Genomic DNA, 101088 nt, shown 5'->3' with positions numbered 1-101088 from the left:
GAAGCATGTTTGCTGGCTGACATGTGAAGACAGCCCGCCCTGGGCAGGGAGGCAGATGGGAGCCTGTCACCTCAGACTCATCAAAAAGTCACTTGCCTCGGCTGAGGTTTGTATTGCAAGGGAAGCCTGTGCCCGTGCCGTGCTTGGGGTTATCCAGAGAGACCCTCCCGTTCAGCACACGGGCTAACATCCTTGCTATCGCCCCGAAATTTCACACCTCTCCCATCGCCACAGTACCGGACCAGCACCTCGCAGAGGCTGGTTTCACTCCAGCGACTGGTGGATGATGGGTCCAGCTCCTGCTGCATCCCCGCTTCCATCAGCAGGATTTATTCTTTATTCCCCTCGATAAACAGCTGCCCCTTTGTGACTCTAATGACACAGCCAGAGGTTGGCCAGGACAGATGTTCTGGGGTGGTGACGCCTGTGGGACTGCTCCCGTGTGCACCAGGCAGCACGTGCATTCGTGTCTGCAGGATGGGAGCTGAGCGCAGTGGTCAGACCGACAGACAGAGTTCAAGATGTCCCAGAAAGCACAAGGCACCGTGAGCGCTGCTAAAGCATGTCCGCTGTGCTGCTGGTGGCTGCAGACAAGGAGGGGCGGTCATCCTCAACACACATGGCGGAGGAGCCAAATCCAGGCCCAGCTGGAGTCAGCGACAAACGTCCCGTCAGCCATGGGCTCCAAAGTGCCCCCCAGCCCAAGGTCGTTCCCTGCCTCCCGAGATGGGTGACCACGCTGCCCCCAAAGCCCTCAGCAAAGCTGAGCCGAGCATCTCCGCTGCAGGGAGAAATGAGCCGGCCAGGCGGCCAGAAGCCGCATCCTGCTCCGTGGGACACAAGGGGCCACATCTAGCTTTGCCCTTCGCCACGTGCGCATGGGCACACCGAGATGGTGCCCCCCTAGCTGGGGAGCAGACGGCATGGTGCTTTGATGGAGAAGCTCTTGTTCCTTGATTCCAAACCCCCAGGCATGGGACAGCACTTCAAAGGCCTGGAAGGGCCGGTTAACGCCTACGCCGGGACAGACAGTTTCCAGAGAGGATCAGAGAGATCAAAAGCCTAGGACAGTGGGTGATGATTCTCCAGGGGAACTTATGTGACCTGGACTATCTGAAGCTGGCTGTAGCTCCAGATCCTGGGGGACAATTGGCCCCGCGGGGAACTGCTGAGATACCACAGGGCCTCCCTACACTCTCCCGGAGAGGCTCCAGCCAGCCAGCTCAGACTGGGCAAAAAGGACTCCAAAGTGGAATCGAACTGAACCACACAGCTGCTACTCCAGCTCGGGGAGGGTGCTGATCCGGTCCGGTGGCCCACATGAACCAACCTGATAGAACACAGCCCCATCCCGGCACTGATTTGCCCCCTGCTGGCAGTTGGAGCAGAAAGGCCCAGGCACGATTGGCCACGGACGCTAAGTGCCCCTCACCCTCCAGCAAACCCAGGCTGATGCTCCTGGGGGAGAGGGATTGACACGGATGCCTTTAAAGCTAGCAGGTGCAAGAGCGTCATGCTCATGGCTCTTTCCTGGGCGGGTGGTGAACGGGGCAGCGTGGCTGCCATGTCACACTGTCTCACCGAGCTCCACCGTGGGAGGGCGAGAACGCCAGCCTCCTGCTCCCCAAGCACAGCCCCCTGCCACCTGAGCTGAAGCAACCTCTTGTCACGGAGTCCCTGGGCGATGCTCTGGAACTGCTCCCCATGAAGCCAGGCAGGACTCTGGGGAAGTCTCCTTTCTGTGAGCAGCCTGTCTGCAGGACACACAGCTCACCCAGCTTCAACGTTCCTGGGCTCAGAGCATTCAGCATCCTCTGCCCCTCCGTGCACTTCCCACAGCGAGTCCGCTCAGGCGGGGCTCCTGGGGAAGCCAGAGGGTCCTGCCCCCCAACTTCACAGTCAGATGTGACTCTCAGCCAGACAGTAAAACAGAAGGTTTATTAGACGACAGGAACATGGTCTAACACAGAGCTTGTAGGTGCAGAGAACCGGACCCCTCAGCTGGGTCCATTTTGGGGGGCAGTGAGCCAGACAACCACTTCTCCACTTCACTCCATGTCCCAGCCAGCCCCAAACTGAAACTCTCTCCAGCCCCCACTCCTCTTGGCTTTGTCCCTTTCCCCGGGCCAGGAGGTCACCGGATTCCTTTGTTCTCCAACCCTTTAGCTCTCACCTTGCAGGGGGGAAGGGCCCAGGCCATCAGTTGCCAGGAAAAAGGGTGTCGGCCATTCTCTGTGTCCAGACCCCTGCACACACCTGCCCTCTGGGACTCTGCAATGATCATACACCTTTACCCCACCACCTAGACACTTAAGAACTGCATAGGGGAAACTGAGGCACTCCCACACTATTCAGAGGAAACATTAAGAACAGTCCCACTTCATCACATCTCTCCCTGCTTCGTGACCAAACTGAGTGGGGTCACTTTAGCCCGTGACCTGGGGAAGTTCGAAGCCACCAACGTTCCCATGGATGTCCCAGCATCTCTCCCATTCCTTGGTGGGAGTTACACCAGGCCCTTCCAGTTTCACGCCCTCCCTTAGGTCAGGGGTGGTCGATAGCACTCATATGCTGCATGTGGGAAGGTTTATGCGGCCCGTGCCCTTTTGCCACCCCGAAACCCCCGGGGGTCAAACTGGGATTGGGTCTTCTCCCAGCGCTCCAGTCTGGAGGCCTGCAATTCAGGCTCTCTTGGTTAAAAGCCCCCATCTTGACCTGGGTCACATACTGTTCACTTACAGAACTAACATGGAGACACCCCTTTCTCAACAACCTTGTCTCCCCAACAAGCTGGCCAAACACAGCGACTTGGTTATCGGACTGTTTAACTTTCTGAAAAGCTTTCACTCCACCTGAGACCTTCTCAACGCTATCCACACTGGATCCTTCAACAGGAAAGTCAGTGGATCCATTCACAACGGAAAATTTCTGGCTGTTAGGAACTGAAACTTTCCTGATTAAATCACTTTCACACCCTTCAGTTGCAGTAAACTGCTTGCAAAGACTCCATGAGGATTCCTTTCCCTAGGGCTTTTCTATGCAACAATTCACCCCTCACAGAAATTCTGCCCTTACCCTCTTCACCTAGGGCTTGCTCTAGAGGAACACTGTCCTGAGCAACAACAGACTCTTTCTGGGTCTCCCTTACATCCAGAGTCACCTCTGGCCCATCCAGCGGATTCCTACACAATCCCCTTTCAGGCAAACTTACAGACTTCCTAGATAAAAGGTTAGAAGCATTCTCCTTCCCTTTGCCACACACAAGTTCAGGAATCTTTTCCTTCTTGCGACAGGTTTTCACACCCTCCGTAGGTAACACAATCAAATCACCTTCCTGCTCTCCTTGTGCCCTGGCTAGGATCTCACCCTGATTAGACAGAGTTGCGACACCCTTTCCAACAACACACTAGCAACAGGCAAAATACAAGCACCAGAATTGTCTGGGCTCTGGGATTTTACATAGACACTAACTGGATGCGACCTGGTTACAGGGCCATTCTCCTGAGCAGACACAAACTTAGGACCGGTTTCAGAGGAACAGCCGTGTTAGTCTGTATTCGCAAAAAGAAAAGGAGTACTTGTGGCACCTTAGAGACTAACCAATTTATTTGAGCATGAGCTTTCGTGAGCCACAGCTCAGTTCATCATGCTCAAATAAATTGGTTAGTCTCTAAGGTGCCACAAGTACTCCTTTTCTTTTTGCGAAACTTAGGACCCTTCCCTTCCTGGGCTTTAGCTGAATCCTGAACCAACTCTGAGTCAACTGCACGACCCTCAACTATCACTGGCTGAAAGGCCCCTTCTGTCTGCTCCACAGACAAAGAAGAGCCAGACACACTTTCTCCTTTCCCAGACACACAGCTTGAGATCTCATTCCTCTGGTCCCAGCACACAGGGCTGTTCACAGACAACTGCTTGGAGACCGGGGTAGCTCCCTCCATAGGCAAGTCAATACCCCTGACAGACACAGGCACGTTTCCTTCACTGTCTCAATTCTCCACCCAGCTAACAGGTAAGGTCCAGGGACACTCATCTGCCACTCTCCTCGCCTTCCCACCCTGCTGACTAGACACAGCCATCAGCTCACAAGGCTGCCTAGGCTCATCCAGACTTTCCTTACCTTGCACCTTGCCACTCCCAACAGATCCCCTGCCCTGCCTGTGTCTCCCCCCACTCAGCTGGGGTTTCAGCTCCCCCCATGCTCAGCGCTGCCCTTGCTTTTCCCAGTGGGGGTAGGCAGCGAGCTCGCTGCTTTCATCACTGCATCAGAGCCAGCATGAGCCCCCTCTCTGGTGTGCAAGGGGGTGGGGAGCATCTCTCTGTCCTACCCAGCCCCAGGGGTCTGGTTACAGGCAGGCAGGTATCCTGAGCTGAGTAGCTCCTCCCCCCTGCCAGCCAGGTTATCTACATTTTCACTGACCATTTCCCTCTCCCCTGATTGGTTCCCTGGATTCAAATTCAAACCCTTGGCTGTTACAGGAGCAGGGCCTGGATCCTGTCCCAAAGAGACACAGTCACCCCATAACAGGGTCTTGCAGCTGATATCCTGGAGAACCCCAACAACCAGCCAGCCCCACCCCTCCTGGGTCTGCACAGGAATCTGGGCCATAGGCAGGGCAAGGGGCTTCATCCTTGGGACCTTCACCCAGCTCACACAGGCCCTCAGCCTCTGAGGCTGCTGTCAGAGTCCCCAGGCGATGCTCTGGATCTGCTCCCCATGAAGCCGGTCAGGACTCTGGGGAAGTGAGCAGCCTGTCTTCAGGACCCACAGTTCACACGGCTTCCACCTTCCTGGGTCTGACCTCGGAGCATTCAGCCTCCTCTGCCCCTTTCTGCGCTTCCCACAGCAAGTCTGCTCAGGGTTGTTCTTCTCCGACCCTTTAGCTCTCACCTTGCAGGGTGAGATACTTCTAGATACTCTGCAATGATCATACACCCTTACCCTACCCCCTAGACACTTAAGAACTGCGTAGGGGAAACTGAGGCACCCCCACACTATTCAGAGGAAACATTAAGAACAATCCCACTTCATCACAGCTGCACCACCAGGGGCCTGGCAACTGATGGCCTGGGCCCTTCCCCCCTGTGAGGTGAGAGCTAAAGTGTTGGAGAACAAAGGAATCAGGGGACCTCCTGGCCCGGGAAAGGGACAAAGCCCAGAGGAGGAGAGGCTGGGGGGAGCTTCAATTTGAGGATGGCTGGGGACATGGAGTGAAGGGCAGAAGTGGTTGTCTGGCTCACTGCCCCTCCCCAAAATGGACCCAGCTGAGGGGTCCTGTTCTCTGCACCTACAAGCTCTGTGTTAGACCATGTTCCTGTCGTCTAATAAACCTTCTGTTTTACTGGCTGGCTGAGAGTCACATCTGACTGCGAAGTTGGGGGGCAGGACCCTCTGGCTTCCCCAGGAGCCCCGCCTGAGCGGACTAGCTGTGGGAAGTGCACGGAGGGGCAAAGGAGGCTGAATGCTCCGAGGTCAGACCCAGGAAGGTGGAAGCTGTGTGAGCTGTGTGTCCTGAAGACAGGCTGCTCACAGAAAGGAGACTTCCCCAGAGTCCTGCCTGGCTTCGTAGGAAGCAGTTCCAGAGCATCGCCCGGGGACCCCGTGACAGCCTGACAACAACAGTTCTCTCTGTCCCAGGATCTCGCCACCCCAGGAATGTCTCCCCGTTGACCATCACCTTCCGCTCCCACTGGAGGTCTGAGGGGCCTGACCCCAGGAAACTCCACACAGACATATAGGTTGGGATCAGGAGTGGGAGCCTGTCCCCCTCCCCACCCATCTGGCTGACGGAGTCTATGGCCTTGGGACCCAGCAAGGGAGCTAGACACCAGGGCTTTTCCGCAGGGTCCCCCTGGTTCAAATCTCCAGCCTGCTCAAAGGCAGTGAGGTGGCATCCACACACACACACACCCTCAACCAGGGGCAGCAATGTAGTCTCGAGGTTTCCTGTGGAACTGGCCCCTCGGGGTCTATCCCCACTCACCCCTGGGAGGTCCCCTAGGCCTCTCCGCTCCCCTACCACCAGTTCATGCTGCTGCTGCTTCTGCAGCTCTTTCTCGGGCTCTCGCTGTCTCTCACAGTCCTCTTGCTCTCTCGGACTCAGCTCCAATCCCGTCCATCTCCGATCCCCGGATGGGGAACCCGATCGAGAAGACCCTTGTCTGGTCGGGGACAGGAGTCTTGGGGATGCCTGGCTCCCACTCCAGCTGCTCCCAGATCCTGCTATAGCCCCATTTGGGTCAGGAATCTGCTCCTTAGAGCGGTCATCCTCCTCCAGCTGCACGATTAACTCTGCTTTGGTGAACTTTCCAACGCTCAACCTCTCTTTCTGCATAGGGTTACAATGTCCTTCTTAAGGAGACGGTGACAGGCCATCACTTCGCTCTTCCCAAGTTGTGGTGGACTCACAGGCCTGTGTGCTCTCGGCTCCCCACAGTTTCCAGGGAGAACCCCTAGTGCACCAGCCCTTCTCGAGGTCACCACCTCTTTGTCAGGGTCAAGCGGCAGACTCCTCTGCCCCTTGGACTGCTCGCTGCAATCCCCAGGGGAACCCTGTTACTGCACAGTCCTTCTCTCCCCTGGAGTGAGTGTGTGTTGGCGAGTCCCTGGCACTGCCCGCTGAGCTGCTCTGGGCTCCCTGACTAGCCTGGCTCGAGTCTCTGCTCTTGCCCGGCCCCCATGTTAAGCTGGTGAGGGGCAAGCTCTTTGGGACAGGGAGGAGCCAGTGAGGCTCCCCAGAGGGACCCAGCGTTTCCCAGAGTGCTAGGGCTGGGGTGTCTCAGGCAGCCCTTGGGCACACGTTTCTTTACTGAGCTGGGTTACTCCAGCCCCCCCCCCCCCACCCTGCACACCCCCCCGCAGACTCCCTGGCCCGGCTGGAACGGTGCCGTGGTAAATGATTTCTCGGATCATGACACTGCCTGGGGCAGGGCCAGGCCAGCACTGGCCTCTGGCCAACAGTGAAATGAAAGGACACTTCTCAGCACCCAAAGGCCTCCAGGAGCCAGCCCTGCCCCCTGCTGACCCAGCCGGCCCCCGGCGAGTATAAATCCGGCTGGGCTCAGCGCTGGGCACTCAGACCAGCAGCACCATGAAGCCAGGGACCATCCTCCTCCTTGTGGGGCTCCTGGCCCTCTGGACCGAGCTGCCGCCCGCGGCTGGACAACGCAGGCCCCAGCCCCAGGGTGAGTGCAGACAGCAGCAGCCGGGCATGGCACCCTCTCCCAGCCCACTCCCCCTGGGACCCGTATGCCTGGCAGAGAAGCCAGGGACTGGCTCTGAGAGCTCGGGGCCGGACGTGGGTGAGCTCAGGGTAGGAGGTCAGGGGCTGGGCACCGGGAGCAGATGGAGGGGTGGGTGGGCAGGCACTGGTCTAAGGCAGCGCTATACCCTGGTGCATTGATCCTGAGTGTGGGGGCATGGCCCTGCTACAGCTGAGCTGGGGTGCCGGGCATGCCAGCCTGGGACTCCAGGCAGAGATCACTGCCCTGCCCAGAGCTCACGTCTTCCAGGGGATGCTGGGGCTGAGTCTGACACTTCCCCGTCCTATGGCTCCCAGCACAGAGTCCGGCTCAGAGCTGGCCCGGGGCTGGGCCAGGGTCCCCAGGAGCAGCTGGGAGACAGGTCGGGTGATCGCGGCTGAGCTAGGGAATAGGGGGCAGGAACTATCAAGTGGGGTGGAGGGAAGTGTTGGCCATGCACTCGGGGCGCGGAGCCATGGATTCCACCTGCCAGCCCTGTGGGAAGCCATCGGCAATGCCATGCTGTGGCAAGGGTCTCCCTAGGGCTGCACTGAGGCGGGGGAGCTTGGAACGCAAACCCTACCATCGGGAGCAGCTCTCCCGCCCTTCAGCAAGACTTCACTGACCGAGCCTCCGGTCCCGCCAGGCCCCACTGGAGGGGTTTGCGAGCAGCCCCTTCCTGCCTAGGACAGCACTCAGGGGGAGGGCTAAGGAAGTGTGCTTCCCTACCTCCCTTGGGCTGGGGTTAGGGTCTGGCCTTTCTGTCAAAGGGGCAAGACATTGTGAGGTGCAGCGCTGCGGGCTCGAGCCAGGCCACACCCGGAAGCGTATCTGGCTCTGGGCAGGGCCCTCCATTCTCCCCACATCTCAGAGCCTCCCCTGCTGGGAGAGCAAAAGGAAAGGGCCAGAGATGGGGGCAAAAACTGAAACAAAAGAAGCCAAGGGCATCCCCCCTCCGCGCCCTCCAACGGGGACAAGGGTAGAGAACCTGGAGCAGCTGAGAAATACTGTGGAACAGGAGAGAGGTCGCCTGGGGTCGCCTCCCTGGGAACAGTAGCAATTAGACAAGCCACAGCTTGTAATCATTTACCACTCTCCCTGCAGGGGGGGTTTCCACCAGCTAACCCCACTGCTCCTCGCAAGGGACCAGACTTGCCTACAGGGCCCCATCCCCCTAAATCCAGGGGTGCCCCCAGGGATGGCAAGACAGCAACGGGCCCCATCCTCTCCAGGCCTGCAGAGCCCGAACAACCTCACTGTGTTGTCATGACGGCCCTGCAGTGGGGGGAGCCCCTGGCTGGAGCCCCGGTGGCAGGAGCGGGCAGGCTAGCCCCCTGCTTCCCGCATGGGCTCATGGGAGCTGGTGCTTTCCCCGTTGATAACATCTCACCGGGAGCACCCTGCGGGCTGGGACTGGGTCTGCCCTCCCCACTTGCCCTGCTCATGCTACAGAGCAAAGGAGGAGATGGCATCCTGGCCAGGAAGCAGCCTGGTCCTGCAGTGACACCCCAGCCCCACGGGCGGAACGTGAGCATCTGGGGAAATGTCACACGTAGATAGAGAGTCAGATTCTTTCCAGCTCCCAGGTATAAATGCCGAGACTCTGGACCGAATCCAAGCATGCAAGCAGGCTCCTTTCTCCAAGCTGGTGCCAGTGAGTTAATTCCCCCTTGGGCACTCTGGCTGGCTGGAGGCGGCTCCAACCAGAACAGGTCTTTTAGCAGTTAATCTCCCAGGAGTCACGGTGTGCAAACCTGCCAGTGACTCCGGTGAGGGTGAGATGGCACTCCCAGCTGGGAACAGACCCCTTCAACTCGCAGGGCAGGAGAATGGAAAGGTCATTTGGTGTCTCTGGGTGCAGCCAATTCTCCATCAGTGCCACAGGGCAGCTCTAGAGAGTGAAGCCATTCTGTCCCACGGGCCGTTAATCCATCTACCGGCACAGAGATCACAGAACGCAGGGGCCTCGCTCCAGCCTGCACTCTGGTTTACCTGTTACCTTCTGCTGTGGAGCACATCTCTGGGCTCCCTGCCACCTTCAGATGGCTTGTTATAAAGATCAGGGGGGTTTCGGGTTGCCATACCGCCAAGGCCAGCTAACCATCAACAGGTGCACGTACCCGGTGCCCCTTTGCTTTGGCCACAGAGCGTGTCATCAGCTGGGTCCTAAGCTGCTAACTGGGGGTGCCTCCCCTTACTGCCCTGGGCAGTTTCAGCTATCCCCAACCCAGTCCTTATCCCCATGAGCAGCCTGATACCTTGGACACATGCTCTGATTTCAGCACAGTGATCGCTGCCTGACATCTCCGGAACAGATGAACCAACAACTAAAGTACACCTTACTTACAAGGTGTGACGAAGTCGGACTGTTCTTAATGTTTCCTCTGAATACTGTAGGGGTGCCTCAGTTTCCCCTATGCATTTCTTAAGTCTCTAGGTGGTGGGATAAGGGAGTGCAATTGTTGCAGAGCAAAGGGCCAGGGTACATAAATGGCGGGCACCCTGTTTCCTGGCAACTGATGGCCTGGGCCTTCCCCCCTGCAAGGTGAGAGCTAACGAGTTGGAGAACAAAGGAATCCGGTGACCTCCTGGCCTGGAAAGGGACAAAGCCAGAGAAGGAGGAGGGGGTGGAGAGAGTTTCAGTTTGGGGCTGGCTGGGGACATGGAGTGAAGGGCAGACGTGGTTGTCTGGCTCACTGCCCCCCAAAATGGACCCGGCTGAGGGGTCCTGTTCTCTGTACCTACAAGCTCTGTTTTAGACTGTGTTCCTGTCATCTAATAAACCTCTGTTTTACTGGCTGGCTGAGAGTCACGTCTGACTGCGTAGTTGGGGTGCAGGACCCTCTGGCTTCCCAAGGAGCCCACCTGGGCAGACTCGCTGCTGGAAGCGTACGGCGGGGCAGAGGATGCTGAATGCTCCGAGGTCAGACCCAGGAAGGCAGAAGCCGTGTGAGCTTCTTGCCCTGCAGACAGTCTGCTCCCAGAGAGGAGACCTCATCCGAGTCCTGCTTGGTTTCGTAGGGAGCAGTTGCAGAGCATCGCCCGGGGACTCCGTGACAAGTGGTGGCAGCGGTGGGATGTACTGCACCCTGTGGACGGCGCTTCCTGCAATAAGTGTCTGGGGAGCAGTAAAACAAAGGAGGATTGACGAGGACCAGGCGTGCTGAAGGCTCAGAGAGGAGCATTTTCGGGGGGCGGTTAACCCCTGGGAGTGTGTGACCAGCGAGAAGGACTGTGCAGTAATGGGATCCCCCTGGGGACTGCGGTGAGCAGTCTCAGGGGCGGAGGAGCCTGCGGCTTGGCCCTGGGAGAGAGAAGGATTTTTGCAGTAACAGGGTTCCCCTGGGGATTGCAGTGAGTGGTCCCAGGGGCGGAGGAGTCTGCAGCTCGACCCTGGCAAAGAGGGGGTGACCTCGAGAAGGGCTGGCACACTAGGGGTTCTCCCTGGAAACCGTGGGGAGCTGAGAGCACACAGGCCTGTGAGTCCACAACAACTTGGGAGGAGCGGAGTGATGGCCTGTCACCGTCTCCTTAAGAAGGACATTGTAACCCTATGCAGAAAGAGAGGGTGGGTTGAGCGTTGGAAAGTTCACCAAAGCACAGTTAATCGTGCAGCTGGAGGAGGATGACCGCTCCAAGGAACAGATTCCTGACCCTAATGGGGCTATAGCAGGATCTGGGAGCAGCTGGAGTGGGAGCCAGGCATCCCCAAAACTCCTGTCCCCGACCAGACGAGGATCTTCACGATCGGGTTCCCCATCGGGGGATCGGAGACAGATGGGATTGGAGCTGAGCCCAAAGGAGCGAGAGGACTGTGGGAGACAGTGAGAGCCCGAGAAAGAGCTGCAGAAGCAGCAGCAGCATGAACTGGCGGTGGGGGAGCGGAGAGGCCTAGGGGACCTCCCAGAGGTGAGTGGGGATAGACCCCGGGGGGCCAGTTCCACAGGGAACCTCGAGACTAAATTGCTGCCCCTGGTTAAGGAGGGGGGGGATGTGGATGCCCACCTCACTGCCTTTGAGCAGGCTGGCGATTTGAACCAGGGGGATCCTGCGGAAAAGCCCCGGTGTCTAGCTCCCTTGCTGGGTCCCAAGGCCATAGACTCCGTCAGCCAGATGGGTGGGGAGGTGGACAGGCTCCCACTCCTGACCCCGACCTATATGTCTGTGTGGATTTTCCTGGGGCCAGGCCCCTCAGACCTCCAGTGGGAGCGGAAGGTGATGGTCAATGGGGAGACATTCTTGGGGTGGCGAGATCCTGGGACAGAGAGAACTGTTGTCAGGCCCTGGGTGGTGCAGCCTCAGAGGCTGAGGGGCTGTGTGAGCTGGGTGAGGGTCCCAGGGACGAAGCCCCTCACCCTGCCTATGGCCCAGATCCCTGTGCAGACCCAGGAGGGGTCGGGCTGGCTGGTTGTTGGGGTTCTCCAGGATATCAGCTGTGAGACCCTGTTGTGGGGTGACTGTGTCTCTTTGGGACAGGATCCAGGCCCTGTTCCTGTAACTGCCAAGGGTTTGAATTTGAACCCAGGGAACCAATCGGCGGAGAGGGAAATGGTCAGTGAGAATGCAGATGACCTGGCTGGCAGGGGGAAGGAGCGGCTAGGCTCAGGCTACCTGCCTGCCTGTAACCAGACCCCTGGGGCTGGGTGGGACAGAGAGATGCTCCCTGCCCCCCTGCACACCGGAGAGGGGCTCCCGCTGGCTCTGATGCTGTAAGGAGAGCAGAGAGCTCGCTGCCTGCCCCACGGGGACAGCAAGGGCAGCGCTGAGCATGGGGGGAGCTGAGACCCCAGCTGAGGGGGGGACCCACAGGCAGGGCAGGACGGCTGCCAACCAGGTTTGCTGGACCAGAGGTGCTGCTGGGAACTGATCCCACGGCAGGGAAGGGGGCTCTGGACATAGTGGGGCCCCTCAGCAAGGCGGCCGGGTCAGGGAAGAAATGCATCCTGGTGGTGATGGATTTTGCCAACCGCTACCTAGGGGTGGGGGATCTGCCCTCCGCTGAGGCAGACACGCTGCTGACCATCTTCAGCAGAGAGGGGGTCCCCAGCAAGGTCCTTACAGACCAGGGGTCAAATTTCATGTCAGTCCGACTCCGAGGCTTGTGGGAGAAATGTGGAGTCTGGCCCTGGACCTCTGCATATCATCCTCAGTCCAATGGGCTGGTGAAGAGGGTCAGAGATTGGCCCGTTGTCCAGACCAAGAAACAGGTCCAGACCTTTATCTGGATGGCGGGGTATGACTGGGACTTTACCCCACTTTAGCTCATAGCTACTCCCATCACTGAGCTATGTAAGAAGGAGAAGCCAGGCAAGCTGGTCTGGACTGAGCAGTGCCAGAGGGCTCTCTGCGGTGAAGGAGACTCTAATCAGGGCCTGGTAAATCTGGTAAACCCGGACAGTGCCAAGCCCTTTTCAGTGTTACCGACGCCTCAGACGCAGGGCTGGGCACGGTGCTGATGCCAGTTGATGCGAAGGGGGGGGAGACACCCCATTGGGTACCCAAGCAAGAAGCTGCTGCCCGGGAGCAGAACTACGTGGCCATAAAGAAGAAATGCCTGGCCATGGGGCAGGCCCTTAAAAAGCTGCAGCCGAATCTATTGGGGTGGCACTTTGCATTGTATCCTGACCCCTCTGCCCCGACGTGGCTGCATCCAATGAAAGGGGATGATGCCGAGCAGTGGGAGACAGAGACACCTGGTCAGAGGGCGGCCAAGGTCAAGATGGGGGCTCTTAATCAACACAGCCCAAATCACAGCCCTCCATAGAATCATAGAATATCAGGGTTGGAAGGGACCTCAGGAGGTCATCTAGTCCAACCCCCTGCTCAAAAGCAGGACCCATCCCCAATTAAATCATCCCAGCCAGGGCTTTGTCAAGCCTGACCTTAAAAACTTCTAAGGAAGGAGATTCCACCACCTCCCTAGGCAACGCATTCCAGTGTTTCACCACCCTCCTAGTGAAAAAGGTTTTCCTAATATCCAACCTAAACCTCCCCCACTGCAACTTGAGACCATTACTCCTTGTCCTGTCCTCTTCTACCACTGAGAATAGTCTAGAGCCATCCTCTCTGGAACCCCCTCTCAGGTAGTTGAAAGCAGCTATCAAATCCCCCCTCATTCTTCTCTTCCACAGGCTAAACAATCCCAGTTCCCTCAGCCTCTCCTCATAAGTCATGTGTTCCAGACCCCTAATCATTTTTGTTGCCCTTCGCTGGACTCTTTCCAATTTATCCACATCCTTCTTGTAGTGTGGGGCCCAAAACTGGACACAGTACTCCAGTTGAGGCCTTACCAAGGTCGAATAGAGCGGGACGATCACGTCCCTCGATCTGCTCGCTATGCCCCTACTTATACAGCCCAAAATGCCATTGGCCTTCTTGGCAACAAGGGCACACTGCTGACTCATATCCAGCTTCTCGTCCACTGTCACCCCTAGGTCCTTTTCCGCAGAACTGCTGCCTAGCCATTCGGTCCCTAGTCTGTAGCTGTGCATTGGGATCTTCCGTCCTAAGTGCAGGACCCTGCACTTATCCTTATTGAACCTCATCAGATTTCTTTTGGCCCAATCCTCCAATTTGTCTAGGTCCCTCTGTATCCTATCCCTGCCCTCCAGCGTGTCTACCACTCCTCCCAGTTTAGTATCATCCGCAAATTTGCTGAGAGTGCAATCCACACCATCCTCCAGATCATTTATGAAGATATTGAACAAAACCGGACCCAGGACCGACCCCTGGGGCACTCCACTTGACACCGGCTGCCAACTAGACATGGAGCCATTGATCACTACCCGTTGAGCCCGACAATCTAGCCAACTTTCTACCCACCTTATAGTGCATTCATCCAGCCCATACTTCTTTAACTTGCTGACAAGAATACTGTGGGAGACCGTGTCAAAAGCTTTGCTAAAGTCAAGATACAACACATCCACTGCTTTCCCTTCATCCACAGAACCAGTAATCTCATCATAGAAGGCGATTAGATTAGTCAGGCATGACCTTCCCTTGGTGAATCCATGCTGACTGTTCCTGATCACTTTCCTCTCATGTAAGTGCTTCAGGATTGATTCCTTGAAGACCTGCTCCATGATTTTTCCGGGGACTGAAGTGAGGCTGACTGACCTGTAGTTCCCAGGATCCTCCTTCTTCCCTTTTTTAAAAATTGGCACTACATTAGCTTTTTTCCAGTCATCCGGGACTTCCCCCATTCGCCACGAGTTTTCAAAGATAAAGGCCAATGGCTCTGCAATCACAGCCGCCAGTTCCTTTAGCACTCTCGGATGCAACTCGTCCAGCCCCATGGACTTGTGCACGTCCAGCTTTTCTAAATAGTCCCTAACCACCTCTTTCTCCACAGAGGGCTGGCCATCTATTCCCCATGTTGTGATGCCCAGCGCAGCAGTCTGGGAGCTGACCTTGTTCGTGAAAACAGAGGCAAAAAAAAGCATTGAGTACATTAGCTTTTTCCACATCCTCTGTCACTAGGTTGCCTCCCTCATTCATTAAGGGGCCCACACTTTCCTTGGCTTTCTTCTTGTTGCCAACATACCTGAAGAAACCCTTCTTGTTACTCTTAACATCTCTCGCTAGCTGCAGCTCCAGGTGCAATTTGGCCCTCCTAATTTCATTCCTACATGCCCGAGCAATATTTTTATACTCTTCCCTGGTCATATGTCCAACCTTCCACTTCTTGTAAGCTTCTTTTTTATGTTTAAGATCCACTAGGATTTCACCTTTAAGCCAAGCTGGTCGCCTGCCATATTTACTATTCTTTCGACACATCTGGATGGTTTGTCCCTGTAACCTCAACAGGGATTCCTTGAAATACAGCTAGCTCTCCTGGACTCCTTTCCCCTTCATGTTAGTCCCCCAGGGGATCCTACCCATCCGTTCCCTGAGGGAGTCGAAGTCTGCTTTCCTGAAGTCCAGGGTCCGTATCCTGCTGCTTACCTTTCTTCCCTGTGTCAGGATCCTGAACTCAACCAACTCATGGTCACTGCCTCCCAGATTCCCATCTACTTTTGCTTCCCCTACTAATTCTTCCCGGTTTGTGAGCAGCAGGTCAAGAAAAGCTCCCCCCCTAGTTGGCTCCAGACTGGAGCGCTGGGAGAAGACCCGATCCCAGTTTGAACCCCAGGGGTTTTGGGGTGGAAAAAGGGCGCGGGCCGCATAAACCTTCCCACATGCCGCCAGCAAGTGCCATCAAGCACACCCAACCCAAGGAAGGGCGTAAAACTGGAAGGGCCTGGTGTAACTCCCACCAAGGGAGAGATGCTGGGGCATCCATGGGAACGTTGGTGGCTTCGAACTTCCCCAGGTCACCAGCTAAAGTGACCCCGCTAAGTTTGGTCTCGAAGGGGGGACAGATGGACAAAGTGGGACTGTTCTTAATGTTTCGTCTGAATACTGCAGGGGTGCCCCAGTTTCCCCAAGGCATTTCTTAAGTCTCTAGGTGGTGGGATAAGGGGGTGTGATTGTTGCAGAGCAAAGGGCCAGCGTACATAAATGGCCGACACTCTGTCTCCTCGCAACTGATGGCCTGGCCCTTCCCCCCTGCAAGGTGAGAGCTAAAGGGTTGGAGAACAAAGGAATCTGGTGAGGTCCTGGCCCAGGAAAGGGACAAAGCCCAGAGGAGGAGGGGCTGGAAGGGGAGTCAGTTTGGGCTGGCTGGGGATGAGGAGTGAAGTGCAGACATGCTTGTCTGGCTCACTGCCTCCCAAAATGGACCCAGCTGAGGGGTTGTGATGCAGTAGGGAGCGGGGTGGTGTGATGCAGCAGGGAGAGGGAGTGGTGACCTGGGAAAGTGGCAGGGGAGTTTCACTGAGGATGAAAGAAAAGGAGGACTTGTGGCACCTTAGAGACTAACCAATTTATTTGAGCATGAGTTTTCGTGAGCTACAGCTCACTTCATCGATGAAGTGAGCTGTAGCTCACTAAAGCTCATGCTCAAATAAATTGGTTAGTCTCTAAGGTGCCACAAGTCCTCCTTTTCTTTTTGCGAATACAGACTAACACGGCTGTTACTCTGTTACTCTGTTACTCTGAAACCTGTCACTGATGATGGGATACCTGAGAGCCTGTAACCTGAGCCGGAGGGGGGGGCAGGATGGGGAAGGTAGCACCTCTGCCCAGGAAACTGGACAAAGGCTGCAGGAGAGAGCCTGCTGGAGGGGTTTTGGTTTCAGTTTTGGGCTGGATGTGGAAAGCAGGGGAACCCCAGGGCTGGGGTCTAAGCTCCCTGCCCCCCAGAAGGAGTTGACTGAGGGGTCCTGGTTGTACCCACAAGCTCTGTTTTAGACTGTGTTCCTATTGTCCAATAAACCTGTTTTACTGGCTGGCTGAGAGTCACAGTGAATCCCAGGAAGAGGGGTGCAGGGCCCAGACTCGCCCACACTCTGTGCCAACTGGTGGCAGAGGTGGGATCTACTGCACCCTGTGGATGGCGCTTCCTGCAGTAAGTGACTGGGAAGCAGTAAAACGAAGGGGGATTGACGGGGACCAGGCGTGCTGAAGATTCAGAGAGAGACGGTTTCAGGGGGCGGTTAACCCCTGGGAGTGTGTGACCAGAGAGAAGGACTTTTGCAGTAACAGGGTCCCCCGGGGGATTGCAGCGAGCGGTCCCAGGGGCGGAGGAGTCTGCAGCTCGACCCTGGCAAAGAGGGGGTGACCTCAAGAAGGACTGGCACACGAGGGGTTTTTCCTGGAAACCGTGGGAAGCTGCCCGGCCTGCGAGTGGCCAGCAGGGAGATGTACGCTAAACGCCTGAAGAGCGACCTGGTGGAGCTGTGCAGGCAGAGGGGGCTGCGCATCGGGAGGTTCACCAAGGAACAGCTGATTGCCCAGTTGGAAGAGAGGGATCGCTTTAATGACCTGATCCCTGTCCCTGAGGGAAGCCGCCCAGCGGACGCAGGGTGAGCCCTGGGGCCTGACCGGGCTGGGAGGGGTCATACTGCTGCCGAGGACATCCCGAGACCCTTTCTACCTAGGCATGGGGGAGGGGTTGAGTCTACCGGATTCTTGCCATTTGAACTGTTATATGGCAGAAGGGTGAGGGGCCCCCTGGACCTGATGAGAGATGAGTGGAAGGGGAAGGCCACTCCCGATGGACAGTCAGTGGTGGAGTATGTCCTGATCTTCTGAGAGAGACTTGCTGAACTCATGGGCCTGGCCAGGGAGAATCTGGCCAGAGCCCAGAAGAAGCAGAAGGTCTGGTATGACCGCACGGCGCGGGCCTGTGCCTACGCCACCGGGGATCAGGTGATGGTTCTCATCCCCGTGAGAAAGAACAAACTACAGGCCGCCTGGGAGGGCCCTTTCAAGGTCGTCAAGCAGCTCAATGAGGTAAACTATGTGGTGGAGCTGTCAAACCGGGCGCACCTCCGCCGGGTGTACCATGTGAATATGATGAAACCATATTATGCCAGGGGGAATGTGGTGTTGGCCGTGTGTGGACAGTGGGAGGAGCAGGGAGATGACCCTTTAGTAGATCTATTCCCTGGGACCAGAGCTGGTTCCCCCCTGGAAACAATTCCCCTCTCGGATAAGCTAACCCCTGCCCAGCAAGCTGAGGTCAGGGGGGTGCTGCATCTGGACCCACAGCTGTTTTCCAACCAGCCTGGACTCACTAATCTGACTGTTCACCGGGTGCAGACATGATCGCACCTGCCGATAAGATGCTCCCCCTTCCGAGTCACAGGGAAAACTGCTCAGGACCTGGAAAGAGAGGTCAGGGACATGCTGGCTTTGGGGGTGATCCAGCCATCTGCCAGCCCTTGGGCCTTGCCGGTGGTGCTGGTCCCCAAAAAGGGCAGGTTGATCCGGTTCTGTGTGAACTATCGGAATCTTTCAATGCCATCACTGTATCGGATGCCTACCCCATGCCCAGGCCTGATGAGCTCCTACACAAATTGGGAGGAGCTCGCTACCTTACCACCATGGATCTTACAAAGGGCTACTGGCAAGTGCCGCTGGATGCAGATGCCAGGCTGAAATCTGCCTTTATCACCCCTCTGGGGCTCTACGAGTTCCTGACCCTGCCTTTCTGCCTCAAGGGAGCGCCGGCCACCTTCCAGCACCTGGTGGACCAGCTACTGAGGGGGATGGAGAGATTTGCTGTGGCATATATTGATGACATCTGTGTCTTTAGCCAGACCTGGGAGGACCATGTGTCCCAGGTTAGACAAGTGCTAGACTGACTCCAGGGGGCTGGGCTGACTGTAAAAGCGGAGAAGTGCAAAGTGGGGATGGCTGAAGTATCTTACCTGGGCCATCGGGCGGGGAGCGGCCGCCTAAAGCCGGAACCAGCTAAGGTGGAGGTGATCAGAGACTGGCCCGCTCCCCACATCAGAAAGCAGGTTTCGACTTTATTGGGTTGTCAGGATACTATTGAAGGTTTGTGCCCCACTTTAGCGCCATAGCCGGCCTCATCAATGAGCTATGCAAGAAGGGGAAGCCAGACAAGGTGGTCTGGACCGAGCAGTGCCAGGTGGCTTTCCGGGCGCTGAAGGAGGCTCTGGTCAGTGGCCCAGTTCTGGCAAACCCAGACTTTGACAAGCCCTTTATGGTGTTCACCGACGCCTCAGACACAGGACTGGGCAGGAGGATGAAAAGGGGGAGAGACACCCCATCGTGTACCTGAGCAAGAAGTTGCTACCCTGGGAGCAACACTACGCGGCCATCGAGAAGGAGTGCCTGGCCATGGTGTGGGCCCTCAAGAAACTAGAGCCCTATCTCTTCGGGCGACACTTCACCGTCTACACCGACCACTCTCCCCTGACCTGGCTGCACCAGATGAAAGGAGCCAACGCCAAACTCCGAGATGGAGCCTGCTCCTGCAGGATTGCGACATGGACGTGGTCCACGTGAAGGGAAGTGTCAACATGATAGCGGATGTGCTGTCCCAGAGAGGGGGCCCCGAACTTCCCCAGGTCACTGGTCAGAGTGACCCTGCTCAGTTCAGTCTCGAAGGGGGGAGAGATGGGACGCAGCAGGGAGGGGGGAGTGTTGATCTGGGAATGTGGCAGGGGAGTTTCAATGGGAGACCTGAGAGCCTGTAACCTGAGCCAGGAGCGGGAGGGGGAGGTAACACCTCTGCGGAGGAATGTGAACAGAGGCTGCAGAAGGGAGCCTGCTGGGGGGGTTTAGTTTCAGTTTGTTGCTGGGTGGAGGAACGCAGGGAACCCCAGGGCTGGGGTCTAAGCTCCCTGTCCCTCAGAAGAACTTGACTGAGGGGTCCTGGTTGTACCCACAAGCTCTGTTTTAGACCGTGTTCCTATTGTCCAATAAACCTTCCGTTTTACTGGCTGGCTGAGAGTCACCATGATTCCCAGGAAGAGGGGTGCAGGGCCTGGACTCCCCCACACTCTGTGACAGGGGCCCTGTTCTCTGTACCTACAAGCTCTGTGTTAGACCATGTTCCTGTCGTCTAATAAACCTCTGTTTTACTGGCTGGCTGAGAGTCACATCTGACTGCGGAGTTGGGTGCAGGACCCTCTGGCTTCCCCAAGACCCCACCTGAGCGGACTCGCTGTGGGAAGCGCACGGAGGGGCAGAGGAGGCTGAATGCTCCGAGGTCAGACCCAGGAAGGTGGAAGCTGGGTGAGCTGTGTGTCCTGAAGACAGGCTGCTCCCAGAGAGGAGACCTCACCAGGGTCCTGCCTGGCTTCGTAGGGAGCCATTCCAGAGCATTGCCCAGGGACCCTGTGACACAAGGGGAACAGAGGGGAAGCCCGGAACAGGAAGGGGAGGATGGATTTGCTGCGGGTACATCAGTACCATCAGACAATGCCCCAGCAGCACTGCTCTCAGGCTGGGTGTGCCTGGAGTTATGAGTCCAGGTTACTCCACTCTCCTGGGCTCCGTAAGGTGGAAGATCCCATGTATCTGGACGAAGCATTGCAGGCCTGAGGGTGCTCGAGTGCGGTGAGGTGATGAGGGGCCGATTCGCCCAGGGCGAACCTCTCTGTAACAGCAACAGGCATTACTCACAGGGACATTACCCCCTCCTCGGTGCCTCTGCTCTGCTGTGAAGCATGGGTGCTGATGTCCAGCACATATGCCCCATTGGGTACCATGGCTGACCATGCAGATCACTGTTGTCTCCTTGTTTCCTTGTGCTCTCCCCTTGCGCCACCCGTTGTCTCCTGTCTCATACGGAGGCGGTCAGCTCTTTGGGGCAGGGCCTGGCCTGTTCTGTGTTTGAACAGCACCGGACACCCTGGGGCTCCCGGGCGCTATGGTAACAGAAATAGCAGCGAGGCTGGGTCTCTGACTGCCTCCAGAGCGAGGAAAAGCCTCCAGGCCAGAGTCCTTCTGAGCCGAAGGGAGGAGAAGAGCCAGGACGCAATCCACCACGCCAGGCAAACCGGTAAAGACGACGTGTCGGTAGCTGACAGGACTCACCCCTCCAGGCCGGCCAAGGGGAGGGAGGCAGTTTAGCGGATGCTGGCCAGTAGCTAGAACATGGGCTGCTCCCAACAGCCAAGGGGAAGCAGAGGGGCCAATTTCTCTCTCTTTAGAGCTCAGCCGTCAGTACGGTTCCAAGTGCTTCTTGAGCAGATAGCTGTGTCCCGCGGGCTGAGCTGGGCAGAGGGCAATTGGCTCCGATCCCCTTGGAGACACTTTGAGGTTCTGCTGTTGATCTCCCAAGCCCTTAGCACCGAGGCCATTGGCCTCGCAGGGCCAGCTTGGACTCTCTCCTGCCAAGGCAGATGGGACAGCGGGTTCTCCTTCGCAAGGGGAAGTCTGATTAGGGCTAGGGGTGCAGCCCCCTTGCTCAGCGGGGCTCTCTGTGGCTGTCTTCAGCCCTCCCAAAGCCAACTCTCCCAAGCCCATCTAACAGGCCTGAGTCAGCCATGGGGAGGGGTTTGATGCTGGCAACTTGTAACTGGTCAGTTCCTGTGTCCCATGTGTGGGCAGCACACGGGGACCTTGGCAGGCGGGCAGCCAAACAATGATGCTTCCAGGATTTCCTGGCTGCGATGGAAGAGGAAACACCATTTAGCATGTTGCCTGGTATTATCTGATATCTGTATGGTCAGAGCACCTCGGAGCCCCTATCATGGGCCACAGCCCCGCGGCGCTAGGCGCTGTACAAACAGAACACAAGCTGCTCCCTGCCACAAGAACTGACAACCTGCCTGCCTGCCACTCCTGGGGATTGTCTCAGGTCACCTTAGGCTCCCCCAGATGCCACAGGATGATGTCCATGTACCTACACCAGTCCCTCTGGTGGAAACGGGCCCCCCGCCATCCTCCCCAGCATGGGGATGCGGAGAGCCCTCCAGGAGCTGCTGTGCTCCAGTCCAGCCCCAGGTGCTGTTGTGCCTGGAGGGGGACATGAACAGGCACCACTTGGCTAGTTCAGAGAGAGCCCTTGCTTCAGCTTCACCAGTAGAACCAGAGTCTGCTCCAAGCTAGAGAAACCGGAGCACCATCCACCCAGCTCTCTAGCAAGGCTATTGAGTGACAACAGCACCCAGCCAATAGAAACCAAAGCTAGAAGCATTACATCGTCCAAGGTAACTGTCATTGGCTGCTGTGGGGTACGAGGGCTGGACAGTGTTACCCTATTGCAGGCGTGAAGCCGTCGGGATCTGCATGATGCAGCTGAATGGTGCTGAGGCGTCGCTCTTCCCCACGGCCCAAGTCCTGGTGTAAGGAGCTCACCGTTGCCTGGTGTTGACGCTTGCTCCAGACATCAGACAAAGACATGCAATCTGTGCGCCTCAGCGCCGCAATCAGCTACCCCAGCTGGGCATGTAGGTCTCCGGCCTGTGCATGACATCGCTGGGACTGTGTGTAGATCAGATACTCAATTGCACACCTAGGTAATCTGGGAGCATGCCTCCGCTGGCATGCTCCCCACACATGGATCACCACTTGGCTGCTGCCCCTCCCCATGGGGCCATGGGGAAGGATTTATGGGGTTCATCCCTGCTTTGTCCTCCCCTTCCCTCTGCTCTGACGGAGTCCCGGTAGGGTGCAGGTTATGTGAAAGCGCCCTCTCCTCACCCTCTCCTGCGGTGCTTCTGGGTGTCAACCCTGGCTTTGTTATTCCATAAACGCTCCCTCACTCCCCGAGCAGTGTGTGCGAGAGCAAACAGCCCACTGATTTACAGCTGCTCCACACCTTGCCTCATTGTTGACTCTGGACTTTAAATTACTTGGCAGTATGCACAGGGACAGTGCTGCCAAACTCCGTGTGACCTCAGAGCCTCGAGAGCTCGCCCAGAGCCTAGACGTGTGCCCAAAGCCTGTGCCATGTCCCTGTGACACGGACACGTCTGCCTGCAGCAGATGCTGCTTCCGTGTCCAATGCTGCCTGGAGCAAGTCAGTCTCTGGCTGTGCCTCAGTTTCCCCACCTGAGACATGGGGATAAGAAGACATGGACATTCACCTGCCACGCTCCATAACATGGTGTGACAACACCCTCCCTTCCCTCTTGAGAGCACTGAAAAGCTGAATTCATTCAGGTCTGTGAAAGGACGCTGCTTCTGGGTGGCTACAGGGATGGGCGCAGCGGCTGCTACTCCCAGCCCAGTGCTCACAGGCTTTTGGTTCAGACAAACTGCCCCACTTCCCCTGAGCTGGGACAGCGGGAGCTGCGCTGAGCTCTTGGCGGGTCGCTGTATGGAGGTGAGTCCATCACCGTGCTCTCCGAGGGCCTGCGATCACGTCAGCTCTCTTGCGCCCCGTCACGCCTTTAGCTCGTACAGGTTTTGCAGTCTCAGCCGCAGAGCGGATTCCTCCTGTCCCCTCCCAAACAGGAGGCGGGAGTGTTGCTAGCACAGTGGCAGCTGCTTTCCACCCCGGAGGCTGCACAGTGGAGCTGTGGGGGAGTGATTTCCGCAAGCCGTCGGGGGTCAGTGCACCCCTGCCACAACCCAACCAGGGAAGCGTCAGTGCAGGGGGGCGTTTCTAAGGGGGTTGCTAAGGGATCAGTTCTAGGCCCGACGCCATTCAACAGTGTCCTCAGTTACCTCCCTCCATGGAGAGAAACTCCCAGGTATTGCAGGGGAAAGGCAGGACAGGAGCCAGTGGCTGGAAGCTAGACCCGGACTCGTTCCAGTCAGGCGGAAGGCACAAACTGTTAACAGTGCAGGATCAGCCACTGGACCAAACTCCCCCGGGAAATGTGAAGTCTCCTTCTCTTGATGCTTCCAATGCAGGCTGGAGCCTTTCTGGGAGGTGCTTTAGTCAAACACAGGTGATTGGGCTCAGTACCGGAGGGCCAGGAGAAATTCGGTGGCCTGTGAGCTACAGGAGGCCAGACTGGATGATCTAAGGGTCTCTTTTTGCCTTAAGTTCTGTGACTCTATGAAACCACAGTCCTTGGGTTTCTGTGTCCAACCTGCTGCAGTTTGGGGGGACCCAGGCTGCTCCCACTGCCCCAGCTCTCAGACACTGAGCCATCTGTCCCAATGGGCCACGAGGGCACAGCTATTCGGAGCCACGCTCGGCGACGCACGGAGCATGTTCAGCCTGTGATTCTCCCGCTCACCAGGATGCAGCAGCCCCTGAGATGTGTCACCCACAGAAACACCCCTGGGGGAGCTGCAAACCCCAGCTGCTCCCAGGAAACCTGCATGAGAAGCCAGTTCTTGAATTGCCCTGGCCTCCACCTGTCTGGGGCCGGCGGTGGCCACAGGGGGCTGCCCAGGAGCTGCAGCAACTTGCTGTCAGCCTGCCCACTGTGTACAGAAGATGCTGGGTCCCTTCCGAGCTCTCACTTCCTGGTTCGCAGGCGGGCCAGAGCAGATACCTGATACCCGCGGATTGTGCAATGGAATGAAGAGGGAGCGCGACTCTCCCCTTCCCTATAAATCACCTGGGAACCAGTCCCCTCCCTCCCTGGCTGCAGCTCCACCTGTGGGAAAGCTTAAAGCCCAGCCTGGGTAGGTCTGGACAGTCGGAGCTGGCTCCCCACAGCACCATGGTGAAGTCCAGCAGCATCGTCCTCCTCGTGGGGCTCTTGGCTCTCTGGGCCGAGCTGTCGTCTGCATCTGGCCACAACGTTACAAGTGAGTAGGAACGCCACGCCACGCCCCAGCCCATGTCCCCGCCGAGGGCACCGGTCCTATGTACGCAGCGCTTTGGCTGGAGGGACCCCGGGGGGAGAGGGGGTCTGGTGCATCAAGAACCAGGATGGAGCCAGGACCTGGCCCCACACGCTCTAGCTTTCGGGTGCTCCAGAGCTCTCACCATGAACAATGTCCGTGGGCCCTGGTCCTCGGGGACTCTGGGCCCACAGCCTGGCCCTCTCCCTGGGACCAGCGTGACCCTGGCCTTTCCTGTTTCAGAGAAAGAGGGCGTGTGCCCAGACACAGTGGTGGAGGCGGCTAACTGCACGGAGGAATGCCAGACCGACAGCGACTGCGAGGAGAACCTCAAGTGCTGCCAGACAGGCTGCGGCTGGTCCTGTCAGATCCCCAACGGTAACGCGCCCCCTTAGCGCTCCTGCGGGTCGCCCGGCCCTCTGTGTCCCCGCCACTGCCCTGCCCAGGGGGCAACTGGCTGGGAGCACTTTGACCTGGGCTCCACCTGACACTGCCAGGTGTGTTGAGTGGCCGGGTCGTGCTGAAGTAGCAGGTGGCACAGGCCGGGGGGTGTGAAGGGAGCTGGGGGACGTCTCTCCAACACGCAGGGATTGCTGTGTGCAGCTCAGCTCCACCGTGCTGGGCTTCTGGTCAGCACCTGTGCTAAGTGGCGGTGCCTGCAGGCCCCAGGTTGGGGGAGGGCCCCCACCAGGCCGGGCACTGTAGTTCCTGAGCTGAGGGCCCGGGTGGGGGCTGTGCCGGGCGCTGCCCAGTTCCTGAGCTGGGGCCCCGGGTGGGGGCTGCGCCGGGCGCTGCACAGTTCCTGAGCTGGGGCCCCGGGTGGGGGCTGCGCCGGGCGCTGCACAGTTCCTGAGCTGGGGCTCCGGGTTGGAGCTGCACCAGGTAGCAAATGTAACACCTGGCAATTACAGGCCTGTAAGCCTAACTTCAGTACCAGGCAAATTGGTTGAAACTATAGTAAAGAACAGAATTATCAGACACACAAATGAACAAGATTTCGTGAGGAAGAGTCAACACGGATTTTGTAAGAGGAAACCATGCCTCACCAATCTGTTACAATTATTTGAGGGGGTCAACAAACAAGTGGAAAAGGATGATCCAGTGATATAATGTATTTGGACTTTCAGAAAGCCTTTGACAAATGTCCCTCACCAAAGGCTCTTAAGCAAAGTAAGCTGTCATGGGATAAGTAACTCATTAAAGATAGGAAACAAAGGGTAGGAATCAATGGTCAGTTTTCACAGTGGAGAGAGATAAATAGTGGGGTCCCCTGGGGATCTGTACTGGGACCGGTGCTGTTCATCATGTTCATAAATGATCTGGAAAAAGGGGTAAACAGTGAGGTGGCAAAATTTGTAGATGATACAAAATTACTGAGGAGCGTGAAGTCGAAAGCAGACTGCGAAGAGTTACCAAGGGATCTTACAAAAAGTGGCAGATGAAATTTAATGTTGATAAATCCAAAGTAAGGCGCATTGGAAAACATCATCCCAACTCTACATAAAAACGATGGGGTCTAAATTAGCTGTTACCACCCGATGTGCAGCGGCAGTCAAAAAAGCGAACAGTGTTAGGAACCATTAGGAAAGGGATAGATAATAAGAAAGTAAATATCATGATGCCACTATATAAGTCCATGGTACGCCCACACCTTGAATACTGCGTGCAGTTCTGGTTGCCTCCATCTTACCAAAGAGATATTAAAACTGGAAAAGGTTCAGAAAACAGCAAAAAAATGATTGGGGGTATAGAACAGCTTCAATTCAGCTTCCGCCTGACTGGAACAGCTTCGATTTATGAGAGATTAAAAAGACTGGCACTGTCCAGCTTGGAGAAGAGACGACTGTGGGGGGATGTGACAGAGATCTATCAAATCATGGCTGGAGTGGAGGAAGTGAAGTGTTATTTACCTTTACATATAACACAAGAACCAGGATCACCCAATGAAATGAATAGGCAGCAGGTTTAAAACAAACAAAAGGAAGTATGTCTTCACCCAACGCACAGTCAGCGGAACTCGTTGCCAGGGGCCACAAGTACTCCTTTTCTTTTTGCGAATACAGACTAACACGGCTGTTCCTCTGAAACCTGTCAAAAGCATAACTGGGTTCAACAAAGAATTAGATACGTTCCTGGACGTTAGGTCCATCAATATTAGTCAAGATGGGGCTGCCCGTGGGAGCCTGCTGAGGTCACTCAATCAGGGTGAACTGCAAACAGAACGGGGCAGACAAACCCCAAACGCTGGTGGATATTCCAGTACTTAGATTTACCAAACCAGCACAAAACAGCTTCTGTAGCCCCTCCCTGGGTACTCAGACGTCCAAACAACGCAGTTCTCTTAAAGTGCCCAGCCTCTGGCTCCATCCAGACACACCTGTCAAACATAGGATGATAAATTCTGAAAATCTTATTTCATCATAGAAAAGAAAAGGTTCTCCTGACCCCAAGGACCAAGCCCCAGACGCAGGTCAAATAATAACTCAGATCTTACCCCAAATACACGCTTATAGTCAATTCTTATTAACTAAACTAAAATTTATTAAAAAAGAAAAGAGAGAGCGTGCTGGTTAAAAGATCAATATACAGACAGACTTGAGTTCAATTCTTGAGGTTCAGATACAGAGCAGAGCTGAGCTTGTCGTGGACAAAATTCCTTTTAGAAATAGCCCATAGGTTATAGTCCAATGTCCATGTTCAGGGTGACTCAAGTTGCAGTGGGGGAGGTTTAGATTGGATATTAGGAAAAACTTTTTCACTAAGAGGGTGGTGAAACACTGGAATGCGTTACCTAGGGAGGTGTAGAATCTCCTTCCTTAGAGGTTTTTAAGGTCAGGCTTGACAAAGCCCTGGCTGGGATGATTTAACTGGGAATTGGTCCTGCTTCAAGCAGGGGGTTGGACTAGATGACCTTCTGGGGTCCCTTCCAACCCTGATATTCTATGATTCTATGATTCTATGACTCCAGTCAGTGACTGGGGATCTCAATCCTTAGGGCTAAGGGTTTCCCCTTCTTGAAACCCAAAGCAGATCTGAGATGAAGAGGGATCATGTCCCAAGGTTTTTATACATTTCCTGCAGCCTTTTGGCCTGAGAAAACAATCGGCTTAACTTTCCTTCTTCCAAACATCCTGGCAATTAGCACAGGGTAATTTATCCATTCAACAGTTCAGATACTGGCTATCACAACCTTCCCAGTGACATATAGACAACAGTACTATTTCACTCCAGTGTCTTCCTAAATGTTAATAGTCCTTTACTGATCTTTGAATCAAAGCTATAGCCATCGACAAGACTTGTTTGCTGACATCACAAGACCTGAGCAAACATCTCCCCTTCTACCTCTAACAAGGCAGACTTGCATTTCAAAGCTCTCTCCATTTCCATCTCTTCCATCTCTTCTTTAAAGTTTGGCCATAGGTCAGGTCAGTCTGTGAGTTAATTAACTCTTTCTGGCCCTGTCACCTTTCAGTGAGATATATTACACTCATAATGTCACAATGGTCAAGGACGCAACCCCATGCTCTGGATGTTAGCTAGATTGTCGGGCTCAACGGGTAGTGATCAATGGCTCCATGTCTAGTTGGCAGCCGGTGTCAAGTGGAGTGCCCCAGGGGTCGGTCCTGGGTCCGGTTTTGTTCAATATCTTCATAAATGATCTGGAGGATGGTGTGGATTGCACTCTCAGCAAATTTGCGGATGATACTAAACTGGGAGGAGTGGTAGATACGCTGGAGGGTAGGGATAGGATACAGAGGGACCTAGACAAATTGGAGGATTGGGCCAAAAGAAATCTGATGAGGTTCAATAAGGATAAGTGCAGGGTCCTGCACTTAGGACGGAAGATCCCAATGCACAGCTACAGACTAGGGACCGAATGGCTAGGCAGCAGTTCTGCGGAAAAGGACCTAGGGGTGACAGTGGACGAGAAGCTGGATATGAGTCAGCAGTGTGCCCTTGTTGCCAAGAAGGCCAATGGCATTTTGGGATGTATAAATAGGGGCATAGCGAGCAGATCGAGGGACGTGATCGTCCCCCTCTATTCGACATTGGTGAGGCCTCATCTGGAGTACTGTGTCCAGTTTTGGGCCCCACACTACAAGAAGGATGTGGATAAATTGGAGAGAGTCCAGCGAAGGGCAACAAAAATGATTAGGGGTCTGGAACACATGACTTATGAGGAGAGGCTGAGGGAACTGGGATTGTTTAGTCTGCAGAAGAGAAGAATGAGGGGGGATTTGATAGCTGCTTTCAACTACCTGAGAGGTGGTTCCAGAGAGGATGGTTCTAGACTATTCTCAGTGGTAGAAGAGGACAGGACAAGGAGTAATGGTCTGAAGTTGCAGTGGGGGAGGTTTAGGTTGGATATTAGGAAAAACTTTTTCACTAGGAGGGTGGTGAAACACTGGAATGCGTTACCTAGGGAGGTGGTAGAATCTCCTTCCTTAGAAGTTTTTAAGGTCAGGCTTGACAAAGCCCTGGCTGGGATGATTTAATTGGGGATTGGTCCTGCTTTGAGCAGGGGGTTGGACTAGATGACCTCCTGAGGTCCCTTCCAACCCTGATATTCTATGATTCTATTCTATGATTCTATGTCCCTAAACCCCTGACTCCCAGAACCTGGGAGTAGATGACAGAGGGTGGATCACTCGATAATTGCCCTGTTCTGTTCACTGCCTATGAAGTATCTGGCACTGGCCATTGTCAGAAGCCAGGATAATGGGCTAGATGGACATTGGTCTGACCCACTGTGGCCGTTCTGATGTTCTTATTAGGTGGGGCCCTGGGTGGGGCTCAGACTCAGGCAGACAGGCATGTCTGAAGGCAGTTTGTATTCTCCTGTTCAGAGATGCATGGCCCCATGCTCCCGATCCCCCTCCTGGCCCCCGGGATTTGCAGTTATTCTGAGCAGAAGTTGCCCAGACTTTGCTCAGTTTTGAGCCCGGTTTGGCTGGGAAGCAGACTGCAGCCTGAGCTCTGGCTAGCTCTTCTGTCACCTACAAGCCTGTGCAGCAGGGGGACAGGAGGGGCCCAGTGAGGTGCGTGGAGTTACAGTGCTGTTAAACTAGTCTGAGACCCCCAGTCAGGCCCTACAGATCCCAACACGCAATTTGCCAGGCTGACTGTTCAGATCCAGTGGGCACAGGGCAGCTGCACTTTGCCCCACTTGCTCTGGAAGCTGTGGCAGGCAGGCAGCCCCACACCCCACACCCCGCGGGGAGGCAGGAAGCCCTTGTGCTCCGCCTGTCAGTCACCATAGCAGGCGAAAGAGAGTCAGGAGCTGTTTATATCTGCTCCTCCAACCCCCAGCCCCTTCAGAGTACCCCAGCAAACCGTGCAGCCTCCTCCCAGCCAAAGGGAGGCCGGCGGGGACGTGTTTGGGTTCCGGGAAACCAGGAGTCCCTTCTCCCCCAGCCCATGTGCATTGCTCGCTGCACCTCTGTGAGACTCGGTCCCATCTCCAGGCTGGGGACACACAATGCTGGCGGGCCGAAAATAAACTACGGCCCAAGAACAGCTACAGAGGCAGCTGCTGGAGCGGGTGAGAGAAGAGAGGTGGCAAGGCCAGGAGAGCAATGCCTGAAGGCGAGGAATTGCCATGAGCAGAGAGGGATCAGGATTGTCCCTTCTGACATTAAAGTCTATGAGTCTGTAAGAAAGGGAACACTCAAGCTACTTGCAGTGCTAGAGAAACCTTCTGCCTGGGGATAATCCCCAGAGAGGCGGGGAGTCCTGCCGAGGGGCCAACAGGGACATGGAGTGGGCTCTCAGCAGGCGGGGACAGGAGTCCCTTTCCTGGGCGGGGGGGAGACCCAGCACATATAGCCCCTGCCAGCCATAGACTCTGCATCTGAACGTCCTTTTCCTCAGGTCACGGCTCCGGGCAGAGTCCCTCTGGGCCGCGTCCACTGGCTTCCCAGATGCCTTCGAGGAGCAGTGGGCGCTGTCCGGGGGTCTCTGCTCGGTCTCCCCCTCTGGCTCCCTGATTTTGACCCTGTGACCCTCACTCCTGTCCCTGTTTTTCCATTGGTTGTGCCCCGAATGCAGTTGAGACCCGGGTCCAGTAGCTCCGCCCCTTAGGCTGGGGGAGGGGCCGTTAGAGGTGGGTGGGCGCAAGAGCCTCAACAGGTGCCATGATTCACCCTGGGGCCCGGCTGGGGCATGTGACCGCCAGACACAGGTGTCCCACTCACCCCGCCGGAGAACTCTCCGTCTGTGCAACAGCCCTGCCCGGCCAGACCCCCAGCCGCCTCGCAGGCTCCCGCGTTGCCGGGTCCTGCCCAGCCTTGACTGCCTCTTCCAGCCCCTCCAGCCTTGTCCTGGCCCAGCTCTGACCGGACCCGCTCCACCCACCGCCTGACCCCCAAGCCCTCGCACTCACTCCAAGCAGCCTTTGACCTTCGGCCTGCATCCGGACGCCAGCGTCAGTCCTGATTTGGCTTATCTGCAGACTGACCGACTCTGACCCATAGTCTGCCCCTGGACCCCAGTTTCAGTACTGCCCTCAGCCCCGTTCCAACTCCACACCTGGCTCCAACCACCAGGCCTGACCGCCTGGAACCCAGAGCTGACAGGCTTTAACAGCTTCCCATACCGGACCCTGTCACGAGGTCCCCGGGCGATGCTCTGGAACTGCTCCCCATGAAGCCAGTCAGGACTCTGGGGGAGTCTCCTTTCTGGGAGCAGCCTGTCTGCAGGACACACAGCTCACCCGGCTTCCACCTTCCTGGGTCTGACCTCGGAGCATTCAGCATCCTCTGCCCCTCCCTGCGCTTCCCACAGCGAGTCTGCTCAGGTGGGGCTCCTGGGGAAGCCAGAGGGTCCTGCCCCCCAACTCCGCAGTCAGATGGGACTCTCAGCCAGCCAGTAAAACAGAAGGTTTATTAGACGACAGGAACATGGTCTAAAACAGAGCTTGCAGGTACAGAGAACAGGACCCCTCAGCTGGGTCCATTTTGGGGGGCAGTGAGCCAGACAACCACGTCTGCCCTTCACTCCATGTCCCAGCCAGCCCCCAACTGAAACTCCCTCCAGCCCCTCCTCCTCTGGGCTTTGTCCCTTTCCCGGGCCAGGAGGTCACCTGATTCCTTTGTTCTCCAACCCTTTAGCTCTCACCTTGCAGGGGGGAAGGGCCCAGGCCATCAGTTGCCAGGAAACAGCGTGTCGGCCATTCTCTGTGTCCAGACCCCTGCACACACCTGCCCTCTAGGGCTCTGCAACGATCATACACCTTTACCCCACCACCTAGATACTTAAGAACTGCCTAGGGGAAACTGAGGCACCCCCACACTATTCAGAGGAAACATTAAGAACAGTCCCACTTCGTCACAGACCCCAGAGCCTAGATGGAGCAGCTCTGGGCTGCGGCCCTGGAAGTGGTATCCCGGCTCCAGAAACTCCAGAATCAGGTTGTCCAGCTGCAGTTAGAGAATGTCTGCCTCTGGGCACAGGTCCTGACCCCTCCAGGACCCTTGGGCCTACCCATAGTTGTGGCCCTGGAGCATGGTCCGAAAAGGCCCTTGGCAGAGCAGTTCGATGGAGACGGCTACAAGCTTTGAGGATTTATTAACCAATGCCGCTTGCTGGTCCTGCTGTAGCCATCCTTCTGACACGGAGTCCCTGGGCGATGCTCTGGAACTGCGCCCTACGAAGCCAATCAGGACTCTGGGGAAGTCTCCTTTCTGGGAGCAGCCTGTCTGCAGGACACACAGCTCACACAACTTCCACCGTCCTGGGTCTGACCTCGGAGCATTCAGCCTTCTCTGCCCCTCCGTGCACTTCCCACAGCGAGTCCACCCAGGTGGGCTCCTGGGGAAGCCAGAGGGTCCTGCTCCCCAACTCCGCAGTCAGACGGGACTCTCAGCCAGCCAGTAAAACAGAGGTTTATTAGACAACAGGAACATGGTCTAACACAGAGCTTGTAGGTGCAGAGAACAAGACCCCTCAGCTGGGTCCATTTTGGGGGGCAGTGAGCCAGACAACCACGTCTGCACTTCACTCCATGTCCCCAGCCAGCCCCAAACTGCCTTCCCCTCCAGCCCCTCCTCCTCTGGGCTTTGTCCCTTTCCGGGCCAGGAGGTCACCGGATTCCTTTGTTCTCCAACCCTTTAGCTCTCACCTTGCAGGGGGGAAGGGCCCAGGCCATTAGTTGCCAGGAAACAGGATGTCGGCCATTCTCTGTGTCCAGACCCCTGCACACACCTGCCCTCTAGGGCTCTGCAACGATCATACGCCCTTATCCCATCCCCTAGATACTTAAGAACTGCATAGGGGAAACTGAGGCACCTCCACAATATTCAGAGGAAACATTAAGAACAGTCCTACTTCGTCACACCTTCTAACCAACAGAAGTGGGACTGGTCTGCAGAAAAGGACCTGGGGATTACAGTGGACGAGAAGCTGGATATGAGTCAGCAGTGTTCCCTTGTTGCCAAGAAGGCCAATGGCATATTGGGCTGTATTACTAGGAGCACTGCCAGCAGATCGAGGGAAGTGATTATTCCCCTCTATTCGGCACTGGTGAGGCCACACCTGGAGTATTGTGTCCAGTTTTGGTCCCCCCACTGCAGAAGGGATGTGGACAAATTGGAGAGAGTCCAGCGGAGGGCAACGAAAATGATTAGGGGGTGGGGCACATGACTTATGAGGAGAGGCTGAGGGAACTGGGGTTATTTAGTCTGCGGAAGAGAAGAATGAGGGGGGATTTGATAGCAGCCTTCAGTTACCTGAAGGGGGGTTCCAAAGAGGATAGAGCTAGGCTGTTCTCAGTGGTGGCAGATGACAGAACAAGGAGCAATGATCTCAAGTTGCAGTGGGGGAGGTTTAGGTTGGATATTAGGAAACACTATTTCACTAGGAGAGTGGTGAAACACTGGAATGTGTTACCTAGGGAGGTGGTGGAATCTCCTTCCTTAGATATCTTCCTTAGATATTTTTTGTTAAGGTCAAGCTTGACAAAGCCCTGGCTGGGATGATTTAGTTGGGGGTTGGTCCTGCTTTGAGCAGGGGGTTGGACTAGATGACCTCCTGAGGTCCCTTCCAACCCTGATATTCTATGATTCCATGATCAGTCTATTGTCTGGAGAAGCCCTAGACTGGACATTATCCCTCCCAGCCTGCCCAGGTCCCTCGCTAATATTCGACCACCCTGACAGCCCACAGCCGAGGTGGCCCCGCAGTTCCTTACACTGGGTCCCCAACCTGTCTCTGCCTACAAAGCACCCAGCGGCTGATACAGCCTGGAACCAAGTGTCCTGGAGCTACTGTTTCTGTCAGGGACTGAACGATGCCAGAAAGGATGAGCTGGCTCGGGTCCAGTCCCCTTCTGCACACAGCCATGCCCGCACATGCCCAGGTCCCAGCCGGGCCTCCCAGTGGGGGGCAGCTCAGTTTAGGAGCCAGCTCTGGTACGGCCTTCCGGGCGCCGGTCCCAGAGAATGACGTGCCGTGTGACGCCCTCCTGGAATTTGCTGGGAGCGCCACTGATGCCTGCAGCCCCTCAGTGACAGTGAGGGGGTCGGGGCCAGCCTCCAGAGCCATAGCGGGTAATAGCCCCCTGAGGTGCTCGGTGCGCGTCTGGAGTCGGTGGGGGAGCACCGGGGTCACAGCAAATTCTACCCTTGGCTGCCCTGCAGGCTCTGACGCTCAGGGCCTGTTTGTACCAGTTCTGGGGGGAGTTGTGGGGACGGGGCCCCTCCAGCTCATCAGCCGGGGAAATCCTGAGCAGAAATGGCTTTGCTGCAGGGGCACAGAGACAGGCCAGCCCTCCAGGGGGCATTGTGCATCCCCTTGGTCCCCAGGCCATTGCCGGGGAGCCTCCGGAGCAGCTGCCCCCCTGCTGATGGGGCAGTGGAGCTGCTCTGAGCGCGGGCTGTGCCAGGTGCAGTCCATGTGGGTGCGTATCTGGGGGCTGCTGCTCAGCATGGTGCCCCACTGTGCTGGGAGTGCCCTGTCCCCCCAGAGCAGGGGGCTGCCACACCCCATTTCGCTGCAGGAAGTGGCTCTCTTGTGGAGAGGTATTATTGTCCAGGCTGGGGCAGGGTCTCAGTGGGGGATTCAGCCTCATTTATCTGCACCCCCGTTCCCAGCCAGTCTGCTCCCCTGCACCCAGCTCCTGGCCTGCTCCTCCCTCATCCCCTGCAGGCCTCTGCCTCTCCTCTGGGCCTCACAGGGACTGGAGCAGCCCAGCCCCTTGCAGCCCTCCAGGTGCTGTCTGGCCCGTCGCCTTCTCAGAGGCCTGCTCTCCACGAGGCATTCCCCTTGGTCCGGCTACAGCTCTCAGGGTGTGAAAGCAGCAGCTAGACCTAGCCCTGGTGTAGACAGCGCTAGGTCGAGGGGAGAGTGCTCGGTCTCTCGGAGAGCTGAAGAGCTACAGCAACCGGCGCGCCCCTGCTGGCCGTGTGGATAGGCATCGTCACTCCGGCGGTACAGCTGCATCGCTGCAGGGTTTTGAGTGTAGACAGGCCCTGAGATCTCCATACCCGGCCCTACGCACACGATGTGCGCACAGAGCTGGCTACGCGCACAGGCGCTGGGCTGCCCACAGCCAACACAGGGGCACAGAGGGAGGCCGATTGGAAAGTGAGGCCCTTCGTCTCCTTCACACAGAGCCCCGGAGACAGGCTGTGCCCCATGGGTGCAGACACTTTCCTTTCAGAGCAGCGAGCGCTGCTCCCAATCCTGACCCCCCTGGTGGGTGTGTCTGCTGAGCCCATGGGCCGGGGACCCGCACGCGAAACTCATACTGTCTCCCGCCCTTTCAGTGAAACCTGGCTCGTGCCCAGTGGTGCCAGGTGGAATCCCCTTACTGGGTCTGTGCAGGAACCAATGCAAAGTGGACTCGCAGTGCCCAGGGATCATGAAGTGCTGCATGAACGGCTGTCGCAAACAGGCGTGTGTCCGCCCAAATGTTTAAAGGTGAGCGTGGGGTAAACAGCTCAGCATCCCTGTGTGTGCCCCTGGGGTGTGGGGTAGACAGCCCAGCATCCCGGCATGTGCCCCTGGGGCGCGGGGCAGACAGCCCAGCATCCCCGCGTGTGCCCCTGGGGCATGGGGCAGACAGCCCAGCATCGCCGTGTGTGCCCCTGGGGCGCGGGGTAGACAGCCCAGCATCCCCACGTGTGACCCTGGGGCGTGGGGCAGACAGCCCAGCATCGCCGTGTGTGCCCCTGGGGCGCGGGGTAGACAGCCCAGCATCGTCGTGTGTGCCCCTGGGGCGCGGGGCAGACAGCCCAGCATCCCCGCGTGTGCTCCGGGGGCGCGGGGCAGACAGCCCAGCATCGCCGTGTGTGCCCCTGGGGCGCGGGGCAGACAGCACAGCATCCCCACGTGTGCTCCGGGGGCGCGGGGCAGACAGCCCAGCATCCCGGCGTGTGCCCCTGGGGCGCGGGGCAGACAGCACAGCATCCCCGCGTGTGCTCCGGGGGCATGGGGCAGACAGCCCAGCATCCCGGCGTGTGCCCCTGGGGCATGGGGCAGACAGCCCAGCATCCTGGCGTGTGCCCCTGGGGCGCGGGGCAGACAGCACAGCAGCCCCGTGTGTGCCCCTGGGGCACAGGATTAGATAGCAGAGCATCCCCTACTCCTGGGGGAATTCTGCGCCACTGCAGATTTTTCTTTGGTTCCCTGCAGAAAAATGACTTTCTGTCAGGGAAGCTCAGGAAAGCTGCAGGAGCAGCCACGCACCACTCCCGAACAGCACAGGTACATCATGTCAGGCATCCAGAGCAGCCAGGGAGAGGTAAATCGCCACAGGGTGGGGGACACCCCAGCCAGTGGCTCCTACCCTGAGCTGGGATCAGCTGCTCGTCCGGGCTGGGCTGGAGGCAGGAGAGGACAGGACTTCCTCTTCCCCTGCAAGAGTGCCTGGGGCTGTGTCAGACCCAACCCCAGAAACCTCCCCCAGCTGCAGGAAGCTCAGCATTCTCCCCTGCTTCCTGCCCCCATTGCTCCTCAGATGTGGAGGGAGGGGGTTACTGTATGGGGACTGCTCCCCCATCCACCCAACCGCTGTGCATCCGGACCTTCCATACCCAGACACCTCTGCCAAGCCTCACCTGGTACATCCAGAACTCCCCTAGCCCTCCCCATACGTGAACCCCACCCCACCGAACCTCAATCCCTGCATCTGGAGCCTCCCTGCCTCCAGACCCCCACCCCTGCAGCCAGACCACCCCCACTGAGCTCCCTGCACTCAAATCCCCACCCTGATACCCCACCCCCTGCACCACCTTCACCTCCCACATCCAGAGCCCCACGCCACTGACCCCCAGCTAGCTGCACCCAGACCCTCACCGAGCTCCACTCCCCCAGCACCCAGACCCCCTGCTGAGCCCCAACCACCTTCACCTGGAAGCCCCTGCAGAGTCCGATTGCCCGTGCACCCGGAAACCCCACAACGAGCCTGTGTGCATCCAGATCCCACCACACCAAGACCCCCCACTGAGCTGCCTGCCCCCAGATTGTCCCACACAGAACCCTCTCACCCCACACTTGGATCCCCCCACACTGATCCTCTCCCTGGTTGAGCCTACCTGCCCCACACCTGGTGCACCTGGTGCAGAAGGGCAAGGCTCCAGGGTGTTTCTGGGGACGGTCCAGGCCTTGTGCTGTGTCAGGGTCAGGGACAGCCTCACTGCTGAGTCATGTCCTGGAGGTGGGGGGTGGGGTGATCTCCCACCTTCTTTCAGCCAGTGGCTTGTGCTCCTCACTGCCATGCTGGAGCCTCTGCATTTATTGATTGACAAATAAAACTTGCAGAATTTTTTATTTTTTTGGCGCAGAATTTTTAATTTTTTGGTGCAGAATGCCCTCAGGAGTAATCCCCATGGGTGCTCCTGGGGCCTGGGATAGATAGCCAGCATCCCTGTGTGTGCTCCAGGGACATGGGGTAGATAGTCCAGCATCCCTGTGTGTGCTCCGGGGGCACGGGGTAGATAGTCCAGCATCCCTGTGTGTGCTCCGGGGGCACGGGGTAGATAGTCCAGCATCCCTGTGTGTGCTCCGGGGGCACGGGGTGGACAGCACAGCAGTCCTGTGTGCTCCTGGACGGAGTGGCAGCGTGGAGTGGGGTGGCAGGCAGTGTTCCCTCTAATGTTTCCCACCCATGTGCAGAATGAATTTTGTTATGTGACACATCACCTCCAGGTTGGTGCACAGAACAAAATTCATGTGGCGTGGGTGGGGCTGAGGGGTTTGAAGTGTGGGCGGGGACTCAGGGCTGGGGCAGAGGGTTGGGGTGGGGGGGTGCGTGCTCTGGCTGGGGGTGTGGGCTCTGGGGTGGGGCTGGGGATGAGGGGTTTGGGGTGCAGGAGGGTACTCCGGGGCTACGGCGGGGAAAGAGGACTCCCCGCCCCCCAGCTCTCTCTCCCCACAGCAGCACCTGGGCTGGGGGGAGAGGTCCCTTTCTCCGCTGTGGCAGCTCCAGGGCTGGGGCCGCAGGATAGGCGCCCCTCCCCCAGCAGGTCCGGGCCAGGGTTGGGGCTGGGTTTGGCCTGGGGGAGGGGCGCCCTGGCTGGTCTGGGCACCCCGGCCGTGGCGGGCTGGGGGAGGGGTGTCCGGGCCACGGCAGGTTGGTGGCCGGGCTAGGTTGGGGCTGGGGGAGGGGTGCCCCTCCCCAGTTGTGGAAGTTCCCTGGCATGGGTTCCCTGAGCTGCTGCACGGTGGGACGCTTACAGGGAAGGTAGGTGACAGGGCACCCCGCGCCCTATCTCCCGTGCAAGGGTCTCATGGCCAGTGCTCCCAGGCACTGTGGGACCTCCTTTCCCACTGCACAGCTATGAGAAGCCCAGATGCCACGAGGATGGGCAGACAGCCAGACCTGGAGGGAGATCTGCTACTTCTCCCCCTCAGGTAGTCAGTGTCATTTGCCCTGTGGGGCCAGCCTGTCCCTGGGGCGTTCTAGAGCCAGGAGAGGAGAGGATCTCCCCAATCCCGACCTAGCCCAGAGTGTCACTGTGAGCAGGGCTGATATCGCGAGCCAGCCTCACCCTCCCGAGATCTCCGCCGGCCCCAGGCTTCCAGCAGGGCTCTCCATACAGATTCCCTACGCTGCGTAGGGCTCGTCAGGGGTCCCAGGACACAGCCTGCAGGCCAGCAGGGGCTGGCAGTGCCCAAGAGGCGATTCACTGTCGGCACCATCACTGCACCCAGTGCTGGGGTGGGCAGGAGTCCTGCTCACAGCCCGCTCCCTGCCTCCTCATTGCTTGACCTTCCCTTTGCAGATGCCTCCTAGATCTGCCCATCACCAGGCAAAAGGGGAGCGGCTCTCTGACACGCCTGTCGCTCTGCACATGACTCCCAGTGCCCCAGTATGGAGCTGCCCTGCTCTCCAGCTCCCTGCCCAGGGCTCTCGTGGACCAGCACATCCAGACTCCAGTCTCTCCCTGACCCCAATAAAACAGCCTCGTCCTGCAGCTCTGGTGGTCGTGTCTGCATCTTCTCCAGCTCTTTGGGCCAGGTACCTGGCCAGCTCTGATCCTGTGCCCATGTTTCCCCCGTACACCTGCCTCGCCCGTAGGCTCCAGTCCTGCACCCCTGCCTCACCACAGACATTGCACGTGTCCAAACCTGTGCTCACCAGCAATCTGCACCGTGCAAATGGCTGTTTGTCTTGCAAAATGGGTACACGCTCAATATACAGCTACACTCAGTTGCAGCTCGGTGTGCACAATCCAGGGCTGGGGCTGAGAATGTGCCCCGTGTCACCCTCCTGGTCCTGCCAGGCTAGGACAGGGCAGTTGCAGTTGGGCATCTTGCTCTCCCCCACGCACTGAGTTTGTCCAGCCCCCTCCTGCGCTGTAACCTCTGTCCGGCCCCTGGGCAGTAACGGTCGGAGGGCGGAGATATTCCCGGCATCGACTCTCTGTTGTAAGACACCGGGGCAGCGAGGGCTGGGACGGCCTCGGCATAGGCTCTTTGCACCCCTCGGGCAAATGCACTTCATTTGCAGCAGCCCCAAGTGGGGCCATGGAGCCCCATCGAGTGGAGTGGCCCTGAAGTAACGCAGCAGAAAACCCAGCCCTGCAGCTTCCAGCCCAACTCCAGCTCCTTGTGAACAGCTTGCCCCACGGGGCCTGGCACGCTGCCTGGCTGCGTGACTCCCCACGGCCAGGGCCTGGGGCGGGCAGACGCACTCCTGCCTTGGCAGAGCCTGAGCTGCTCTTTGCTGGCCCCGCTGGGCTGGGTCTGGGCCCCAGTCTCAGGCTTGGTCAGCGACACAGGGCACCTCACGTGCCTCACTCCCGGAACTCACTGCCCTGCCCCTCCGCCCGGGACAGCCGGTGGCCCTGCCTGCGGAACGCGCAGTTCTGCTCCTGGGGGCAAGCCAACAGCCAGGGGAGCAGGGGGCCAAGGACGGAGCCAGGCAGGGCGAGCAGCACCCAGTGCCAAAGGAATGAGGAAACCCGAACCCCTCCCATTGTTACCCGCCCTGCCTCTCATGCCCTGGGGCCCCACACTGTCAGCAGCCTGGCATGGCCCCAAAGGCGGCAGGGCTGGCTTTCTGGGCCGGCCTGGCTGTGGAGCTCTGCACGGGGCTGGATTCTGGCTCAGCAGGAGCACCCAAGGGATGCTGCCGGCAGCCCAGGTTCCCCCAGGAGCAGGACTGGTCATTCCCTCCCCTGCTGGGCGCTGCCTGTGTGATTCTCCCCGGGGCTGGATCTCAGGCCCAGCCGGGGCACACGTAGCCACGCTGGCTTGGTGCCCACCTGCCTCTGTGTGCACAGGAGCCGTTTGCAGGGAGAGGTGACACCTGCTGCTCATTCCCTCGTTCCACGGGGACCCGTCTGGACTCCAGGCGTCCAAGCTGTCCTGACCCCTGTACGTCTGGCTTTGCCTCACCTTCCCTGCTGCCAGGAGGGGGGCTCGCACTTGCTTGGGCTTCAGGGGCCCTGACCACATGGGGAAAGGACTCCCCAGGCCTCAGACCACAGGGACGGAGACAGCTCTGGCACCTGCAAGGGCCACATCCAGAGGGCTGGGCTGCACCGGCCCCACGGCTGGGCACTGCCAGGGCCAGGCAGCAGGTCCACCCTTGCCAGGCTGGCCTCAGAGGGTCTGACTCACAGCCAAGGGATGAGCTGCGGGGCCCACTGGTCCTTCTCAGCCACACTGCCCAGCTACTCCCAGAAATACCACTGCCCACAAGTTCCACCCTTGCCCAGGCCCCCACCATCCCTGAGCACAGATACCCCCATCGCGCTGGCTGCCTGCAGGCCCAGCTGAGGCAGGGGAGTCATTCCGGTCTCTGCAGGGGCTCTGTCTCTGAGGAGGGTCTGGGGCTCAGTGCTAAAGGGGGCCTGGCTCTGATGCCCTGCACCTGTGGTGCGGTGGAGGAGCCCAGCACCCTGCCTGACCACGCCCCAGCGGGAGAGGAGAGTGTCCCAAGCTGGCTGGCAGCGCTGCATTGTTCTCTGCTCAGTGTTTGTTTAAACCGAGCCCCAGGCAGCAGGAGAGGCCGGGCCCCATTGCTGAAGCACACACTGGTCTCCTCTCTCCCTGGGATCAGAAGCCCCAGCCCCGGGGAGCTTGGACACCTGGCACAGCGGGATGTGTGGGCTCAGGTCCCAGCTCTGCACACTGCTGGCATGGGCTGGGTGTATCAGAGACCTGCACTCTTGCTAATCGCAGGGGTGCAACATGGGCTGATGTGGGCACCAGACATGGGCGTGTCTGAGCCTCCGCTGGAAAGGGCCCTCCCTTAGCAGGTGGGGGGGGTGTCGCTGTGTGGCAGAGTCCCTCCCCTTGCCCCTGAGTAGGCGGGGGAGGGTCACTGCATGCCCAGGTCTCTGCCCTCTACGCCCATCCCTGCACAGTGGTCACACCAGCTACGCTCAGCGTGTGCTGCCAGGTGCAGATGGCGCTTGCCCCTTGCACGGGGCCCAGCAGAGCCCAGGCAGCAGAAAGGAGGAGGCCCCTGAGGCTGGGTTGGGATAGGCTGCAGGCACCAGCTGGCTGCCCCGTGTGACGAAGCGGGACTGTTCATGTTTCCTCTGAATAGTGTGGGGGTGCCTCAGTTTCCCCTAGGCAGTTCTTAAGTATCTAGGTGGTGGGATAAGTGTGTATGATCGTTGCAGAGCCCTAGAGGGCAGGTGTGTGCAGGGGTCTGGACACAGAGAATGGCCAACACCCTGTTTCCTGACATCCTGGACCCATGGCAAACACCCCGCTGGGGACGTCTCTTCCTAACCCCATCAGCAGGCAGGAAGAGTGCCAGGAGGCACCGGGATGGCTCTTGGCGAAGGTGGCGATGGCTTGGTGCAGGTATTTGAGGGCAGCTGTGCCCGGGGACCCTGAACACTCCATGGACCCTGAGTCATTTGCAGAGCCGCCTGGCAGTGCGGGTCCGGCTGGGCCCTGGTGTATCCTGACCACTCTGAATCCCGGCACGTGGCCCCCTTCACCCTGCAATCCAGCCAGGCTCCCCCTGCTCCCCCGTCCCACTCCACTGGCGTCTCTGCCAGGCAGCTCAACCGGGGCGGGGATTTCAGCTCCCATGGGAGGCGGGCAGAACAGGCTGCCACCACGACGCTTCCCGCCTGGAACGTGGCGAACACTCGCGAACGGCGCCCCCACAGCTTGCGGCCCTGGCACCATCACTGTCCAGCTAGATCCTGGCCAGCACGACCCAGGGAACCAGCCGCTTGGAATGGACAGCGCAGCTGGCCAGACAGAGCCGGTGTTCCCAGCGGGAAGATTCGCACCAGACACCTGGGGCCGGGAGCGGTGCAGGGTGCACCATGTGACTTGTATGCCCATCACAGCAGGCTGGCCTGGGGCAACCAAATGCTGGCATCAAAGCGTCGGAGGAGGCGCTCCAGACAGAGGAACGCAGTGGTGAGCAGGAGGGAGGCAGACTCCCTGGAGAGCGCTGTGGGCTGCCTGCCCAGCTCTGCTCCGACATCCGGATTAACATTGTGCTGAGCAGGCCCACAGCGCGGCCCCCGCTCCCAGCGCTGCTACTCCAGCCAACGCGCTGTGAATAGAATGAGCTGGACTCTGGCAGGTGAGCCAGCCCCTCCCCGGCCTGACCCAGCCCCCTCTGGGCCACAGCTTAAATCCTGGCCTGGCTCAGTTCCGGGCACTCAGACCCGGCTCCCGGCACACCATGGAGTCAGGAGGCATCTTCCTCCCCCTGGGGCTCCTGGCCGTCTGGGCCGCGCTGCCACCTGCGTGGGGGCAGGAGAAAGGAGGTTAGTAACAGACGAGTGCTGGATCTATGTAGCTTAACAACGGGGTGAGCTGATCCCCGTCTCTTGCGTACCGGCCTGGGGAACAAACATTCACTAAGGGGCTCTCCGGTCTAGCTGAGGAAAGTCCAACACTGTCCAGGGGCTGGAAGTGGAAGCGAGGCAAATTCAGACTGGAAATAGGGTGTTGTACATTTTTAACAGTGCCTGTTGGAACAGTCACCAGCATTTGTGGTGGATTCTCCATCACTGACCAGTTTTTAACTCCACTGGCTGGTTTTCTAACAGAGCCACGCTAGGAATTGTTTGGGAGCAGGTCCCTGGCCTGTGCTATACCGGAGGTGAGGCTAGATGATCAGTGGTTCCTTCTGGCTGGGAATCTATGCAGCTTTGAGTACAGAGAGTGGTCGCCTCCCAGCCCAGCAGACGCCACCTGTCCTCTCAGGTGGAGGCAGGTAGCTATGTTCTTATTCCTCAAACCATATAGCTGGGTCCACTCAGTGCAGCCACTCGCAGATGGGCTCCAGTCTCCTTTCTCTGCTACAGGTAAAGTGGGTGAATGTCCAGCAGGGAGGATTGAGTTTGTGCGTCCCTCCAGGATCTACTGTCTCTCAGACCGGAGCTGCCCAGGGAACGAGAAGTGCTGCAATACTGGGCATATGAGAACCTGTCTCCTCCCTGACAGAGGTATGTGCTGCTCTCCCTGATTGCCGAGGGACCCTCTGCAGAGACAGTGGGGGAGCGGCTCAGAGCATGGCAGCAGGGCAAGCAAACCGTGAGAATGGGCAGGGATGGAATGTAATACACAGGGACCATACAGGAGAGTAGTCGGTGTCTTTGGAGGACCATGGCCCTGCGCCATTGATTTATTCACCAAAGATACAGCTGGTACAACCGGAGTCACTAGATAGTGCTGTTTGCTTAGCCTGATGTTCTTGTTCTTAGTGCGCAAGCTGGGTATGGTCTTTGCACCGCAGGATTAGCAGCACAGCACTTCTTCCGTTTCCGTGGGGTGAGCTGCTGCAAATAGCAGGGGAGTTCGCCTCCGCCTTCATCTCTCACTAGAACCACCTCCTGGGCACTGGGGTTGGAGCTGAGTGCTCTAAAAGAGGAAGCAGCATGCATGCCCTTTGTGACCATCTCTGCTCCAGGACTGCTGTATGTACTATAAATAAACAAGCTCCACCCAGCACCCAGACTCTGCCTCCAGATTTCTCTTCCAATGGGAGACCAATCTGCAAGGCCCCAAAGCCTGCTACTGCTTGGCAAAGGGGCAGCCCAGCGGAGTGGCCAGCCCCGAGCAGGGCAGCAGACCCTCAGAGCGCTGGGGGGCCAACTGACAGGTGAGACTGTTCAGACAAGCTGGAGCGGCTTGGCTGGGATATCTAAGGTTGCAGAGCATCTAGTGCAAACTCGAGGGGCTGGAGCCATCAGCCCGGCAGCCTGTGCTCCCAGCTGGCTTTCCCGCCATTGAATGCACAGCCGGGGAAGCAGCAGAAGCCCCTGTGTTGTGCTACCCTCATCTTGCGTGTGTACGGGGACTCCGTTCCCAGCACACCCACTGAGGCGGCTGCAAGGGCCCCTTGGAGGGGCAAGCCCGCCTCTCCTGGGCACAGCGACTGCACTGTGCATCTCCTGTTCTGCAGTGAACCCAGGCTACTGCCCGGAGCCCAACACCAGGGTGGCGGAGCCCTGCCTGGTGAGCTGCCGGAATGACTCTGCGTGTGCCGGAGGGGCCAAGTGCTGTGCCGAGGGCTGCCATGTTCGCTGCACGAGTGCCCAGCCAGGTGAGGCCCATGGGAGCGCATGACCTCTTGGCTCTGTGATCCCCACCCCCAGCTGTGCCCGGGGCAGGCTGGTTGGCTGACTGATGTACAAGGAGGGCAGCGACAGGCCGTGACCAAGGGCCACCCTGCTGCTTCCCAGGGCACTGCCCAGCTGCTGCTGCCTGGGGAAAGATCCCGTCCCTGGGCCAGGCTGGAGCCACTGCACCCTCCGTGCAGACACAAGACAGGAATGGCCCCAGCCGGCCCCCACATGTGCCCTGCCCCCCCTCTCAGGAGAGATGCTGGCCAGGAGTGTCTGCACTGCCCACTGCTTATGGATCTAGACCCCAGTGTGCTTTGGCACGGGCTGTGGGAGCCGCTGAGCAGCAGCCTGGGCCTGGCCCCAGATGAAGGCCCTGACGTTCCAGCCAATGGCCTGCAGCTCCGAACTTGTCCCTCCCCGGGGGACCCAGCGGGAGGGAATCGCCCCCGGACAGCAGTGCTGCCCATGGGCCGGGCTGAGTGTGGCATGTTCCCTGCACCCACAGGTGTCACTGCCCCTCTCGATCTCACACCCAGCACTGCTCTGCGTGGCATAACGACTGCCCTATAGCCAGGGGGAGAAGGGTCAGGAAGTGAGGGCAGAGACCCTGGCACCACGTAAAAGCCTGGGGCAGGGGGCACAGGGACGGGGCAGGGCAGGCTCTGGGGCAGCGGGTACGGCCTTCTCTCCCGGCTGGCTGTGGCCCGGAGAGCTCTCCAGGCAGGCCTGGGGTCGGACAGCTGGCGGGGCTGGGGGTTGGGTGCTTATGTCTCTGCTGAGCTGCACCCTGCGCTGCCGTCTCGCTTCCAGCCAAGCCTGGCGCCTGCCCACAGAGACGAGTGTCGCAGGATTTCACTCCTTGCACAAACCAGTGCGACGACGACAGGCACTGCCCCGAGGGCCAGAAATGCTGCTTTGCTGGCTGCGGCCTGGTCTGCATGAGCCCCTACACAGGTACCAGCGCGAATCTGACCCACTCTGACGAAGTGGGACTGTTCTTAATGTTTCCTCTGAATAGTGTGGGGGTGCCTCAGTTTCCCCTAGGCAGTTCTTAAGAATCTAGGGGGTGGGGTAAGGGTGTATGATCCTTGCAGAGCCCTAGAGGGCAGGTGTGTGCAGGGGTCTGGACACAGAGAATGGCCGACACCCTGTTTCCTGGCAACGGATGGCCTGGGCCCTTCCCCCCTGCAAGGTGAGAGCTAAAGGGTTGGAGATCAAAGGAATCCGGTGACCTCCTGGCCCGGGAAGGGGACAAAGCCCAGAGGAGGAGGGGCTGGAGGGAGTTTCAGTTTGGGGCTGGCTGGGGACATGGAGTGAAGGGCAGATGGAGTTGTCTGGCTCACTGCCCCCCAAAATGGACCCAGCTGAGGGGTCCGGTTCTCTGCACCTGCAAACTCTGTGTTAGATCCTGTTCCTGTCGTCTAATAAACCTTCTGTTTTACTGGCTGGCTGAGAGTCCCGTCTGACTGCGGAGTTGGGGGGCAGGACCCTCTGGCTTCCCCAGGAGCCCCGCCTGGGCGGACTCGCTGTGGATGCTGAATGCTCCGAGGTCAGACCCAGGAAGGTGGAAGTTGTGTGAGCTTGTGTCCTGCAGACAGGCTGCTCACAGAGAGGAGACTTCCCCAGAGTCCTGCCTGGCTTCGTGGGGAGCAGTTCCAGAGCATCGCCCGGGGACTCCGTGACACCCATGCACGGCTGCTGCCCAGCAGGATCCCAGCCCAGGGATCCTGCTTGGCAGCACCCCCCTCCACACTCACCCCAGCAGCTGGCTCCATGCACACTGGTCCCAGGAGCGGGTCCTAATCCCATCCAGCTCACGCATGAGTGCAGAGGCCTCCCATGCTGGGGCTGCACGCGCTGGGGTCTCCATCCCATGAGCCCAGATACAGCTCCCAGGCACACATCCACACGCATGTGCACACCCAGACGCACACGTCACGTGGGTCTGGCTCACCCGGTGCTAAGGGAAAGCCGGGCCCCTCTGCGCCGCCCCAGGCAGGCCGTGCTCAGGCCCCCTCTTTCCCCAGAGAAGGCCGGCGTGTGCCCCGCCGTGCAGCTGGAGCAGCCCGAGGGGCTGTGCCTGGACGCGTGTGTGGACGACGCTGACTGCCCCGGAGACGAGAAGTGCTGTGCCACAGGCTGTGGGTACAAGTGCCGAGTGCCCCTTGCAGGTACGCCCCCTCCCGGAGCCCAGCCCCTGCTCCGCAGCCCACGTGCCGGGGGTGCCCAGCCACCCGGCACCACCAGGTGAGGCTGGGAGCCCGCTGAGCTGGCAGGAATCCCGCTCTAGGACCCCGCTGAGCGGCCTTCGCGATGGGCTCTGGGCCAGGCGGGGGTATGTGGCAGTGACTGGGACGCGCTTCTGGACCTCTTAATAAAGAACAAGGGGAAACCCAGCCACCTCGGCAATGAATCAGCTCAATAAAATAGGGAAGGACCCGCCCCCAGCCGGAGCCAGCCCCGAACGGAGGGTTAGGGCCAGCCCAGGCCAGGCGAGTGCATCACGCTCCTCCTCTGGCCGCTGGCCGGGGCCAGGCGGGACGCTGGGCTGGCCGGGCCTGGGCTGAGCCGTCTGGCACCCACGGGCGACGTGGGCAGCAGGCTGGGAAATAGCCAACAGGGCAGGAGCGGACGGTGGGGTCTGCGGGCAGGGAGCCCAGGGAGCAGGCAGCCGGCCAGCGTGTCAGCGGGTCCAGGGGCCGGTCGGCTGTCTCCAGGCGGCCAGGCAGGGGACCCTGCTCTGTGTTCCAGTGCGGCCCGGCGTGTGCCCAGCCGTAGCCCAGCGGTTTCTCGTCTCGTGCCTGCGGATGTGTCGGAGCGACAGGGACTGCCCCGCCGCGAGGAAATGCTGCAGCAATGGCTGTGGGCGGCTCTGCATGGTGCCCGTGCTCGGTAAGGTCATGCCCTCTTCCCACGTCCATCACTGACCCCGCGTTGGCTCCCAGCCCTGTGGGGCAGCGACCTTCCCGCAGCCTGTTCATGCCACTCAGCAGACGGGCGGCTGGACCGGGGCCTGTCTTTGCCCCGCCCCTCGCTCCACGCTCTGCCCTGTCTTTCCCTGCATTGCAGTGAAGCCTGGCCTGTGCCCAGCTCAAGCCCCCGAGGGCAGCGAGGACCCATGTTTTTTTCGATGCCTGAAGGACAGTGACTGTCCAGGGAACGGGAAGTGCTGCTTGATCCACTGTGGCCGCGCCTGCCTCTCCCCGACGCAGGGTAAGAGCTCTCGGGACGTCCCGGGGGCGATGGCCTTGGACCGGAGCAGGTGCTGATCACTGGTCAATGAGGGGCCAGGACCCCACCCCCAGACCTGCCCTGCAGGATCCCGGCCTCCCCAGGGGCTCAGAGGCTCAGCGGAGGCTGGTCTGGATGTTGCTCCCCGGAGCGGGACCTGCACGGGAAGGTTATGGCTGGGGCACGGAGCGGGTGAGTGCTGAAGACAGCAGCTGAGAGCGGAAAGGGCAGCGTCTGTGGGCGCAGGGAGCCAGGGGGGCCCATGGGGAAGGCGGGACACGAGCAGGGAGCTGTGGAGACCACACCACAGGGCATCAGTAGAGACCGGGGTCTCCCTGGCCTCTCCAGCCTGGTGCTTTGTGCATCCCCTCAGCCCTAGGAGGGGTGGTGGGGCTCCGGCAGGAGGAGGGATTAGAGCTTTGGCAAGCGGAGGTCGGGGGGCTCCAGTGGGCGCAGGTGGGGGGGCCTCTGGCAGGCGGGGGGTTCCAGCAGGCAGGGGGGTGCAGCGGGCAGAGGTGGGGGTGCTCCAGCGGGCACGGGGGGTCGAGTGGGTGGAGGTGGGGGGGCCTCTGGCGGACAGGGGGGCTCCTGCAGGCGGGGTCCAACGCTGCGGCTCTTGTGCGTTGCAGTGAAGCCCGGCGCGTGCCCAGCAGCGCTCAGAGGCTCCCTGGGGCCCTGCGTGGAGGGATGCCGCAGCGACAGCGACTGCAGCAAAGCGGAGAAGTGCTGCAGCACCGGCTGCGGCCATGTCTGCAAGCCACCCAGCGAGGGTAAGGGGGCCTGAGAGACACCTGCCTCCCCTGTCCTGCGGAGGGCTGCCAACTTCCTAATCCCACAAAGCCAAACAGCCTTGCCCCGCCCTCGCTCACTCCATCCCCCTCTTTGTCGCTCGCTCTCCCCCATCCTCACTCACTCGCTCCTTTTGACCGGGCTGGGGAAGGAGCTTGGGGTGCAGGAGGGGGGGAAGGCTCTATCTGGGGGTGCGAGCTCTGGGGTGGGGACAGAAATTAGGGGTTCAGGGTGTGGGAGAGGGGTTCAGGGCTGGGACGGAGTTTGGGTGTGGGAGGGGGCGTGGGGTGTGGGGTGCGGGCTCCAGGCAGCACTTGCCTTGTGGGGTTCCCCAGAAGCAGCGACATGTTCCTCGGCTCCTAGGCATCGGGGCGGCCAGGTGGCTCTGCACGGTGCGCACTGCATCCGCCCAGAGGCACTGCACTGCAGTTCCCATTGGCTGCAGTTCCCAGCCAATTGCAGCTGCGGAGCCATCACGCAGGGCAGGGTGGGGGCAATGAGCGCAGCCCCCCCAGCCGTCCCTCCGCCTAGGAGCCGAGGAATATGTTGCTGCTTCCAGGAGCTGTGCGGAGCCGGGAAGGGAGCCTGCCAGCCCCGCCAACCAGACTTTTAACGGCCCAGTCAGCTGTGCTGCCCGGAGCCATAAGGGTCGCTTTTTGACCAGGCATTCCAGTCAAAAACCAGGCACCTGGCAACCTTGCTCGTCCCCTCAAGGCCAAGGCTGCACCCTCCATTCGCCGGGAGAGCCATGCTGGCCTCTGGCTGGGGTCCCTGAACTCCACCTGCAGAGCCCTTCCTCCCCACTGCCACGTGCAGCCCCGGCAGGACCCTGCCCCTGGCCCCTGGGGAGCAGCGAGAGCCTCTGTGGAGTCCCCCCTCTCTGGAACCCCCTCTCTCTGCCTGGGCACCCAGATATCTGCCAGCTCCCTGCCGAGATGGGCATCTGTGACGCCGACCTCCCTCGCTTCTTCTACAACACCAGCTCCGGGAAGTGTGACAGATTCATCTACGGGGGCTGCCAGGGGAACCCCAACAACTTCGAGGGGGAAGCGGAGTGTCTCCAGGCCTGCGGGGGCCCCGGTAAGGGACACAGGGCGCCAGACAGCCAGCCTGGGCCGGTGCCGGAGGCCCACCAAGGCTGAGCCCAAGGAGGTGGGGGAGAATCTACAGGCCCTGGCCTGCCAGCCTCCCTGGTCCTGGTTCCTCTATCCCAGCCACTAGTGAGCAGGGCCCCAGCCCCCTTGGCTCAGGAAAGGCTGCAACAGATGCAGAGAGGAGGGCAGGGAAGCCAGGATCTGCGGGATCCCGGGGGAGCCGCTCCCGTTGGGCAGAGGGGCTTGCGCTGCTCCCCCTGGGAAAGAGACGCATGGAGGGCGACAGGACGGAGGGCCACAGGGCAGAGGCGACGGCTCATCCCGTCTTCCCCGAGTCCAGTGATTGAACCAGAGGGGTGGGAATTAATAGGGATGAGGGGGCTGACAGCCCAGGGGGCTGGGGTTTCACCCCTCCCCTGGAAGACTCTGACGCTGGCTGCTGTCCCTGAGGGGCAGGGAGCCAGAGCAGGGCAAGGCAGGGCTGAATGGGCCCAGATGTTCCTGTGGGGCCCAAAGCTGCTCTGGGCTGGGTGGGTCTGAGGGGGCCTCGAGGAGGGCAGGGCCCACGGGGGTGTTCCCCGCCCCAGCCAGCCCTTGAACTGTCTCTCTGTGTCTGCCCAGTGAGGCCGGGGGTCTGCCCTGCCCGGGCCGGAGAGGGCCAGGCTGACGAGTGCGTCTCGCCGTGCTCCAAGGACAGCGACTGCCCCGCCAGCGAGAAGTGTTGTCTCCGGAGCTGTGGCCGGGCCTGTGCCCCGCCCGTGCAGGGTGAGGTGCTGCCTGCCCCGGGGGACACTGCCAGGGCCCCTGCGCGCGCGGGAGGGCCCCGCTCCAGCCCACCCACGAGGGAGTGGGGGGCATCTGTGTCCGTGCAGGGAGGAGGAATCCGAGCTGGGGCCCCAGCCCCATTGAGCCCCCGCACTGACCCCGGCTCTGCCCGGGCCCAGGGGCGCTGCGGGAGCCCGAAGGGGGCAGGGCTCTCTGTGCCTGGCTGCGCTGCCGTGGGGCCCGGGGGCTCGGCCCAGGCTTCTCTACCCCCGTTCTCGCTGTTGCAGTGAAGCTGGGCCGGTGCCGCAGGACGCTGTTCGTGTGCACGGGGGTCATCACCGCCGAATGCGACTCCGACGCCGAGTGCCCCGGCTCGCACAAGTGCTGCCCAGTCGGCTGTGCCAGGAAGTGCGCCCCTGCTGAGACAGGTACGGGGCCCCTCTCTCCCCCTCCTCGCCCAGCGCCGGCTCAGCCAGGGTCTCACGGGAGGGCGTGCCAGACCCAGACCGGGGCTACAGCAGAGATCCCAGCACAGGCCCTAGCTTGTGTGCAGGGGAAACAAGGTGCCGCTGCACCAGGGAAGGACCTGGGAACCCCGCGCCCTCCTCAGGACACTAGGATGCTGGCCCCACGCCATCGCACAGCTCCCGCCAAGGGTGGCTCTGGGCTGGCATGGGGGCCAGGTTCCCCATGAGTCTCTGGGACCTGGGAGCCGTAGCAGAGCCTGTGGCTATGCAATAGGAGGCTGTGGGCTCAGAGATGGTGTCACAGAGTCCCTTGGCGCTGGAGCTGCTCCCTGCGAAGCCAGTCAGGACTCTGGGGAAGTCTCTTTCTGGGAGCAGCCTGTCTGCAGGACACACAGCTCACACAGCTTCCACCTTCCTGGGTCTGACCTTGGAGCATTCAGCATCCTCTGCCCCTCCGTGCGCTACCCACAGCGAGTCCGCCCAGGCGGGGTCCTGGGGAAGCCAGAGGGTCCTGCCCCCCAACTCCGCAGTCAGACGTGACTCTCAGCCAGCCAGTAAAACAGAAGGTTTATTAGACGACAGGAACATGGTCTAAAACAGAGCTTGCAGGTGCAGAGAACAGGACCCCTCAGCTGGGTCCATTTTGGGGGGCAGTGAGCCAGACAACCACGTCCGCACTTCACTCCTCGTCCCCAACTGTCTCCCCCTCCAGCCCCTCCTCCTCTGGGCTTTGTCCCTTTCCCGGGCCAGGAGGTCACCTGATTCCTTTGTTCTCCAACCCTTTAGCTCTCACCTTGCAGGGGGGAAGGGCCCAGGCCATCAGTTGCCAGGAAACAGGGTGTCGGCCATTCTCTGTGTCTAGACCCCTGCACACACCTGCCCTCTAGGGCTCTGCAAGGATCATACACCCTTACCCCACCCCCTAGATACTTAAGAACTGCATAGGGGAAACTGAGGCACCCCCACACTATTCAGAGGAAACATTAAGAACAGTCCCGCTTCATCACAGATGGCAGCCAGATTTGGGACCATACCCCAAAGCCGCCCCACCTCTCTCCCCCCCAGCCACTGCTCACTGTCACGTTTCCTCGGGCAGCTGTACCTGACCCCCTCAGAACTCCAAGCTTCACCTTTCTTGGGGCAGGGTTCTGCCATCCTCTCCCCAGACAGGGCCTGAGGCTGCAGACGGCAGCGAATCACTGCGTGCTCTGCTGGCCGGTGGCAGCTCAGGCCCCTGGGAGCCGTGGCGGGGTCACCCAGCGATCTGCCGGCTCTCTGCCAGCAAAGCTCTCGTTATTCAGCACAAACGCACTTCGGCGAAAACTGGTCTCAAAGGAGTAAGCAGCATAGGCGCCCCTCTGCCCTGTGGGGACCTAGGCAGGTCTGACAGTCCATCAGGTGCTCCTGTCTCTCATCACCCGCTCCGGTCAGTTGCCACCTAGAGGAGGATGAGCCCTGCTCTGCTCAGCGCTGATGTTCAGTGTCTCCAAGCCCCCAGGTCAGACCAGGGAAGCTGTTTCCTGGCAGGGAGACATACCCAGGGGCAGGGAGTCAGTTACCCCCACTGACTTTAGGCTTGCAGGAAACCTCCTTTATCTGGCACGAGCCGGCAGTGCAACCACGAGCCAGCCCAGACACACACACAGAGCATGGCACCCGCACACAGTAGGCTTCGCGCACAGCAGGTACCCCTTGCGCCTGTCACAACTGCAACTCCCTCCTTTCTCCTCCCAGCGCCCAGAGGCAGCGACAGCCTCCTCCCTGCCCGTGACTGGGGTAAGTGACACTGTCGAGGCGAGAGTGGGGCTAACGGGCAAGCCATGTGCCCCCGAGTGTCTGTGGAAGACAGGTAGAGGGCGCCTCTGGGATGAGACAGGGGTGGGGGGAATCTTCTATCTGAACTCTCCTCTCCAGGCTGTGGCATCCCCAGGGTCTCTGCCAGTTCTCGTGCCCTTTCCACTATCAACCCCTCCCTCCATGTGGGCAGGCCAGCATGGCTCTGTGCAGCCCATCCTGCTCAGCCATGACACCAGGCTCTTGTTCCTCCCCCCGAGGGGGGCATGCTGCCTCTGTAACTCTCCCGCCCCTGCCAGCCCGGGCAGCCAGCTCCCACCCCAGCCAGCCCAGACAGTCAGCTCCCACTCCAGACAGCCAGTTCCCACCCCTGCTAGCCCAGGCAGCCAGCCGGACAGCTAACGGGGAACAGCAATCTGCTAACCCTCCGCACCCACGGGCTGTTTACACCAGGGACCCTCTCTGTTGCAGTGAGACCTGGGACCTGCCCCCCTGATCCGGTCCGATGTGCCCACTCAGCACCGGCCCACTGCTCCGGTGACCCCGAGTGCCCGGGAATGCGGAAGTGCTGCTATATCGCATGCAGATTCCGCTGCGTTGACCCGGCACAAGGTACCAGAGACGGCGAGTGGTTATGCGTGTCTCAGGCAGTGAGAGCGCCTGGCACCGGCTGAGCTGGGGTCCCCTTGGGACGGGTGCGCCAGCCCCCGGCTGCAGACAGATCGCTGCACTGCACCAGCCCCAGCAAACCAGGGAGGGACCCAAGTACCTGGTACCTTCCCAGCTGCCCCACGCCCATGACACTGGGGACGGGCTGGGGCTGAGCCTGACTCTCCCCCATCACAAATTCCCCCCTCGGGCAGGCTGCGGCTGCCTGCGAACCTGAGCCCTGCAGGAGCCCGCAGCGTCCCCCAGCTGCTCCGCTGCAGCCTGTTGTGGGCTGCCCAGGGAACTGTGTGTGTCTGTGCAGCCCTGAGCCCTGCTCTGCAAAGAGCCACCCAGCTGGAGCGACAAACTGTAACGGGGGCTCCAGGCTGAGTGGATAACGGGTGACACACACACACCCCCCCTGAGCATGTCTCTTGCTTGCAGAGAAGCCCGGCTATTGCCCGGTCCTCATGCCCGCAGGCCTGAACTTCAGTAAGAGCTGCCGCCCCTGCCTGGCGAACAGATCCTGCTCCACCTGCTTTCGGGATGCGGATTGCCCAGGCCCGGAGAAGTGCTGCCCAGGCCGGTGCGGAACCCGCTGCTCGGAGCCCGTTTCCAGTAAGAGAACATACGGCCGGCCACACAGAGCCAGGCCAGTGACCCCACTAGTTCCGTACCCTGTCCTGACAGAGGCCAGGCCCAGCTTCTGGCAGTTAGGGGTTTAGGGACACCCGAGCATGGGGTCACCTCCCTGACCATCTTGGCTAATGGCCACCGATGGACCTAACCTCCAGGAACGTATGTAATTCTTTGTTGAACCCTGTTATACTTTTGGCTTTCACAGAGTCCCCTGGCAGTGAGTTCCACAGGTTGATTGTGCACTGTGTGAAGAAATACTTCCTTCTGTTTGTTTTAAACCTGCTGCCTAGTAATTTCATTGGGTGAACCCTGGTTCCTATGTTATGGGAAGGGGTAACTAACACTTCCCTAGTCACTTTCTCTGCTCCATTCATGAGTTTATAGATCTCTATCTATCCCCACTCAGTTGCCTCTTTTCCAAACTGAGCAGTCCCAGGAGGCACCAGCCTGGCCCGAGCAGAGGACACCTGCAGCAGGGTGTGCATCCCTCGCCCCCCACCTCCTCCCCATCCCTGAGCGGCAAGACTCAGAAACTGGGGCCCAGGGGGCAGGGCAGGACCCCCAGAGCACAGCGCCCTGCCCGACAGGCAGAGGCGGCGCTGGGAGCCCGCAGAGCATTGAGCTCAGCGCCCTGGGGCAGCAGGGAGAGGCCACTAGCCCTGCCGTGCTTGGCTGTGACCGCGGGGCATGGAGCCGTGTCGGAGACAGAGAGCGACAGGCCCCGGCTGTGCCGCATGGAGTCACGTCCCCTGCACTCCCTCCGCTCTGCTCTGCATCCCCAGACTTCTGCCAGCTCAGCCCCGACATTGGGCCCTGCAAAGCCTGGGTCCCTCGGCTCTTCTACAACTCCAGCTCCAGGCACTGCGAGCTGTTTATCTACGGCGGCTGCCAGGGGAACCAGAACAACTTTGCTGTGGAAGAGGAGTGTCTGCAGGCCTGCGGGCCCCCTGGTGAGAGCAGGGCCTGGCGGGGGGGAGTTTGAGCTCGCTCTGTAGGGGCATCCTCCTCCAGGCAGTCCGCACGGCACTGCCGGGCACTCTGTTCTCTGTTCTAGACATCTGCAAACTGCCCCCTGAAGCGGGACCCTGCGACGCCGCATTGCCCCGGTTCGTCTACAACGCTGAGGCCGGGCGGTGTGACAGGTTCACGTACGGCGGCTGCGACGGCAACAGGAACAACTTTGAGACGGAAGCCACGTGTCTCCAGGCCTGCGCAGGCCACGGTGAGGTGTCAGCTCAGCGGCTGGGGCCCCGAGCCCTCCCATCGGGCCGCCAGCTTGGCCAAGCTGCGGGTTTGGTCAGTGGCTCAGCCACTTCCCTCAGAAAGTCCCTCCAGAACTTGGGGTTCTCTTCTGAGCCTGGGGCCTCACAGACCTGCCTTCTGGACACATCGGTCTCGAAGCCTCCCCGCTAGCCCTGCCAGGGCGAGGGCCCTCTTGGACCCCGTCTGTGGGCAAGGCCTATGAATGACGTTAGCTGGCCTCTCTGCAGTGTCTGGACCCTCCTCCCTTGCTCCCTGGAGACCCACTGAACCCACTGACTGGCACAGGCTCCCTGCTGCTGACGCACTCGGGCCCCTCTGACTGTTTGCTCTTTAGGGTTCCCCTTAGCCCCCCTAATCGCCCACACCCATTCGAGCTGCCTGCCGACCCCAGGTGGGCCCAGAGGGGCTGAGATTCCCCAGCTGGCTGGGGAGCAGGAGTCCTGTGCCCTGGGCTCTGGCCTGTCCTCGGCCCTGCCCCAACCACTTTCTCCTTCTCTTTCAGGCGTGGCCTAGCCCTGGCCAGAATGGGGCTCCATGGGGAAGCTGCAGTCCCTGGGGACCAGTCCCATTCACCCAACATGACCCTTTGATGCAATGCTCTTCTGCTGTCAAGTCCCTGTCCTGTGTGGAAATAGGTTTTTCTGCATGTGCTTCTCACAAACTTGTTACTGTGTCCCTGGGGTAATGGGGTCTCACCGGAGGTGCTTGCATTGTTACAGATAAAGGGATGTGGCTGATTCAAACCTGTTCCCCCTCTAGTCTGGATCATTAGCCGGTGTCTGAAATGCAGAACAACATTTCCACACTGTGCCTGCAACAGCCTGCCCCTGGCACTCCCCACCTCCACCCCATCAGGCACCGATCGGCAGGGTTTGCTCCTGTGCACTGGAATCTCGGTGTGGCCCAGTCAGACTCACGCAGTGCATTGCACGTGCCTGTGGAGATGTGACCAGCCCAGGGGAGAGATTTAGCTGCTTGGAGCAGGGCCTGTGTCTTCCCCTGGCCCCACTCAGAGCGGAGCCCTGAGAGTTGCACAAAGAATAGAATCGGGGTGGGCCGCCCTTTGCCCTGCAGGATTATTTTGTCTCCCATTTTCTCAGATTTTTTCAGATGCTTTTATAGAATGCGGGTGCATTTGCAACACAATTTGCATACACAATTCCTACAGTTACATGCACAAGCATGGTAAATGCAGCTAGATGCCCTGCCAGCTATTTGCCTGGGCACTTATCACCACTGAACATGCATCCTAACACCTGGGCCCAATGGCACCCCCTCTTATTCTTCATCCACGGGCAAGGAGAGGCTGGGGAAGGGTGCTTGCGTTCCGCACAGTTGGCTGGATTGTCTCTACCTCCTTCCAGCATGACACCTCTCAGCCCCTGGGCAGTAGCAATCCGATGGCTGAGGTGCTCCCTCGGGATGGTGTCTCAGGCAGACACCGGGTCTCTGCTGCAGGGGGTCAGCCTGAGATCACACAGACAGTGGGGCCATGACCCTGTCATTCAGGATCACTGCACACAGGAAAGGCTTCGTTTGCACCTTACAGGATTGAAACAGGATCCGGATGCAGATCTGCTGGTGTCTCATGCGCTACCCATTTGGGGTGACTCCCAGGGTCGGCAGGCCCCACTCCCCCATACCAGAGTCTGACCTGTGTGGTCCAAGCTCAGACCATCCACACACCCAAAGCTCTGGCACATGCTTTGCCAAACTGAGGCCAAACATTTCCCAAGAGGCCAAGGAAACCGTTTTTGCTCCCATGATGTCTCTGTTCTGTGACACCATTTCATGTCTCCTCCAAGGCCCTTCAGGCCTGGCCGCGAACATTACGCTTCTCAGCTGTCATGTTAAAGGGCCCCAGATCACTTTGGTCTTTGTTTCAGTTCTGTTTATTGAGGATTTTCCATATTCACTGAACCCCGAGCGAACAGAGAGACAATATAATACAGCAGTGCAGGACTCCCCAGTAGACAAGCGTATGGCATGTCAGAGTTTAACCCAAATCCTTATCGTTGCTGAGCCCCTAAGGGAGAGCAATGGGGCTGGAGCAGAAATGGGGGATCGGCACGAGAGCAGAGGGGGATCCAGGCAAAGGGGCTGCCTGAGACCTGCGCTGGGCACCAGGGCCTGCGCTGCCGCAGTGGGGCTCTGCCCTGACCCCAGGACATGGAGCAGCAGGCCCAGGCTGCAGATGGTCATGCTGACATGCACCCCGCGGCTCGCCGGCCGATAAGCCTGTTGACACAATCTGGCAGGGAATCCAGCACGGGATTCTGCGAACTCCCCGTCCTGTGTTTGTGCTGCTCCCAGGCTTGGCACTGGCTGGAAGCTGGCCTCTGGCAGGATGCTACAGGTCACCATGTGGGAGCCAGCCCTTCCCCCTGCTGGCCCTGCCCCACCCATGCAGGGTTTAAATCCCCACCTAGCTCAGCCCTGGGTGCTCAGAGATAGCCCCTGACAGCACCATGAAGTCAGGTACCATCTTCCTTCTCCTGGGGCTCCTGGCCCTGGGGAACGCCACATGGAAGAAGGAGAAAAGTGGTGAGTGGTTTGCCCTGTTCCTCTGGCCCAGGGCAGCTGGGGTGGATGTGGGGGATCTAGAGCCCAGCACCAGCTTGGCTGTCGATGGCTGGCTAATGAAGAGCTCCATGGCCATAGCCCTGCGTGGCGCTGATGTGGGCTCAGAGGAGGAACAGCCACATGCTGCCCATGGAAATCCACCCTGCCTATAGGGCTGCTTTCCAGCTGGGCCCTTGCCCAGGGACCGGGCCATGCATGCTATAAGATCTGCACGAGCATACTCGGAGCATGTACAGTACGCAGCCCCGGTGCACGGCCATTAGGCTATGCAAGTGCCCACAGGTATTTACATCCATTAAGTTGCAGGTGGAACAGCGAGGCCAGGGTTTGAAAACCTCAGCCCCAAGCCTCCCCACCCCCAGGACTGGCTGTGCTGACAGCTGATGTCAGGTCTGGGTGGCATGGCACCAGCTCAACCTGGTAAGGCCGGTTTTTAAGAGGCACAGACATTTTTGCCGCCTGGCTTCACCCCCTGCTCAGAGCAGGGAACAGCACAATGCTGTAAACATGGGAGGTCTGTCCATGCTCCAGCTGCCAGCCTGGCTTCCCCAGCTGAGCTGCACCAGGGAAGAGGCTCTTCCGGGTTTCAGAGGGAAAGACCTGACTAAACAGCAGCGGTAATGTGGATTTCGCACTCAGCCGTGCTAATGTCACCAAAGTGAAATGACTAAAGGTGGCTGCAAAGCTCTGATCTGTAACCGGTGCAGGAACAACAAAACAGCTGTCCGTGTGCCTGGAGAATCGCGAAGATATTGGCTGTATTTAAGAAAGGGGAAGAAAGTGATCCTCACAAATACAGCCCCTTTAGCCTGACCTCTGCAGAACACAAGGGTTTAGAACACATTGTGAAGGAAAGAATAAAGACGTGGAGGTAAATGAGATAAAATGCACCACGGGTTTACCAACGGCAGATCGTGCCTGACTAACCTGGTGTCTTTCTTTGATAAGAGACCTGATTCTCTAGAGGAGGGAAATGTGGAAGATCTAATCTAGCTGGACGTCAGTAAACGATGCAGGTGGGAAATTCCTAGTTAACTGGAGAAGACGGGATTAGCACAGAACTGGCGTGGGCAAGGAGCTGACGAAAGGGGAGATGGCCACGGGTTGTGCTGGAAGGGGGAGGGCCGGGCTGGAGGGAGGTTCCTGGTGGTGTTCCTCTCGGATCAGTCTTGGGACCACTCTTATTGGCTGTTTTGATTGGTGACCTTGGCACAGGAAGTAGGAGTGAGCTAATGAAATTTGCTGAGGACACAAAGTTGAGCCATTTTGTTTCAAATGTAGCTACGAACAAAAGTAAAGGTAAAACCAGCTGGAAACCGAAGGTTTTGCTCCACCTGAAACGACAGTCTGTGTGTGTGTCTTGGCCACTGAATCCAAAGCTCCATCGTTCACCCAGCACGAGCCCGAAGGTAGCACAGCGCGAGAGTCAGAGGCAGCGCAGTGGCTGAGGGGCTGGGTCCTGCTGCCACTGATGTCGGGGAGCAGGATCAGGCCCTTCCGTCTCCCGTGCGCATCAGACATTGGCCAGGCAGCAGGTTCTTCCCTGGCGAAACCCCAGGGGGGCCCACAGGACATTAGGGTGAACTCTGAACAGCTCCGCTCGACCGCCTGCGGCCTGGGAGAGACAACGCTGGCCTGTTACCACAGGCTGTTTGCCTTCGAAGGGCGAATCGCCCCAGGAGGAGCAACGGGCGCCCAGCAGCCCAGTCACACAACTGCAGGAGAACCGCGTCCTGCTCCACTGCAGCTCCCCGCTGTGCAGGCCCGGGGTGGGCTGGGTTAATGGGCTGAGGGCGTGGACGTGGCGAGGAGGCTTTAGAACAGTTAATAAATATTTACCCGCCTAAACCTTGCAGCAACTCCCTGCAGCTTCCTTCCTGTGCCTCCCTTCTCTGCGGTAATGACAGAGCCTCTCCAGCAAGAGCCACCAGCTTCAGTCCTAAGGTGCTGAACGCTTGGCCTCAAGGGTCAGGCCGGGACCCTGCATTCCCGGGGTTGGGGTGGGGAGAGCACAGCAAGGACAGCTGCTCCCCTCCCAGGAGGGCGGTTCAACTGTCTCCTCCAAGTGATCTGGGCTCTTGTCTCCTGCACAGCCACAGCCAAGGACGGTGAGTGTCCGGCCGAAATGAAGGGGCCCGCACGACCCCCCCAGGCCTACTGTCTCTCGGATGAGTCCTGCCCAGGGAGCGAGAAGTGCTGCAGCGAAGGGGACAGGAGAGTCTGCGTCCTCCCGGATTCAGGTACCGGCCGATCCCCCTATGGGCAGGCAGGGGAGGCTCTTCAGTCCTGTCCCATAATAAAGCAGAAGGTGGGGGTGGGTCTGACGAGACGAAGGCAGCTCAGCCAGCACCACCACGAGGGGGTCTCTGCACAGAGATGTAGCGGCCGGTGGAATTCCCTGCCACTGGAGCTCAGAGGGCTGGATGGCACTACCATGCGTTAAGATTAGGGTGATCAGCTCTCAGGCTTCAGGGCATATGCCGACTGCTGCAGGGGTCAGGAAGAAATTGCTCGTCCCCCACATACAGCCCTGCTCAGCTGGTCAGATACATTGCAGATGTTTGCCTTTCTCTGGAGCGTCAGACGCTGGGGAGTGCCAGAGACAGCCTCAGAGCAGGGGCTGGGGAGACTCGTCTTTGTTAGTTAGGAATCAGCAAAAAGAAAAGCAGCTCCGGAGGACTGAAATCTGAAGCTGTTCTCCCGGCTCCCCAGTCTCCGGCCCCGTCGCCCAGGAACGGCTCTGAAGAGCTCACTTTGCCAAGCTGAGAGGCCTTTCTCCCCTGGCGTTAGCTGGGCAGGTGCCCCATCCTGACGGGTCTCGGGGGAGCTCTGGGTCCCACAGCCAGTTCAAAGGACACGTTCCCTGCGGGGCCCGGCTCAGGCACCACTGAGCTGTACTACAGGGTGCTCCGTGGGGAGCGAGGCCATGAGCTCTGCACCAGGGCGCTGGGAACAGATCCTCAGGGCTCTCGGAGAAATGGCTGCCCACAATCAGCCAGGGCCAGGCCCACCCTGCGATGCCCTCATCAGGGCTCCGCCAGAGCCCCCAGGCTACAGCAGCTCCTGCCACGTGGCAGGGGGGAGCCTGACATTGTGTCCTGCCAGCTGAAAAGTGACGTGCGGTGTTTTGGCTCTGGCCGTTGGGTCACAATAACCCGCAGCCTGTGATGCAATGCACTCCTCGCCTCAGCTCCTGGCTCACAATCCCCAGCTCCCTCCCCGGGCTCTGCAGGGGAGGCAAAGGGAGACGTGTCCAAGCTGTGCTGGCCAAGGGGCAGACTCCTGCTTCTGCAGCATCGGTGTCAGCACACCCTGCAGGAAGGAGAGTGGGGGAACCCGTCCAATCCACGGGCAGTACTGTCTGGAAACGGCATCTCTTCTGATACAGGCCGCAGCTTCCCTGGACTTCAGGCTCTCTCCTTCCCGCCCTTGGGAGCCGCTGCGCTCCGTTGTGTGTATTCGCAACATCACCATGCACGTTAGAACATATCACAGACACCAGGAACTCTTCCTTAGCAGCAGTGACAGGAGCTATAGGGAGATGGGCAATTCCATAGCTGATAGCCACACAGAAGGGCATTGCATTGCCATGTACCTGCCAGGCCTTTGCCTATTTGACCGAGCGATCCACACCCCAGAACTGAGCCGTAAGTACACATGGCTTGACAAATCCCCTGTTCTTTTTCCTTCTTTCCCAGTGCACCCGGGGTATTGCCCCAAGCCAGACGCAGGCCTGGTCACCATCTGTCTTGTGAGCTGCTCCGATGACACGCAGTGCTCCATGGACGAGAAGTGCTGCACCATCGGCTGCCACAGAAAATGCACCAAAGCTGAGCCAGGTGAAACACTGCGAAGTAGCTCAAGGGGCTGCATCAGCCTGGTACAGCAGGCTGGCTTTCCAAACCAGTGAGGCCATGATAACATGGACATTTCGCACGCACAGTTGTGTGCCGCGTTCGTGCATTCAGTCACAGCAGCTGTCCACTCACGTGGCAAATCAGGCACATTTGCCAACACACGGGCCCAATTTGCATGTTCAAACATGGTCACTGTGACATGACCTGGCCTTGCAGCCGTGTACCTGAACTCTCTGGAAATGGCTCCCCCGCCCCTTGTCCCGCAGCGAACCTGCGCTGACAGACAGTGTCCACAGGCTCCCGGCAGCTAACAAGCCCCATGGCTCCACTGCAGGGAGGAGTGAGAAAAGCCTTTTCACAGAATAGCGCATGGCACAAGTGAGCGGCTTCGTCCTTAAAAGGCTGCTGCTCGCAAACGGAGGCAATGCAATCCAGACTCTCCATGCATTTGAGGCCTCTTCAGTATATTCTTCTCCCATCTCCAGTGAGCACAGATGGGAATGTGGGGGGGAGGGAACAGCCCTGCATATACCCCTGATCACTGCAGCAGCCCTGTGGGCCAGGAAGGCCTGCGCCCATGGGAGGAAATCCCACCCCCCGCCTCCACCGCAGAATTAGCGCTGGGTAGATAAATGCCACTGCCCGCGGCAAGGCCTCCACAGCCGCTGGGACTCAGCCAGCCGGGCCCCCTCCCCCTACAGGCAGAGAGCCCAGCCCCGCGAGCTGCTTTCCCCCAGGCAGAACGCCAGTCCCGAGCAGCCCCGTTGCCTTCCGTGGAGCTCCCCGGGGTGAAGTGAAGCTGGTGCCAAGTGCTTTGCTGGAGCTGGGCTTTGGGCCGTGGAACCCAAGGAGCTGCCCCTGTAGGGCTGAGCCAGGCAAAATGCCCAGTGGGGGAGGACCTTGGGCTGGGCTGATAGTGACTAACTGAGGCTTTTGCAATCCGCTGAGCACTGCCATGCAGGAGAGATGGGTCAGTATGACCCCAGCCCTTATCTGGGTCCAAAATCCTGCAGCTCCCCAGCCAGGCAAACAAGGAACAAGCCTCCACACCAGCAGCTTCTAGGAGCCAAGCATCTCCCACACGGTCACACCATTCTGCACCTGAGCCGGCCTGGCCGGGGCTTTGCCCCCTGGGAGCCGACAACCCCCAGATGCTTCTCAGGCCAGGGTGGGGAAGGCCCTGCCCGTTCACCGACGCGGTCACACTGGACTCTGACTCTTTTCCAGCCTCCCCGGGCGTTTGCCCCAAGAGGAAAGTACTGCAGCCATTTGCTCCTTGCAACAACAAGTGTGCAAGCGACAGGAGCTGCCCTAGGGAACAGAAATGCTGCTTTACCGGCTGTGGCCTTGACTGTGTCCCTCCACAAGCAGGTGCCCTCAGCACCGCCCTGCCGCCCGCCCAGTCCGGAGAGGGCTGGGACTGGACCAAACAGACTCAAGAGGGAAGCAGTGCTACAGGTGAAGACTCTGAGTGCACAGGGGGGTGGGGGGACTGGTCCTAGGCTGGCCCATTTTTCACCAGATCCCCCCGCCCCCTAGAGAGTCACTAGGGCTTGTTGGTCCCCCACAGACAGGGACATCCCTGCCCTTCTGCAGTGAAGCTGGGCCCTTCCATGGCTGGGAGGGGCGGTGCCGCAGTGACTGGGACTGCAGCCAGTGCTGGGTGCAGCCACAACCGCCCGTCAGTAACGGGCAGGGTTCCCAACCCTCCGGGATTGTCCTGGAGGCTCCAGGAATTAAAAATTGATCTTTGACTAAAGATTATGTCCTGTGATGAAACCTCCAGGAATACGTCCAACCAAAATTGGCAACCCTAGTAACGGGCAGAGGGCAACCTGAGATTTACAGGCTGTTGGTAACCATGCCTCTGCGCTGCAGCCCCCAGTGGCAGCTTTGTTAGCCCAGCAGTTACCTGCGCCAATTGCAGGGGTGTTCTGAACTCGCTGGGAACAAAGGCCCAGGCTTATTTATTTAGCCTAGTTCTAAAAGCTCTCTCCTGCTGTGTGAGGTGTCACTGTAAGCAGGCAGCAATTAGCCAAGGCAACCGTCATGCGCTGGGGAGAGCGGGACGCTGCATTAGGAGCCCGGCATTCACTTCCGGGCTCACTTGGACCCTCAGCTTGGGCTGTGCATTTGCAGGAGCTGGTGTGTGCAGTCGAGTGCGCAGAGATGGATGCACACTAGCCTGCCTGCTCGGTGCCCGCGAGTGCCAGGATCGCGTGCAGCAGTGCCGGGTGCAGATCCTTGGTTGTGCACGTAGCTGGTTATTTGCATGTGCCTCTTTCTGCAGGAAAGTGCCTCAGTGTCTCCACCGGGGAAACGAGGCCACTGCCTGTTTCCCAGCGATGGTGCATGGGGCGAGTGGAGCGCCACGTATTGCCATGGTGTTATTGCCACTAGAGGGTGGGGTTTCTGCTGCCCACGGGCGGTTGTTCCTAGGGCCTCATTTCTGTTGCAGGGAAGCCTTGGACACCACAGAAACGTGGAACCTGCCCACCCAACCTCATCAGGTGTCTCTACACAGAGCCCCCTCTGTGCCGCAATGACACCGACTGCCAGGGGCGGCAGAAGTGTTGCTATAACCGGTGTAGGTTCCGCTGCGTGGAGCCGGAGGAAGGTACCAGAGACGGCGGGCAGCACCACGCGTGCTCTCGGCACGCGGGCTAGGCACAGAGTTACTGGGGCAACCCTCCCCCCCGATTCACAGCGGGCACCAGGGCCAATGGCAGCTGCGCCCGGGCCCAAACAAATCCCCACAAATCGCCTCTCTCCCCATCAGCACTGGGCTCATCCCGCTTCGCATCCTGCCCTCCAACGCCCCTGCCTTTGGGCACGGCTACTGAGAGCAGACTTTTTATCCCCGAGGTGCCCCTAAAGACCCGGGGAAGAGCCTGCAATTAACGCCCTGCCCAGGCTGCAATCCCTGGTGGGCAAAGGGCATTGCCCGGTGACACTGCCTCAGCCTTTGGCAGCGAATTGGTTGAGGGTGGCACAAAGTGGGTGTGGATTAGGATAGAGGGAAGGCAGGGAGAACGAGCGCTGGGCAAAATTGGGGAGAGAGGAGCTTGGGCAGCAGGGTTAAGGCAGGGTGCTGAGAGCACCCAGGGCAGGGGGGTGAAGGCAGGGGGCAGCCAGGGCAGAGGGGTGAAGACAGGGGGCAGCCAGGGTGGGGATGAGGGCATGTATAGAATCATAGAATATCAGGGTTGGAAGGGACCTCAGGAGGTCATCTAGTCCAACCCCCTGCTTGAATCAGGACCAATCCCCAATTTTTGCCCCAGATCCCTAAATGGCCCCCTCAAGGATTGAACTCACAACCCTGGGTTTAGCAGGCCAATGCTCAAACCACTGAGCTATCCCTCCCCCCCACGTAGTTCTCTTTCCTCTTCCATCTGCCCACCCCTCATCTCTCATCTCTGCCCTGTGACCCCTCGTGTTCCAGAGAAACCCGGCGTCTGCCCAGCTGAGGCCCCAGCGGGCGTCCTCGATCCCTGTTTCTTCCGCTGCTCGGCGGACGAGGACTGCCTGGGAAGTGAGAAGTGCTGCGCCCTGAGCTGCGGTGCGGCCTGCCTGGAGCCAGGGCAGGGTGAGTGTCCTGGCAGCCCCGCACAGACCCTGTCAGGACCCCACCCCAGACTTGCCCTGAGGGACCCTGGCTTCCCCAGGGGCTCAGTGTCTCAGCGGAGGCGGGACGCTCTGTCCACCAGGAGCTCAGCCGGGGGCCAAGAGGTGGCAGGTGCTAAGGACAGCAGCTGAGAGTGGAGGGGGGCAGTGTCTGGGGGGGCAGGCGGGGCTAGCGAGGGGGGAGACAGGAGGAGTCCGTGGGGAAGACGGGCCGAGCAGAGGGGGGCAGGAAACAGGACCCCAGGACGACGCCAAGGCTGCAGGGCCCCCCGTGCTGCCCTGCCCCAGGCTGCAGAGCCCGCAGCCCACAGCAGGAGGCAACCCAGCGGCCCCGGCCAGGGGATTGCGGCTGCCACAGACCCCCCCACTTTGCTACTTTGGGGCGGGACTTAGGAGAACACCTGGGAAAGGAGCAAGGCCGCGGGACAGCGACTCGCGGGTTTGGGGTCTGAGGAAGGAGGGCAGGCGATAGGCCCAGCAGGGAGGACAGGTGCCCGGTCAAACCCCAACCCCTCCCCTGGGGCGGGATGCTGTAGATGCTTAGCCCCCAAGGCACGCAGCCCCGCTCAGACATTCCCTGGTGCCGTAAAGCCCCCAAGGCAGGCAGCCCCGCTCAGACATTCCCTGATGCCGTAGCCCCCAAGGCAGGCAGCCCCGCTCAGACATTTCCCGGTGCCGTAGCCCCCAAGGCAGGCAGCCCCGCTCAGACATTCCCCGGTGCCGTAGCCCCTAAGGCAGGCAGCCCCGCTCAGACATTCCCCGGTGCCGTAGCCCCCAAGGCAGGCAGCCCCACTCAGACATTCCCCGGTGCCGTAGCCCCCAAGGCAGGCAGCCCCGCTCAGACATTCCCCGGTGCCGTAGCCCCCAAGGCAGGCAGTCCCGCTCAGACATTCCCCGGTGCCGTAGCCCCCAAGGCAGGCAGCCCCGCTCAGACATTCCCCAGTGCCGTAAAGCCCCCAAGGCAGGCAGCCCCACTCAGACATTCCCCGGTGCCGTAGCCCCCAAGGCTACGCAGCCCCGCTCAGACATTCCCCGGTGCCGTAGCCCCCAAGGCAGGCAGCCCCGCTCAGACATTCCCCGGTGCCGTAGCCCCCAAGGCAGGCAGCCCCGCTCAGACATTCCCCGGTGCCGTAGCCCCCAACGCAGGCTGCCCCGCTCAGACATTTCCCGGTGCCGTAGCCCCCAAAGCAGGCAGCCCCACTCAGACATTTCCCGGTGCCGTAGCCCCCAAGGCAGGCTGCCCCGCTCAGACATTCCCCGGTGCCGTAGCCCCCAAGGCAGGCAGCCCCGCTCAGACATTCCCCGGTGCCGTAGCCCCCAACGCAGGCTGCCCCGCTCAGACATTTCCCGGTGCCGTAGCCCCCAAAGCAGGCAGCCCCACTCAGACATTTCCCGGTGCCGTAGCCCCCAAGGCAGGCTGCCCCGCTCAGACATTCCCCGGTGCCGTAGCCCCCAAGGCAGGCAGCCCCGCTCAGACATTCCCCAGTGCCGTAGCCCCCAAAGCAGGCAGCCCCGCTCAGACATTCCCCGGTGCCAGGCTCATGTTTAACACCTGGCTTCTGCGGCACAAACGGGGCAGGGGGCTGAGGGCTGGGGGGGCCCATCCGAGGAGGCACCAGCCTCAAGGTTCTTAGAGCTCTGGGCTGGGGGCCCCCACCCTAGCGCCTCTCACACCCGCTGCGAGGCATGAAGGAAAGGCCCCGCAGCTGAGTCCATGAGGAGAAGCTGCAGGGGATCCCATCCCCCGGGGTCCCACCCAGAGAGGAGAGGCAAGGGGGCAGAGGCTCAGCCCTTCGGGCTCAGGGGAGTGAGAGCTTTAGCAGTTTGCCCCGTCTCTCTCCACCGCATGGGAAGCCGCCCAGAAATGACAGCCCGGCAGGCCCTGTGCTGGAGTTGTGTGCCCTGCCAGTGTCTGGCAGCAGCCCTGGAGCAGGGACACTCTCCCCCAGGCACCGTTAAACCCTACTGAGGCGTTCGAGGTGCCTCTAGAAGGGCTCTTGTTCTCGGTCTGTGGAATGCTCCGACTTCCTGTAGCATAGGGTTGCCAGGTGTTTGGTTTTCGACCGGAACGCCTGGTCGAAAAGAGACCCTGGCGGCTCTGGTCAGCACTGCTGCCCGGGCCGTTAAAAGTCCAGTCGGCAGTGCAGCAGGGCTATGGCAGGCTCCCTGGCTGCCATGGGTCCGGGCAGCTCCCAGAACCAGCGGCATGTCCCCCCTCCAGTTCCTATGCATAGGGGCAGTCAGGGGGCTCTGCATACTGCCCCCCACCCCAAACACCAGTTCCACAGCTCCCGTTGGCCAGGAACCACAGCCAATGGGAGCTGCGGGGGTGGTGTCTGTACCTGGCCATGCCTCTGCTTAGGAGCCAGAGCGGGGACATGCTGCTGCTTCCAGGAGCTGTCTGAGGTAAGCGTCTCCCCGAACCTGCACCCCGCAACCTTCCCATGCCCCAAACCCCTGCCCCAGCCCTGATCCTCCTCCCACACTCTGAACCCCTCAGCCCCCTCCTGGACCCCAAATCCCGCATCCCTGGCCCCACCCCAGAGCCTGCAGCCCCAGCTGGAGCCCTCACCCCACCCCCCGCACCCCACCCCCCTGAGCCAGCCCAGTGAAAATGAGCCAGTGAGTGAGGGTGGGGAGAGCAAGCGACAGAGGGAGGGGGGATGGAGTGAGCAGGGGCGTGGCCTCAGAGAAGGGGTGGGGCCTTGCAGGCGGGGCATGGGCAGGGGGCAGGGCAAGGGTGTTCGGTTTTGTGGGAGTTGGGGTGACCAGATGTGCTGATTTTATAGGGACAGTCCCAATATTTGGGGTTTGTCTTATATAGGTGCCTATTACCCCCCACCCGTCCCGATTTTCCACACTTGCGGTCTGGTCACCCTAGTGGGAGTAGAAAGTGGGCAGCCCCACTGTCGCGCCCTAGAGGCTCCTGCCCTCGCGGGCTGCCCCACGAAGGGTCGGTTCTGTACCCTCAGACATTTGCCAGCTGCCAGCCCAAGCGGGTCTCTGTGACGTCTACTCCTTCCGGTACTTCTACAACGCCACCGCCCAGAGGTGTGAGCCGTTCTTGTACCACGGCTGCCGGGGAAACGCCAACAACTTTAGGACAGAAGCCGAGTGTGTCCAGGCCTGCGCAGGCCACGGTGAGGGAGAAGGTTTCCCTGCAGCCGGCTCTGCCGAGGGGGCCCGGATCCCCTGCCCCAGGACACCAGGGACACCCCGGCACTGGAGTCAGAGGGTCCTGGTGGGAGAGAGGGCTCAGGCCCCGGGAGGCGGGAAGCGGAGGGGCCCTTTGCCCCAGGTGAGGCCAAGAGCCCGGGGCAGGGGGATGAAGAGGAGGGAGAGAGCAGGGCCGGGGGGAGATGGGCCCTGGCTCACGCTCCCATGGAGCTGGGAGGCTCTGCCTGCGAGTGGGCATCTCACCGCCGCCCGCGTGACTGTTCTGTGCCCCAGAGAAGCCTGGCGAGTGCCCGGCCGTAGAGCAGGGACCGGCCAGGGCCTGCGAGAAGAGATGCCGCCGTGACGACGACTGCCCAGGCGCCCAGAAGTGCTGCAGGAACAGCTGCGGCTCCGAGTGCCGCTCAGTGACCCCAGAAGGTGGGAGCCGCTTGCTGCTGTGAGGGGAGCCAGGGCTCCCAGGGGTCCCCTCGACGCATGCACCCCTGGCTGCACGTGCACCCCCGAGCGCCGGCCGGACTCTCGCTGAGCACTCTCCTGGGGCGGCCGGCACGGTGGGGAGGGCCACACGGGTCTCCCAGCCTCCAGGGGGGTCAGCGCCCGGCCTAGGGAGCAGGGGCCACGGGACTGTGCTGAGTGCAAGGGGGAGGGGGGAGCTGTTTATGGGCGGGGGCAGGACAGGTTGCTGGATTTATTGTGCTTGGGACTCACTCTCCTTCCCAAAGTGCTCCCTGTCCCAGGAGACAGGTGGACATGCGAGAGGCCAAGACCAAGCAGGGACAGGGGTTGGGCTAGGCCCAGACAGAAGGCCAGGGCCAGGTTGGCCCATTTCCTGCCAGGACGCCCTTACCCCACCCGGGGCTGCGGCCCAGGGTCTGATGCCCCATGGCTGTCTATCGCAGTGAGGCCTGGAGTCTGCCCGGCGTTACCAGGAGGAGCCGTCGGTGCCTGTGATGAGAGATGCCGTTCCGACAGCGACTGCCCGGGCGCCCAGAAGTGCTGCAGCAACGGCTGTGGCCTGGCCTGCGTGGCCGTGGCTCTCATCCCGGAGGGTGAGGATCGCAACACTAGACCCCACTGTGCAGCCACCCATAACACGCTGTCCCAGCAGCTCGGGGCACGTCCCCCCACCCCGCCCTGGGCGGTTTATTGTTCTCCCCCATTGCTCGATAGAATCTCGTACTAAGTTCAGTTTGCTAAATGCGGGAGTTCTGTCCTAGCCAAGAGGGCGATGGGAGGTTCCCCTGGGGCGACCATGAACGTTGCCCTGACACACCAGGGCCTGGTCTGTTCTGAGGCCATTCATTCCTGGAGGGGTCCCGAGTGCTGGCAGTCCTACTGCTGAGCTAGTTTCTGCTCAATTGCTTCGGTGCAGCATCAGCTTCCCCTGCCCCCCACCCCACCCTTCAGTGTCCGTGGGGGTCCTCAGGGATCTGACAGAGCCAAGCCCTCGAAGCTGAGTCACAAATTGCCTGGATAATGGGGCCTGTGCCGTGAAACGGCTCTTGCACAAGACGAGAAGGAGGTTCAACATCCAGGCTTGTGCACGCTCCAAGTGGAAGTGCAGCCAGCACGGCCGTACACCCCTGCCCAGCCACGTGGGGCTCCTTGGGGCCCACAGCCTTGGCTGGCTGCCCGAGGAGCCCTGCACTGTGAGTGGGGGTATCCCTGCCACGTCTGCTCTGTGTGTTGCAGTGAAACCCGGCGTCTGCCCAGCCCAAGCGCCAGCGGACAGCCTCAGCCCATGCTTCTTTCGATGTACCAAAGACAACGATTGCCCGGGCCAGGAGAAATGCTGCCGTCTCAGCTGTGGCTCTGCCTGCCTGAGACCGAAGCACGGTAAGAAACAGCTATTACCACGCCAGGCCCGTGAGCACTGGGGATGTTCCCCCTGCAGGACGTGTGTCTGAGGCTGTGGGAGAATCGGGGCCACTCCCTGAGGATATGTCTACACGGCACAGACCTGGAACAGCAGGGCTTCAGCCAGCGTGCTAAAAATAGCGGTGGAGACGTTGCCCTGGCCTTGTCCCCTGCCCCACCCCAGCTCGAGAGCCGGAGCCACAGCGTCTACACAGTTATGTTTCATGCACTAGCGCAAGCCCTGCCCCCACAAGTCTGGGGAGACGGCCTGGGCGGCTCGCTCTCTGGTGCAGTGTAGACATACCTTCCAGGGCCAGGTCCCCACCCCGGAAACACGCCCTGAATGATCCTGACTCCCCCAAGCCCCAGGAGATCTGACTATCTCCTGATTGGCAGGGAGCTCAGTCCCAGGGGTCTGGGAATGGGGACGTGGGGCACAGAGCACTGGGGGCCAGGGGGCAGAGGACATGGGCCCAGAGAGCTGGGGACTGAGGGCCATGAGGGAGCAAAGAGTGAGGCCACATGGGGCGGGAGCGCTGGCAGGACAGAGGGCACGTGAGCTGAGGCAGAGAGGGAACGGGCAGCTGAGGGCAGGGCTTGGGGCAGGGAGGGGTCTGGGGGAAGAGGACTGGACGTGCCAGGGCCCCAGCCAGATGGGGTCACAGGGCAGAGAGGGGGCGACCTCAGAGAGCAAAGGGCAAGGAGAGGCCAGGGAAGGTGCCGAGGCAGCAGGCCAGGGGACTGGTTCTGGGCCGCCCTTCAGGCCGGGCCTGGCCCATTTCCCCAAGGAGCCCCCTGCCTGCCGCCCCATTCCCGCATGGAGTCGCTGGGACTTGGCTGGGGCAGCTCTGTGACTGGGCAGGGCCTCACTGCCACGCGCCTGGCCTGTGTTCCAGAGAAACCGGGGCTTTGCCCAGCATTTAAAATCAGAGACGAGGGGCCGCCCCTGACGCTGTGCTGGCAGGACAGCGACTGCCACAAGAGAGACAGGTGCTGCAGGAGGGGCTCCAGCTACGTCTGTGCATCGCCCTCCCCCACGGCAGGTGAGACGGCACCTGCCCACGTGGGCTGCTCCAGGGGCACCCGCTGCCCACCCCGTCACTCCCTCCCAGGGGCCGATGGCTCGAGGGCCCCATGCCAGCCAGAGCCAGTTGAGTGCACCATTCTGCCCCACACACCGCCCTCCGCCAGTCATAGAGACAGAGCCTCAAGCCCTGTCCCAGTGCTCCCCCCAACCTCAGCGGGGCTGAGCTGACCCCCACATGGTGCCCTCTAGCTCTGCCCCTGGGCTGTACGATGATAACCATGGGGATGCCCAGGGGTTCTCCCCATGACAGTGGGTGGTGGAAAGCAGCCGCGGGGAGCCCGGAGCAGAGCACCAGACATCAGCTGTCTCCCAGCGCACCCATCCCCACTTGCCACGGCTCCTGCTGCCTTCACCTGCCAGCCCCACTGATACTGACCCCACACTGCGCTGAGCGCTGGGAGATGTCAGAATCTGCCTGCAGTCCCCTTGGCCCTGTTCCCGGCAGGGCCTCCACCCCTGGTACCGGCTGGAGCGTTAGGGCTTGTCTGGATGGGCCGTCACTGCCCTGTGACCACTCTGTGTTGCAGAGGAACCCGGCGCTGGCCCAGCCGCCCCCGAGGGGCACAGTGGGCAGAGATGCCGCAGTGACTGGGACTGCCCGGGAGCAGAGAGATGCTGCAGCCGTCGGTGTCGTGCAGAGTGCCCCACGCAGGGCGAAGGTAAGCCCCACCCTGTGCCATTGGCACAGAACTCAGAGCTGATCATAAGAACATAACAATGGCCATACAGGGTCAGAGCAAAGGCCCATCTAGCCCAGTGTCCTGTCTTCCGACTGTGGCCAGTGCCAGGTGCCCCAGAGGGAAGAAACAGAACAGGGAATGACCAAATGATCCATCCCCTGTGGCTCATTCCCAGCTTCTGGCAAACAGAGGCTAGGGACACCGTCCCTGCCCGTCCTGGCTAATAACCATTGATGGACCTATCCTCCATGAATTTATCTAGTTCTTTTTTGAACCTAGTTATGGTCTTGGCCTTCACAACATCCTCTGGCAAGGAGTTTCACAAGATGACTGTGTGGTTTTTTGTGTGTGTGAAAAAAACTTCCTTTTGTTTGTTTTAAATCTGTTGCCTGTTAATTTCATTTGGATCTAGGCTGTTCTCAGTGGTACCAGATGACAGAACAAGGAGTAATGGTCTCAAGTTGCAGTGCGGGAGATTTAGGTTGGATATTAGGAAAAACTTTTTCACTAGGGAGGGTGGTGAAACACTGGAATGCGTTACCTAGGGAGGTGGTGGAATCTCCTTCCTTAGAGGTTTTTAAGGTCAGGCTTGACAAAGCCCTGGCTGGGTTGATTTAGTTGGGGATTGGTCCTGCTTTGAGCAGGGGGTTGGACTAGATGACCTCCTGAGGTCCCTTCCAACCCTGATATTCTATGATTCTATGACCCCTAGTTCTTGTATTATGAGAAGGAGTAAATAACACTTCCTTATTTACTTTCTCCACACCAGTCATGATTTTATAGACCCCTATCATATCCCCCCTTAGTCGTCTCTTTTCCAAGATCAAAAGTCCCAGTCTTATTAATCTCTCCACACAGGGAAGCCGTTTCATACCCCATCTCATTTCTTTTGCCCTTTTCTGGACCTTTTCCAATTCCAATATATCAATTTTGAGATGGGGCGACCACATCTGCACGCAGTATTTAAGATGTGGGCGTACCATGGATTTATAGAGAGGCAGCATGATATTTTTTGTCTTATATTATCTATTCCTTTCTTAATGATTCCCAACATTCTCTTCTCTTTTTTGATTGCTGCTGCACATTGAGTGGATGTTTTCAGAGTACTATCCACAATGACTCCAAGTCCTCTTTCCTGAGTGGCAACAGCTAATTTAGACCCCTTCATTTTATAAGTATAGTTGGGATTATTTTTTCAATGTGCATTACTTTACATTTATCAACATTGAATTTCATCTGGCATTTTGTTGCCCAGTCACCCAGTTTTGAGAGATCCTTTTGTAGCTCTTCGCAGTCTGACTGGGATTTAATTATCTTGAGTAGTTTTGTATCGTCTACAAACTTTGCCTCCTCACTGTTTATCTCTTTTTCCAGATAATCTATGAATATATTAAAATAGGACTTGTTCCACTACAGACCCCTGGGGACACCACTATTCACCTCTCTCCATTCTGACAGCTGACCATTTATTCCTATGCTTTGTTTCCTATCTTTTAACCAGTTACCAATCCATGACAGCTCACTTTTCTCAAGAGCCTTTGAGGAGGGACCTTGTGAAAGGCCTTCTGAAAATCTAATTACACTATATCCACTGGGTCACCCTTGTCCACATGCTTGTTGATACCCACTGTCACGGAGTCCCTGGGCAATGCTCTGGAACTGCTCCCTATGCAGCCAGTCAGGACTCTGGTGAGGTCTCCTCTCTGGGAGCAGACTGTCTTCAGGGCAAGAAGCTCACACGGCTTCCACCTTCCTGGGTCGGACCTCGGAGCATTCAGCATCCTCTGCCTCTCCGTGCGCTTCCCACAGTGAGTCTGCCCAGGCGGGGTCCTGGGGAAGCCAGAGGGTCCTGCCCCACAACTTCACAGTCAGACGTGACTCTCAGCCAGACAGTAAAACAGAGGTTTATTAGACGACAGGAACATGGTCTAAAACAGAGCTTGTAGGTACAGAGAACAGGACCCCTCAGCTGGGTCCATTTTGGGAGGCAGTGAGCCAGACAACCCCAACTGCACTTCACTCCTCGTCCCCAGCCAACCCCAAACTGAAACTCTCTCCTGCCTTTCCTCCTCTGGGCTTTGTCCCTTTCCCGGGCCAGGAGGTCACCGGATTCCTTTGTTCTCCAACCCTTTGGCTCTCACTTTGCAGGGAGGAAGGGCCAGGCCATCAGTTTCCAGGAAACAGAGTGTCGGCAATTTATGTACCCTGGCCCTTTGCTCTGCAACAATTACACTCCCTTATCCCACCACCTACAGACTTAAGAAATGCTAGGGGAAACTGAGCCACCCCTACAATATTCAGAGGAAATGTTAAGAACTGTCCCACTTAGTCACACACTCAAATAATGTTAATAGGTTGGTGAGGTATGATTTCCCTTCACAAAAACCATGTTGACTCTTCCCCAACAAATTATGTTCATCTATGTGTCTGACAATTCTGTTCTTTACTGTAGTTTCAACCAGTTTGCCTGGCACTGAAGTCAGGCTTACCAGCCTGTAATTTCCAGGGTCACCTCTGGAGCCCTTAGCTATCCCCCAGTCATTTGGTACAGAAGCTGATTTAAATGATAGGTTAGACACCACAGTGAATAGTTCTGCAATTTCACATTTGAGTTCCTTCAGAACTCTTGGGGGAATATCATCTGGTCCTGGTGACTTATTAGTGTTTATTTTATCAGTTTGTTCCAAAACCTCCTCCAATGACACCTCAATCTGGGACAGTTCCTCAGATCTGTCACTCAAAAAGAATGGCTCAGGTTTGGGAATCTCCCTCACATCCTCAGCTGTGAAGACCGATGCAAAGAATTAATTTAGCTTCTCCACAATGGCCTTAGCATCCTTGAGTGCTCCTTTAGCACCTTGATCATCCAGTGGCCCCACTGGTTGTTTAGCAGCTTCCTGCTTCTGGTGTACTTAAAACATTGTTTGCTATTACTGTTAGAGTCTTTGGTTACCTGTTCTTCAAATTCTTTTTTGGCTTTCCTAATTGTATTTTTACACTTCTCTTACCAGAGTTTATGCTCCTTTCTATTTTCCTCACTAAGATTTAACTTCCACTTTTTTAAGGATACCTTTTTGCCTCTCACTGCTTCTCTTACTTTGTTATTTAGCCATGGTGGCACTTTTTTGGTTCTCGTACTATGTTTTTTAATTTGGGATACGCATTTAAGTTGAGCCTCTATTATGGTGTCTTTAAAAAGTTTCCATGCAGCTTGCAGGAATTTGACTTTTGGCACCATACCTTTTAACTTCTGTTTAACTAACTTCCTCATTTTTGTGTAGTTCCCCTTTCTGAAATTAAATGCTACAGTGTGGGGCCACTGTGGTGTTTTCCCCGCCCAGGGATGTTAAATTGAATTATATTATGGTCACTATTACCAAGCGGTCCAGCTATATTCACCTCTTCGACCTGATCCTGTGCTCCACTTAGGACTAAATCAAGAATTGCCTCTCCCCTTGTGGGTTCCAGGGCTAGCTGCTCCAAGAAGCAGTCATTTAAGGTGTCAAGAGACTTTCTCTCTGCATCCCGTCCTGCGGTGACATGTACCCAGTCAACATGGGGATACATAATTGAAATCCCCCATTATTACTGAGTTTTTTATTTTAATAGCTTCTCTAAGCTCCCTGAGCATTTCACAGTCACTATCACCATCCTGGTCAGGTGGTCGGTAATATATCCCTACTGCTATATTCTTATTATTCGAGCATGGAATTACTATCCACGGAGATTCTGTGGTACAGTTTGGTTCATTTAAGATTTTTTACACTTTCTTTCACATATAGTGCCACTCCCACACCAACACGACCTGTTCTGTCCTTCCGATATATTTTGTACTCTGGTATTACTGTGTCCCATTGATTATCCTCATTCCACCAAGTTTCTGTGATGCCAATTATATCAATAGCCTCATTTAATACGTGGCACTCTAGTTCACCCATCTTATTATTTAGATTTCTAGATCCTATCCCTCACCCCCATCGGTTTGGTAATAATGCCACCCACAGCCCCAGCTGTCAGCCAGTCGCCTTCTGGGGGGCAGAGCTGGACTCTGGGGAAGAGCAGCTCCCCTCCCGGTTGGTGAAGAGGGTCACTCCAGGGAGCTGTAGGGATTTTAGAATGGGTCAGCACCCAGGGACAGGGAGATCTAGGCTTTGCCCATCATTACCTGGCATTACAGGTGTCATGGAGTCCCGGGGCGATGCTCTGGAACTGCTCCCTACAAAGCCAGGCAGGACTCTGGGGAAGTCTCTTTTCTGTGAGCAGCCTGTCTGCAGGACACACAGCTCACACAACTTCCACCTTCCTGGGTCTGACCTCGGAGCATTCAGCCTGCTCTTCCCCTCCGTGCACTTCCCACAGCGAGTCCGCCCAGGCGGGGTCCTGGGGAAGCCAGAGGGTCCTGCACCCCAACTCCGCAATCAGACAAGACTCTAAGCCAGCCAGTAAAACAGGTTTATTAGACGACAGGAACATGGTCTAACACAGAGCTTGTAGGTGCAGAGAACAGGACCCCTCAGCCGGGTCCATTTTGCGGGGCAGTGAGCCAGACAACCCCATCAGCACTTCACTCCTTGTCCCCAGCCAGCCCCAAACTGACTCCCCCTCCAGCCCCCACTCCTCTGGGCTTTGTCCCTTTCCGGGCCAGGAGGTCACCGGATTCCTTTGTTCTCCAACCCTTTAGCTCTCACCTTGCAGGGGGAAGGGCCCAGGCCATCAGTTGCCAGGAAACAGGGTGTCGGCCATTCTCTGTGTCCAGACCCCTGCACACCCCTGCCCTCTAGGGCTCTGCAACGATCATACACCCTTACCCCACCACCTAGATACTTAAGAACTGCCTAGGGGAAACTGAGGCACCCCCACAATATTCAGAGGAAACATTAAGAACAGTCCCACTTTGTCACAACAGGGTGCGGAGCTGAAGGAAGGGAAAGGATAACGCTGGACAGGGAGGGGGCTAAGTGTGATGAACAGCACACAGAGCTAGCGGGACGGGACAGGCACCGGGGTCCTTCTTCATTCCTGGTCTGGCCCGGTTCCCTTAGGACACCCCCTTTCCCATGGAGGTGTGAGGCTATATCTGGTGCGGCTCTGTGCCCAGCCGGGGTCTCACTGCCATGGGGCTGTTCTGTGTAACAGGGACCCCCACATCTGGCCCAGCCGCCTCCGAGGGGCACGGTGGGCAGAGATGTCGCAGTGACCGGGACTGCCCGGGAGCAGAGAGGTGCTGCAGCCATCGGTGCCGTACAGAGTGCCCCACGCAGGGCGAAGGTAAGAGGAGCTGGGAATGGGCTCAAGGGTCCCGGGTTACACAGACCAATGGGAATCTCTGCTGACCCAACCCCATTTATTACCTGATCTCTGCCACCCTAGGTCCAAGGCTGCTTGTCCTTCCGAGCCAGGGGGCCAGGGTTCCAGCCCACTCCATATTGCCTCTCCAACACTAACAGGAGAGGGGGGCAGGAAGAGGGCAGCCTGGGCAGGGAGCCGGGCTTGTGTTCAGGTGTGAGGGAGCCGTGGGGCTCTAGAGCAATTTGGTGCATGTCTGTGGTGGGGCCTGTCCTGCCCAGTGTGATCTCTCTTCGGGAGGTGGGGGCACATGTGGGAGGGGCTGAGGCCAGCGGGAGCAGGGGCTGGAGAAGGAGATTGGACATTCTGACACTTTGGGGTCTGGCTCCAGCCCCAGTCAGCCCCATTCCCCTCGCCCCCCCAATACCAGCTGGAGCATTAGGGCTTGTCTGGATGGGCCGTCACTGCCCTGTAACCACTCTGTGTTGCAGAGGAACCCGGCGCTGGCCCAGCCGCCCCCGAGGGGCACGGTGGGCAGAGATGTCGCAGTGACCGGGACTGCCCGGGAGCAGAGAGATGCTGCAGCCGTCGGTGTCGTACAGAGTGCCCCGCACAGGGCGAAGGTAAACCCCACCCTGTGCCATTGGCAGCAGGAATCCGAGCTGTGTCCATCCCTCGCCCCCATCGGCCCCATAATAATGCCGCCCTCAGCCCCAGCCCTCAGCCAGTCGCCTTCTGGGGGGCAGAGCTGGACTCTGGGGAATGACAGCTCCCGTCCCGGTAGGTAAAGAGGGTCACTCCAGGGAGCTGCAGGGTGTCTCAATGTATTCATAAGTGACCTGGAAAAAGGGATAAACAGTGAGATGGCAAAACTTACAGACAATACAAAATTCCTTAAGATAGTTAAGCCCAAAGCTGACTGTGAAGAGCTACAAAGGGACCTCACAAAACTGGGTGACTGGGCAAGAAAGTGGCAGATGAAATTCAGTGTTGATAAATGCAAAGTAATGCACATTGGAAAACATCATCCCACCTGTACATACAAAATGATGGATCTAAAACAGCTGTTAACACCAAGAAAGAGATCTTGGAATCATCATGGATAGTTCTCTGAAAACTAGGGCTGTCAAGCAATTAAAAAAAATCAATCATGATTAGTCACACTGTTAAACTGTCACGGAGTGTGGGGGAGTCAGGGCCCTGCACCCCTCTTCCTGGGATTCACTGAGACTCTCAGCCAGCCAGTAAAACAGAAGGTTTATTGGACAACAGGAACAAACAGAGCTGTGGGTACAACCAGGACCCCTCAGTCAAGTCCTTCTGGGGGAGCAGGGAGCTTAGACCCCAGCCCTGGGGTTCCCTGCGTTCCTCCACCCAGCCCCAAACTGAACCTAACCCTCCCCCAGCAGGTTCCCTCCTGCAGCCTCTGTTCACATTCCCGGGCAGAGGTGTTACCTCCCCCACCCCCTCCCGGCTCAGGTTACAGGCTCTCAGGTCTCCCATTGAAACTCCCCTGCCACATTCCCAGGTCAACACTCCTCGCTCCCTGCTGCATCACATAAACCATAATAACAGGTTTCAGAGTAGCAGCCGTGTTAGTCTGTAGTCACAAAAAGAACAGGAGTACTTGTGGCACCTTAGAGACTAACCAATTTATTTGAGCATAAGCTTTCGTGAGCTACAGCTCACTTCATCGGATGCATACTGTGGATATCATTTATTTAAATATTTTTGGATGTTTTCTACATTTTCAAATATTTTCAAAGGGTACAGTGCTCACTTCATATTTGTATTACAAATATTTGCACTATAAAAAACAAAAGAAATAGTATTTTTCAATTCACCTAATACAAGTACTGCAGTGCAATCTCTTTATCACGAAAGTTGAACTTACAAATGTCTGACCCAGTATGGCCGTTCTTCTGTTTTGTCCCACGCAGGAAGAATGGGGCAGCACACAGGGGCAGCGCGATCCAGGCTTTGCCCATCGTTACTTGGCATTACCGGGCAGCTGAGGTCCTTCAGTCCTGCTCTGTCCCCTTCCCTCAGGACACCCCCTCTTTCCCACATGGAGTTATCAGGTGTTGGCTGGGGTGGCTCTGACAACAGCACCCTGAGCATCTACACCACCCCCAGGGACAGAGCAGAGCCCCCTGGAGCATCCCGGGGGGGCGGGGGTTGAAACCTACAGGGGATCCAGCTGTGTGCTTCTGACGCCTGCTCCATCCACCTCCTGCCCTGAATCTCTCGCTCCTCCCTTGGTCCCTGCAATCCCCTGCCACCCCCTGGCGAGGTCCCAGCAGAGCCCCATTCATGTCTCTAGAGCCCTGTCAGCTTCCTCTCTGTTCCACTCCCCCTTCCCCATGAGGGACCTCACTGGGCCCTACATGTTTGCCAGCTCCCTGCCGAGACGGGCCGCAGGGAGGCCTTCGCTTCTTGCCACTCTGGCCCCTCCAACTCGGGGAAATGGGTCGTTTGTTTATGGCAGTTGTGGGGGGAACTTGACCAACTTGGAGACGAAAGCAGCTCAGTGACTGGGCAGGGTCTCTGCCGCACGCCCATTGTGTGTTCCAGAGAGACCCGGCATCTGCCCGACGCTGCAGAGACCTGGCCTCTGTGTGGAGAAGTGCACCAGGGACACGCAGTGCCCCAGGGGGCAGAAATGCTGCAGCACCGGGTGTGGTCACGTCTGCATGGGAGTCATCGCTGAAGGTATGTTCAGACCTTACACATCAGCATCTCTGTGCTCAGCCCTGCCGCGTGTGCTGATCCCGGGATGAGCTGAGTATAGGGCTCCCCAAGGGCTGAGAGCTGCCTGCCTGAGCTGGGGCTCGCTCAGTCAGGAGCCAGAAGCCCAGTCCCATAAACCTGCCCTGAATGATTCCGACTCCCGGCTGGCCTCAGAGACTCTGAGACTGGCAGATCCTTAACATGGACATGGGGCCTTCTCTCTGCAAAGAGCACCGGTGCAGAGGCTAAGGGCACAAGAGGACAGCGGCCGTGGGGTCTATCTTCCTTCTCCCAGCATGGCCCGTTTCCCTCCCCCACTCCCACTGCTGCACTTCGGTGCGCGGGCTGGGTCTCACTCCGTGTGGCTGTTGGGTCTTGCAGTGAGGCCTGGAGTCTGCCCGGTGTTACCAGGAGGAGCCGTCGGTGCCTGTGATGAGAGATGCCATTCCGACAGTGACTGCCCGGGCGCCCAGAAGTGCTGCAGCAACGGCTGTGGCCTGGCCTGCGTGGCCGTGAAGCTTGTCGGTGAGAGGCAGCGGATCCTCGTGCAGGGCCCATTGCAGATCAGTCCTTAGAAAGGCACATTCGGGTGGATTTCGAACCCGCTGTGTCCATAGAATCATAGAATCATAGAATATAAGGGTTGGAAGGGACCCCAGAAGGTCATCTAGTCCAACCCCCTGCTCGAAGCAGGACCAATTCCCAGTTAAATCATCCCAGCCAGGGCTTTGTCAAGCCTGACCTTAAAAACCTCTAAGGAAGGAGATTCTACCACCTCCCTAGGTAACGCATTCCAGTGTTTCACCACCCTCTTAGTGAAAAAGTTTTTCCTAATATCCAATCTAAACCTCCCCCACTGCAGCTTGAGACCATTACTCCTCGTTCTGTCATCTGATACCATTGAGAACAGTCTAGAGCCATCCTCTTTGGAACCCCCTTTCAGGTAGTTGAAAGCAGCTATCAAATCCCCCCTCATTCTTCTCTTCTGCAGGCTAAACAATCCCAGCTCCCTCAGCCTCTCCTCATAACTCATGTGTTCCAGACCCCTAATCATTTTTGTTGCCCTTCGCTGGACTCTCTCCAATTTATCCACATCCTTCTTGAAGTGTGGGGACCAAAACTGGACACAGTACTCCAGATGAGGCCTCACCAATGTCGAATAGAGGGGAACGATCACATCCCTCGATCTGCTCGCTATGCCCCTACTTATACATCCCAAAATGCCATTGGCCTTCTTGGCAACAAGGGCACACTGCTGACTCATATCCAGCTTCTCGTCCACTGTCACCCCTAGGTCCTTTTCTGCAGAACTGCTGCCTAGCCATTCGGTCCAGGGGGCATTCAGCTGGCCCCGCTGTGCCCCAGACTCGTAGGGACCCATCTGCCCTCCTGCATAGCACAGCCAGAGACCCTCGCCTGGGGAGTCCTGCACCCAGCCCAGAACTCCTGATGGAGCTAGAGCAGACCTCAGAGAGAGAGAGATGTTCAGACTTGAGCTAACGCCCAAGTGACAGAACCCACCACCCCGCCCTGCTCCTTGCTTCTAACCTGAAGATGTGGGGCCCCAGCTCCCAGCCACTTCTCTCAGAAATCCCTCTCCGTGCAGACAGCTGCAGACCGTGACCAAGTCACCTCAACCTTCTTGAGAAACTAAACAGATGGAGCTTCTGCAGTTGCTCCCTGCAGGGCAGCCTCCAGCCACAGACTCGTTCTCTCTGGCTCACCTCTGCCCCTTCCCAGTGTGTCCACCTGTCCGCAGTGAGCCGGTGCGTCCCTAGCCATAGACCGAGACCACTGGGCACTGAGGGACTCACTAACCGCTGGGGCTTGGGTTGCTAGTTACCCTGTGCACACAGAGGTGGCATGGCCCAGGGAAGCCTCTTTTTAACATCTTGGCAACATGTGCCCAAGCCCTGGGCTCGCTCTGTGCAAGGCACCGTTAACCCCATCCCCAGCAAACATCCCCTAGGGTGACCAGATGTCCCGATTTTATAGGGACAGTCCCAATATTCGGGGCTTTTTCTTATATAGGTGCTTATTACCCCCCACCCCCTGTCCCAATCTTTCTATCTGGTCACCCTAGCCTCCCACCTCTGTGATGCCCTGCCGGGGAGCGCTGGCGGGAGCTGATTCGCATGTGTGCAGCCATTTGCAGACGCACTACCCCAGCACTTTGCTCCTGAACTGCCCTGGCTGGTTCCCCTGGCTAGGACTCCACTCTCCTGGGCAGCCTTGCTCCCAGCGGAGGGACAGGCCAGGGCAGAGGGCGCACAAGTGATCTACGAGGGAGGCGGGTGCTGATTTCTCCAGCCCCTCGGTGCTGATTTCTCCAGCCCCTCCCTTCTCACCGCACTGTTTGTGTCACCCTTTGGCCTGCTCTGTCTCAGTGAAACCTGGAGTGTGCCCAGCCAGAGCCCCAGGGGCCAGCCAGGAGCCCTGTCTATCCCCCTGCGCCCAGGACAGTGACTGCGGAGGAGCTGCCAAATGCTGCCGCCTCCACTGTGGCCCCACCTGCCTTGCCCCCCAGCACGGTGAGTTTGCTGCCCCTCTCGGAGCCCGGCCCCACACAGGCGAGGCTCACTGCTGCGCAGGTGAGAGGCATTTGGGACATGTAGGCATGAGCCAGAACCCACCACAAAAACACGTTGTAACGCTGCTGGTTCTGGCGGGATCCCACGGAGAGGGGCCAATTCAGGACAAATTGCTTCAAGCAGGGCAGCCACAGCCCAAGCCCAGGGGTCCTTTGCACACCGAGGCAAACCCAACCAGCCAGACAGAGAGGACTTCGGTCTCACCCCACTGGCTAACCACAAGTCACACAAGCAATTCCCTTAGACACTCCAGTTTCCCAGCATCCCCACCAGTGCCCCTCGTTATGGGGACAGATGGTTATGAAAACCAACACCCCAGTAAAAGAAAAAAGGTTCCCTCAATCCTAAAGGACCAAGCCACAGAGCCAGGTCAAAATACAAATCAGATCTTACCCTCAAATCACACTGTTGCCAATCCTTTAGAATCTAAAATCTGAAGGGTTATTCATAAAAGGGAAAGATAGAGAGGAGAGCTAGAATTGGTTAAATGGAATCAATGACATCCAGTAACGGCAAAGTTCTCGGTTCAGGCTTGCAGCAGTGATGGAATAAACGGCAGGTTCAAATCCAGTCTCTGGAGAACATCCCCAGCTGGGATGGGTCCTTCAGTCCTTGGTTCAAAGCTTCAGGGTCGCCAAGTCCCTCCAGAGGTAGGAAGCAGGACTGAAGACCAGATGGAGGAGCTGCAGCAGCTTTGTATAGTCTCTTGCCATGTGGTCTGTCTTCCTTTGTCCCAAGGACAAGCTGCCCATCCCATGGCCTGGAAACACCTCAGAGTTCTGTCCATAGGCAGGTCCCTGCACACCTGGCTGAGTTCCAAGGCGTGTCTGCCTTCTCTCAATGGGTCAGTTGTATAGCGGATGGTCCTTAATGGGCCATCAAGCAGACTAGGCAGAGCTGACACCAACTTGTCTGGGGTGTCACCCAGAAGCACAGCACAAGTTTGAAATACAGACAGTACAGAGCCAATACTTATATCTTTAAATACAAAAATGATACATGCAGACAGATAGCATAATCCTAATCAGCAAACAATAACTTTGTCTTAGACACCTTATTTGACCCCCTTTATACAAGGTTTGGTGCCACTACAGGACCCTGGTTGCAATAATGTTCTATACGGTCCCAGTTCAAGTCAATAACGTCACACACGTCCTGAATGGTCCCTGCTCCCCAGCCAGCAGCTCAGACTCAGGCCATCATTCCTGCAGGGAGCTCAGTCCCAGGGGTCTGGGAATGGGGACATGGGGCACAGAGCACTGGGGGCCAGGGGGCAGAGGACATGGGCCCAGAGAGCTGGGGACTGAGGGCCATGAGGGAGCAAAGAGTGAGGCCACACGGGGTGGGAGCGCTGGCAGGACAGAGGGCACGTGAGCTGAGGCAGAGAGGGGACGGGCAGCTGAGGGCAGGGCTTGGGGCAGGGAGGGGTCTGGGGGAAGAGGACTGGACGTGCCAGGGCCCCAGCCAAATGGGGTCACAGGGCAGAGAGGGGGCGACCTCAGAGAGCAAAGGGCAAGGAGAGGCCAGGGAAGGTGCCGAGGCAGCAGGCCAGGGGACTGGTTCTGGGCCGCCCTTCAGGCCGGGCCTGGCCCATTTCCCCAAGGAGCCCCCTGCCTGCCGCCCCATTCCCGCATGGAGTCGCTGGGACTTGGCTGGGGCAGCTCTGTGACTGGGCAGGGCCTCACTGCCACGCGCCTGGCCTGTGTTCCAGAGAAACCGGGGCTTTGCCCAGCATTTAAAATCAGAGACGAGGGGCCGCCCCTGACGCTGTGCCAGCAGGACAGCGACTGCCACAAGAGAGACAAGTGCTGCAGGAGGGGCTCCAGCTACGTCTGTGCATCGCCCTCCCCCACGGCAGGTGAGACGGCACCGGCACCTGCCCACGTGGGCTGCTCCAGGGGCACCCGCTGCCCACCCCGTCACTCCCTCCCAGGGGCTGATGGCTCAAGGGCCAGTTTCCTGGTGCAGGGGCTGGGATTCTCTGGAGCCCGTGACCTTTATGTGGGGGGTACCCAGAGTTACTGGCTGGAGCAGGGCACCGGGAGGAGGAGCAGGGAGGGACTAGAGGGACAGGCAGTGAGCAGAGAGCTCTGAGGGCATATGGGGAGATTGGGGTGCCCATGACAGGGGCTGAGGACAGAGGCAACCAGGCCTTTTCCTCCTAAGTTACCATCCTGGGAACGAAAAGGTCTCACTGCAGTGGGTGGGGAAAGGCTGGAACTCAAGGGCTGAGGCTGGACTGAGGAGAGAGCAGGGTCTTTTGTCAGCCCCATTCCCTGCCATCCCCCCGATACCAGCTGGAGCGTTAGGGCTTGTCTGGATGGGGCATCACTGCCCTGTGACCGCTCTGTGTTGCAGAGGAACCTGGCGCTGGCCCAGCCGCCCCTGGGGGGCATGGTGGGCAGAGATGTCGCAGTGACCGAGACTGCCCGAGAGCAGAGAGATGCTGCAGCCATCGGTGCCACCAGGCATGCCCAGCACAGGGCAGCGGTGAGTGTCTGTCCCCGTGCTGGAGGAATGGCAGCGACAACCCTATGGCAGCATTGGGAATGCAAAGACAGGACCACACGAGCGGTGGACAGGAACAGGAACAGGGGATAGAGGCTGGGCCTACAAAGGGGCCTCTGCTCTCTGCCTGTCCCAGCGGGTCCATTTCCCTGAGGTCTCCTCTCCCTGCCCACATGGAGGCAGTAGGGGCTCATCAGGGTCCGACTGCCTTGGGCCACCCCGTGTTCCAGCCGGCAGCCTGCCCGGCCACTGGACAAGGAGCCATGGGGCCGGCGGAGAGCCAGAAATACTGCACGAGTGGCAGCGCCCTCACCCAGGAAGAGACAGTCCCACTGTGATGAAGCGGGACTGTTCTTAATGTTTCCTCTGAATATTGTGGGGGTGCCTCAGTTTCCCCTAGGCAGTTCTTAAGTATCTAGGTGGTGGGATAAGGGTGTATGATCGTTGCAGAGCCAGACCCCTGCACACACCTGCCCTCTAGGGCTCTGCAACGATCATACACCCTTCTCCCACCACCTAGATACTTAAGAACTGCCTAGGGGAAACTGAGGCACCCCCCCACTGTTCAGAGGAAACATTAAGAACAGTCCCGCTTCGTCACATACACGCCCCACGTTTGGAGCCACAGCAGGTGGGGGCAGCGTGGCAGGCTCAGGCACACCCCCGGGCCGTCTTCAGGCCCTGCGCGGCAGCCTTGTGCCTTGGCCTGGGGTCCCACCCACCTGGGCTCTTTGCCTCTGAGGTGACTCGCCAGCACCACCGGGCCCGGGGAATCCCCCTCCCCACGGGCAACTGGCCCCCTGGTGCAGAGAGAAGGGCACACAGGGTCCCAATGACCCCCTGGCACTGCCAGTGAGCCAGCATCCCACGCTCCTCACGTCAACAGCACCCGGCTCCTAGCACCCAGCCCCTCCATCTGATCACAGGCAGCTTGGGCTAGGGACGCTCCCTTCCCCGGTGGGCTCAGACCCCTCCCTCGCCCCCCGGCCTCCCTCTGGCCAGCTCTGTGACTGCCCTTGGCCTCTTTCTGCCCAGGGAAGCCTGGATTCTGCCCCGTACGCAACGGGCTCTACGTCAGCTATGAGTGCGAAGCCAGATGCCGAGGGGACGGCGAGTGCCCCAGGGCCCAGAAGTGTTGCCTGCAGGGCTGTGACCACGAGTGCTTGGCCCCTTCGGAAGGTAGGAGGCAGGTTCAGATTGCCCTGCAGGCAGCCCCTCACCTGGGCAAGCGAGACGCTGGGGAGAGACAGGGCAGAGCCAGTCCCTGCGGGTTTGTCGGGGTGGCTGGGATAGGCCACCCTGGCATGTGCCCAAGGCTCTCAGACAAGCTCCCAGGCATAGGGCCACGGAGCCACCATGTCTGTGGAGACAGACAGGGCCCAGGGCTCAGCCTGCGAAAACAAGGAGCCCCGTGACTGTGACATCACGACAGAACGACCAGTGGTGGGGAGGGTGCTCGTCCCATCATGAGACCCCAGTGAGCCCCCTCACTCCTCTGCCTTCTGCTTTCCAGAGAAGCCCGGCATCTGCCCCCTGACAGACAGGATTGCGTCCGAGTCCCCCTTGTGCAGGTCCTCATGCGCAGGGGACAAGGAGTGTGCGGGGGACCAGAAGTGCTGTGAGAGTGGGTGTGGCCGGACATGCCAGGCCCCAGAGAGAGGTAACAGAGCGGCAGGAGCTGGGCTCCCCTCACTCCAGCATGGGGCTGTCACCCCCGTTAGCATCCACTGGAACTACCTTGCCCCGCTGGTGAATCCCCCGCAGGAAAGGGTTCACGCCAGCGGCTGTGGGCAAGGCGGGCGAGGGGCAGCTGGAGACCTCCCCACCCCTGCGCCAGGTGCTACCTGCGCTCCAGGTGTGAGCAGAGAGCACCGGGGTTGCAGCGCACCGAGGGGCCAGGAGCCCCGCCTCAAGCATGGGGGTGCCGGGCGCAAGGTGTGGAGCCTGCCGCTAAGCAGCCGTTCCACAGGCTTTCAGAGGAACAGCCGTGTTAGTCTGTATTCGCAAAAAGAAAAGGAGTACGTGTGGCACCTTAGAGACTAACCAATTTATTTGAGCATGAGCTTTCGTGAGCTACAGCTCACTTCATTGGATGCATACCGTGGAAACTGCAGCAGACTTTATATATACACAGAGAATATGAAACAATACCTCCTCCCACCCCACTGTCCTGCTGGTAATAGCTTATCTAAAGTGATCATCAGGTGGGCCATTTCCAGCACAAATCCAGGTTTTCTCACCCTCCACTCCCCCTCACACAAATTCACTCTCCTGCTGGTGATAGCCCATCCAAAGTGACAACTCTTTACACAATGTGCATGATAATCAAGTTGGGCCATTTCCTGCACAAATCCAGGTTCTCTCACCCCCTCACCCCCCTCCCAAAAACCACACACACAAACTCACTCTCCTGCTGGTAATAGCTCATCCAAACTGACCACTCTCCAAGTTTAAATCCAAGTTAAACCAGAACATCTGGGGGGGGGGGGGTAGGAAAAAACAAGGGGAAATAGGCTAATAGGGAAATTTCCCCTTGTTTTTTCCTACCCCCCCCCCCCAGATGTTCTGGTTTAACTTGGATTTAAACTTGGAGAGTGGTCAGTTTGGATGAGCTATTACCAGCAGGAGAGTGAGTTTGTGTGTGTGGTTTTTGGGAGGGGGGTGAGGGGGTGAGAGAACCTGGATTTGTGCAGGAAATGGCCCAACTTGATTATCATGCACATTGTGTAAAGAGTTGTCACTTTGGATGGGCTATCACCAGCAGGAGAGTGAATTTGTGTGGGGGGGTGGAGGGTGAGAAAACCTGGATTTGTGCTGGAAATGGCCCAACCTGATGATCACTTTAGATAAGCTATTACCAGCAGGAAAGTGGGGTGGGAGGAGGTATTGTTTCATATTCTCTGTGTGTATATAAAGTCTGCTGCAGTTTCCACGGTATGCATCCGATGAAGTGAGCTGTAGCTCACGAAAGCTCATGCTCAAATAAATTGGTTAGTCTCTAAGGTGCCACAAGTACTCCTTTTCTTTCCACAGGCTTTGTGCACCTCTGGGTCAGGATCTGCAGCTGCTGAGCGAGGCTGGGTGGTGGGGAGCTGCAACCCGCTGTGTCAGGCCTCTGGACTCCAGGGCCAGGCCGGAGAGCCAGCCCTAAGAATCCCCCAGTGCAGTTACGAGGGGCCGGTGGGTGCAGCAAGATGGGCTGGCTGTGCCCTCCCCCTGGGGTGGGTCCCCACTGTGACACCCTCTATCCAGCAGCCTCCAAACCTGCCCTTCCCACCCTCTCTTGTCAGAGAAACCCGGCGCGTGCCCCAAGCAGAAGCCCTGGCAAACGCTGGTGCCGTGCAGCGAGCAGGACGCCTGCGCTCATGACCGGGATTGCCCCAAGCAGGAGAAATGCTGCTTCAGCGGCTGTGCCATGCGCTGTGTCCCCCACTACAAAGGTACCCAGCTCGGCTGCAGAGACACCCCCCCGGGACCAGCCCCATTCATCCCCAGGCCAGACTGGCAGTCCAGGGAGAGAAAGGACCCTATGCCAGGGCAGTGCAGCAGAGAGAGGGTGGATGGGGGTGCAGGGGCCAGGAGTGAGCATGTGTCTGCAGAGGGCTTGGGCTGGAGGGGCCCGAGAGTCTAGCTGGGACCCTCCCCGTGGGCAGTTCTCATTACAAGTTGATATGGAGGGTCCCCCACCTGCCACGGAGGGGTTCATTGTCCCTCTCTTGTCCCCTCCCCCTCCCCAGAGCATCCCGGTGCCTGTCCCAGGGCAGAGGCCTGCAGCGACCCGAGGCAGCCCCGTTCACACCAGTGCCTGGACGACCATGTGTGCGAGAGACACGAGAAGTGCTGCGACACGGGGTGCCGCCGGGAGTGTGTGGCCGTGCGCACAGGTACGGGCACGCTCCCTTCCCCTGCCCTGGGGCTCCCTGGGCTCTGCACACCCCTGGTGATTGGGCATCTGGGCCCCCTGCTGTGTTACAGAGAGAGAGGACAAGTCTGGGGATGGCCCCACTGACTCGTGCGTGGACGAATGCAGAGCTGACGAGGAGTGTCCCAGAGGACAAAGGTGCAGAAGCAATGGCTGTGGCCGTGTCTGCCAGAAAGTCCCCCGAGGTGAGGCTAGACCTAGAGCCTGGGGGGCAGCATGGAGTGTGGGCCTGCACAGGCCATGGACTGGAGTGCAAAGGGGCACTGCTTGGTCGGGCCCACATGCCAGGGAAAGGAGCCTTGGTATCACTGTGCATGGGCAAGGGAGGGTTCCAGCTGCAGTCACCGCTCACAGGCCGTGCAGGGCTGATATGAAGGTCTAGCCCTCAGCATCAGTCCCTCTCCGGGGAGCCCTGCCCTGAATGCCAGCATTGGCCAGGTCTGACCGGTCCCGCCTCTCCCAGGTCCCAGACGTCAGTGTCTCTGCCGAAGCTGGCAGGGGTGTTTCTCTCCTGGCCAGGACCCTTGTGCCCGCTTGGGTCGAGCTCTGTCCCAGCCAGGTTCTGTCCTGCCCTGGTGCCTGGAGTGCGGGAGGCGACATGCCTGACATCTCTCCTGTGGCTGGCTCGCTCCCCAGGCAGGGGACAGTCTGTGCTGGCCAAGTTGTTGCTCATTTATTTTAGTCATTTGGGGTTGTCACGGGGTCCCCGGGCGATGCTCTGGAACTGCACCCTACGAAGCCAGTCAGGACTCCGGGGAAGTCTCCTCTCTCTGGGAGCAGACTGTCTTCAGGACACACAGCTCACACAACTTCCACCTTCCTGGGTCTGACCTCGGAGCATTCAGCATCTTCTGCCCCTCTGCGTTTCCCACAACCAGTCCGCCCAGGCAGGGTCCTGGGGAAGCCAGAGGGTCCTGCCCCCCAATTCCAAAGTCAGATGGGACTCTCAGCCAGCTGGGAACACAGAAGGTTTATTAGACAACAGGAACACGGTCTAAAACAGAGCTTGTACGTACGGAGAACAGGACCCCTCAGCTGGGTCCATTTTGGGGGGCAGTGAGCCAGACAACCATGTCTGCACTTCACTCCTCGTCTGCAGCCAGCCCCAAACTGACTCCCCCTCCAGCCCCTCCTCCTCTGGGCTTTGTCCCTTTCCCGGGCCAGGAGGGCACCTGATTCCTTTTTTCTCCAACCCTTTAGCTCTCACCTTGCAGGGGGGAAGGGCCCAGGACATCCGTTGCCAGGAAACAGGGTGTCGGCCATTCTCTGTGTCCAGACCCCTGCACACACCTGCCCTCTAGGGCTCTGCAACGATCATACACCCTTACCCCACCACCTAGATACTTAAGAACTGCACAGGGGAAACTGAGGCACCCGCACACTATTCAGAGGAAACATTAAGAACAGTCCCACATCCGATGAAGTGAGCTGTAGCTCACGAAAGCTCATGCTCAAATAAATTGGTTAGTCTCTAAGGTGCCACAAGTCCTCCTGTTCTTTTCGTCACAGGGGTTTCTGTACCTGCGCTGCTGTGTGTTTATCCTGGAGGAAGTTGGTCAGAGCAGTGCGCCTGGCATGTGCAGCAGGGCACGGGGGGAGGTTTGGGGTGGCCCCTCGCTTCTGGGGGAGCTTGTTCCAGTCTGGGGCCAGCCTCAAGGCAGCTCTGTCTCCTGCCCCTACGAGCTTTACCCTCATGGGGCAGCTCCATCCCAGCAGTCTAGGCTTGGTTAGATATGCAGGGCCCAGGCCCTGAGCTCTTTGATGATAAGGCCTGGGACCTTGAACTGGAAGGGTCCCTTCAAGGGGCCTTCCGTCACCCTCGTTGGGCCCATTGCCATAGGTCCCCTGTTCCAATCTGGAGTCGTTAGGCTCCAGCAGGCCCGGTGTCTCATGGGCACATGGCCACTCTGTGTTGCAGGCGTCTGCCCAAGGCCCCAGGGCTTTGGGTCCTGCGTGGAGTTGTGCTTTGCTGATGAGGAGTGTCCCCGGGGACAGAAGTGCTGCAGCAATGGGTGTGGCCACGTCTGTATGACAGCAGTCACCGGAGGTGAGCTCAGGCTGGGTCAGCCCTGCCCCAGATGCAGACACTCCCCTCCATGCAGAGCCCGGAGGGGAGGAGGGGTTGGGGTCGCTCAGGGAAGGGGCAGGACCACAGCCCCATTAACCAGCCCTGGATGATCCCGCTGCCCCCCAGACCTCAGGGGCTCTGAGTTTCTACTCAAACTGCTTCTCTCTTTCCTGGGCCCTCTTCCCATAGAAAGCTCCCAGCTCAAGATGCTGAGGGCCGGAGTCGCTTCACTCCTAGGCTGAGCCCGTGTCATGGGGCTGTTCTGTGTTCCAGGGAGACTCGGCCTTTGTCCAGAGTCCCAAAGGGCAGGCCTTTGTGTGGAGCAATGTGGGGAGGATGAGGAGTGTCCCAGGGGGCAGAAGTGCTGCAGTAATGGGTGTGGTCACGTGTGCATGTCCCCAATCTCTGCAGGTAAATTTAGTCCCTCAGTGTTAGTGTCTCCAGAGCTGAGCCCTGCCCCACACACAGACTCTGAGCTCTCGGGGCAGGGCCTGTGTGTGGCCAGCGCCCAGCCCCACAGGGCCCTGGCCTCTCCGTGCCACTATCAGACATTGTGAAATGATTCCTCCTTGCCTCCCCTGCCGCATGCACCGAGAGCTTTTCTGTCAGGAGAGCAAGTGCTGGGAGGCTGGGTGAGACCAGCCCTGCCCAGCACAGACCGCTGGATCTGCTGGCATCTCACCTCTTTGCCGTGGCGTTCGTGGGACTGTGGGGGGCAGGGATCCTCCCAGCATTATGGACAGGGTCTGGGCAGATCCTTGGGAGATTTGTAGTGGGAAGTCAGCAGGATCTGGGGGAGCCGGGTGGGACCTGTCGGGGGTTTTATGGACACAGACACCCATACAGCTCAGAGTGGGAGCTCCAGTCATGAGGGGGGAACCAGCTCACCCCGTCTGGAGGGGTCCAGGAGCCACGCAGATAGGTGGCTTCTCCAGCGGCAGCAGAGGGCCCTTTGAGGAAGTGTCTCCTATGTGTTGTCTTAACCCCCGTCAGGAAGCAGCCGAGGGAGCCCAGCGGTGAGCCACAGCTGAGTGCTCCCATGCACAGCGTGACCAATGGCCTTCCCCGACCTGGCAGAGTTCTCACAGCTTAACCCCCTCCCTCTTAGGGTGAAAGTCTCCTGCCGGCTGGGACCTTCTCCCGCCAGCCCCCGTCCGGCATCAGCCTGTGGCCAACCAACCCCTTCCCTTTCTCCTGCGTCCCCTGCGGCTGGAGTTACTGTGCCCTAGAGCATAGCTGGAGGGTCCTGGTCTGCTGCAGAGGGGGCGCTTGGCACCTGGGGGCAGGAGGGGCAGTTTGCAGGGGTCACTGGACTCCCTCCTCCGGCTGCTTCTCCCCACCCCAGCCTGGCAACCCCTTGCTCCCCGTCACCTCCTCTACCACAATGCACCCAGGATGCTGAGGGCCCGTCCTAGCTCCGCTGGGAGCGACATCCTCAGCAAGGTCCAGCCAGCCAATCAGAACATGGCTCTGGGCAGTCAGTGTCCCCAGCCACCCCTGGGTGCTGGGATTCATGGGTGCTACCACGTGCCTGAGTCCACCGGCCCCCTAACGCCCCCCCATACAAGGCCACCTGATCTCCTCCTGCTGCAGAAAAGCCTGGCACCTGCCCACCGGACCCAGCAAAGTGTCGACACGCAGCCCCCCCAGAGTGTGACAGTGACCATGCGTGCCCTGGGAGGAAGAAGTGCTGCTTTAGGACGTGTGCGATGCGCTGCATACACCCAGAGGAAGGTACCAGTTATGCAGCGAATCCCTGCGCACGGGGGGTGCAGGGCCGACGAGTGCTCCTGGCTCCGGCTGCACCAGGCCCATCGGGAGGGGTGTGCCATGCCCTGACAGCCAGCACAGATCACTGCACAGGTCTCATGCGTATCCAGGGCACCAGGAAAGGACCCGGGTACCTGGCTGCACCGGGCCCTTCGGGAGGGGTGTGCCACGCCCTGACTGCCAGCACAGACCGCTGTACCGGCCTCAAGCGTATCCAGGGCACCGTGCCCTGCTTCACCAGGGAAGGACCCGGGTACCTGGCTGCTTCCCAGCTTTCCTACGGGACAGGGAAACTGGGCACGGGCTGGTGCTGAGCCTGACACTCCCCCAACTCCGGGTTCCCCGCACAGAGCTGGAATGGGGCCAGCACAGGGTCCCCGGAGCATATGGGAAATGGGATTTTTAGCAGAACGTGGGGCAGGGAAAGGGGTAAGTCTGAGTCCAGTCTGTGCCCAAAGCTTCGAGGAAGGTGTCCCCTCGCCTGCCCGTGACCGCTCCGCTTGTTTGCGTTTCAGATGCTGTATAACGAGCGGGCCCAGCACCACAGGAGCTGAAAGGAAGCCGCCCCTTTATCACGGGACGGCCCATCGTTAGACCCCTTTCACTGGCCACGCCCTGCCAACGCAACTTCCAGACCCCTACAGACCCTGCAGCAATAAACTGAATGCCAGCGCCAGGCCCGAGTCTTATGTTCCCTGCCCAGCTGGGCGTTCTAGCCACCAGCCCGCCCGTCGCTTCCCTTTCGGGGCGCAGCTGAGAAGGTGCCAGATTTCCTCAAATCCACCTTGTTGGAACCACAGAGCGGAGCCGCCTGCAGGCCCAACGCCAGCCCCTGGGGCAGAGACGCAGCTTCCTGCCTGCTGCCACCTCAGCAGCGCTCCCGAGACCCAGTGTACTGCATGGGGCCAGCCCAGCCCTGCTGAGCCGAGGGAAAACGGGGCAGGGGGAGCGGACCAGGGATGAGTCCTGCCCCGGGAGCCATTATTCAGTTAGAACTCAAGCCACTCGCTGGCTTTGCCCCCCAAGCCCCACCCCCCAAGCACATCCTGTCCCGCTCTCTTGGGGCTCTGGAGAGCCACCGTAGCCGGGTGTGAGCGGAGCGCTCCCCCCAGAACCCAGGTGGGCACTGTACCTCTGCTCAGCTCAGCTTCCCGCTCCTGGTCCTTGTCCCCTTGGCGCCAGGAGGTGTCAGAGCTGTTATAAAACCAACCGAGCCGAAGGCAAAGGCCCTGTGCTGGGGGCTGCCCACAGGGCCCCCTGGGTCCTGAGCTCCCCTGGAAGTGTCAGGCCAGGCAGCTGCACTCAGCCACCCTAAAACAACACAGCACCAGTCGAAGGCTCCCGGGACAAAGGGGGTGTCCTCTAGGGACATCAGTTGTTATGGGCAAGGGGGGCAATTATCCCCTCCAGACTTAAATAGGGCTGTATGATCCATTATTTCTTTGCTGCCCCACCCGACTAGGGAGACAATTATTAGGAAGGCAATAATTGCCTCATTCTTCTCATGCTGCTCTGTGGGGCAGGCGATGCTGTCCATGCCCCACACCAGAAATCTTCTGAAAAGCTGCCCCTGCTCTCCCACACTTAGTGCCAGTACTAGAGGTCTGCACTCCCCCTATACCCCCCCAGCCCATTGGCTGGCCATCTCCCCAGTTCTCTAGGCTGTGATTAGTTCCGCCTCCCAGTGCTTTAGGAGGCTGTTGTGGTTTCACTTGCCATTTGGGATAGGATCCCAGCTCACAGTTGTGAAACCCCAGCCACTGAGCATCACATAACCTAACCCCTGCAGTTTGACAATCAGCTGCCCCTAGCCTAGCAGGTGAGCTCAGCTCCAGCCTTGGAGCAAGCCCTGAAAGGGGCAACAGGCAGGGAGATCAGCAAAGGGACAGAGCTGGGGACACATTTCAGGCCAGGCACAGAATGGCACAGCTGATGTGGAGGTCCTGTGCAGAACCCAAACTGCAGGCATGAGTAATTTCCATATGTTCCCAAGCCCCTTCTAAAGCTCTCAGCAGAGACCTCACTTTAGCCCATATGTTTGAACCACCTAGTTCTACTGAGCCCTTAGCTGAGGCCTCAGTCCCTGCAAGTAAATCCCCCAGAGCTGCCAAACCCAGTCTTGGAAGCCCCAAGCACAGCCTAGCATCAGTCAAGGGAGCCAGGCTTGGAAAGCAGCTCTTCCCAGACAGCAACAAGCCCCAGCAGTAAGGGGAAGGGGAGGACTCACCAGTATTTATAGGGTTTGTTTCTCTGGCCTCACCAATCACAGGGCAGAAGAGTCCATTTGGGTCCAGAAGGGGAGCTCTGTCTTTGTGTGCATAGCTGTCTGCCCTGCTAATGAGAGAGGCCAGGCCCAGAACGGACTGGATTCTTTGTGGGTTGAAGCAGAACAGATCTGCAACCTGAGGGGGTTGATTTGGTTTTCCCATTTCCATTGGCTGGCAAGCTGGTTCCACCAACCTGCCTGAGTGGACTCTCCGGGGGGTGGAGCCAGAGCCTTTAAATTCATCTCCTGAGCCCAAATACCAGTTTGGTGGGGTAGGGACAGTCTAGTCTAGTCTTGTCTTCGCGAGCTGTGAGTTTGGCCGTGTCTGTTTGCTGCTATAAGATTCCCTATGTACCCTATTTCAGGGAGAGTTTTTCTGCTGGACCTGAGCGTTCTGGGGTGATAATGCCCCTGCACCTTGAGAAATACTTGCTAGCGCTATTTCGGTGAAGAAGCACCAGACCCCACCCGGAGGGGACGGGGTGATGACAGTTTATTTTTATTCTAGTGGTAGGCGAAGGCTTCCCCGGGATCAGGGCCCTTGTGCTGGATGCTGTGCAAACGCATACGAGACAGCCCCTGATGCAGAGAGCTCACGCTCCAGCCAGGCAAGACGGGGTGGCAGGGAAACAGAAGCACAGAGACCTGCCCAGAGTTGCAGTGCAGAGGTTAGAACCCAAGTCTCCTGGCTGCCAGCCCAGTGCCTTATCCTACCCACGTTGCCTCTCCCTGTAGCTGGGTGGGTGTCTGAACAGGGCAGGCCCAGCAGATCGAAATGGGTGGGTCTGACACGAAGGTTGAGACGGAAGAGTGGTAGCATCGCCAGTTAAAAGAACTAAAAACTCATGAGACTGTCTAAAGTAGGAAGTGCTGGGTCTCATTCTTTGTCGGCTGGGGCTGTTGCTCATGGGGCTACGTTTTCAGGCTTTTCTGCACAGCCGTTGTTTTAAATGAAGCTGAGATTCTCGTGCTCCCCTGACTCCAGGAGCTGGGGCTTCAAGGAGAACACATGCTGGCACAAGAGTCACGGTAGCGAAGGGCACAGAGCAGCAGGCTGGGAGGAAGGGGATCATGCTTGGCCTGTCACACACTGGGGCCTTGGCAGGGGACCCTGCTGCCCATATGCCAGGGCTGTGCACTCCCACTACCCAATGTGCCCTGGAGTCCCAAATGCCCCCACCCCCTCCAATAGGGAAGCAGGGGCAGAGTCTGCACTCCAGCCAGAGTTGTGTGCACAGCTCCCTCCTCTCCCAAGGGCACGAGTGACAAGACCTACTTCTGTTTGAAAAGGGTCAGTCCTTGTATTTAACCCCTCAGACCCTCACGAGGTCCCAGGGAAAGGGGCGTTTGGCTGATAGCAGCCCCTGCCTGCCAGCGCCGCGCTCCGTGCTGAGTGTTAACACGCAACACACACGTCCATGGCTACAGAACGGCAGCGGGGCTGGGCCAGCTCGGGGGCCGCGGGAGCTGGCTCTGCACCTGGGAGACAATGCAACCGCCTCCAGCCAAACCCTGCTGCAGAGGGTCTGGGGGAGCAAAGGTCCGGGCTTCCCAGGCAGGGAGTTGTTTCCCTCAGAAAGGGACAGGAATTGTGCCCGGGAAGACAGGCACCAGCCAGGAACAGCAGCTTCCTCTTCGGCTCCCCCACGCTGGCCAGGGCTAGGCAGTGCCTGCGACAGAAAGGCAATGCTGTCAGGCCCAGGGTGTGCCCACGGCACTTCTCCTTCCCAGCTCCCTCCAAAGATGGCCTTTCCCCCACCAGTGCTTGGGGGCGGTCCCCCCTCCCTCCCAGACTTGGGGGCCTGCTGCCATCCTGGGCGCAGAGTCCTGCCCTGAGAGGCCCAGGTCCCAAGCCAGCCCTGGGCTCCGCCCCGTGGCGCTGGGCCGCCCGCTCCATTTACCGGGCGGCCTGCAGGCCCGCAGACATTCCTCCTTTGTCTCAAAGTTGTTCCTGTTGCCGCCGCAGCCGCCGTACACAAACTCCTCGCAGGCCTGGCTGGACCAGTTGTAGAAGAAGCGAGGGAACCTGGCCTTGCAATAGCCGCACACCGAGGGCAGGTGGCAGAGATCTGCAGAGCAAAGGGTTGGGGGGCTGTGAGAGGCAAAGGGGGAGGCTCCAACTGCCCCTGCCACCTAAGGCCCCAGGCACGGGGGCGCTGCTCTCAGAGGGGCCTGCGAAGTGGGGTGGGGGTGGAGGGCAGCAGAGCCGTTCTCTTGCATACGCCCCTCGTCCCGTCACCTGGCATCAGACCCATCCTGCCCCCCACTGCCCAGCTCGGCTACCCCAGGCCTCCTGCCAAGGGTCAGGGCCGGCCCCACCAGGGAAATCCGAGCCCAGGCGCGGGCTGGCCGCAATGCACGTCTCTGCCCATTAGCACAAAGGTGTGATGTGCTGGGAAGCCAGGGGCCGTGCCCACTGCTGGGGTGAGCGTTACACGTGGCGTGGCAATGGGCACGTTGCTAATGCCCCGGCCCGTTCACCAGGGACCCCACGCAGAGGGCAGCGGGAGCTGGAGGCTGGAGCGAGTTAATGAATTGGTAGCAGGACCCGTCGGACAGGCTCGACCCAGCCGGGGAGGGACCAGGGCTTCTCAGAGAAGCCACTTCCCAGGCATAAGCGTCACCCCACAGGCGATAGGGAACCAAGGGACCCTCCACCCCCACCCCTGGGAGCGAGAGTGGATCAGACGCAGCCTTGGCTATGGGGAGGCCACATGAGGCCCCTAGAGCCAGAGAACGTCACGCCTCAGAATGGCCCAGCGGCCACGGACCTATGGCTGCAGGGAAACATCTTTGAGATTCACCCCCCACCCCAAACCGCTCAGGCTGGGCTGCTCCCCGGCTCCAAATCATGGGGCAAGCCCAGCTCCAGGCACCCTCTGCACAGCAAGCAGCCAGCGCTTCCAGCACGTCTACACAGGCCACCCACTGTGGGGAGCAACGGTGCAGACTGGGGTGCAGGCAGGGCTCAGGTACATAAGTCCATCAGAACGGCCAGACTGGGTCAGCGCAAAGGCCCATCTAGCCCAGTGTCCTGTCTGCCGACCGCGGCCAGGGCCAGGTGCCCCAGAGGGAAGGAACAGAGCAGGGAATCACCACGTGATCCATCCCCTGTCCCCCATTCCCAGCTCCTGGCAAACCCCATCCCTGCCCTGCACATTAGAGGCCCCGCCATCCGGCCGTGCTCTGAGCCGCTCCAGAGGATCCCGCACTGTGCTGGGCCCGCAGCAGTGTTCCCTGAGCGGCGGCATGTAGTCGGCGAGAGCAGCCCCGCGGGCTCTGCCACGGGACGCGGATGGTGGAATCGGGGCTCCCCCAGGTGGGGGTGGCACAGTCTCAGCCCTGTGCTTGGAGGAGGAGGAAGCTGTGTCTCACCCTGCCCAGCAGCAGCCCCCCTCCTGCCCTCGGGGGCCTAGCGCCCAGCGCCGTCTCTGCCTGTCGGGCTGGGCACTCTGCTCCGGGGGACCGGCCCAGGCCCTGGCGGCTCCTGAGGGGCAGGCTCATTCCCAGCTAGTGAGGCGCAGGGGCCAGGACCCCCGTACCTGTCACTGCCATCTGGCAGGTGTAGCCACACTCGTCCGGGCAGCACTTGTCGCCCCTGGGGCAGTCGCCGTCGGTGCAGCAAGTGGAGCAGGTGTTGTTCTCCAGGCAGACACTACAGTTCTTCCCATCAAACACCCCCCCCACCGGGGCCACCTTGGAGCAGTAACCGGCCTTAACTGCAAAGAGAGACGGGTCAGCGCGCACTGACCGGGGGCTGCAGAGATCCACAACTCCATCCTGCACGGGAGTGGGGGGGCTGGGCACATGGGGGGGATCCCCAGATGGGTCTCAGGTCGGGTTTGGCTAGGCACTGCCCCCCCTCCCCAGGCACATCCACTGTCTGCCCCTCGTCCTGCACAGCCCATGGGCGGGCAGCTCCCATGAGAATCCAGCCCCCATCGCCGCTCCCATCCTCCGCGGGGGCGGGGGAGTTCGTCCCAGGGCTGGACGCCCCAAGGTGCCGCACCTGTGTGCTGGCCCAGCAGGTGCCCGCTCTCAGCACTCACCAGGTGCTGCAGTCGACCTGTCTCCCCGGGACGCAGCGGGCAGCTCGGCCCACAGCGAGAGCAGGGCCGCAAGGAGCACAATGCCAGCCGACTTCATGGTGCTGAGACTCTGGGTCTCGATCCTCAGGGCTGAGGCAGGGCAGATTTAAGCTGTCTGGCAAGCGGGGCTGGTGCGGCAGAGGGAGGGGCCGGCTCCCAGGTGGCCTGTCCGGACCTGTCGGAATCTGACTCCAGCTTATTCCATTCCACTGTAAGTGGTCCCAGGTACCCGCCCTGCCCAGCCAAGCCTTGCGCGGTCACCTGGGGAGAGCAGGCAAGGGGAGGAGCCAGCCGGTGGCACAGGTAAGACAAGGCTCTTCCTGCGAACTGGCTTGTCACTGTGCTGAGCCGCATGGCTGGGCCGTATGTCACCAGGGCCACTGGGGAGGGCAGGAACATGCCCCGGCCAGCGGCAGAGCACCCCGGTTATCTCCTGAGACCCTGTGCACCACGCCCCAAGGGATGGGCCCAGCAGATGGTCCAACCCCAGGTCAGGGGGGCCAGGAACCAAACAGGCAACCATCAGCAATGGTTTGGGCCCAAGACTCTGCCTCACTAATAAAATGGTGATGCCCCCCTCTTCCTCCCCCCAGCTGAACAGAGAGGAGAACAGGCTGCCAGGGCAGGAGGGGACGGGGCCCCCAGCACCACATGTCACTCCCTGAAAAGTGCAGGGGTTGATATTGACCAAGCAGCAAAGGGACACGCTGGGAGACCGCAGGAGGCTGGAGCCTGGGATTCTACTTCGGCTCCAAGAAAATCTATGTAAAGAAGCTGATTTGGTGCAGGGCTGATCTTCAGGTGTTCAGACCTCTGGGGAGGGAGGGCTGGGGGCAGGCAGGCCACCGCTTTACTAGCAGACACCTAGCTCAATTGAAAGGGAACAACACTCAACAAGTTTATTCTACAGCACTCAGTCGGGAGAGAGTCCCGGACAGAACACGGGGACCAGCTCCATCAACCCACCCGAAACCACAAGCCGGCTTTCCCCAGCAGTATCCCAGCCCCATGTACAGAGCCCGGCGCCGCAGCTCAGCCGGGCTCCTGGGATCTCCCACGTACAAGGAGCAAGCCTGGCGCCACCCTTCATTCCCACCCACACGCTCACATGCCTGTGTGGGAGGCTTTAATGTGCTTTGTGCATTTCAGCTTCCTGGCTGCAGGGCAGGAGAGCAAAACAGGTGAAGGACAAGATCCAGGCCGGCAGCCTCCTCCCCTCTGGAGCCTGGGACTCAAATATTCCCAGGGGCTCGGTCCCATCCTCACCCCCCGTATTTTCTTTTCACCTGAGCCCAGGGTAGACCTCTGCTTCAGGGAGGTGGCATGGCCACCAGCCTCTCCCTCGCCTCCAGTCTCTCTGGACCTGGAGCAAGCAGAGGGAGGGTTCCCTGTGTCCATCTCCTTCCCCGCCAGAGCTTGCCCAGCTATGCATGGTTCCTCCCAGAAATCAGCTGACACTGTGGGGAGGGGTCCCAGCCACTCATTCCGCCTCCCACACACCCCCAGAAATAAATAGCTCACAACTAACATGGGCGAGGCAGAACCTGGTACTGACTGAGGACAGTTTTAACTGTTTTCAGAGGAACAGCCGTGTTAGTCTGTATTCGCAAAAAGAAAAGGAGTACTTGTGGCACCTTAGAGACTAACCAATTTATTTGAGCATGAGCTTTCGTGAGCTACAGCGTTTGTTTAAAGGTGCGGGCCCTGAGAATTGCCCAACCAGCAGCACAGGTGATGCATGAACAAAGCATTCAAACATTTCCCTGGACATTCCATGGGGGAGAGAGAGCGTACGTGCCTCAGGTGTCTGTGCCCATAGGTTGCTGGTGCAATCTTCCTATTTGCGCTCACAACTGCACACCGAAACTGATGGCAAACACAGGCTCCAAGGGCCACCCACGCCCAACGCCTGTGGGAGGCACTGAGTCAGGTGCAGATGGGCCAGGGGATGTCACACATTGGTGCAATAATAATTATAACCGATACAAGAAAATGGTTAGTTGCACTCCGCGT

The 101088-nt window shown here is 59.0% G+C and overlaps 4 protein-coding genes across 11 annotated transcripts; 3 read left to right on the top strand and 1 right to left on the bottom strand.

Annotated features, from left to right (window-relative positions):
- Positions 1-23979: 23979 nt before the first annotated feature.
- LOC125622022 (WAP four-disulfide core domain protein 2-like) lies at positions 23980-38708 on the top strand. Its single transcript, XM_048819567.2, has 4 exons — positions 23980-24258; positions 24538-24672; positions 35058-35211; positions 38517-38708. The coding sequence occupies exons 1-3, from the start codon at positions 24171-24173 to the stop codon at positions 35207-35209; spliced, it is 375 nt and encodes a 124-aa protein (XP_048675524.1). The 5' UTR covers positions 23980-24170; the 3' UTR covers positions 35210-35211; positions 38517-38708.
- A 3532-nt stretch (positions 38709-42240) lies between these two features.
- LOC125622009 (uncharacterized) lies at positions 42241-55724 on the top strand. Of its 2 annotated transcripts, XM_048819543.2 has the most exons (17): positions 42242-42485; positions 43029-43169; positions 44129-44269; positions 45102-45245; positions 46319-46462; positions 47043-47183; positions 47361-47504; positions 48152-48292; positions 49224-49391; positions 50027-50170; positions 50458-50598; positions 52372-52413; positions 52903-53043; positions 53524-53697; positions 54501-54668; positions 54773-54940; positions 55484-55724. In XM_048819543.2, exons 1-17 carry the CDS (start codon positions 42401-42403, stop codon positions 55492-55494), a joined length of 2238 nt encoding a protein of 745 aa, XP_048675500.2. In that variant the 5' UTR covers positions 42242-42400; the 3' UTR covers positions 55495-55724. The 2 variants fall into 2 exon arrangements, with proteins under 2 accessions (XP_074974716.1, XP_048675500.2); XM_075118615.1 differs by lacking the exon at positions 52903-53043 and having other exon boundaries at positions 42241-42485.
- Positions 55725-57720: 1996 nt separating this feature from the next.
- Positions 57721-93397, top strand: LOC125622006 (uncharacterized). Of its 7 annotated transcripts, none has more exons than XM_075118612.1 (27): positions 57721-58435; positions 59658-59804; positions 61263-61403; positions 62649-62879; positions 63880-64038; positions 64864-65007; positions 68018-68185; positions 68496-68639; positions 69122-69271; positions 69915-70058; positions 70976-71122; positions 71694-71825; positions 76983-77114; positions 77624-77755; positions 79707-79844; positions 80244-80387; positions 82250-82393; positions 84165-84311; positions 84812-84943; positions 85997-86140; positions 86475-86621; positions 88252-88401; positions 88699-88845; positions 88937-89068; positions 90802-90930; positions 92545-92685; positions 93237-93397. In XM_075118612.1, the coding sequence occupies exons 2-27, from the start codon at positions 59690-59692 to the stop codon at positions 93245-93247; spliced, it is 3645 nt and encodes a 1214-aa protein (XP_074974713.1). In that variant the 5' UTR covers positions 57721-58435; positions 59658-59689; the 3' UTR covers positions 93248-93397. The 7 variants fall into 7 exon arrangements, with proteins under 7 accessions (XP_074974713.1, XP_074974712.1, XP_048675494.2 ...); XM_075118611.1 differs by lacking the exon at positions 57721-58435 and adding an exon at positions 58446-58973; XM_048819537.2 differs by lacking the exon at positions 57721-58435 and adding an exon at positions 58446-59508.
- A 2866-nt stretch (positions 93398-96263) lies between these two features.
- Positions 96264-99219, bottom strand: LOC125622020 (eppin-like). The gene is made up of 4 exons (XM_048819565.2): positions 99037-99219; positions 98530-98706; positions 96889-97056; positions 96264-96657 (listed from the first exon to the last, which is right to left on the bottom strand). The coding sequence occupies exons 1-4, from the start codon at positions 99131-99133 to the stop codon at positions 96647-96649; spliced, it is 453 nt and encodes a 150-aa protein (XP_048675522.1). The 5' UTR covers positions 99134-99219; the 3' UTR covers positions 96264-96646.
- Positions 99220-101088: the final 1869 nt, after the last annotated feature.

This window comes from Caretta caretta, chromosome 13 (genome assembly GCF_965140235.1).
Source record: "Caretta caretta isolate rCarCar2 chromosome 13, rCarCar1.hap1, whole genome shotgun sequence".
Lineage (NCBI taxonomy): Eukaryota > Metazoa > Chordata > Testudines > Cheloniidae > Caretta > Caretta caretta.
This window is presented reverse-complemented; position numbering and strand designations above follow the sequence as displayed.

Excerpts from the sequence above, each read along its gene's own strand:
- LOC125622022 (XM_048819567.2), top strand. The coding sequence starts at position 24,171 with ATGGTGAAGTCCAGCAGCATCGTCCTCCTCGTGGGGCTCTTGGCTCTC. Across the intron at positions 24,259-24,537 it reads ATCTGGCCACAACGTTACAA|AGAAAGAGGGCGTGTGCCCA; the intron begins GTGAGTAGGAAC and ends TTCCTGTTTCAG. Across the intron at positions 24,673-35,057 it reads GTCCTGTCAGATCCCCAACG|TGAAACCTGGCTCGTGCCCA; the intron begins GTAACGCGCCCC and ends CCGCCCTTTCAG.
- LOC125622009 (XM_048819543.2), top strand. The coding sequence starts at position 42,401 with ATGGAGTCAGGAGGCATCTTCCTCCCCCTGGGGCTCCTGGCCGTCTGG. Across the intron at positions 43,170-44,128 it reads CTGTCTCCTCCCTGACAGAG|TGAACCCAGGCTACTGCCCG; the intron begins GTATGTGCTGCT and ends CCTGTTCTGCAG. Across the intron at positions 47,505-48,151 it reads CTGCCTCTCCCCGACGCAGG|TGAAGCCCGGCGCGTGCCCA; the intron begins GTAAGAGCTCTC and ends TGTGCGTTGCAG.
- LOC125622006 (XM_075118612.1), top strand. The coding sequence starts at position 59,690 with ATGAAGGGGCCCGCACGACCCCCCCAGGCCTACTGTCTCTCGGATGAG. Across the intron at positions 82,394-84,164 it reads CTGCCTTGCCCCCCAGCACG|AGAAACCGGGGCTTTGCCCA; the intron begins GTGAGTTTGCTG and ends CCTGTGTTCCAG. Across the intron at positions 90,931-92,544 it reads TATGACAGCAGTCACCGGAG|AAAAGCCTGGCACCTGCCCA; the intron begins GTGAGCTCAGGC and ends CTCCTGCTGCAG.
- LOC125622020 (XM_048819565.2), bottom strand. The coding sequence starts at position 99,133 with ATGAAGTCGGCTGGCATTGTGCTCCTTGCGGCCCTGCTCTCGCTGTGG. Across the intron at positions 98,707-99,036 it reads CAGGTCGACTGCAGCACCTG|TTAAGGCCGGTTACTGCTCC; the intron begins GTGAGTGCTGAG and ends CTCTCTTTGCAG. Across the intron at positions 97,057-98,529 it reads CTGCCAGATGGCAGTGACAG|ATCTCTGCCACCTGCCCTCG; the intron begins GTACGGGGGTCC and ends TTTGCTCTGCAG.